Source organism: Hemitrygon akajei, chromosome 10, assembly GCF_048418815.1.
Source record: "Hemitrygon akajei chromosome 10, sHemAka1.3, whole genome shotgun sequence".
Lineage (NCBI taxonomy): Eukaryota > Metazoa > Chordata > Chondrichthyes > Myliobatiformes > Dasyatidae > Hemitrygon > Hemitrygon akajei.
The window spans coordinates 45985500-46106942 of record NC_133133.1 but is presented as its reverse complement, the minus strand read 5'-3'; the positions used below and the strand labels follow the sequence as shown (position 1 = coordinate 46106942).

At 39.9% G+C, this 121443-nt stretch overlaps 1 protein-coding gene across 2 annotated transcripts; it reads right to left on the bottom strand.

Moving 5' to 3' along the window:
• Positions 1-39093: 39093 nt before the first annotated feature.
• On the bottom strand, positions 39094-112376 carry cenpi (centromere protein I). 2 transcript variants are annotated; one of them, XM_073058167.1, is made up of 20 exons: positions 112155-112376; positions 102108-102228; positions 101668-101786; positions 101215-101322; positions 98885-98933; positions 96621-96667; positions 94913-95002; positions 91335-91457; positions 90973-91122; positions 89379-89499; positions 88781-88872; positions 87543-87654; positions 80218-80282; positions 67975-68084; positions 66003-66138; positions 62811-62935; positions 57749-57797; positions 48464-48697; positions 45098-45136; positions 39094-40116 (listed from the first exon to the last, which is right to left on the bottom strand). In XM_073058167.1, the coding sequence occupies exons 1-20, from the start codon at positions 112221-112223 to the stop codon at positions 40009-40011; spliced, it is 2067 nt and encodes a 688-aa protein (XP_072914268.1). In that variant the 5' UTR covers positions 112224-112376; the 3' UTR covers positions 39094-40008. The 2 variants fall into 2 exon arrangements, with proteins under 2 accessions (XP_072914268.1, XP_072914267.1); XM_073058166.1 differs by having other exon boundaries at positions 102108-102233; positions 112155-112374.
• Between the last annotated feature and the right edge of the window lie 9067 nt (positions 112377-121443).

Sequence of the window (121443 nt, the reverse complement as noted above, 5' to 3'; positions counted from 1 at the left end):
CCTCACTTGGAAAAGATGGCCCAGCACCCATATCAGATGCATCCACCTCAAAAAACCCTGAGGGGCTAGGATGGCAGAGACTGGGAGCGGTGGTGACCAATCTCTTCAGCTCCTCAGAAGCCTGTTACGTGGCAGCAGACCCTGTTATCTGTGATTTAGATGATTTTGTGAGGGAGGCGAGAGGAGCAGTGATTTAGCTGTTATAAGTGATGAAACAATGGTAGAAGTTGGAGAAGCTCAGGAAGCACAGTAGCTGTTTGAGAGAGCTCAGTCAGGGCAACTTAACAATGGTGTGCACTTCCTCTCGGGTCCATGGTTATGCCTTGGGGTGAAAGGACATAACCCAGGAAGGAAATGATTAGAGTGTGGAACTGGTATATCTCTAACTTGCAGTACTGTTGATTTTTGAGGAGACACTGAAGGACTGAATAGACATGACAGACATGGTCTTGGACGTCCTTGGAGAAGATGAGGATGTCGTCAAGCTAGATCAACACATTATTTGTGTATCATGTCTCAGAGGATCTCATGAATGAAGGCTTGGAAAGTGGTTGGCCTGTTGGAAAGCCCAAAAGGCATCACCAAGTATTGAGAGTGGCCAGTGGGTGTTATGAACACTGTCTTCCACTCAAACCCCCAGTGGATGTGGATACGGTTGTATGCGCACCATAGATCTGGTTTGGTGAAGATCTGGGCCCTGCAGACTGTTTTGGATGTGTCTTCCATGAAGGGGAGAGGTTAGCAGCTCTTAATGGTGATTTTGTTGAGTCCACAGTAGTCAATACAGGGACAGTGACACTGTCCTCCCCCCATATTTCTTTTTGACAGGTTGGGCATTGGGATAGTCAAATGAAGAAGCCACATTGCAGTGCTTCGATAATGTGGTCATCTATAGCTTTAGTCTCAGGAGGGGAGAAAGAGAACAGATGAGCTTGGGCACAAGTGATGTGCAGGAAGAGGTTGATCACGAAGTGTCTTCCTTGTGAGGTGGCAGGTTGCCAGCTTCCCTTTTTCTGAGGGCAATGGAAAGGTTGTGGTATTGCTGTGGGAATTTGGTGAGGTTGAGGTTTCCTACATCTCCATGGATTTACAGGGTGAAGTCAACAGGAGTTACAGGGAGGTGGTCTGACAAGTGGGTCCCCAACGCAGCAGTGAAGTAGGTGACCAGGCTAAGTGAGGGTTGTGAGTAGAGAGTCAGGGGTAACTCAACGTAACTCTCTTAGAAGTTTTCGAACAGAGAGGAAGTATAAAAGGAACAGATTCGGTTAAGGCTAGTCTTTTTTCAGCTGTGCAGGAACAGTATGTGTCAGCATCAGAGGCCAAACTGAGCACCATATAAAAGGAAGGCAGGGTCAAGTGGAGTGGGCATTGTTGGAGCATGCCAGTGATAGAGCGGGAAGGCTTTAGCTTAACAGGCTTCAGCGTGAGCAGGCGAAGGCACAGATAAAGAGAGGTAAACCTTTTTGTTTGTGCATGGTAGTCATGATGGGATGCTGCTCCTGTCAGATACCTGACAGTTTCCCTGATGACAACATCAGCACGGTGCACCCAATTTCAGCGGGTTAAGAAGTTGGAACTGGAGCTGGATGTACTTAGGATCGTGCAGGAGGCTGAACACTTAGGGTAAGGTATAATCCTTGCTGGAGAGTTTTAAATTAGAGTAGGGCAAATTACAAGGGCATTAGTCAGGAACTGAGAAGAGTTAAATGGGAACACGTTTTTTCTAGCAAGTCCACAGCAGACATGTGGAGGATGTTTAAAGATCAGTTGCACAGAGTACAGGAAAGATATGTTCCTGTTAGAAGGAAGGACAAGGATGAAAAGATTAGAGAACCTTGGATATCCAGAGAGATGATGAATTTAGTCAAGAAGAAAAAGGAAAACTATGTAAAGCTTTGGAAGTCAGGATCAAACTGAGTGCATAAGAAACATTAAAAAGTCAGAAAAGAACTAAATAAGGGAATTAGAAAAGCCTGGAGGGGCCATGAAAAGCCTTTTGCAACTAGGATTAAGGTGAATCCCAAGGCCTTCTATACATGCATCAAGAGTAAGAGGATAACTAGGGAGAGGGTAAGACCACTCAAGGATAAAGGGGGGAATATTTGCTTGGATGCAGAGATTGTGAGTGAAGTACTTAATGAGTACTTTACTTCAGTATTTACCAAGAACATTGATATGAAGGACCAGGAAATCAGTGCTAAATATGTTAGGGGGTTTAAAGGTCAGGGAGGAGGAAGTGTTGGGCCTCCTAATGAGTATTAAGGTGGATAGGTCTCCAGAGCCTGATGAGATTTACCCCAGGTTACTGAAGGAGGCAAGAGACAAGATTGCAATGCTTTGACCAGTACCTTTGTGTCCTCTTTAGGCACTGACGAGGTCCAAGAGGACTGTGCAGTGGTTAATGTTGTACCTCTATTTAAGAGGAGAACAAGGGAAAATCCTGGGAACTATAGACCGTAGAGTCTCACATCAATTGTAGGGAAATTGCTGGAGAAAATTCATGGGGATAGGATATATGAACATTTGGAAACCCATGGTCTAATTATGGAGAGCTAACATGGCTTTGTGTGGGGCACTTTGAGTCTTACCAACTGGATTGAGTTTTTTGACAAGGTGATGAGGGCAAGGCAGTGGATGTTGTTTACATGGATTTTAGTAAGGTGTTTGATGAAGTCTCTCATGGGAGGCTAATCGATAAGATTAAGATGCATGGGATCTATGGCAAATTGTCTGTTTGGATTTAGGACAGGCTTGCACATAGAAGACAGAAGGGACTTATTCTAGCTAGAGGTCTGTAATTAATGGTGTTCCACAGAGATCTGTGCCGGGACCTTTGCTGTTTGTTGTGTATATAAATGACCTGGATGAAAATGTAGATGGGTAAGTTAGTAAGTTTGTGGATGTTACCAAGATTGATAGGGTGTGGACACACAGAGTGCAATCTATAAAGTTGCCTTACTTTACAGTGTGTTATACCACCAACATTTAGGGCTACAATGAAGATTCTCCCTTTCTCTGGTGTTCAGGGCTACTTTCATCATGCCAGTAGCCCTCTCAGTTTTCATTACTCTCAGTCGGGGTGGAAACTCAGGAATACCTTCATGCTCAGATGGAGAGGGATTCTTCACTGATGTTTCCATAAGTTTTATTTTACTGGTTTCTAAGGAAGGTTCTGCAGCCTGAAATGATTCTGGAAATGGAACAGGGGTTCTGGCTGGTGGTCTGGATGGTCGTTCCATTAGTCACTCATCAGCATAGAGGGCCAGAGTGCTGAGGCTTTCAAGGCAACATTTCCCGGATAGACAGCTCATTTTTCAAGTGCTCTGAAAGGCCTTGATGGTAATGGGCTAGCAATGCTTCTGCATTCCAGTTACAATCCACCAAAAGGGTCCTGAGTTCCACAGTGTCGTCCAGCACCGAGCTTGAGCCTTGATGCAAGAAAAGTTTCTGATCCACTACCTCCCTTCCACTTCCTGGATGGTCGTAAACCCGGCGCTTCCCAGCAGTGAATTCTTCATATTTATTGCAGTTAGTTGTTCTATTGTCACATGTAGTATTGGCCTAGGTCAGTGCTCACCCAGTCAAGAGGGAGATGACAAAGGCAATCTTGGCTCGGTCCATAAAATACAAAGATGGCTGGAGCCCGAAGTGCTGGGACAGAAAATTGTAGCATTGAGTTGGATAAAGTGTTGGCAAGGGCAGAATTAAAATATGGAAGAAAACATCATACTCAAATGGGTCAAGGGCAATGGAAAGGGACTGGTCAATTGTGTATGTTCTTGCCATGTGCTTGGAGATGGAGGCTGCCATTTTGTGGAACTGTTCTTTGTTCTCCATTTGGTGAGCTTGGCTTTCAGTGTTTTAAAGTAGATACAATGACGCTTCAGGTAACATGCTGGACTAGGGATCACTTCCAAATAAGAAGTTATTTGTGAGGTGTTCTTTGGTTGGATATAACATGCAAGTTTGTGAATGTTGGGGTCTGTGCCTGCTGATTGAGAACAAAGAGCCATAAATTACCATTTGTCCCTTCTGGATCAGTACTAAGTAATTCACATGAATGGTCTAAAACAGGTGTTCTCAACTTGGGGTCACGGACACCTCAGTTATTGGTATAAAAAAGGTTGGGAACCCCTGGTTTAAAAGCTTCTGAGGGCAGAATCCAAGAAGAAATTTAACAATGGCCAAGCCTAATGTGCTAAATGGCAAACTAACTTCACGATCTCATCCTAAGGTTTTTGCTGTGGGGCAATTAACAGAGTTCTATTGTATGTATGTTTGGTCAATGCAAGTAAGTCTGTCTCATGGTTATGTCTGTCTCCAAAGCTCCCACAGTGGCTCACTCTTTTCAGATACCGGTGTCTATTGGTGCAGCTGTCCCTTTAAATTAAAAACTACTTACTGTATAGGCTGCATTGAAATAGAAATTTGGTTCTCATTTGTACTAATGGCCAGTTTATACCTTATGGCTGCTTCTCTTGAGCACTTGGCAGAAAAACATTCCAAGAGCACTCAACCATTAAGTTTTATGATATCATTCAGCACTAGGTTGGAATAGTGCATGAGTCAGCTGTGGTAGGGTAAGCACCATTGAAGATTTTTATACTGTCTGGTCACATGTTACAGAGATAGGACATAGAACATTACAACACAGTACAGGCCATTCAGCCCACACTGTGGTAGTCTAAGATCAGACTAATCTTTCCTTCCCACATAGATTTCCATTTCTCTTTTATCACATGCTTAAGGGTCTCATAAATATCCCTAATGTGCCTGCTTGTTCCACCACCATTGGCAGCATGCTCCGTGCACCTACTATTCTCTGTGTAAAAATAAACCCACCTCTGCTATCCCCTGTATATTTTCCTCCAATCTCCTTAAAATTATGCCTCCTCATATGAGCCATTTCCACCCTGGGAAAAAGACTCTAGCTGTCCGCTCTATCCATGTCACTTATCATTCTTGTACATCTTTGTTAAGTCGTGTCTCATCCTTCACTCCAGAGAGAGAAGACCTAGCTCATTCAACGTATCCTCATAAGACATGCTCTCCAATCCAGGTAAATTTCGTCTGTATCTTCTCTAAAGCTTCCATATCCTTCCTATAATGAGGTGACCAAAACTGAATACAATATTCCCAAGTGTGGTCTAACTAGAGTTTTAAAGAGCTGCAACATTACCTCATGGTCCAATCCCCCAACAAATGAAGGCCAACACAACAGAAGAAGGTAGCATCTTCTTAACAATGCTATCAACTTGCACAGCAACTTTGAGGGACCTCGAAGACCTTCTGTTCCTCCATACTGCTAAGAATCCTGTCATTACCCCTGTATTCTGCCTTCAAGTCTAACCTTTCTCAGTGGATTGCTTCACACTTTTCCAGATTGAACTCCACCTGCCACCTCTCAGCCCAGCTCTGCATCCTATCAATGTTTCTGTGGTGAACTACATATACCTGTCTGGACACGCCCCCCCTGCTGACTGCTCCTGTGGCTCCTCCCACTGACCGTGGCTCCTCCCACGGACCCCGGTATAAAGGCGATTGGAGACACAGCCCCGGCCTCAGTCTCCAGGATGTAGTGTGGTGGTCAATTGCTGCTTGTTCTTTCTTCCAGCCAATAAAAGCCTATATCTTGCCTCACGTTTCCGAGAGTTATTGATGGTGCATCAGTTCCACTGTAACCTTCTGTACAATAACCTTCATCCTTCATGTCATCTGCAAATTTATACATCCACCCTTCCACTTCTTCAGCCAAGCCATTTATTAAAATCAGAAAGAGTAGGAGTCCCAGAACAGATCCCTGGCAACACCACTGGCCACTGACCTTCAAGCAGAATACGCTTCCTCTACTACCACCCTGTGACTTCTGTGGGCAAGCCAGTTCTGAATCCATGCAGTCAAATTTCCCTGCAAACTGACTTTCAGAATAAGACTACCATGGGAAATCTTGTCAAATGCCGTACTGAAATCCATAGACACCACATCCACTGCTCTGTGTTAATTAATGTGCTTTGTCACATTCTCAGATAATTCAATCATGATGTATGACCAGCCCATCACAAAGCCATGCTAACCTTCCCTATTTGGACAATGCTCTTCTAAATGCTCATAAATCCTGTCTCCATGAATCCTTCCCTATAATATGCTGATGTAAGGCTCACTGGTTTATAATGCCCAGGGTTATTCCTACACCCCTTATTGAACAAAGGAATAGCATTTGCCACCTTCCAATCTGCTGGCACCACTCCTGTGCACAGTGAGAATGCAAAGATTATCACCAAAAGCGCAGCAAACTTTTCCCTCACTTCCTGTAGTAACTTGGGGTACATCTCATCTGGCCCTGTCTGATCCTTGCTTCCTAAACCTTAAGTGTGTTTCTTTCTTCCTCTTGACTAGCTGTTCCACAGGGTTCCTTCACCCTACTAACCTTTCTCAGCCTCAATGGCAGAAACATATCCAGAACCCTATACAAGTGTTCCCTAAACAACCTCCGCATTTCCATTGTGCATTTCCTTCAAGTACATCCATTTCCAACTTGTGCTCCCAAGTCCTGCCTATTAGCATCATGATTTTCCCTTCACCAGGTTAAAACTTTCCTATGCAGTCTGCTCCTATCACTGTCCAAGGCTAGGAAGGGAGTTTTGGTCACTGTCTCCAAAATACTCACCCACCAAAGAGATCTGACACCTGATCGGGTTCATTGCCAGCACCAGATCCAGTATGGCTTTTCCTGTAGTCAGGCCTATCTACATATTGAATCCTTCCTGTAAACCCCTAACAAATTTTGCCCCATCTAAATATTTTGCACTAAGGAGATGCCAATCAATATTAGGCCATGAAGGATTGGAAAATAAAGGTGAGTATTTTAACTTGAGATATTGTTTTACCAGGAACTAATGGAAGCAAAGGTGCTGCATGTTGGTAGGAGAAGCCAATATAGGAATTATACAGTAAATGATAGGGCAGTGAGGTATGTGGTAGAACAGAGGGATCCAGGAATACAGATCCATAATTCCTTGAATGTGGCCTCACAGGTAGACAGGGTTGCAAAGAGAACTTTTGGCACGTTAGCCTTCATAAATCAGACTACCGACTACAGGAGTTGGGATGTTACGTTGAAGTTATATAAGATGTTGATGAGGTCAAATTTGGAGTACTGTGTGCAGTTCAGGTCACCGACATGCAGGAAAGGCATCAATAAGCTTCAAAGAGTACAGAGAAAATTAACAAGACTGTTGCTCAGACCCATGGAATTGAATTATAGGGAAAGGCTGAATAGGTTAGGACCTTATTCCGCAGAGCAAAGGAGAATGAGGGGAGATCTTATAGAGGTATACACAATTAACAGTCATCAAGTCATAGTCATAGAATTACAGCACAGAAACAGGCCCTTCAGCACATCTAGTCCATGCTGAAACCATTTAAACTGTCTACTCCCAATGACCTGCACCTGAGCAATAGCCTTCCATATCCCTACTATCCATGTACCTCTCCAAACTTCTCTTAAACATTGAAATTGAGCTTGCATGGACCACTTCTTGCTGGAAGCTCATTCCACACTCTCACGATCCTCTGAGTGAAGAAATTTCCCCTCATGTTCCCCTTAAACTCACCCAACCTCAGTGGAAAGAGGCCTGCTTGCATTTACCCTATCTATACCCCTCATAATTTTGTATACCTCTATCAAATCTCTCAATCTTCTACATTCTAAAGTATACACTCCTAACCTATTCAACCTTTCCTTATAACTCAGGTCCTCCAGACCCAGAAACACCCTTGTAAATGTTCTCTACACTCTTTCAACCTTGTTTACATTTTTCCTGTAGGCAGGAGACCAAAACTGCACACAATACTCCAAATTAGGCCTCACCTACATCTCATACAACTTCAACATAGCATCCCATCTCCTGTACTCATAGCATTTATGATAGCCAATTTGCCAAAAGCTTTATGATCCTATCTACCTGCAACACTGCTTTCAATGAATTATGGTCCTGTTTTCCCAGATCCCTTTGTTATACCACATTCTTCAGTGTCCTACTGTTCACAGTGTAAGGTCTACCCTGGTTGGTCCTACCGAAGTGCAAAACCTTGTAACGCACTTGTCTGCATTACATTCCATCTGCCATTTTTCCAGATGATGCAGATCCCTGTATGAGCTATGACAGCCTTCCTCACTATCTACTGCACCCTCAGTCTTGGTATCATCCATAAATTTGCTTATCCAGCTAACCACATTGCCATTCAGATCATTGCTATATATGACAAACAACAAAGGACCCTGCACTGATCCCTGTGGCCCATCACTAGTCGCAGGCCCCCAGTCAAAGAGGCAACCATCTACTACCAATCTCTGGCTTCTCCCACCAAGCCAATGTCTAATCCAATCTACTACCTCAGCCTGAATGCTAAGAGACTGAACTCCTTGACCAGCCTCCCATGAGGGACCTTGTCAAATGTTCATGTAGACAGCATCCACTGCTTTGCCTTCATCCACTTTCCTGGTAACTTCTTGGAAAAACTCTGTAAGATTGGTTAGACATGGTCCACCACACACAAAGCTACGCTGACTAATCTTAATTAGTCCATGTCTATCCAAGTACTTATATGTAAAGTCCCTTAGAATACCTTCCAATAACTTTTCCACAACTGATGTCAGACTTAACAATCTCTAATTTCCTTGTTTCTATTAGAGCTTTTTATAAACGGTGAAACAACATTGGCTATCCTCCAATTCTCTGGTACTTCTCTTGTATCTAAGGATGTTTTGAATATCTCTGCTAGGGCCCCAGCAATTTCTGCATTTGCCCCCTGTAGAGTCCAAGGAAGCACTTTGTCAGGCCCTAGGGATTTATCCATCCTGATTTGCTTGAGGATAGCAAACACCTTCTCCTCTGTAGTCTGTACTGGGTTCATGAAATTGATGCCACTTTGCTTCACCACTATACAGAAGACTCTGTTCATCTCCCAAGTAAATACAGATGCAAAGAATGCATTGAAGATCTCCCCCTTCTGTTCTGGCTTTGCACATGGATTATCATACTGGTCTTCCAGAAGGCCAATTTTGTCCTTAGCAAACCTTTTGCTCTTAATATACCTGTATAAACCCTCAGGATTCTCCTTCACCTTGTCTACTAGAGCAACTGAATGCCTTCTTTTAGCCTTCTTGATTTCTTTCTTAAGTGTTCTCTTGCATTTCTTGTACTCCATGAACAACTCAATTGTTCCTACTTGTCTGCATGTGCTATGCACTTCCTTTTTTCCCTGTTAACCAGGGCTTCAATATCTCTTGAAAACCAAAGTTCCCTGCACTTGTTATCTTTACCTTTTATTCTGACAGGCACATACAAATTTTGTACTCTCAAAATTTCTTTTTTGAAGGTCTCCCACTTTCCAAGTACCCTTTGCCAGAAAACAACACTTGCCAGGTCACTTCTGATTCATCAAAGTTGGCTTTTCTCCAATTTAGAATATCAACCTGTGGACCAGACATGATCTCTTTGCATATTTACTTTGAAACTAGTGGCATTGTGTTCACTGGATGCAAAGTATTCCCCTGCACAAATATCTGTCATCTGCCCTGCCTCACTCCCTAATGGCAAATCGAGCATCACATGCTCTCTTACTAGGACTTCTACGTAGTGATGAAGGAAACTTTCTTAAACACATTAAACAATCCCTGTCGCATCTAGTCCTTTTACCTGGGATTCCCAGGCAATATGTGGCATTAAAAGAAAAGGAAGGGGGTTAGAAAGAATCAGATCAGATACTCACATAACAGTATAACTGCAAACTAAACCCCTTCAGTACTATGGTCTGGCAGGAAGTGACATCGCCTGCTGTAGAAGTCCTCATGGAGGGGACTGAGAGTGGAGAGGGGAGGGGGAGAACAGAAGGGGCGCGTGTTATTTTTTTTTGGGGGGGTGCGTTGTGCGGCTGCGCAAGAGGGTCCGGTTGGGTTCTGGCGCCTTGGGCAAAATGAAGGTGTGGAAGCAAGTGAGAGCAAGTTCCAGAGATCTCACCTGTTATAGTAGTTCACCTCCTTATGTTTCTTGCAACATTCAGCGATCTCTTTACCAATGTGTTCCTCTAAATCCCTAGGAATGCTGGGCGGTCTATAATATAGCTCCATTAACGTGGTCATACATTTCTTATTTCTCAGTTCCACCCGTAACTCCTCACCAGTCGAGTTCTCCAATCTCACCTGACAGACCACTGCCATGATATTTTCCCTGACTAGTAACGCCACCCTCCTCATTTAATCCCTCCCACTCTGTCACATCTAAACAACAGAAATCCGGAATACTGAGCTGCCAGTCCTGCCCCTCCTGCAACCAAGTCTCACTAATGGCTACAACGTCATAGTTCCAGGTGTTGATCCTCCGCTCATCTGCCTTTCCTACGATATTTCTTGCATTGGAATATACATAGCTCTGGACATCAGTCACACCATGCTCAATCTTTTGATTGCTGACTTTGAGGTTTCACCAACATTTGCCTCCACAAACTCTCCACTAACTGTTCTGGCACTCTGGTTCCCATCCCCCTGCAACTCTAGTTTAAAGCCCACCATGCAACATTAACATACCTTTCCACTAGGATATTAGTCCCCCTCCAGTTCAGGTGCAAATGGTCCCTTCTGTACAGGTCCTGTCTTCCCTGGAGAAAGTCCAATGATCCAAAAATCTTATGCCCTACTTCCTGCACCAACTCCTTAGCCACTTATTAAACTATATAATCTTCCTAGTTCTAGTCTCACTACCACATAGCACAGGTAGTAATCCTGAGCTCACAACTCTGGAGGTCCTGCCCTTTAACTTAGCTCCCAACTCCATGAACTCCCGAAGCAGAACCTCATCATGTGTGCTACTCATGTCATTGGTACCTACATGGACCAGGACTTCTGGCTGTTCACCCTCCTACTGAAGAATGCTGAGGACTTGATCCCAGATATCCCGGACCCCGGCACCTGGGAGGCAACATACCATCTCGGAATCTCATTCTCGTCTCAGAACCTCCTATCTATTCCCCTAACTAATGAATGCCCTATCACCATAGTTTCCCTCTTCTCCCCCTTCCCTTCACAGAACCAGAATCAGTGCCAGAGACCTGACCACTGTGTCTTTCTGCTGTTAGGTCAACCCCCCAACATATCCAAAGCGGTATACCTGTTGCTGAGGAGGATGGCCATAGGGGTACTCTGCACTGGCTCCTTAACCCCTTTCCCCTTCCTGACTTCCTGTGTCTTGTACCTTGGGTGTAACTACCTCTCTATATGTCCTATCTATCAGCCTTTCAGCTGCCCAAATGACCTGGAGTCCATCCAGTTCCAGCTCCAACTCCTTAACGTGGATTGTTAGAAGCTGCAGCTCAATGCACTTCTCACAGTTGTAGTTGACAGGGACACTGGAGGTCTCCCTGCCTTCCCACATCCCGCAAGAGGATCATTCCACTATCCTGCCTGTCATCCCTACTGTCCTAGCTGAACAGATATAATGAAGGGAAGGAAAAAGATATACTGTAGATATTTGTGAATATATGCAGGCTTTTCTGCCTTGAGGTTGGTTCAGACTAGAACTAGAAGTTATAGGTTTAGATTGAAAGGTGAAAGGGCACCTGAGGAGGGGCTTCCTCACTCAAAGGGTGGTACAAGTGTGGAACAAGCTGCCAGCTGAGGTGGTGGATGAGGGTTCAACTACAACATTTCAGAGAAGTTTGGTTAGGTACATGAATGAGATGGGATATGGTGAGGTGAATAGTTAGGATTAGGCAAAAAAACTGATTGGCATGGACTCGATGGGCCGAATGATCTGCTTCTGTGATAAAAGGCTCTATGATTCAAAATGATGATAGGTCAATGAACTTGCTGCCAGCTACATACCAGAGATTTTTGGGATAAAGTACAGGTAATATACAACACACTAAAAATAGGTTTTCATGTAAGCCACACGCAGAGTGCAGAACATTTAAAGTTATCAAATCAAGAAGCAGTTTTGCATTGTTCCTTTATAATCTGCACTAGAGAGAGTCAGAAAATCTTGCAGGAGATGCTGTCATAAATAGATAAGAATAGAACCAGTCAGGGAATTTCCTGCTCATAACTCAAATCCCTTTCTGGAGAAAGTTGAACCGAATGGCGCAATAATATAAATAATGTTTCTGGGACAAGTACCAAAATGCCTGACAGTTCTTAATTCCTCATTCTGCAAGAACAAAACAAGGGAAATGTGAAGACTAATATTGTAGTTACGTAAAACAACTCTTTTGTATGTCACACATACATGGAGATGCATAGCACCTTAAGTTACTACGTGCCTGTTCCCTTCCCTGACAAAATGTTTCAGAAAAGCTAGAAATTTAATCAAGCCATTTTTATGAGTCATCCAATTCTGTTTTAATATATCTTGAAACAAGAATATGCACTCGATGCACCATCAATAACTCTCGGAGACGGGAGGCGAACGATAGGCTTTTATTAGCTGCAAGAGACCACGATTAGCAGCAAGCGACCACCACACAATATCCTGGAGACTGAGGGGGGAGCAGTGCCTCCAATCGCCTTTATACAGGGATCTGTGCGAGGAGCCACAGGAGCAGTCAGCAGAGGGGTGTGTCCAGACAGGTATATGTAGTTCACCACAGCACTATTACTTGTTGAAACATGCTTTGAATTCATAATATCTCTCAGTGACTGAACACTGGAATTCAAATAGCATCAATAATTAAAACTACAGAACTATTGTCCACTTTTAATACTGTAAGTAGGTGACCAAAACTGAAAACAACAGTCATCTATATCTTATACAATTTCAACATAGCTGTTAAAACATAGACTGGGCTGCACAGCAGATTCGGCAAGTGCGCTCACGAATATGCACGTATCAGCTAATTACTATTTCGTTATGGTGGTATTTAACTCCCTTCTTTTCATTGTAGCAATTGAGACTTGAGACTTACATTCTGAGAAAGTGGACTGTCGAGTCAACTGACGCCGAAGACTAGTGGTATTCACTTTCCATTTAGATATTCCTTTCAGCCGTGGTGTTGGCATCTAGTTTTTCCATTTGAGAGTTTCAGCTAATGGCCCCGTTTGGCCTAGCTTCATTGTCTGAAGCGGGTCGGTTCTTCACAGACTTTAATGCGAACAGTACTTTAAGGAAAAGGAAAACAATAAACACTAGGCCAAATAGGGCTGTTTAATCACACACAAGGCTATGTTGACTATACCTAATCAGACCCTGTATAGTCTATCCAAATACTTATATATACAGTCTCCTAGAATACTTTCCAATAACTTTCCTACTTCTGATATCAGATTCACCAGCCTATAATGCACTGACTTATTTTTAGACCCTTTCTTAAACAACGGAACAACATTAACTATCCCCCAAACCTCCTGCACCTCACCCATGGCCAAGAAAGTTTTAAATATCCCTGCTAGAGTGCCTGCAATTTCTGCATTAGCCTCCCACAGGGCCCAAGGGAACACCCTGTCAGGCCCTGAGGATCTATCCACCCTGAAATGCTTCAAGACAGCAAGCACCTCCTCCTCTGTAATCTGTATAGGGTCCATGACCGCATTGCTGCATTGCCTCACCTTTATAGACTCTGGGTCCATCTCCCAAGTAAGGGCAGATGCAAAAGATCCATTTAAGATCTTCCCCCTCTCTTTCAGTTCTATGCATAGATAACCACCCTCATATTCAAGATGACCAATTTTGTCCCTTTCAATCCTTAATATACTTTACCTGTAGAAGCTCTTGGAATTCTCCTCACCTTGTCTTCTTTTAGCCCTCTTGCTTTCCTTCTTAAGTGTTCTCTTGCATTTTCTTATACTCCTCAAGTACCTCATTTAGAGCGGTAAGGATGCCAGACGGGATACTGAAACACACCTCTTGCAGGATGTGAGACCTCCAGTGTCTCTGATGACTACACCTGCAAGAAGTGCATTCAGCTGCAGCTTCTAACAGACCATGTTAAGGAGTTGGAGCTGGAACCGGATGAACTCCAGATGTGGTGCGCAAAATGTGCCAACTAACCCGCTCACTTCGTTTAAATTGTCTCTCCTTTCAAGCAATTGCTGTCTCCACAGGACTTTTAAAAAAAGATTCTTTTCTAAAAAAAAAGCTATGTTTTTAAGTTGACAACTTCACATACCCATACAGATCAGAAGATCTGCGATAAGTTAATTTCATGAGCTGGAAATAAGAGCAGTATGGTTACAGTTCATTTCAGTAATTGGCTATATTGCTGCTTTCTTGCCTATTTTTAGAACTTATATGACAAATGTTAAAAAAAACTTTAAGTTCAGATGGAAGGATTGCAACTTTATTGGCTACATGAAATGCATCACTTACATTACTACAGGAAAATCCTATTTCTCCAGAAGCCTGCAGAGTGCTTTGAATCTCATGGTCACAGCAACAGTGCTGATCTTACGTCACAGATAAAATTTCCCAAATATTTTTTGAGATTTTGCTATGTTTAGAATTTTGTTTTGATATGTCATCCTCTACAGTGGGCCTGAGATTCATGTAAAGTGGCCAAGTATCCGTGCATCTCCTTAACCAGTAATATTAAAGTATTCTTGCAGAGGGTGTGGTAGAGAACCTAGGGTCAATCAAAATGCTTATTTCAAAATAAATCATTTCACAGTAAATAAAACAGAGAGAAATACAGCGTTAAAAGAGATTACAGCCAGAAAAACAAAGCAACAAAACAAAGAGGAAGTCAGCACGAACAAGAACTGTAGCAAGAAATTTATAGCTCCAGTTATTGTATGTTCTCTTTCCGAATGCTCTGTTCAAACTGGGCAGGGCAATTTGAAAAGTAGTGCCCTTTTAAACAATTACTAAACAACCTCAGCACATTCCTGGTATTAAATTCAGAAAAGAAAAACAAAAACATAGGAAATGCTCAGCCAGTCAGGCGGCATCCCTTTAAAAAGAGTGTTAAAGTTTTAGGTCGAAGGTGCTTAACTAGATCTTTCCCATGCCATGAAGTTTCTTTCTATTGACATATTGTATTAACTGTTTCTCTTTCCACTTTTTTTTGTTTCTGATTTCCAGCAAAAACCTTCCTTTTAATATGCAATAAATTCATGAAATTTTGTCAGAAGTTTAATTAATTAGCAGAAATTAAATGTTTTATGAGGATCAGTAAAATTTCATCCATTGCACTATATCATAGATTGGTTACAGTAGAGTGCTCGTGTGACCTAACTTGTCAAATATATATCTACATTTTGTAAAATCTCTTAATACAATACAAATAATACAAACTAACATAATTTTCAAATATGATTATTACCAATATTAAGTAAAGTGTTTTGGTAGCTTTATTTTCATGAAATGTTCTATAGAGTGTCAATTGTACATGAACCAATGAGTATGAAGTGCAGCATATTCCTCTGATAATTACCTTTTGAACCCACCTGGCTTCATCTATCACCTTCTAGCTATCCTCCTTCCCCTCCATACACCTTTTTATTCCTGCATCTTCTCCCTTCCTTTCCTGTCCTGAAGAAGGGTCTCAGCAAGAAATGTCAATTGACTATTCATTTCCATAGATGTTGCCTGATCAGCTGAGTTCCTCCAGCATTTTATGTGTGATACTTTGGATTTCCAGCATCTGCAGAATTTCTCATGTTTAAATAGAAATGTAATCTTGATTGGTCATTTTTATTACTTGTAGAGTTCCTCATGTCCAGTTATCTGATGTAATAATGGACTTGTCCTTTTACAGTGGTTATAATAAGATTTTTGGAAAGTGACACTTGTTATGAATGATGGTTTTCACAACTCCAATGCTATTTCTATAAAATTTGATTAAAACTATTTTCACAGGTCAAGCTACATTTTCTAGCTGCAAAACTAACACATTTACATATTTGCAGCTTATCAGAATAAATAAATGTCTTTTTTAAAAATAATACATCAATCAACTCTTGATACCAAATCAGTCTTCAGTAATTTGAAACTGTCACATATGGATGTATGTGTGTCATATCTTTTTATAGCTGGACAACCAGAATATAATGCCTGTAATTCAGCACGGATTTACTGCCAAAATATGATACACTGGCATACTTATCTTTGGAAAGTGGACATATACAAAGAAGGAAAATTCCAATTCCTGGCCCACAGTGACGTTGGGAGAGTGATGGGGCAATATAATTGCGACAGTACTTCTGGGCTCAGGTAGGAAAATTACATTTCTGACCAATATTTCAGGAGTAACTGCTAGAGTTACTTGTGAAATTCATAACTGTACACAGAGTGCACTCTGTATCAGTTCAAAGTTGTCACTTTCCATTGGAGGGAGAGGTAAGAGGAAGAAATTTGGGAGGAACAACAGTACCAAAAAGCTAGGAATCAAAAGTAAAAGTAAATACAATCAACTTGTTGAATATAATTCTGCACAATCATGTTGAGGGAAAACTGGAATAATTGAGACTGATAGGCCTCAAATGAAGCAACTCAGAATCAAAGGAGCTTAATAAAGAAACAGCTTCAGCATCTCAAAAGACTTGAGGTGCAAGATTTCACTCTTTGTAGTGATTGTTATTTCAAGATTGTATTTTTAACTTAACTGAATAGACTTCAGCAAATTATTATGCGTAAAAGTTAAACCTTCATATTTAGTCTTCTGCACTTTTTTGCAACTTATAGTTCTTTCTATGTCTTGCACTTAACTGCTGACACAAAACAACTTCACAACATATGTCAGTGATAATAAACCTGATTCTGATACCAGTTATATGATTAACTGGTTATTAAGAAGTTGCATCCAGTACAGAGAAGCACTCGACCCCACAGAGGTTTGTCCTCTGATTGAATGTGATGTTGGTGCCTTTTCCTTGTGATGCACCTATTGACTGTAGGGTCTCTTCATGTTGGTCACATTCACTTTCTCTTTTATTTTTTTCTCAGGATTCTTTGACCTTACACAGCAATTAAAAATCTCTTAATATATCTCACCCCTTATTATTTCTCATCTTCAATTGTTTAGTCCTATTTTCTTGGTTTCACATCATGAGTCATTAACCAGGTCCCTATGTGTCTCTTCCACCAGTGCTATTGTGCTTGCTATTTATCTTTGTCCCACAATTATTTCATCCCTCAATCCACCTTGCTTGACAACCATGTCTTCTTAGCGCATTTGTAACTAAGCCGATTCGTGTCCCGGTCATTGACCTTAACTTCTTCAATTATATTCCTTGCAGACTTAATAGATATTTTTGCTTGAGTTATCTGTTGTTTCCGTAATTAATGCTCTTCCAGCTTATCTCACACCAGACCTTCTGACTGTTAGTCTGAAGGGAATATGTTAAAGAGTTATGCTTCAGAGTATTCTATGAAGTTAAGCTAATTGTTGACTTAATTATGCTCACTTTCTTGACCTTACTTCATGTGACTACGGATTATACATCACTTTGTTAATTCAGTTGTACAATTCAAATGGATACTGTTTCCAGCGTTTCTTTTAAAATCACTGGGGTTCCATTCTCTAAGTCATAGATTCACCAAAAAAACCTAAAATACAACGGGGTATCATGTGTGCTGCAATAGTATGAGTGAAATGCAATGGTCTGAAAATTTAGCATCAAAGTTTTGAGGGAGCTGGATTATCAGTTTCACTGTATTTGATTCCTGACTTCCTAATCAAACTAGTACAGTATATGTTCACAAATTAGACACAGGTATATTAATTCTATTCAAAATAATTTATTCCATTTACTGGAATAACATTCTCATTTGTGTTGGAAGTTACCATTTCATATCATTCAAGACCTCTAGGTAAACTCCACTGTCCAATGCAGTATTTCTATAATGCCTTTAAAATACCTAATTTCTAGTAGAGTCTTTTTTGACTGGTGATATCCCAAAAATGTCTGGTACATTATGCGTTTGTCCATTTTCCCCATTTCTAACATGTTTCATCAAAGTTTGGTTTTTGTTTTCCCAGTTAAGTCTTTATTTTTTATTGTTTAGCTGAACCATAAAATTGTAATTTAGATTTGATCGTCTGATTGCAGTTTACATTGTTTACTATGTTCCTGAGAATAATAAACACTCAATCTGTGTAGTCCACCTTCTGACAGGCAAAGTGTTATGTCTGAACTATCACTGGGCTATTTCTGACCTCTGCAGCTGAGTTCTTAAAGCTGCTGTATTTATAGTTGCTTCCTTGCAGTTCAAACACCATTGTTGTTTATTAAAAGGAAGAGAGGAACACAATCTATCACTTCTTTGCTTAAGAGCCAAGTAGTTTTATTCACCCAGAAAAATATCCATTTAAAATTTAACAACTTGAACAAAAGACCTGTCAGTGGAAATGATTACCTTCTTTCCATGACTAATCAAACTGGCATTTCAACCAATGCCAGTGTGAGTGTGAGTGTCATATTACAACAAAGTTTTGCTTACAGTCTTTCAATGTGTAAAATTCACACACAACCAAAAGCAAATTGGCATTTAGAACTATAATCTATGAACCTAAGGAACACAATATTTAAAATTACACCTTAATTGTTTCCAAGCTATTTCTCAAACTTTGAAATTTGGGAATATATTATCCAGGGTTAGTTCAAAGTTCAAAGTAAAATTTATTATTGAAGTACATATATGTCACCGTATACTACCCTGAGATTCATTTTTTTCTGGGCACAGTAAACTTGCAGGTTGAGTTGGTGGTGAGGAAGGTAAATGCTATGTTAGCATTCATTTCAAGAGATCCAGAATACAAGAACTAGGATGTGTAGCTGAGGCTTCATAAGGCACCGGTGAGGCCTCACTTTGAATATTGTGAACAGTTTTGGGCCCCTCATCTTAGAAGAGATGTGTTGGCATTGGAGAGGGTCCAGAGGAGATTCACAAGGATGATTCCAGGAATGAAAGGGTTATCATATGAGGAAAGTTTGATGGCTTTGGGTCTGTACTTGCTGGAATTCAGAAGGATGGTGGGGGGATCTCATTGAAATCTTTTGAAGGTTGAAAGGCCCAGACAGAGTAGATATGGAAAGGATGTTTTCCATGGTGGGAGAATCTAGGACAAGAGGGCACAGCCTCAGGATAGAGGGGTGCCCTTTCAAAACAGAGATGTGGAGAAATTTCTTTAGCCAAAGGGTGATGAATATGTGGAATTTGTTGCCGCATGCAGCTGTGGAGGCCAGGTCAATGGGTGTATTTAAGGCAGAGATTGATAGGTTCTTGATTGGACATGGCATCAAAAGTTATGGGGAGAAGGCCGGGAACTGGGGTTGAGGAGGAGATAGAAAAATGGATCAGCCATGATTGAATGGCGGAGCAGACTCGATGGGCCAGATGGCCTAATTCTGTTCCTATGTCTTATGGTCTTATGGTCTAAATACAAAGAAACACAATGGAGTCAATTAAAATCCACCCACAACAAGAAGGGCAAACAGCAAATGTGGAAAAGATAATTGTGCAAATATAAAAAGATTTAAAAAAATAAACAAACAAATAAATAAATAGATAGATAAATAAATAAATAAATAAATAAGCAATGAATATTGAGAACATGCAACGAAGAGTCTTTGAAAGTGGGTCCATTGGATGTGGGAACCATTCAGTTTTGGGTTGAGTGAAGTTATCTCCACTGATTCAAGAGTCTGATGGCTGAGGGGTAATAACTATTTCTGAACCTGGTACTGTGGGTCATGAGACTCCTGTACCTCCTTCCTGATGACAGTAATGAGAAGAGAGCATGGCCTGGATGCTGAGGATTCTTGATAATGGGAGCTGTATTCCCCTTGACATTGCTCCTTGTAGATCATAGAACGTAGAAACATAGAAATTTACAGCACCTTACAGGTTCTTTGGTCCACAATATTCTGCCGACCATGTAACCGACACTGGAAACTGCCTAGAATTTCTCTAGCGCACAGCCCTCTATTTTTCTAAGCTCCATGTACCTATCTAAAGGGTCATAAAAGACCCAATTGTATCTGCTTCCACCACTGGTGCCGGCAGTGCATTCCACACACCAACCACTCTCTGTGTGAAAAACTTACCCTTGACATCCCCTTGGTACCTATTTCCAAGCACCTTAAAACTATGCCCTATTGATGTGATCAGTGATTGGGAGGGCTTTACCCATGATGGACTGGGCTTTATCCATTACTTCTTGTAAGCTTTTCTGTTCAAGGGCATTGGTGTTTTCATACAGGCCACAATGCAACCAGTCAGTATACTCTCCATCATGTATCTATAGAAGTTAGTCAAAGTTTTAGATGACATGTTGGGTCTTTGCAGATTTCTAAGAAAGTAGAGGTGCTGACATGCCTTGTTTGTAATGGCACTTACATGCTGGACCCAGGACAGATCCTCTGAAATGAGGAATTTAAAGTCGATGACCCTCTCCACCTTTGACTCCTTGATGACGACCAGTTCATAAGACCTCCAATTTCCTCCACCTGTAGTCAACAATCAACTCTTTGGTTTGATGCACAGAGTTTAATTCAAGACATGAAGTGAGAGTAACTGCCTATAAAATTTAGGGAGTATTTGACCAAGTATGGCTTTCAGCTGCCCTGCTCAAACTGAAGTTAATGGATATCAAGGGGATATCCATTGGAATCATATCATGTACAAAAGAAGAAGGTTCTGATGGTTGGAAGTTTATCATAGACATACCCAAGACTTCATTGCAGGGATTCTCCCAGGGCAACATCCAAGGCCATGTCATCTCCAGCTACTTCATCAATGACTTCCCTTTCATCCAGAAGTGGGCACGTTCGCTGACAATTCCACTCAAAGTGCAGTTTCAACAATTTCCTTTATAATTGCTGCAACCAGAAATCTTGCACACATTTAAGAAACATTTGAGTGGTACAATGTGTGGAAACCGGGAACTTTCTACATGGGCAAATTAAAATGCCAATATTGTTCCCTGTATGTATTTATTTTTGTGAGTTGTAACGACAATCTCCATTCCTTATGGTGTAAAATGTATTTTTATCTGATTTTTCAAAGTTTTTCATTTCTGATCAGTTGAGTGTGTGAGCTTCTGTATTCAGTTAATAACCGTTGTGCATTTTCAACTCTGCAATTTTCTATAAATTTGTATGATCAGGAAATAGTCTGCAAGATCAGAAGTAGATAAGTTGAAGCTGTACCTTGTTGGAGGTACAGTAATCCAATTTTTTTTGAAGTTGCAATGTCAGATATAATGCATACACGTTTGAGATGTTGAAGTTTTTTTACTCTCTCTCAAGTGCTTTCTTGTGATAACTGCAAGTAGACTTGACCTTGTTTTAATACTGATGATAAGACAGCTTCTATTTGCATAATAGTTTCTAGACTGGTGTGGTTTTACTGAAATTGCTTTACCCAGTTCCTCTGATCAGAAGTATCAGAAGGATCAGTTACACAATCTGTGATGAACTGAACTGAGGCCTCTGCAACAATGTTTTGCATTAATATTGTATGTTTAACATGATGAAATAGTCAAAGATGCTTCAACAGTCCAGCAGCATCGTTTACTCATTTTGCAATCAGAGAAGGACAATTCCTATATTTATCTGCAATTCTAAATACGTCATTGCTTCAAAGGATTTTAAAGTACATTTATTATCAAAGTATGCATGCAATATACAACCCTGAGATTCATCTCCCTACAGGCAGCCACAAAACGAGGGAACCCATTCTAGGAAAATATCAATCCCCCACACGCAAACAGCAACTAAAAAGAATGAGTGAAAACACAGAATCTAAAACACAATAATGAAAGAGTCCATATCCAGTTCAGCTCAGTGTTCATTATCTGCAGGCTGACCCAAATAAAAGTTGCCCAAAAATAGCAACAGAGAAAGGAGTGCCCATAATTCTAATAAAACACATCATTATGTGAACTACAGTCCAATTCACAAACTGCATTGATTAAATCTTGCTCCAGCACCATCCTCCAACGGCATCAAAAAGAGAGAACTCCAGGACTTCCCTTTGAGAGCAGTGAGCAAGAGGGAAAGAGACTGTCACACGCAGACAACTTTTCCAGCAGCAACAAGTGAGAGAGTGGTAGACAGTACTGAACACTCATTCGCCTCTACACCCACCTCAATGTTTTCAATCTTCCTCAACATTTTAATCAGTGAGAAATAGAGTCGATCATGGTCCTTCACCCCGTCTCCAAGCTTCTTGGGCTCATGGAGGCCACTCACCTCCTGGGACTCACTTGGAGACAGCAAAACTCCACACTGCTCAATCAGCCCAGAAGCACATTATCAAACTGTAAATCACAGGCTCCAACAATACCAGAGTCACATTTGAAAGAAAAAGAAGACATGAAAGAAGCAGTTTTGTGGTTTATCTTGAGGATGACATCCATGGTAGCATTGTTCACTGGCACCATAATCTTCAACAGATGCAACCAAAATGTTTCTGGCTGCACTTCAGCTCAAATTTTTGGTTACCTGATATGTGATGAATGGAGTTGGGAACTGATCATGACATTGGCAACTGAATTAGAGAACTTTCTGTTCTGTGGCAACCAGTGATGAAACACATTAGTGCAACATGTAGCTACTACAAATAAATGGTTGGCTTTCTAACTGAATGAAATTCAGTTAACAAAAATGGAGGCAGCCATTTTGTGAGTGTCACTGCAGCCTCCATTTTGTGAACTGTTTGAACTGATTGACTCTGAGATGACTTAATCAGAGAATTGCATGTGAACTCAAGGAGTTTCAGCTAATGGCCTGTTGAACCTGAGACCATTCTCAGACGAGTAGATATTTATTATGTAAAGTGGCAGGCTTGCAGGATAAATAATCTGTAAACTCGTTAGACTGTGTCTGGGTCACCTGGTTTGAATCAGACAGAGTTGAAACAAACAAAGGTACAAGGCTGAGGATACAGACCATAGAACAATGCTGGTTGTAGCCCTGGACAAGAGTCAATAAGAAGCTGAGCCATGTAGGTCAGGTGACCTTGAGCCAACCGGATGGAAATATATCATTTGAACTGATGAGAAACACTATAAGAGTTAGGAGCTTCAATGCAAAAGAGCAACAAATCTCCAGAAACCAACTATTGCTGATGCGGAGGACCCCATGGACATGCGGAGATCAGACTGCAAGGAATGCCTGGCCAGCATACACTCCTTTCCCAGGTATTACCTTTTCTCTTCATTGACTGTTCATGGAAGGTCAGGGAATTCTAGTGAGTGTGCACACAGTTAAATAATTTATGAACCCACGTGCTTTTAGTTGAAAAAATTGAGGTTACTTGTTGATAAATACAGATTCTCTCTCTGATCATTATTAATAAGTGGCAAATCCTTATAACAAAATCAATTACAAATGCCAATGGTAATCTGTTTTTGACAAAGATACTATGGGATCCTTGAAAATCTGACTGAGTGGTGTCATGACAGCAACCACTCCATGTTAGCAAGACCAAGGGGTTGATTATTAACTTCAGGAAGAGAAAACTAGAAATCCATGAGTGAGTCCTCACTGGGGAGCAGAGGTGGAGAGGATCAATAACTTTAAATTCCTTGGTATTACCATTTCAGAGGTTCTGTCCAGGGTGCAGCATGTAGAAATCTCAAGGCTACTCAGTCCTGTGTCACTCTCATCACTATCAGATTTTACACCAACAGCATACAGATTGGATTGTGCTATGTTTCACTTACAGAGTAGTGCTCTTTTTGAAAAAGCAACTTGTCTTTTATCTTTTATCTCTTCCCTGTGCTGTCCGTTTATTTTTATCTGCCCAACATGCTCTTTGTATGTGTCCTATTTTGCATTTTATGCAAATTTTGCCTTTTAACCTGCTTTGGTCTGGTGTATATTCCACAACTGTAACACCATTTGTTCAAACTGGCTATTCTATTTGCTTTAAAATACTGCTTGATTCATTCAGTATATGCTATATGATCCAGTTATCTATTGTGCAATTGAAAGCGTCTATCTTTCCAGTGTAGCCAGTTCTGCTTTTTAAAAATTATTATTAATATCACCCAGTGCTCACTGTTTATGAACCCATGACTTTTTTTTTCCATTTTTCCATTTTTTGCCTTTTTTGTAACTCAAACATCTTTTTCCCCTTGTGAAGAAACACAGGCTGTGCTTTTTAAAATTGAAACATCTTTCTCTCTTATCTCAGAAAACAAAATGAGCTGCATTTCTACAGGTAGGTAGTCACTACTATTATGTTTTGTAATTCCAGAAACTTATTAAAAGAAAAACATATTGGTCAGGGTAACTCATGTACGTTTTGTTTTACTTCAGTGAGGTGCCCATATACAACGTGGTGGCATAATGACTTATGCCATTCACGTACGTTTACATGTAACTGGTGATGAATTATAAAAACAATAAAGAATACTTATTCAAACAATATATCTGCAATATTACAGAAATATTAAATACACTACAAGAACAGATATCTTCACTCAGCTTCACTGGGCTCATCACAGAATTCTTCCTAGAACCTATGGGTTCACTTTCAAGAACTCTAAAATTCATTTTATTGATATTTTGCTTACTTATATATTATTATTTTGTATTTGCAGTTTGTTGTCCGTCTATTGGTTCTGTTTCTTGTATTTACTGTGAATACCCATCAAAATATTAATGAGTTTTATATGGTGACATGTATGTACTTTGATAATAAATTTACTTTGAGCTTGAACATTGAACACAACATGCTGAACACCCCACAAAATCCACTGATAGATTCAACATATGACTCATTAGTCAGCTCATAACCCACAGAATTATCCTGCGATCAAGTCATCCTCACCCTGAAGAATTCCAGAGAAGAAAACAATGATACAAATTGCAGTAGTTTTTTTTAGAATGGGACTATTAAGTTCCAATCAATTTGCTGGAGAAGGGACACAGGTTAAGGAATTCCAACAAGAGTGCTAAAGAGAGGCCAAACATTTCTCTCTTGAAAACCTTAAGAATTTTGGGGCATATACATGGAATAGTGGAATACAAATGCTGGCTGATACAAAAATTTGAGCAGGAAACGAGTAAATTGTAAGTGTAGAACACAACTCAAATATCAGAAGATGAAAACCCTAAAGCTGTCATCTGCTGGGCAGGCGTCTTCATTATCCCTAGTTACCTTTACACCAGGGGGGGCTGAACTACTGCCGGCTGTACAAGACATTCACCACCCCCCATGCCTTCTAAGTTCAACCCTGCCGACTCATGGTGGTCATTCTGCTGATGATCCAGTAATGCATATCATGTGATGACCATCTGAGTTAAGCTCTGTAGCCTGACTCAATGGACTTCTGGTGACTGAGCAAACCATGCCTCCCTGACTGCACTATCTAAGAAGCTTGGAAACAGTTCCTTTCAAACCAAACTGCTGGCCATTATCAGCTTTCTTCACCGGTTCTCCGTTTATCATCTAACTGCTGTTCACATGATCTCACCAGATGCAGATCCTACTTGTCATTTGCATGAAATTCAAAGTAAATTCATTATTAAAGTATGCACATTTCACCATATACTACCCTGAGATTAATTGTTCCACTAGCCTGATTTGAATCAGCGTTATATTTGACATAGCACAGTCCAATAAATCCCAAATCTACAATTAAGTTACACTGTGTGTTTGAGATTAGGTCGGGTGATTCACAAGTCAGTCAGTTGTTATTAAGAAATGGCATTGTTTAATTTTGATGGATTGATGGGAGAAATTCTGGGCTTATTACCCTTTTGGACAGCTGATGCATGCACTTTTAATCAAATGATGATTCTGACATTTAATATTGAAATGTTGATGGAGGCAAATCAAAACAGTAAAAATGTGCATATTCGTTATGCGTATTAAATATATCATGTTGACAGCAAGACCATAGATGTTCAGAAGACAGTACATAATTGAACTACAGTGGGGGGGGGGGACAAGGAGAGTGGCCAATATTAAAAGGGAGAGGGAAGGGATGGAGCAGGAAGTAGCAGGTAAAAGTTCTTTAGGTTCTTTCCAGCATACTGAGGTATCAATTTTGGCTCTGTGTGTTGGCATGCACGCACAATACATGCCTTTATTGTGATGTATGGCTCACTTAGAAACATAGAAAACCTACAGCACAATACAGGCCCTTCGGCCCACAAAGTTGTGCTGAACATGTCCCTACCTTGGAGATTACTAGGGTTCCCCATAGCCCTCTATTTTTCTAAGCTCCATGTACCTAACCAGAAGTCTCTTAAAAGACCCTATCGTATCCGCCTCCACCACTGTTGCTGGCAGCCTGTTCCATGCACTCACCACTCTCTGCGTTTTTTAAAAAAAACAACAAAAAAACAAAAAAAAAAACAAAAAAAAAACAACTTACCCCTGACATCTCCTCTGTACCTACTCCCAAGCAGCTTAAACCTGCAGCCACTTCAGCCCTGGGAAAAAGCCTCTGACTATCCACATGATTAATGCCTCTCATCATCTTATACACCTCTATCAGGTCACTTCTCATCCTCTGTCGCTCCAAGGAGAAAAGGCCGAGTTCACTCAACCCGATTTCATAAGGCCTGCTCCCCAATCCAGGCAACATCCTTGTAAATCTCCTCTGCACCCTTTCTATGGTTTCCACATCCTTCCTGTAGTGAGGCAACCAGAACTGAGCACAGTACTCCAAGTGGGGTCTGACTGGGGTCCTATATAGCTGCAACATTACCTCTCAGCTCCTAAGTTCAATTCTACCATTGATGAAGGCCTATGCACTGTATGCTTTCTTAACCACAGAGTCAACCTGCGCAGCAGCCTTGAGCATCCTATAGACTCAGACCCCAAGATCCCTCTGATCCTCGACCCTGCCAAGAGTTTTACCATTAATACTATATTCTGCCATCATATTTGACCGACCAAAATGAACCACTTCACAGTTATTAATAAGCATTGGAAAGGGTACAGAGGAGATTTACCAGGATGCTGCCTGGTTTAGAGAGTATGGATTATGATCAGAGATTAAGGGAGCTAGGGCTTTACTCTTTGGAGAGAAGGAGGATGAGAGGAGACATGATAGAGGTGTACAAGATATTAAGAGGAATAGACAGAGTGGACAGCCAGTGCCTCTTCCCCAGGGCACCACTGCTCAGTACAAGAGGACATGGCTTTAAGGTAAGGGGAGGGAAGTTCAAGGGGGATATTAGAGGAAGGTTTTTTTACTCAGAGAGTGGTTGGTGCGTGGAATGCACTGCCTGAGTTAGTGGTGGAGGCAGATACACTAGTGAAGTTTAAGAGACTGCTAGACAGGTATATGGAGGAATTTAAGGTGGGGGGGGGGGTTATATGGGAGGCAGGGTTTGAGGGTCGGCACAACATTGTAGGCTGAAGGGCCTGTAATGTGCTGTATTATTCTATGTTCTATGTTTATCCAGGTTGAACTCCATCTGCCACTTCTCAGCCCAGTTTTGCATCCTATCAATGTCCTGCTGCAACCTCTGACATCCCTCCACACTATCCACAACACCCCCAACCTTTGTGTCATTAGCAAACTTACTAACCCATCCCTTCATTTCCTCATCCAGGTCATTTATAAAAATCACAAAGTGTAAGAATCCCAGAACAGATCCCTGAGGCACACCACTGGTCACCGGATTCCATGCAGAATATGACCCATCTACAAGCACTTTTTGCCTTCTGTCGGCAAGCCAGTTCTGGATCCACAAAGCAATGTCCCCTTGGATCTCATGCCTCCTTACTTTCTCAGTAAGCCTTGCACAGGATACCTAATCAAATACCTTGCTGAAATCCATATACACTACATCTTCTGCTCTTCCTTCATCAATGTGTTTAGTCACATCCTCAAAAAATTCAATCAGGCTCGTAAGGCACGACCTGCCCTTAATAAAGCTATGCTGACTATTCCTAATCATATACCTCTCCAAATGTTCATAAATCCTGCCTCTCAGGATCTTCTCCATCAACTTACCAACCACTGAAGTAAGACTCACTGGACTAATTTCCTGGGCTAACTCTACACCCTTTCTTGAATAAGGGAATAACATCCACAACCCTCCAATCCTCCAGAACCTCTCCTGTCCTGATTGATGATGCAAAGATCATCACCAGAGGCTCAGCAATCTCCTCCCTTGCCTCCCACAGTACCCTGGGGTACATCTAATCCGGTCCTGGCAACTTATCCAACTTGATGCTTTCCAAAAGCTCTACCACACCTCTTTCTTAATATCTACATGCTCAAGCTTTTCAATCTGCTGCACATCATCACTACAATCAGCTAGATCCTTTTCCATAGTGAATACTGAAGTAAAGTATTCATTAAATACCACTGCTATTTCCTCTGGTTCCATACACACTTTCCCACTGTCACACTTGATAGGTCCTATTCTTTCACATCTGATCCTCTTGCTCTTCACATACTTGTAGAATGCCTTGGGTTTTTCTTAATCCTGCCCGCCAAGGCCTCCTCATGGCCCCTTCTGGCTCTCCTAATTTCCTTCTTAAGCTCCTTCCTGTTAGCCTTATAATCTTCTAGATCTCTGATATTACCTAGCTCTCTGAACCTTTCGTAAGCTTTTCTTTTCTTCTTGACTAGATTTACTACAGCCTTTGTACACCATGCTTCCTGTACCCTACCATAACTTCCGTCTCACTAGAATGTACCTATGCAGAACTCCACACAAACATCCCCTGAACATTTGCCACATTTCTTCCATACCTTTCCCTGAGAACATGTTCCCAAATTAAGCTTCCAAGTTCCTGCCTAATAATGTCATAATTCCCCTTACTCCAATTAAACACTTTTCTAACTTGTCTGTTTCTATCTCTCTCCAACACCATTGTAAAGGAGATAGAATTATGATCACTATCTCCAAAATGCTCTCCCACTGAGAGATCTGACACCTGACCAGATTCATTTCCCAATACCAAATCAAATACAGACTCTCCTCTTGTAGGCTTATCTACATATTGTGTCAAGAAACCTTCCTGAACACACCAAACAAACTCCACCCCATCTATTAGTGTTGTTAATATGTACAAGTGCTTGCAAATTGGAGATCTGGCATATTTGCAGCTAATAAATTTGTGTGGTTCTGATAGGCCCAAGAATCTCATTAGTCTCAGGCTCAGGTATTATGATTATGCCAAGATATGGAGCCCAGGAGGGCAGGTGTCTTAAGAGCTGAGCATGTATTCCAAAAGAGGCATTGAGGATAACGTTCAAAAAGGAATAGTTAAATAAACCTGCTACCTGTCCTATCTGAGTTGTGTTTGTCACTTCAGTCACCTTAAAATCCGGAAAACTGGAGCACAATCCCCAGGGGACGACCCAAGAAAATAATAAAGAGAGAGAGAGAATTGCATATTTCATCAATTGTGGAAATACTCCAGCCTTTATTTGAACAGTTGGAAAGCTTTGATTGCTAAAGTTATGTTGATGGCAAATAATTATAATAGAAATTTATGGTTTTCCTATTTTTTTAAGAAATGAAGTGTCATGGCATTGCATAGTCCATACAAAGTATTCAACTTTCTACAAATCTTAGGCCAAGTACAACAGTAAAGAGCGATCTGTAGACCAACCTACACACTACTCCTCCCCAATCAACATAAAGAACATTCAAGACATTGCAAAATGCAGTTTCCCAGCTATAAACAGCGAGATAGGGGATCGGAATGTGTGGCTGAGGAGCTGGTGCGGAAAGCAGGGATTTAGATTCTTAGACTACTGGGATCTGTTTTGGGGTATGTATGAATTGTACAAAAGGGACGGGTTGCACCTTAACAGGTGGAGGACCAGCATTCTGGCAGGCAGTTTTGCCACTGCTACACTGGTGTGTTTAAACTAAGTAGTGGGGGTGGGGGGAGGAGACAAACTGAAATATAAGGATGGAGTTAAAGGGAAAGACAGAATAAGAAGAGTTAAGAAAGACAACAGAATTAACGGGGCAGAGAGCTCGGGAAGGGATAGGAGATTATGGCCAAGTGCAATAGGAATCGATGTGAAAGGTAAGGGGAGTAATGGATTAAAAGTATTATATATGAATGCACGAAGTATAAGAAATAAAGTGGATGAGCTTGAGGCTCAGTTGGAAATTGGCAAGTATGATGTTGTAGGAATAACAGAGACATGGCTCAAGAGGACCAGGGCTGGGAAATGAATATTCAAGGGTATACGTTCTATCAAAAGGACAGACAGGTGGGCAGAGGGGGTGGGGTGGCTGTCAGTGAGGAATGAAATTCAGTCCCTTGCGAGGGGTGATATAGAATCAGGAGATGTAGAGTCAGTATGGATAGAACTGAGAAATTGTAAGGGCAAGAAGACCCGAATGGGAGTTATTTACAGGCCCCCAGACTGTAGCCTGGATATAGGGTGCAAGTTGAATCAAGAGTTAAAAATGGCATGTTGCAAAGGTAATGCTACGGTTGTTATGGGGGATTTCAACATGCAGGTAGAATGGGAAAATCAGGTTGGTACTGGACCCCAAGAAAGGGAGTTTGTGGAGTGCCTCCGAGATGGATTCTTAGAGCAGCTTGTACTGGAGCCTACCAGGGAGAAGGCAATTCTGGATTTAGTGTTGTGTAAATGAACTGGATTTGATAAGGGAACTCGAGGTAAAGGAGCCATTAGGAGATAGTGACCATAATATGATAAGTTTTGATCTACAATTTGAGAGGGTGAAGGGAAAATCGGAAGTGTCAGTATTACAGTTGAACAAAGGGGACTATGAGTGAGGGAGGAGCTAGCCAAAGTTGACTGGAAAGATACCCTAGCAGGGATGACAGTGGAACAACAATGGGAGGTATTTCTGGGAATAACACAGAAGGTGCAGGATCAGTTCATTCCAAAGAGGAAGAAAGATTCTAAGGGGAGTAAGGGGCGACCGTGGCTGACAAGGGAAGTCAAGGACAGTATAAAAATAAAAGAGAAGACATATAACAGCAACGATGAGCAGGAAGCCAGAGGATTGGGAAACTTTTAAAGAGCAACAGAAGATAACTAAAAAGGCAATACAGGGAGAAAAAATGAGGTACAAAGGTAAGCTAGCCAAGAATATCAAGGAGGATAGTAAAAGCTTCTTTAGGTATGTGAAGAGGAAAAAAATAGTTAAGACCAAAGTTGGGCCCTTGAAGATAGAAACGGGTGAATTTATTATGGGGAACAAGGAAATGGCAGACGAGTTGAACAGGTACTTTGGATTTGTCTTCACTAGGGAAGACACAATCTGCCAGATGTAAAAGTGGCCAGAGGACCTAGGGTAATGGAGGAACTGAAGGAAATTCACATTAGGCAGAAAATGGTGTTGGGTAGACTGATGGGACTGAAGACTGATAAATTCCCGGGGCCTGATGATCTGCATCCCAGGGTACTTAAGGAGGTGGCTCTAGAAATCATGGATGCACTGGTAATCATTTTCCAATGTTCTATAGATTCAGGGTCAGTTCCGGTGGATTGGAGGGTAGCTAATGTTATCCCACTTTTTAAGAAAGGAGTGAGAGAAAATAGGTTAGCCTGACATCAGTGGTGGGGAAGATGCTGGAGTCAATTATAAAAGATGAAATAGTGGCACACTTGGATAGCAGTAACAGGATCGGTCCGAGTCAGCATGGATTTATGAAGGGGAAATCATGCTTGACTAATCTTCTGGAATTGTTTGAGGATGTAACTATGAAAATGGACAAGGGAGAGCCAGTGGATGTAGTGTACCTGACTTTCAGAAAGCCTTTGATAAGATCCCAGATAGGAGATTAGTGGGCAAAATTAGAGCATATGGTATTGGGGGTAGGGTACTGACATGGATAGAAAATTGGTTGGCAGACAGGAAACAAAGAGTAGGGATTAACGGGTCCCTTTCAGAATGGCAGGCAGTGACTGGTGGGGTACTGCAAGGCTTGGTGCTGGGACTGCAGCTATTTACAATATACATTAACGATTTAGATGAAGGGATTAAAAGTAACATTAGCAAATTTGCAGATGACACAAAGCTGGGTGGCAGTGTACAATGTGAGGAGGATGTTATGAGAATGCAGGGTGACTTGGACAGGTTGGGTGAGTGGGCAGGTGCAGTTTAATGTGGATAAATGTGAGGTTATCCACTTTGGTGTCAAGAACAGGAAAGCAGATTACTATCTGAATGGTGTCAAGTTAGGAAAATGGGAAGTACGAGATCTAGGTGTCCTTGTTCATCAGTCACTGAAAGTAAGCATGCAGTGAAGAAAACTAATGGCATGTTGGCCTTCATAACAAGGGGAATTGAGTATAAGTGCAAAAAGGTCCTTCTGCAGTTGTACAGGGCCCTGGTGAGACCACACCTGGAGTATTGTGTGCAGTTTTGGTCTCCAAATTTGAGGAAGGACATTCTTGCTATTGAGGGAGTGCAGCGTAGGTTCACGAGGTTAATTGCCGGAATGGCGGGACTGTCATTTGTTGAAAGATTGGAGCAACTGGGCTTGTATACACTGCAATTTAGAAGGATGACAGGGGATCTGATTGAAACATATAAGATTATTAAGGGATTGGACATGCTGGAGGCAGGAAACATGTTCCCGATTTTGTGGGAGTCCAGAACCAGAGGCCACAGTTTAAGAATAAGGGGTAGGCCATTTAGAACGAAGTTGAGGAAAAACTTTTTCACCAAGAGAGTTGTGGATCTGTGGAATGCTCTGCCTCAGAGGGCAGTGGAGGCCAATTCTCTGGATGCTTTCAAGAAAGGGTTAGATAGAGCTCTTAAAGATAGTGGAGTCAAGGGATATGGGGAGAAGGCAGGAATGGGGTACTGATTGTGGATGATCAGCCATGATCACATTGAATGGCGGTGCTGGCTCAAAGGGCTGAATAGCCTACTCCTGCACCTATTGTCTAAACCCCCAAGCATTTCCCAGATTAGTTCCAAAATGTAAGCACAGCAATCTGAAATTATCAATACTTGGGTAACTGTCTGGACATTTATTTGTGTTTGTATTAGTTTGCTCAGCCATCTCAAGATAAAACCAAAAAAGAATGCTGAAATACTGTTTTTGTTTCTATTTTTATTCCAGGTTTCTAGTAGCTATAGTATTTTGCTTTTCTTTTACTTACTGAATTCAGTCAAGTTCAGAAATATACAAATTATCTCTATACATATAAGCAGGAAACAATATCCAAATAAATGAATGACAAAAGAATCAGAGAACATTTGAATCCACATGAATCTTGTGTGGTTTCATAGTTCAGAACAACTGGGTTTTAAATAGCTCAACAAGACTGCATCCAAAATAGGTACAACAGAATCAGCCCCAACATTACTATTTTAAACCAGACTATCCATTAACTGCTTAGCATACTCTTGTCCTGCTCAAAAAGCCAAAGCAATTAAGATCCTGCTTGAAATATTTGCATATCTTTATATCTTTAGTAACTTATGGAGGATTCTTCTAAGTGCAGAATGCTTTTAGTATTAATAATACTCCCATTCTGTGGATGGAAATAAGATCACAGATACCTATAAAAAGTATAACCCACATGATATGATTTGGCACAAGATCCAAAGTTCAGTCAGGTTATCAGATTTCATTCAGGAGAGCCAAAAAACTAAATTTATTCTTGGGTTAGAAAGTGCATATGGAAAGGATAAGAGACTTCTGCTCCTGTTCAATGAGAAAAATAAAGTGAAATATATAAGCATCTTCTGAAAGCCAAGGACTCACAGATATAGAATTCATGCAGGAAAAACGTGACACCCAGCAGAATGACTTCAAAACTGTTTTTTCAATTTTAGCACTTATTAAGTCTCAAATAGATTGCTGAAGTAAATTAAGAAAGAGCCACACAGCACAGCAACAGGCCCTTCAGCCCAACTGTTCCATGCTGACCAAGAGACTTATCTAAGCTAGTCCGATTTTTCCCATGTTTTGCCTACATTCTCCAATCTATGTACCTGTCCACGAATCTTTTAAATGCTGATAATGTACCTGCCTCTATTTCTTCTGGGGTTCATACCACATACTGACCACACTGAGTGAAAATTGTCCTCATTCTAAACCTATGTCCTCTAGTTCTTGATTCCCCAAACCCAGGGAAAAGATTGAATACATTGCCCCTCATGTACTCCTAGGACCCCCTGTTCCACAATACTACCAAGGGTGTTACCATTCACTGACAGTCCTATCCTTGTGTCTTTTCCTAAATTGCAACAAGCACTTATCCACATTAAAATATATTTGGTGTTCTTTGGCCCACTTTTCCCAGCTGATCAAGATTACTCTCTAGTTCCTGATAGCTTTCTTCACCATTTACACCACCACCAATTTCAGTGTCATCTGAAACCTCATGCTCTGTATATTCTCATCCAGATTATTGATAGTAAAGATTCAGCCTACAATCCTTGGGGCATATAGGCATGGCTTTGTCTAAAAAAAACCAACCCCCTTCGATAATTGTATTTTGCTTTCCATCAAGCTAAATCTGTATCTAATTAGTTAGTTCTTGTTAGATGCCATGTGATCTAACTTTCCATATCAGCCTTCCATGCAGAAACTTATCAAAGGCCTTACTGAAGTCCATAGAGATTGTTTACTGCACTGCCATTATTAGCCATCCTGGTTACCTCAATCAAATTCATTACACGATATCCCACACTCAAAGCCCTGTAGATTATCACTAACCAACCTGCCTTTCCAAATGCATATATATCTGATGTCTTGGAACCCCCATCAATAACTTAACTACCAGATATTAGGCTAACTGGTCTTTCATTCCCAGGTCTTTCTCGGCAGCATTTCTTAAATAAAGGCACTTTAGCCACCCTCCAATCTTCCAGCACTTCACTGTCACTAATGAAGATGTATAAAATCTCAGCCAGGACAGTCCCAATTTCTTCTCTAGCTTCTCACAGCATTCTTGGATATACCTGATCAAACCCAAGATTTATTTATCTTCATACATTTTAAAACACCTACATCCCTTTTCTGTAATATGAGCTATCGGCAAGACATCACCATTAACTATCTCAAGTTCTGAAATGTTCATGTCTTTCTTCACAGCAAAAACAGGAGAAATATTCATCACAAATCTCCTACAACTCATGAAAGCCCATATTACTGGAAAGATACCAGCATGGACAGAAGATTGCCTTCTGCCAGTCAACCAAGGAGTGGGAATAAAGGGGGTCTTTTCTGGTTGGCTGCTGGTGTTCCGCAAGGGTCAGTATTGGGTTTGCTACTTTTCAGGCATGATACTGATCTGGATGATGGAATTGATGGCAATATGGCCACATTTGCAGATGTTACAAAGATAGGTGGGGCAGGGGCACATAGTGGTGGAAGCAGGGATTCTGAAGGAGGACTTGGGCAGATTCTTAATAAGCTGGTAAGGAAGGCGGGCTCTGTCGTGGGCAAAGTACTGGAGAGTTTAACATCGGTAGCTGAGCGAAGGGCGCTGAGTAGGCTACGGTCAATTATGGATAACTCTGAACATCCTCTACTTAGCACCATCCAGAGACAGAGAAGCAGTTTCAGCGACAGGTTACTATCGATGCAATGCTCCTCAGACAGGATGAAGAGGTCAATACTCCCCAATGCCATTAGGCTTTACAATTCTACCGCCAGGACTTAAGAACTTTTTAAAAGCTATTATTAATGCTTTTTGAGATAGTGATTTAGATGTATATCATATTTTTTACTGAGTTAAGTATTGTATGTAATTAGTTTTGCTACAACAAGTGTATGGGACATTGGAAAAAAAGTTGAATTTCCCCATGGGGATGAATAAAGTATCTATCTATCTATTAAGACAATGGGCAAAGAAGTGGCAGATGGAATACAATATTATGATATGCATGATTATTCACTTTACCGAAAGGAATAAATGTGTAGACTTTTCTAAACAGGGAGCAAATTCAGAAATTGGAGGTGCAAAGCATCTTCAGAGTTCTAATGCAGGATTCTCCAAGGTTAACTTACAAGATGTGTCGGTAATAAGGAAGGCAAATGCAATGTTAGCATTAAATTCCTACTTTGTGTCATTAATAAATTTAGCAAATACACCTTTGCTGCCTTTTTTTGAATTACTTATATACAGTGGCATGCAAAAATTTGGGCACCCTGGTCAAAATTTCTGTTATTGTGAATAGTTAAGTGAGTAGAAGATGGACTTATCTCCAAAAGTCATAAAGTTAAAGATGAAACATTCTTTTCAACATTTTAAGCAAGGTTAGTTTATTACTTTTGTTTTGTACAATCTTAAGAGTGAAAAAAAAAGAAAGGAGCACCATGCAAAAGTTTGGGCACCCCAAGAGATTTGAACTCTCAGATAACTTTTACCAAGGTCTCAGACTTTAATTAGCTCGTTAGGGCTATGGCTTGTTCAGTCATCATTAGGAAAGGCCAGGTGATGCAAATTTCAAAGCTTTATAAATAACCCTGACTCCTCAAACCTTGTCCCAACAATCAGCAGCAATGGGCTTCTCTAAGCAGCTGCCTAGCACTCTGAAAATTTAAATAAATGATGCCCACAAAGCAGGACCAGGCTATAAGAAGATAGCAAAGCATTTTCAGATAGCCATTTCCTCAGTTCGTAATGTAATTAAGAAATGGCAGTTAACAGGAACGGTGGAGGTCAAGTTGAGGTCTGGAAGACCCAAGAAAACTTTCCAAGAGAACTGCTCGTAGGATTGCTAGAAATGCAAATCAAAACCCCCGTTTGACTGCAAAAGACCTTCAGGAAGATTTAGCAAACTCTGGAGTGGTGGTGTACTGCTCTACTGCGCAGCAACACCTGCACAAATATGACCTTCATGGAAGAGTCATCAGAAGAAAACCTTTCCTGCATCCTCACCACAAAATTCAGCGTCAGAAGTTTGCAAAGGAATATCTAAAAAAGCCTGATGCATTTTGGAAACAAGTCCTGTGGACTGATGAAGTTTAAATAGAACTTTTTGCCCGCTATGAGCAAAGGTATGTTTGGAGAAAAAAAGGGTGCAGAATTTCATGAAAAGAACACCTCTCCAACTGTTAAGCACGGGGGTGGATCGATCATGCTTTGGGCTTGTGTTGCAGCCAGTGGCATGGGGAACACTTCACTGGTAGAGGGAAGAATGAATTCAATTAAATACCAGCAAATTCTGGAAGCAAACATCACACCGTCTGTAAAAAAAGCTGAAGATGAAAAGAGGATGGCTTCTACAACAGGATAATTATCCTAAAGACACCTCAAAATCCACAATGGACCACCTCAAGAAGCGCAAGCTGAAGGTTTTGCCATGGCCCTCACAGTCCCCTGACCTAAACATCATCGAAAATCTGTGGATAGACCTCAAAAGAGCAGTGCATACAAGACGGCCCAAGAATCTCACAGAACTAGAAGCCTTTTGCAAGGAAGAATGGGTGAAAATCCCTCAAACAAGAATTGAAAGACTCTTAGCTGGCTACAGAAAGCACTTACAAGCTGTGATACTTGCCAAACGTGGTGTTACTAAGTACTGACCATGCAGGGTGCCCAAACTTTTGCTTTGGGCCCTTTTCCTTTTTTGTTATTTTGAAACTGTAAAAGATGGAAATAAAAAAGTAATCTTGCTTAAAATATTAAAGAGATGTGTCATCTTTAACTTTATGCCTTTTGGAAATCAGGTCATCTTTTACTCGCTTAGCTATTCACAGTAACAGAAATTTTGATCGGGTGCCCAAACTTTTGCATGCCATTGTATTTATTATGCGAATTGATTTTATATTTACTGCTTCAAATAATAAGATAATTTTTTTTGTTTTGATCTACAGGTTTGATTGTATTGGCAGCTATGACAGCAGAGTCATCACTGGATTCTGGCCATGAAACAAATTCCTTTTACTTGCTTAGCTATTCACAGTAACTGAAATTTTGACCAAGAGTGTCCAAACTTTTGCATGCCACTGTACACTGTAAAATAAATTTGCTAACTTACCATTTTGTTTTACAAATATTACAAAGAATTTTTGTATCTTCATTGTATTCTGCTTTTATTTAAAACAGCAGCAGAAAGACCCACTCCTCCTCTATGAGTCAGAACTGTTCCAATTGCAAATTTAAATTTGTCAGGACTAAGTAATTTAAAATAAGTACTAGTGAAATAAAAGTAGAATTAGAAACAGGAACTATTTTAAATACCTAGTTAAATCTGTACATACATACATAATGCCAGACAAGCATTGCATTTATCAGAACATATATAAATTAAAGCAGCTTGAGTACTTCTTATAAATCTTCAGGATTAAAATTTATTCAGATTGACATCGACAACATCAGCAAAAGTTTTGCTGATCTCTATTTTGACAGGCAGAGTAGAAGAGGTTATTGGCAAGATCTTTCTGTCTAGGTATAAACTCCTGACATGGAAACAATCGACAAAGCTTTAATAAATTGATCCAATTCTGATGAAAAGGGAATTAATCTGAAATATTGTTTAATTATTTCTTCATATAGGTTCCTAATGTATTGAGTATTTCCAGCATTTTCTATTTACTAGATTGATTCCTGGTTAGACAAGAAAGGACATACAATAACCCTATATTCCACCTGCTTTAGAAGATATTAAAGGGGTTTATGTGGGCGGCTAACAGATTATTTCCCTGTGTGAGAGTCAAAATCTAGAACAGAGTCTCAAGATGAGCACTTGGGCATCTTGGTCTGATGATAGGAGGAATTTCTTCATGCAGGAGATGCTGAATATATGTGCAAGGCTTAAGTGAAGATATCTTTAGAATGCAGGGTCTGTATGAATTGAGTAACCAAGTGAAGTTGAAGGCAGATCAGTCTTGGTAGAGGAGCCTGGAAGGCCCATGTGGCCTACTTCTATTGCTCAAGTTCTGAATCCTTGAGTTGAGAGAGGGGAAAAAAACAAAATTTCCTTCCTCCATCCATGCCTTTTTCTTTCTAACTGCAGTGGCAACTGAATTCAGAACATGTGTCAAGTAAATATACTACATCCCTGTCATCTTCCTTGCTGTTAAATGCACTATTTAAAATAGGAAACTGCTGGAACAGCAGATATACCAATAAGAAAATGAGCAAAGGCATTCCTGCACAATTCATTTTTATACAGTATGCTTAAAAGATGCATTTTTTACATTTATTAAAAAGAACTCCTTTTCAACTTCAGACAACCATAGGCTTCAACATCTAAAGTGACTCTCAAGATCTGTTTCTGAGTCCTCTTTAATTGTTAGAAACAAATTTCTATTGAAATTACAGCATATTTGGAAGAAAAATGCTTTCTATATCTGATACTTCCTGTGTATAAAATGTGTTATTTCGAAGACACTGTTATCAATAAAAGTTAAGACACTGCAGTCACAAGTGGGGAAAGTCACAAAAACATCCTGCAAACATTTAACAATACCCTCACCATGCACTCTCTAGATTCTCTACATTGATGTTGAAAAATTATGCACTCTTTTCACTTGTATTCCATGTGCTCTTTTCTACTGTATTCCAATATTATTTGCTACAGTAGCATTTCAATTCAGAAAACTCTTGCAATCATTCATGCCTCGTAAAGAAACAAGTAACGCCAGAGAATACTATATCATTTTTCTATTAAGTCTGTGGCTCAATTATTTGTGACCACAGTATCTGAAAGTTAAAGTAATCTCAGAATTATTATCTTGTCCAGTACCATTCTCAACCACTTGGCAATTTCTACCAGTCTCTACTATTTCTTATTTACATACTTACAGATTTTCAAAATAGCACAATGTTTTACATTACAGGTACCTTTACAGGTACCATCCTTCTCAATAATGAGAGATTATCACAGTTTACCATTCAATATAACACTGTGCATTTTAGCTTCTATAATATCCTGTGCAGACATCAAGTTCCTTAATAGACAACTTGCAAGAAGGATGTGTTTGGATTAACATACAGACAAGTTTCCTTTCTGAAGGCTTTACCAAATCCTTCATTCAATATTACAATTCATTAATTCTGATGCCGAACACATTGCACACGTAATTATTTGTGAAGCAGATGGATAGCCAGTATGTAAGCAAAGAGTAATTAAGTGGTGTGGTATCGCTCAATATGCAAATCTTTGCAGTGTGACGCTGTAGTTTAATGTCTTGAGCTGGATGACATATGGGTGCTGCCTTCAAGGAAGTATTTAAGTCCATTAAGCCCTTGGTTGTATAGATATTTCACATACCAGTTCCACACTTTTCCCTTAAAACAAAACAAAGTATAGAGTCAAAATGCATTCAATAAAATCAGTTCTGTCACTGGATAAACATGCTTGTTGAGATAAAATCTTCCACTTTATAATCACAGGACTTACATGCTTATTATTTAGAAATGATAAAAGCTGAGCTTTATAAGGCATTGGTCATACCGCACTTGGAATATTCTGAGCATGTTTGGGCCTGTTATACAAAATCAAGGAAGTAAAGCTAAGGCTTTATAAGGAATTGTTCAGACTGTATTTTGAGTATTGAGAGCAGTTTTGGGCGCCATATCCAAGAAAGAATATGCTTGTATTGGAGAGGGTTCAGAGAAGGTTTATGAGAATGATCCCAGAAATGAAAGGGAAATATATAAGGTGTATATGAAGGCTCTGGGAGTGTACGCTGAAGTTTAGAAGAATGAGAGAGAATCCCATTGAAACTTTCAAATATTAAACACTTAAAATAAATTCAAGGCAAAAGTAACTAAAAAGGATTTTAAAATAAAGGAAAAATGAGAGAAGGAAAACACAGTTTGCAGGCAAAGCAGAGGAAAGGAAACAGATTTAGCTAGAAAGGTGAACGGATGAGACATGAGCAAACAAAGTGAGCCAAGTTATATTTATATTGTATCTTTCATGTTCTGATGAAGCTCTTTAAGATCAAAGTAATTCAGCCTAAGTTCTTTTGATGTGTAATTCAAATGTAGGTTGCTATTTTATTAAAAAAATCCTTCAAATCTGAAAGAAAAGTAAAAACTAATGATAGCTTTTCATAATGGCATTGGTGGAGGGATAAATGTCAGCTTGGATACAAGGAGATCTCTTCTGCCCTTTTTTAATCTGAATTTGGAAAGTTTTACATTTGCCTTAAAGTACAGATAGAGCCTTGGTTTAATTTTCTCATCCAAAAGACAACATCACTAACATAGTTGTTTTTCTGCAAACAGAAAAATAGGAGTAGGCCATTCAGCCCTTGAAGTCTGCCTGAGTATTCAAAAAGGACATTGTTAATTTACTATTGTGGCTGATTCTTAAATCAAGAGCAATAAAGAATGTACAACAAACGACAAAATATGAGCAACATTCAGATCAATATTCTGTGAAGAACTAAATAATTGTAATTTATACAGGACACTGAAAAGGCTGCCCCTATAAATTGTGTACCAGTCTGATTTCACTTCCCATGGAAAGACAAACTTACAATAGGAATCTGGGAAGCCAATGATTGGGGTCAGAATAGGAATGGGAGAGAGAACTAAAGTGAGAGGTAACTGAGAGCTCTTTGTGGACTGAGCGTAATGCAACGTGATCACGAATATAGAGAAGGCCACATTCCGAGCAGAACAAGCATTATGCTTTTTTACAATATTAAATCACTGATTCATCTAAAGGACTGTCTGGTTGTTTGAATGGCAAGAAGGGAAAAGTTAAGAGGCTGGGAGTCATATTTCCTGTTATGTAACAAAGTGTTATAAGATTAGGAACAGTGGGTGGAGATGAAAGAGCAAACAAAGTAGGTCTGGAGGACAGAGGGAATGTGCCTGATAGTAGCATCTGATTGAATCCAGCTGCACATCACTTGAATTCTCCACCCCAGTCCATCATCTCTGGTTTCCGACGTATTTTAAACTGAAACCCACATCAGCACAAGTAACAGCATCTTATTATACTCCTAGGCACGGTACAGCCTTTGTAACTTCATAATGACTTCACTTTCAAATAACTAGCTTTTCCTAGCTATTCTGATACAAGGCCATTGCTCTCCCCACAAATTCTACCTGACTTAATCACAGATTCTACAGCATAGAAATAGACCCTTGGGTCAAGTTTGTCCCAAACAGTACTGATGCCTATCAACTTTAATCCCATTTGCTCATATTAGGCTTGTATCTCTCTACTCCTACCCATCCAAATGTCTTTTAAACATTGTAAATGTATCTGCCTCTAATACTTATTCTGGCAGTTCATTCCATATAACCACCATCCACCGTGAAAAATTTGCCCCTCAGATTTTCTTTAAATTTTTCCCCTCACCCTAAATCTTTGCCCACCAGTTTTAAACTCCAAACTTCAGAAAAGCTTTTTTATTTCTTATTGTAACTTACAGAACAAATCAAACAAAAAAAACCCAATATATTTTATGACAAATGCCAGTCATAGTAAACCTGATTCTGATTCTGCTGAAAGTAGATATCCAATTTCACTCCCTAGTCAGCTCCAGAATTTCCTTTTATTTCAGGGTTTCCAGAAATTGCTGTATTCTACATGTCACAGTATTTTGCTTTGTTTGCATTTCCAATCTTCTGTCCCTCCATTTGTATCTCCTCTGTACAGATCATGTATGATTAATGATCATTCACCACCCTCTTAAATGGCATCAACAGCATGCGCCATCCTGATTCTTTTGATACCTACTTCATTATGATCCCTCATTTTGTTTTCTTCATCCATCTAACAAGTCAAAACACATTTTCTTTTTTACAATTCTGATAAAACATTAGTGATCCAATACATTAACTGTTTCTCAATCCCCACATGCTTCCTGGCCTACAGACTATCTCCAGCATTTGCATTTATCAGCTATCACATTTTCTGGCTTTTAGAAAAGCAGGTGCAGGTTGGCTGACTGCCTGACTATTGCATCACCATTAGCAAGCAAGGATGACCTCATGCTTTCAGCTGCTTGACAAATTCTCATCCCACTCCTACTTTGATATAGTATCTCAGTCCCAAGCAGCTGTGTGCAAACTCAACGAACATTATTTCATCATCTAGCTTTCCAAGCTCATTAAAGTTAATTTCTTATAATCAGCAATTTCCAGCATTAATTCTTTTTCATACTTTGATATGACAGAGAAGTAGATTACTCAGTCTATCGAATATATGCTGACACTTAAGGCACTCCCATGTATTTCCCTCTGGTACCAAAGCAGCAACTTCTCAGGGTAATTTCATGTTTATTAAAATTTCTATACCAACACATTTTAATGCATATTTTTTAGATTTTTATACACTTTCTAGTGAACCATTCAAGTTCAAAAATGAGCATGCCATTTTATTCAGGATGAGGGAGAAACCCTAGGTTGCAGACAGAACCCGAAGTCAGTATCAAACCAAGTCATTGCAGCAGTATGACAGCAGCTCTACCACCCGTGTGTGTCAGTGCTGCCTTCTTCTAATACCTCTGCTTTCTGAGGAGGCTGAAGAGAGCTGGACTAGGCACATCAAAACTCACATCATTCTACAGATGCACAGGAGGGAGCATCCCAACAAACTGCTTCACTGCATGGTATGGGTTTCGCACTGCGGCAGACAGAAAGGCTCTACAACAGGTAATCTAAACTGACTAACTCATCACCGGCACCAGCTTACCTGCTATAAAAGATGTATATACAGAAAGGTGCTGGAAAGGGGCCAGTAACATCATGAAGGATTCCACCCACCCTACTGTTTGTCCTGCTTCCATCAGGGGGAGGAGGTGACATTGCATCCACGCTAGGACCACCAGACTCAAAAGCAGTTATTTTCCCCAAGGAGTAAGGCTGATTAACACCTCCAACCCACTATCCCAGCCCTTCACACCACTATTTTATCATTTCCTGTCAGTCACCTCATGTACAGAAACTCCTGTGCCTAGCGTCACTTTATAGACATACAATCTATGTCTATAAACTATCAATGTTTTTTATTATTATGTATTCTTTATCTTATTGTGTTTTTTTTGTGCTGCATCAGATCTGGAGTAACAATGATTTCATTCTCCTTTACACTTGTGTACCGGAAATGACATTACACAGTACTTAATCTTGACTAATTGCTAATTTTATTTGTCCTCTTCTTCTTACACCTCCCTCAGGTGTACATTTTGTAACTCATAATTCGACATCACCTTCTTTCAGACTGCACCTCCACACAACAATCTCTTCTGGACTCCAACACATCTGCACTTCCTTCCTGTTCGCTCTACTTTTGCCTAGTTTTTCTGCTTGAATATTTTTGGCATTTTCTGCTTCTGTTTTTGAATTCCAGCACCTATGGTATTTCACTTTTCCAGAAAAAAAAATCCATTAAGGTTTATAGAAGAGAGGGATTTTAGTGTTACGATCAGGAAGGAGGAGATGAAGTTGTTTGCCAGAAAACAAGTTGAAGGATTTGAAAGAGTTGTACAATATCATGAGAAGTTTGGGTGTGGTAAATAAACAGAGAATGCTCTTCTCATTAGCAGACATTTCATCACAATGTACAGACCAAGTACAGTGATAAAAGAAATAGAAAGAATTCAGAGAAAACCATTTGTTATGATAAAACTAGTGAATGGTTATGATCTGGAACTTGCAATGATAGAAATATAATCTATTGTAGCAATTAGGGTTCAGTTAGATAGGGAAGTAGAAAATGATTTACTAGAGTGCAATACATGTAAAGAGTAGGGAAATGGAACTGTCTGAAGAGATGGTATGTATTCTTATGGACTGAATGTCTCTGTGTCATGACAATTCAAAATACTGTAAAACTCTGCAATTCACTAACCAAATATTCAGAATGCCCACAAGTAGGGCATCTGGCTCTCCTATATGTTTCCTATACCTCCCTCCCACTCATCAGAGGCCCCAGTTCCTACACCTCATTTTTAACCTGCCTGGGTCACTAGAAAAAGCTACCATACAAAAATAGGTTGAGGTATTAACAGGAATAACATCTAACTATCTTTGTTTTACCGTGTGCATGTTTTATCATACTGTAATTTTGGAAAATTCAGTAATTAAATCCTTAAAAGTCAGAATTCTAACACTGACCCAACATGGACAGAAGGATCTTAATATATATTATGTATCAGAGATGTTTGCCTGTGTAGGAGCAACAGACATTAAGGGAATAAATAATTTATACAAAATTGAAAAACATCAGCAGCTCCAGATGAATCAATGAAAGCTCATTTTCTCATCTACACTACATTCCAGGAATTACATTTTATTAGCATACCTGAATTACACGCAATCGTTTCTTTTCATTAGGCCAACCCTGCAAAAAGTTCAATAATGGAATTATCAGGAGTAAAATAACTAGGCACTTGACAAGCAAATATTTCAGCTGACAACGTAGCAAATCACAAATTTATAGAAATACTTGGTGGGAAATATAGGGCTGATTTTATAAAATGTTGTTTCAACTCTACTTCGGCGGAACTACCATACACACCATAAACATATTTACAAAATTTAGAAACAAGTACACATTAAAAATGTGAGGAAAAGACAATTTACCCTAAAATCAAATGTGGCCAGTTTTTAGAGTCAAAGACCCTGAATGTAAATAAAATAATGTGCAACTGTCTGTTGACCATGACACTGAAGTGAGCCATATGACCATTAGACATAGGAGCAGAATTAGGCCATTTGGCCCATCAAATCTGCTCTGCCATTCAATTATGACTGATCCCTTTATCCCCTCTTCAGCCCCACTCCCCAGCCTTTTTCCCATAATCTTTGATGCCGTGACCAATCACGAACCTGTCAAGTTCTGCCTTAAACATACCCAATGACCTAGCCTTCACATCTGCCTGTGGAAATAAATTCCATAAATTCACCACCCTCAGACTAAAGAAATTTTTCCGCATCGGTTTTAAATGGACATCCCTCTAACCTGAGACTGTTGTCCTAGACTTCCTCACAAGGGAAACACATCTTCTCTGTCTAGGCCTTTCAACGTTCGAAAGATTTCAGTGAGATGCCCTCCATCCTATATTCCAGTGAGAAGAGACCCAGAGCTATCAAATGTTTCTCATATGACAATCCAGAATCATCCTTATGAACTTCCTTTTCTGAGATGAGGAGCCCCAAACTGTTCACAATACTCAAGGTGAGGCCTCATCAGTGCCTTGTAAAGCCTCAGCATTATAGACTTCTTGAAATGAAGACGAACTTTGCATTTGACTTCCTCAGACTCTACCTGCAAGTTAACCTTTAGGGTATTCTGTATAAAGACTCCCAAGTGCCTTTGCATCTCAGAATTTTTTGGACTTTCTCTCCATGTAGAAAATATTCCTACTACCGAAGTGCATGACCATGCATTTTCCAAAATTGCATTTCATTTGCCACTCTCTTGCCCATTCTCCTAATCAAAGTCATTCTGCAGCCTTCCTGTTTCCTCAACACTACCTGCTCCTCCACCAATCTTCACATCATCTGCAAAGCATGCATCTACAAAACATAAATCTAAATCTAAAATATTATCATGATTACAATATTTTCTGAGTTAACCCTTGCATATTTTATTGCAATCACTTACAGTAACAGCAATATTGAGGTTAATTTTCAAAAATTGCAGAATTTACCGTAGATTCCGGATTTTAAGCCGCTACTTTTTTCCCACATTTTGAACAGCTTTGAACTCTGCGGCCTTTAATACGGTGCGGCTAATACATGATTTTTTTCATGCCGCCAAAAACATTTTGCCTCGTAACAGTAGACCAATAAAATTGATGAGTAGTTCACAGAGGTCCAATGAAATTGTACGATAAATCAAGCGCACTTTCACAATTAAATTATTGTAAATCAGTCATTTGTACTCACCCTCATCAACATGGAAAACACTCGAAGAAAAGCATTGTGCTGCCTTTATGGCAGTTATTTAGTTTATAATATTTTCGCTTAGTAATTCATTTGTTAGTTAAAGTTAGAAGTGTTTTAACTATATTTGTTTTCTGTACTACATCGCGGGATGCTATGACGTCACACCCGGTTTCGCCGCGTCTTGTGGGAAAAATGCCGGTTTGCGATAAACGGGACGGCGGGGGGCGAGCGGCGGAGCGAAAACGCTGCTTTTAAGTTAAAGGCGATCAATAACTTTTCCTGGTAGGCTGCAGTATATATATTTTTTACCAGTCGTTAGGAGATATTGGAATGTTGTTCAGTAAAAAAGTATACGCAACGTATATTTAAAAGTAGCCGCGTTACAGGCACGGTTCGAAAAAAAGCATTTGCAATATGTATTTGTTTATGTTACCATATGGATTTAATTAAAAGTTAAAAAATCCTCACGTGTAATATCTTTCTGTGTAAATATCTCATATTACAACGTGGGACACCTGCGGCCGAAAATCCGGTGCGGCCTGTACAAGTAAAAAATTGATTTTCTTTCTAAAATTAGAGCCAGCGGCTTTTAATCAGGTGCGCTCTGTAGTCCGGAATCTACGGTATATGGAATCATTAGTTATTAGTAAACAGTTATACTAGGATAGGCCACACTAGATTCACTCTAACTACATTTAGACAACCAAACAATAATATGCTTCAAACACTCTTTGCAATTTCATATGCCATAAAAATTCAAGCAGTCATATTTCCATAATGGAAAATTATTAGTTATGCAAAATTGTTAAGACCAGCAAGAAGATGCAATACCCATTTAAAATAATTAAACAGTAACAATAATTTTAGATAACAAACAATATTCATACCAGCAAAATAATTTTGTTTGCATTTCAAAAAAATCAAGTGACCTTTAGTTTGGACAGTGGAGGGGAAGAAGCTGTTCCTAAATGGTTGAGTGTGCACATTCAGAGGAAATAAGGATGTAGAAAGCATTAAAGTCAGATGCTACTCAAGTTGACAAGATATATTAGTGTTATAAGGTCATATAAAAGAGATATCTGGAGTAGCTTTTTGCTCCAGGTAAGTTGGACAAGTTGAAGACAAGTACAATGAAAAATAAACTAACTTGACCCTCAATTATGGTATGACATTCTAAATTAGCATCAAAGGGCTATCTCTGGAGATAGAAATGTGCTCTGAGCAAAAGGAGGCACAGTTGAAAGTACCATAAGGATTTACTCTTTATGCAATATGGACATTGAAGCAGAGGCAAGAAAGTAGTTAACTATTAATGTTCAAATAAAGCTTAAGATGACAGGGGGAAAAATGATATTTTAGCAGAATTTGTCTACTTTGCCTTAAAAAAATCTATTGGATAGAACTTCTTGATACCACTTTAGAAAGTTACCCGAGCTTGTAGTCCTTAGCCCCATGTTGCCTTTATTAACGTACATGACAAAAAGCTGCAGTTTCCCCCCTTCTCAAAAATTAAATTTGTACAAACATTAATTATGAAACTTCTGTTTTGCTCCATTACGAGGGAAAGGAAATAAAATCAAATCACAGTTGCAGACCCAGCTTTGGACTACTGCAGTTGCAGACTCCTATGAACATCACACTTAATATGATTATTCCAAAATAATGATGGACCTACACCAATCAAAAAATAAGAAAACTCACTAACACACAAGTATGTTTTGGCATTGATTGCCTCAAATCTCTGCTTTAAAGCTGTCAATTCTCAATCCACATTTACCTTCTGGATAAAATTTATGGCATGCCCCATGAGTGCTGGATGATTAACAATAGTAAAGCTGTCCTTGGAATCTGTAATCTTAGTTTGTGCCAACAGATCATCTTCAATCCCAATACCCATCAAGCAAATATCTTGCACAAAGTTTTCAGATGTCCACAAACAGCTGACTGCTGCTTTCACAAATGAATTGTATTGCTGAAATGTTTTCCTGTTCACCTTTAATTCCATATGCAGCTGAAAAACATGGATATCTCAGGTTATCAAATGAGTTATCCAAATTTAAATTTTAATACAAGTTCTAATTACGTCTGAATATTTTCACAACATATGAAAAAGCACGTAAAACAAGTGAGTATCGAAATTAACATGATTCTTCAGACAAACTCTGTAGCCAAACTTCTAGAAGTTGCCTAGTTAATTTTTAGTTACCTTAAGATGTGATGTTGCTGTAAAATATATTGAGACAATGGCTTAAGAAAGCCACAGCCAACCCATTGAGCCTAAAGTGAAAAGCTGAAGAGCAAAGTTTCCTTAAAAAGAATCGTTTTCACTATTCTTACCAGAGCTGAAAATATTCATATATAGGCAAATACAGCAGACTGCAAACCTGAAAAATCTTAACCCACCCTCACTGATCTGCAGAGTACTTACAGCATTCTTTGTTGACCGAAAGAAGAAACTATTCAAGCTTAAAATTTGAAGATAAAATGTCAAACAAAAACTCACCGTTATTGTGTACAATGCTCTGCATGGGTTTCAACTCAAGAATATGCTGCTTTATAATAATGATTGTAATATGGAGTAAAAGTTCACACAGCAGAAAACATCAAAAATAGGTCAAGAACACAAGAAAAATGAGCAGTTTAAAATTACTTAGCCTCTTGTGAATGTTCCACCATTCATCAAGATCAAGCTGATCTTCCAACTCAATTACACTTTCCTTGATTCCTCTAATATTCAGAAAGCTTATCAATTTGTATTTTGAATGCAATCAATAACTGAGTTTCAACAGCCCCATGGTCGAGAGAATTACAAAGATTCACCACCATTCTATGAGAGAATTTCCCCTTGTTTCAGTCTCAACCTACCCCTTATTTTGACACTATACTCTTTAATTGGGGAATCATCTTCCCTGCTTCTACTCTATTAAGATCCTCAAGTATTTCAAGTATTGCAGTAAAATTGCTTCTCATTCTTCTAAGTTCTAGACAATAGGTCCAACCTGCTCCACATCTCCTCATACAAGACTGTCCCACGAAGAACCATTCTGGTGAATCTGTACTGTACTCCTTCTATAGCAAGTACATCCTTATTTGTTAAAAGTAAGAAGACTATACTCTAGGTATCGCCTCACCAAGGCCTTATTTAGATAATTCAGTAAGACAAACATCATTTATCTTTCATAAATACAAGTCAACTCTGCTCAGATTATTCTTTGAGTGTTTTGATATCACATCCTTTACTATTGCCCCCCCCCCCCATGCTGCCACCAGAATGACTATCAACATCAAGCTAAAGAGTTAGCAGACCCTCATTTTCTCATTCACCCCCCCCTCCTTTAAATAGTAGGGGTCAGATTTGCTACAACCTGCAGAAACTATTTCAAAATCTATAACATTTTGGAAGATGATAACTATTAGGATCACGGGCACTACTTTCAAAACACTAGGGGATGAAGATCATATCTGAGGGATTATCAGTTATCAAGTGTTCTAGTAGAATTTCAATACTTGTACTGATTTGTCTTACTTTTTCCATTTGTAAAAGACCCTTAATTTTCCTGTATACCAGGTAAGTTTTATGTATTTATTTAATTTCTCTACCATTCCCAATTATGAAATTCTTCCATGTCTGTAAGGAACCAATGTTAGTCCACAGTACTATTAACTCTTCTACATCTATGATTCATGCAAGTTGACTCCATTGTTCTACTTTCCCTACACGAAAAATAAAATTGTCATGCTTACTGCTTTTTCTGGCCTCTTAGATTTAGTATTGCACTACAAGGCAATATACATTTGGTGCAATTGAGTTATTTCTTTAGCTGTTAGACATGGAAAAATATGATAGTGGAGAAGCATTTACTTTCCCAATCTTATGCATTCAACCTGCACATCAAGGTTCCTTTTGGTACATTTAAAACCCTGGTTTCAGATTGAGCTTCATTATTTTGAAATCCATGTAACATTCTATCATATTATACTTGCCCTTTCCCAGTAGCTCCTTTACAAGATTAACCTTCCTTGCACAACATACTGATTTCGAAATCTCTCATATACATTCTACCTTATTACTAATCTGATGACAAGTTTTTCCTCCCCCCTTCCCAATGATTACTGTACAACCTATTAGATGTACCTCTGATTTCCCTTCTCATAATATATCCTAAACCATAACTATTATTCAGTCTAATATACAATGTTTCTCAATGATTTCTGGTGCCCTCCTGCTTTGTTCCATTCAAAATTTCTATTTTACAATGCTATCTGCCAAGCCAGGTTCCTTTTATCCATTACACTGGATAATCCCATTAAAACACCATCCCTCCTCCTCCTCTTCCCAAATGTCAAATTTTTGCTTCCAGCTTTAGTTGCCATATTTCCATCATGCCAATTTGATCAAACGTATTTATGATTATTTACACGATGAATTCATTCACTGTTAGCAAGTTTCCATTCTCCAATTCTTTGTTTCCACTACTTGTGTTGCTCACAGTATTCCTAATTTACACTTTCAATTTATTTTCCCTCTCAGCTTACACTTATTTCAGGTTCCTATCCTTATTTTGACCTGTATGTGTCTTACTTGCCTCAGTAATAGTTCCAAAGTCCCAGCATGCATGCATTAAGTTGCTACATCCTTTTAGTTCCGTACTTATTAGCATGAAGTGCTGGTGGTAATCATGGGACAAAAACCTTCAAATGGCAACCATCTTTACCAGCATCTTCAGCTTCTCACTTTAACAGTTCACTGATCTACATCTGTTTCAAGGAAAGCTTCATTCCAGGCCCCAAAATAATTTAAAGTGTCCTGTCTCAACGAGGAACAACCAGTCACTCTAACTTCGGCTATAATGAAATGTTTTGGGAAATTGGCAAATGGCCCACATCAGCAGCAGCCTCCAGGACAATCTGGACCCCTTGCAATTGACATACAGTACATAGAAAATAGGTCTGCAGAGTGTGTCATCTCCCTTGCACCTCATTCAGACCATCTGTAACTGGCTTCTAAATTTTCTGACTGGCAGATCTCAGTTGATTAGAATTGGTCATAATAATCCATCTGAAACCTGTACAACCTTAAGAGAAAGGAGCAGAATTAGGCCATTCAGCTCATCAAGTTTGCTCTACCAATCAATCATGGCTCACTCATTTTCCTGCTGAGCCCCATTCTCTGCCTTCTCCCCATAACCTGCCAAAAAGCCAATCCATTATCCATGCTAGCATCTTTCCTGTATCTTGTTAAGCATCCTCATGTGCAGCACCTTTGTCTATCCCACATTTTATTTCTTCAAAGAATTCCAACACATTTGTCAGGCAAGATTTTCCCTTAAAGAAACCATGGTGACTACGGTCTATTTTTATCACGTGCCTCCAAGTACCTGGAGACCTCATCCTTAACAATTAATTCTAACATCTTCAAAACAGGCCCTAAACAGTCCTTCCAGGTGAGGCAATACTTGGAAATGACCCAATGTTGGGGTCATTTACTGTGCTTGGTGCTCCTGGTATGGCCTCCTGTACATCGGTGATACCCGACATAGATTAGGAGACCGCTTTGCTGAGCATCTACGCTTTGTCCGGCAGATCAAGGGGGATCTCCCTGTGGCCACCCATTTTAATTCTACTTCCTATTCCCATTCCAATATGCACTAGGGCAGGAATGGGTTCTCAATATTCCTGGATTTCAGTGCTTTAAAAGGGATGGGGGGGGGGTGGAAAGCAGAAGAGGGGTGGCATTACTGGTCAGAGATACTATTACAGCTACAGAAAGGGTGGGTAATGTAGCAGGATGCTCTTTTGAATCAGTATGGGTGGAAGCCAGGAACAGGAAGGGAGCAGTTACTCTATTGGGAGTACTCTACAGGCCCCCTGGTAGCAGCAGAGATACCGAGGAGCAGACTGGGAGGCAGATTTTGGAAAGGTGCAAAAATAACAGGGTTGTTATCATGGGTGACTTTAACTTCCTTAATATTGATTGGCACCTGATTAGTTCCAATGGTTTAGATGGGGCAGAGTTTGTTAAGTGTGTCCAGGATGGATTCCTGTCACAGTATGTTGACAGGCCGACTAGGGGGAATGCCATACTAGATCTAGTATTAGGTTAATGAACCAGGTCAGGTCACAGATCTGTCAGTGAGTGAGCATCTGGGGGACAGTGACCACTGCTCCCTGGCCTTTAGCATTATCATGGCAAAGGATAGAATCAGAGAGGACAGAAAATTTTTTAATTGGGGAAGGGCAAATTATGAGACTAAAAGGATAGAACTTGCAGGTGTAAATTGGGATGATGTTTTTGCAGGGAAATGTACTATGAACATGTGGTTGATGTTTAGGGGCCTCTTGCAGGATGTTAGGGATAAATTTGTCCAGTGAGGAAGATAAAGAATGGTAGGGTGGAAGAAACATGGGTGACAACTGAGGTGGAGAACCTAGTCAGATGGAAGAAGGCAGCATACACGAGGTTTAGGAAGCAAGGATCAGATGGGTCTATTGAGGAATATAGGGTAGCAAGAAAGGAGCTTAAGAAGGGGCTTAGGAGAGCAAGAAGGGGGCATGAGAAGGCCTTGGTGAGCAGGGTAAAGGAAAACCCCAAGGCGTTCTTCAATTACGTGAAGAACAAAAGGATGACAGGAGTGAAGATAGGACAGATTAGAGATAAAGGTGGGAAGATGTGCCTGGAGGCTGTGGAAGTGAGCGAGGTCCTCAATGAATACTTCTCTTCAGTATTCACCAGTGAGAGGGAACTTGATGATGGTGAGGACAATATGAGTGAGGTTGATGTTCTGGAGCATGTCGATATTAAGGGAGAGGAGGTGCTAGAGTTGTTAAAATACATTAGGACGGATAAGTCCCCAGGGCCTGACAGAATATTCCCCAGGCTGCTCCACGAGGTGAGGGAAGAGATTGCTGAGTCTCTGGTTAGGATCTTTACGTCCTCATTGTCCACGGGATGGTACTGGAGGATTGGAGGGAGGCGAATGTTGTCCCCTTGTTTGAAAAAGGTAGGAGGGATAGTCCGGATAATTATAGACCAGTGAGCCTTATATCTGTGGTGGGAAAGCTGTTGGAAAAGATTCTTAGAGATAGGATCTATGGGCATTTAGAGAATCATAGTCTGATCGGGGACAGTCAGCATGGCTTTGTGAAGGGCAGATTGTGTCTAACAAGTCTGATAGAGTTCTTTGAGGAGGTGACCAGGCATATAGATGAGGGTAGTGCAGTGGATGTGATCTACATGGATTTTAGTAAGGCATTTGACAAGGTTCCACACAGTAGGCTTATTCAAAGTCAGAAGGCATGGGATCCAGGGAAGTTTGGCCAGGTGGATTCAGAATTGGCTTGCCTGCAGAAAGCAGAGGGTCGTAGTGGAGGGAGTACATTCAGATTTTAGGGTTGTGACTAGTGGTGTCCCACAAGGATTGGTTCTGGGACCTCTACTTTTCGTGATTTTTATTAACGACCTGGATGTGGGGGTGGAAGGGTGGGTTGGCAAGTTTGCAGACGACACAAAGGTTGGTGATGTTGTGGATAGAGTAGAGGATTGTCGAAGATTGCAGAGAGACATTGATAGGATGCAGAAGTGGTTTGAGAAGTGGTAGATGGAGTTCAACCCAGAGAATTGTGAGGTAGTACACTTTGGAATGACAAACTCCAAGTCAGAGTGCAAAGTAAATGGCAGGATACTTGGTAGTGTGGAGGAGCAGAGGGATCTGGGGGTACATGTCCACAGATCCCTGAAACTTGCCTCACAGGTAGATAGGGTAGTTAAGAAAGCTTATGCAGTGTTAGCTTTCATAAGTCGAGGGACAGAGTTTAAGAGTCGCGAGGTAATGATGCAGCTCTGTAAAACTCTGGTTAGGCCACACTTGGAGTACTGTGTCCAGTTCTGGTCACCTCACTATAGGAAGGATGTGGAAGCATTGGAAAGGGTACAGAGGAGAGTTAACAGGATGCTGCCTAGTTTAGAGAGTAGGCATTATGATCAGAGATTAAGGGAGCTAGGGCTTTTCTCTTTGGAGAGAAGGAGGATGAGAGGAGACATGATAGAGGTATACAAGATATTAAGAGGAATAGATAGAGTGGACATCTAGCTCCTTTTCCCCAGGGCACCACTGCTCAATACAAGAGGACATGGCTTTAAGGTAAGGGGTGGAAAGTTCAAGGGGGATATTAGAGGAAGGCTTTTTACTCAGTGAGTAGTTGGTGTGTGGAATGCACTGTCTGAGTCAGTGGTGGAGGCAGATACACTAGTGAAATTTAAGAGACTTGACAGGTATATGGAGGAATTTAAGGTGGGGAATTATATGGGAGGTAGGGTTTGAGGGTCAGCACATCATTGTGGATCGAAGGGCCTATACTGTGCTGTACTATTCTGTGTTCAATGTTCTATCCATAGCCTCCTTCACTGTCATGATGAGGCCACACTTAGGTTGGAGGAAGAACACCTTATATTCCGTTTGGGTAGCCTCCAACCTGATGGCATGAACATCAATTTCTCAAACTTAGAGGTGTCTGTAACAACATTATGGGCTTTTTCTTGGTTAGTCAGGTGTACAATGGATGCAATCTCACTGTCTCTCCACTTGGGTGTGTGTGTGTGTGTGTCTCTCTCTCTCTCTCTTTCTCATCCGTCGATCTCGAGAGGCCTGGGCAGGGTTGTATGGGAGACTGGCAGTTGCCCAAGCTGCAGGCCTTCCCCTCTCCACGCCACCGATGTTGTCCAAAGGAAGGGCACTAAGACCCATGTAGCTTGGCACCGGTGTCGTCGCAGAGCAATGGGTTGTTAAGTGTCAAGGACACAAACACACTGCCTCAGCTGAGGCTCAAACCAGTGACCTTCAGGTTACTAGTCTGATGCCTTGCCCACCAGGCCATGCGCCAACACCTGGACAATAGTAATACTTATGTTAGACTGCTGTTTGTTGACTGCAGTTCTGTGTTCAACTCAATCATATCCTCAGTTCTAATCAAAAAGCTCCAAAATCTGGGCCTTCCTCAGCGGAAGACCAGTCTGTAAATCGAAAATAACATCTCTTCCTTGCTGAGGATTAACATTGGCGCACTTCAAGGATGTGTGCCTAGCACACTGCTCTCCTATGTCTACACCTGTGACTGTGTAGCTAGACACAGCTCAAATGCAGCTATAAGTTTGCCAATGATAACTATTGTTGGCAGAACTTCATATGGTGATGAGGTGTTGTACAGGAGCAAGATAGATCAGCTGGTTGATTGGTGTCATAGCAACAACCTTGCACTCAACGTCAGTAAGACCAATAAATTGATAGTGGACTTCAGGAAGGGGAAGTCAAGGGAGCACACAGCAGTCTTCATGGAAGGATCAGAAGTATTCATTCCCAAAGATGCTGCCTGACCTGTGAGTTCCACCAAGATTTTGTGCATGTTGTTCTTGATTAGTAAGGGTATCAAAGCTGATGAGGCTGAAGAAAAGGGTTGAGAGAGAATAAATCAGCCATGATCAAATTGTGGAGCATACTCAATGGGCTGGATGGCCCAACTCTGCTCCTATGTTATTGGTCTCAAAGGGGGCAGACAAGCTGTCAACAAAATGTTGGAATCCATATTAACAGCACATTTAATAATAATATTAGTCAAATCTACTGTTTCCTGAGCATGTACCACACAGGGTGGATCAACAGAAACTCATGGAAATCATAGTTTGAATACTCAAAACAATTTGATTAGGCATGTAAAAGATAGAGGATTAATTAAATACCAAGAAACAATAAATGGGTAGTTTGAGACCATGAGATATAGGAGCAGAATTAGGCCATTTGTTCCATTGAATCTGCTCTACCAGTTCATCATTGCTGCTCCACTTTCTTCTCAGCCCCAATCTCCTGCCTTTTCCCCATATCCCTTCGTGCCCTGACTAATAATTTGGAAGACTGTATCTAGTAGGTCTCACTGAGCTCAGTATCTTTGGCCTTTTGACAATATATGGTTTATATTAATAACTTCAATGAAAAGATAGTATCATGATTCAAAGCAGGTTTGTAAGTATGCTATGAAGATTTGAAGTTTCATAGTCTTATCCTGCTTTTTCTTTTGGTCTTACCTTTAAGAGAACTTAAAATCTCAGTGTTTGACCTAGCTCAATAAATTGGGACTGTTGCCAAATATACTGTAAGTTGCCAGGTGGTATACAAATTCAAACCCCTTCAAGGAGGATACAGGAATAAACATTTCCCTTCTGGCACTCAATTAAATATAATGTAATATTTACTTTAGTCATATGATACAACAAATCACTGAGTCATTTCAGTCTTTTCGTGAACTTCTAGCATTCATTTGTTTTCTCCCCCTCACAGCAATTTTAGATCTCATTCATCTCCCCTACTTGTACATCTCCCAGACATGCCTTTTAGTAACATCTAACCTTTATTATCTTTTTTCCTAGTCAGAACTAGCACCATTTTTCATTCAATCTCTCCAGTCTCTTCCCTATCACAGACTTCAGTTACTTCCATCCCTCCCAATTGTTTCATTTTCAACTGATAGCTACCAATAAAAGGTTATCCATCTATTACAGCAACTCTCTCCCCATTTCCACTCTTTTTAATTTTGTATTTCAGAATACTACAGTGAGTTTTATTGAACAAGTTGGTCATCTGTTCTCAAATTAAATCAGCTATAGTTAAAGGATAGTTTTGGGAGGCTGGGAACTAGTTTTATGATTTAGACATAGCAAAGTATTTGATTTACTTGCAGGCACTCACCTTCTAAGACTGATCACACTTATGATCAGTTTACAAAGCATTCTGGAAGGATTCAGATTTACACTTATTTAATAAATAAATAAAATAACCAGAGTTATTGGACTCACGGTAAACTTATCAATACTGATAACCATCCATGAGCATAATCTCATGATTATACGATTTTAATATACCATCAAATATGTGGGCTTCATACAAACTAAGTGATTAGTAAAACCAAAACAGCATTTCACTATTTTAAGAAAGCATCAGAACCACACTGCGATGCAAATCTGAAAGATACAATTTTGCAATTCTCAAAGGCTCTTCTGCTATAATGTCCTTACATTTTTGCTTGGATCCAAAGACTTCAAAGCTACAAGATTTGTACGATACCTGAAAAATAGAGAATTAATGTTTTTTCATACATTTGTATATTATTTGTACAAAAGTAAACTGCAGACAGAACTAAACTTCAAAAAGATTAAATATTTTCTTCCTACCTATTTTGTTCAGAAAGACTAATATTCAAAGAGGGTGCCTTATTCAGGTTGAAGAAAGGCTCAAGCTACTAACATTTCAAGTAAACATTCATTTATTGGAATTGATGAGACCAGTTTTAGTGAAACGTTATTGACCTGAAACATTATCCTAGTATATTTTTCTGCAGATGCTGCTGGCCTTGTTGAGTATTTTCAGTATTTTATTAATATAATTTTCTGTAAAATCTTGCCCTTTCTACCAAAGAAAAGGGCTTGAATATTTAATTAAACAGATGCTTTTAATCAGTATAGGGAAATGGAGAAGATTTGGATAACATTATTGGCCCACAAACTTTAGAAGACATGCCCAATGAAGAGTAAAGGGAGACAAAATATACAAAGCTAGAGTTATAGATGCAAAGATTACAAGAGAGGGAGGAAAATGTCAGCTTGGCAGAGGTTGCAGAGGTATGAAGACGCCAAGCCATGGAAAGATTCAAATGAGGAAATCTGTATCAAACCTTGATGCTTAAATGATACAGGAAAACAGAAAAGTGGCGTAGACAATAATACATATTTATTGGAAATAATCAATGTATATGAAACAAACACCTATAACCTGCCTCAATATTACTTGTTAGTGGTATCTGTTGATCAGCCTGAGCCAGCAAAATGCATTGAATCCCAAATTCAGATTCCCCTCTCTCATTAATATTAGAAATCCTGTTTTACATGCTTCCATTTTTTTTCATTTAATCGTGCTTACTAAGCTCCCACATATAGTGTTATTCGGGGTGATATCTATTATTATCAAACTTAGTTTGTTATTCCATAAAATTGTCAAGCATCTCAAGCACCTGTCTAACCAGCTAATTGGAAGTGGATAAATTAGCTTAGTGCAAGATATGATAGGACTGGGAATGCTGCTTTGCCTCAGCAGAAGCTTATGAAGTCACAGAAAATGAGCAAGCTTCACGCAGACAGCATCACAGGTCAGGATCAAACCTGGGTCATTGGAGCTGAGAGGCAGAAGTACTAATAGCTGTCCCACTGCACTACCATGAGTTGCAATAATTACCACTGAACTGTAAAGCTCAGTACCCCTGGAGTGATTGGACTACTTAGTATGCTCACCCAGAGCACGTTGCATGTTAAAGGCAGAAGGAGTATAGGCATACTAAAAAGGCTTTAGTCATGATCAAATAATAAAACTGCAACTAAGTAAGGCAGCACTAGAGAGACAGGCTGTAAGATGTGAATGTTTCAAGCACAAGGCAATCATTATGGAAATTGGAAGGTGCATTACCAGCTAACGTTGCCAAATAGAACTCAAAGAAATTGAGGAAGGTGAGCAGTGTTTCTTAAAATGAAAAAATACAAAAAAGGTTTCAAACAGGAGTTGCAGAGCCATTTGCATTTACAACCAAATTTAAAATTCCAAGTTTCTCCTCTGCTTTATGGGTTTTGAGGTACATAATGAAGGCAATACAAGGACCAAAACTCTTCCACATACAGTTTACAGGTCAGTTGAGTAACTTCGGGTTGGTGCACTGGTTCTACCATTTATCCAGAACTTCTTTGTTCATTCAATAAATGGCTAAGGTGGTTAATAGGCTGTCACTATCAACCCACATTTCTCCAACAATTAATTATTTTTCTTCCCATTTTTTATTTCCAAAGGCTTTCCCATCATCACTGAGTGGACTACAGTTGCCTGGCATAAACCTTTACCTTTTATTGACAAGGGATGACACATTTATTGTTTTCCACTTCTCTTGCACATGCCTTACATTGAGATCTGGAAGATTAGGAGCCCTCTTTCCCTCAGCAGCTATAGATTTATTTGACCCTGACCAGGTGACATTTACACTGAGGGCAGACAACCATTCCTGTATTCAATATTCACCCCATCCATTACCTCCATATTTTATTATTGAAATTTAAGCAGCATTCTCTTCCATGATAAAAACAAAATAATCATTTGGTATACATGCCTTGCCCTTTGCTCAATGCACAAATTTAATTTAGAATCAATTTGTCTCCATTGCTCTTAATATGTGCTTACTAAATAACTTGAAATCTCGAGTTAATAAGGGAAAGAGAGGTAAACCATAAATTCCACATTATTCTTTGTTAAGAACTTACAATGAACTTAAGATTTATCCAATCCGTTTTGGTTACGATTCCTACATGTCTACTACTGGAAATAGCAACTTTTCATGCATGTGTGTAGCTGAAAGATACGGTCAACAATTTGGCTGACTATGGACTTCCACTAGTCTGTAACATAGTGATCGCCAACCCGTCAATCGTGATCGACTGGTCAATCTTTGAGACTTTCCCAGTAGATCCCGAAAAAAAAAGGAAAATAAATACACAAATACTGTTGAGAGATTGTTTCCAGGTTGCGGGGTTTTAGTTCCGTTCTTTCTGCCCAGTGCGCATGTATGTAGCTCCCCCACCACACACTTGACTACACAGTGTATTTAAGTGGTCCCCAACCACCGGGCTGCGAGGAAACGATATGAGTCAGCTGCACCTTTCCTCATTCCCTGTCACGTCCACTGTTGAATTTGAACCTACGCAAGGTCATCAGGCGCCTAAACGCAGTGATACCCTCGCGCCAGGGATCACTGGTTGGCCTCGGGCAGCCGGTGGGAAATGCCATTGCTACCAGCCTGGAGCACAGACAGATGGACGCCGCCTCTGAACCTGTTTACCACACCGAATGTTCATGGGGAACCCGGTGCTAAAATATTCGCAGACAACCTAATTCGGCTTCAGTGTTTTGTAAGTAGCAGAGCAGCTACCTCGCTGCGATCTACTGAAGCAAACTTTTGTCGGCCGACAGATCCTACAAGGGGGGCGGGCGCGGGCCCTGACGCACTCCTCGCTCGGTCGGTCGCTCTCTCCGGACTGCGACCGTCTCTGGCCCTTACCTTGTCCTCTCACCCCACCCATGACCAGCCGCACCTGGCCAAGGCGGCTGGCGGTGGGCAGGCGGGAGGCTGGAGGCTGTCTAATGAGGCAATGAAGCCCTCAAAACTGCTTCGGTACCCTGAGTCCAAGCACCCTGCACTTAAAGACAAACCCACTGAGTTTTTTTCAGCGGAAAAATCTTGAGCAAACAGGACAGCAGCTGAGAGCCGAGAGGCACGAAAACTAAATTGCAGAACAGACTGGACATAAGGAACCTGCTTCAAGTATTGCTGTATTCCCGTCATGTTTAACCAACTGCCCCCCCCCCCCCCCCCCACCGCCGGCCGGTCCGCAAGAATATTGTCAATACTAAACCGGCCTGCAGCGCAAAAAACGGGTGGGGACCCCTGTTGTTCATACATTATTTCTACTTCCGGGCTGCGGGGTTTTACTTCCGGTCTTTTCTGCCCCCAGTGCGCATGCGTGTAACTAATCGATTTGGGGTCGATCTTGCTTTTCACTAAGGCCGAGGTAGGGGATCTTGGGCTTAAAAAGGTTGGTGACCACTACTGTAACAGGTACAAATGGAGATAAATTGTATTTGGGAGCAGAATATCAGCTATTTTTCTGATTCATGAACCAACAATTATCAAATTGCTACCCTCATTCCCATTGATTAATTCAACATTTACCAGAGTACAAACTCGGGGCCCCAGTCTATAACATTTTGCAGTGTTACGAGGTAGTATCTTATTTTACTAACTCACATCAATCAGTAAAGATACCAGGAAGATTACTTATTTCAGAAATTACAATCACCAAATAATAAAATCATTCTCTCTTATTTGAGATGAATCAATAGTGCATTCCTCCAACAGCATCTTAAATATAACAACAATTCAGAAGGTTATGAACATAAGAATTTTTAAGGGGCATAAGCTAATTTGCAAGTTAGTCTCTAGCTTAAATGGAATCAGAGTGATAGGGCTGAGGATGGGGCAGCTGATAAGGCAAAACTGCAGTCAGTGGAAAGAGGTGAAATAAAACAGAGCAAAATTAAAAAGGGTGATGAATACAGAAATAAAGGAATTATATTTGAATGCACATGGTATATGAAATAAGACCATAAGACATAGGAGCAGAATTAGGTTATTTGGCCAATCGAGTCTGCTCCACCATTTTATCATGGCTGATACATCTCTCTCTTAGCCCCAATTTCCTGCCTTCTCCCCATACCCCATCATGCCCTGACAAAGCAAGAACCTATCAACCTCTGCCTTAAATATACCCAATGATATGGCCTTCACAACCACCTATGAGAACAATTTCCAGATTCACCACTTTCTGGCTAAATGCCCCCTCATCTCTGTTCTAAATGGACGTCCCTCTATTGAGGTTGCGTCCTCTGGTCTTAAGATTCCCCCACCATGGGAAACATTCTCTCCATGTCCACTCTATCAAGGCCTTTCGACAATCAGTTTCAATGATATTTCCTGCTCATTCTTCTGAATTCCAGTGAGTACAAGTCCAGAACCATCAAGTGCTCCTCATACAATAAGCCTTTCAATCCCAGAATCATTGTAGTGAATCTCCTATGAACCTTCTCCGATGTCAGCACTTCCTTTCTTACACAAGGGGCACAAAACTGCTCACAATACTCCAAATGGGGTCTCTCCAGTGCGTTATAAAGCCTCAGCATTACATCCTTGCTTTTATATTCTAGTCCTCTCCTGACTAATATCTTTCTTGATATTTTCTTGGTTAGTCAGGATGTTAAAGGTCATGGGGAGCAGGCAGGAAAATGGGGTTGAGAGGACAATAAATCAGATGGTATGACAGAGAAGACTCGATGGGCCGGGTTGCAGGTAAGCATAAAGTATTTCCTCCCTGGTGGATACCACTGGGAGTTTCCTTATATGTATATTTGGATGACAAACTTTAGGATATTATGTGTATTTCACAAATATCTGATACCAGTGGGATGCAACAAAGAAGATAAACTACTTACCTATGCATAATGTGGCACAGCTGATTCAGAGTCACTGATTCCAAACTCAATAGTGCTGGATAGAAGATACCATCAGGTGGCATAATTACCATGGGTAGACCATATTTCAAATACATCTCAGAAACCTGAGAACAAAATATAATAGAACTATAACAGTATGAAACATCAAATGAAATTAAAAAGGGAGGATAAATTTCAAGTAAGTGCAGTATGAGCCAAGGGTCTTTAAGAGCAGAAAAATTTAGTCAAAAACACAGTTTTATGTCAAGATTGAAGTGTTAGCTTCCATGGTATTCTGTATGAATCACTAAAGACATATACTGTATAGAAAGTAATCACAAAGGCCAATGGTTATGTTCATATCTATTTTAAGATATATGTGTTTATAAGTAGAGATGTCTTTTTCTAAATATATAGAAATGGAAAGACCACTTCTGGAACCTTATGTACAGATGGGGGAAGCAGAGTTAGGGAGTACAGGCAAAGGATTGGTGTAGTCAGGCACGGTCCATGAACACCATCTCTTTATTCCTTTCTTATACTACTTATTTACTTTGCAGTTTATATTAATTTTATGTCTTTGCACACTACTACTACCACAAAAAAGCAACTTTACGTCATTTAAGACAGTGATAATAAACCTTATTGATTCTGATTAACTTGTGCAAACACCTTCACCTTCTGGTGGTGGTAAACATGTATTAGAGTGAATGCAGGACCACTTAGCATTAAAGGGGAAAACGTGCCACAAGGCAGAGGTGGAGAAGGTCCTTAATGAATACTTTGCTTCAGTGTTCACCAGGAAGGGACCTTGACAAATGTGAGGTCAGCATATAGGGCAAACTAATATGCTGGAATAAGTCAAGTTTAAGGAGGTAGTATTGGAGCTTCTGAAAAACATTAAGATAGATACTTCAATGGGGCCAGATGTGATATAACCCAGATTACTATGGAAAGTGAGGAAAGAGATTGCTGGGCCATTTACTGTGATAATCTTTTCCTCTCTGGCCACAGGATAAGTATCAGAGGTTTAGCAATGGCAAATGTTGTTCAAGAAAGATAATAGGGATAATCCTGGGAATTATAGACTAGTGACTCTTATGTCAGTGGTGGACAAACTACTGGAGACAAGAATTATGAGCATTTTGAGAAACATTACCTTATTAAGATAGTCAACAAAGCCTTGTGTAGGGCTGATTGTGTCTCACAAGCCTAATTAAGTTTTTCAATTAAGTGTCAAAACAAATTGATGAAGGCAGGGCAATAAGATGTGGTGTGCGCAGATTTTAGAAAGGCATTTGATAAGGTTTCCCATAATAGGCTCATCCAGAAAGTCATGAGATCTTTGGGGATTTGGCTGACTGAATTCAGAATTGGCTTGCACAGAGAAAGCAGAAGGTGGTAGTAGATGGAGGGTATTCTAACTGGAGACTGTGACCAGTGATGTTGGGCAGTGATCTGTTCTGGGACCCCTGCTCTTTGTGACTTTTGTACATGACCTGGATGAGGAAGTGGAGGGGTTGGTTACTAAGTTTTCAGATGATACGGAGTTAGGGGGTGTAGAGGATGTTGCAGGTTACAACAGAATTTAGACTGGATATAGAACTGGCCAGAGAAGCAAGAGGTGACATATTCTGGAAGATCAAACTTCATGACAGAGTACATGGTTAATGGCAGAATTCTTAGCAGTGAGGAGGAACAAAGCAGTCGTGGGGCCAAAGTCCATAGATCCTTCAAAGCTGCTGTGCAAGCTGATAAGATAGTTAAGAAGTCATATGGTGCTCTGGTCTTCATTAGTAGGGAAACTGAGTTCAAGAGCAGCAAGGTTATGTTGCAGCTCTACAGAAGTTCACATAAATCACACTTAGTGTTCAATTCTGGTCACCTCAATCTAGGAAAGATGTGTAAGTTTTAGAGAGGGGGTATAGAAGATTTATCAAGATGCTGCCAAGATTAGAGAACATGTCTGATGAGGAAAGACTGAATGAGCTACAGCTTTCTTCTTTGGGGTGAATAAGGATGAGAGGAGTCTTGATTGAGATGCATAATATTATGGGAAGCATAGATAGAATGGTCAGCCAGCAGCTTTTCCCCCCAGGTCTTAAAAGACCAATGCCAGAGGACATCCATTTGAAGTTAGTGAAGAAAGGTTTAGGGGAGAGTAGTGGATGCCTGGAACACACTGCCGGGGGTGGTGGTAGACACAATAGGAACATTTAAAAGATAGATGCAATTGTAAGAAAAATGGAGGATTAAGGGCTGTGTAGGAGCAAAGTATCAGTTTGATTGTGGAGTCTATGTCAACATAAAATAGTGGGCCAAAGGGCCTGAACTATTTTATGTTCTATGATAATTTATGCTAGGAACATAGATGACCTTTTAATGAAACTTTCACACCTAGATCCACTTTTAACAAAATATTTCACAGCAATCCCTGTCTAGAAATTGGCAATTCAAGACCATCTATAATCAAATATATTAAATAAATCAGATAGTTTATAATCAGTCCAACATGTTTAAACCCACCCAACCTAACCAGCACTCGACGCGGAGTCTTGCAGGTTACAGCTCATGATGTATACATACACTATTTCTGCATCAATCATCCTTTTCGGCAACAAATTTGAGACCCCATCAACCTCTGTGCAAAAACAAAGTTCACCCATCTCCACTTGAATCATTCTCACAATTACTTTAAGTTTGTCTCTATTTTTGATCGTTTAGTTGAAGGAAATAAGGACTTACTATTCAGTTCAGCCTGGGAATGTTGGAAAGCTCACGAGGTCAGGGAACATCAATGGAAAGAGAAAAAATGTCACTATTTCAAGTTGATGACCTATTATAAAATATTGTCTTTTTTCATGTTTCTCATAACTATAGCCCATATTTCAGAATAATTGCTAGTGACAGAGGAAAAGGGAGGATAAATTGATTAAAGAATCTACTGAGATTCCAGGTAATAGATCAATAGGTACATTCAGTGTCAGAGAAATGTATACAATATGCATACTTAAATTCTTTTTCTTCGCAAACATCCACGAAGACAGAGGAATGCCCCAAGAATGAATGACAGTTAAATGTTAGAACCCCAAAGCCCCTTCCAAATTATATTTTTTTCACCACTCAAATTGTACTTCATTTATCAATAACCTAAACGCAGAAAAGTATTTTCTGATCACAGGTTCTGCTCACCAATTCATAGAAGTTGAGGATGAAGTGCAACAACAGACTGTTGTAAGCTTCTAGCTGTAGCGATACTGTAAACATTCTTGCACTAAATTCCACAAGTTCAACAACAGAATTCATTAATCCAGAAAGGAAGGAGCTCCTGAAAGCACAAACATATTAATAAAACCTTTTAGCGTGGATAGTAAATCAATTTATCTCAAAGCAAACATGTTCAGGTAGAGCTGCAGAAAGATATCTGGAAATTTCCTTTGAACAATATTTCTTGGCTTTGAACCAAGTGTCCCAATTTAAGCCACTGAAAACATGTTTCCCCATCAGGTATAATTGTAAGAAGAATCATCTCTGGCCTAAAGGTTCTTAATACCCAATTTAGAAGAGGCCTTTCTTCTCTTAATTATAGATGCTTAAATCTAGGTTAATATTCAAAGCAATAATGAATTTAGTAAATTTTCCAAAACATACATACTAATATATGTTTAACAAATTTTTTTGTAAATGCACAATGAATGAAACATGAATAAGTGATAATTCAAATCTTGCATGCAGATAAAGCTACAAAACATAATAAAAAGGAAATTATTTAATGTAATTTACCATTCACAGTTCAGATCAAGTTAATTTTCATTAAGACAACCACTTCTGGAGGTTTAAAGCGCACTTGGAAACTGTTTGCCAATTACAGTTGTGCTGATCATTTACCACAGTGGTTTAAAACTAATTACTTAATCCTGCACTCTTACTGCAGAACTCCACCGTAACCTGCCAAACATCTTTTCTATTTTACTTTAAAAAAATATTTCAATTTCCATTTCATCTATATTTTATTCCACAGAACACTTACAATAATACATTAGTTGAAAAATGACGTTTGTTTCTGTTTAAAACAAAAAAGATGCTGCACTGTGCTGAGTTTCATCATAATGTAATATGGGCATCTTGACTTGAAAAGGCAGTCCAGAAAGAAAATTAAGTAGTCAATGTCGATGCCTAAAATTTCCAATCCAGCCAAAAGAAGTTGTAAATTAATCCATATTGTTCAAGCCATAATGTTTGAAAACAATGCATGGTTGTCTTTCAAATAACATTATGGGAATACATCCAGTGCCAGTTAAATGTTGCATTAAACAATCCTTTGCTCTAAATTCATTCAAATGAACTATGAATGGTAGTTAGAATTAAGCTAGCAATCAGACCTCTAACATTACCTGTGGTGGCAAGAGATGCTGCGGCCTACAAGAAGATGACAGAAACCTAAACAGTCGCATTTTGGCTGCAATTACAAGCTACACAACAGCTATTACATACAGCTCAAGTTTTGTTTTTGCTTGTCTCAGTCAAAACTTTGCAGCAAGCTAGCAGTCACCTTACGTCCTGATTAAAGGTAGACAAAGGAAGAATATGGTAACAATGATAATCCATATATACATGACAAGTTATGTAGGTTCCTCCTTCACTCCATCTAGCCCTTGCTCTTGGCAGTTTCTTGTTTGAGTTTGTTATCAGCAAGTGATTTCTGATACAATTTCACAACATGCATCCAAGGGAGATGGCAAAATCAGTTACACTAGTAATATCTAAGAGGCCTTTAGACTGGCACATGAGCAGGCAGGGAATGGAGGACGAGATGCATTTATTTTAAATTGGCACCACGATCAGCAGAGAAATCATGTGCCTGTACTTGTACTATACTGCTGCATGTTCCACAATAGGGCAGTGTTGCTATTTTTTTCTTCTCTAATACAGGATTACCTACACTAATTTCAACAATTCTCCTGTCTTCCTGCCCAAGGTAAGTAAACTATGACCTCACATTATCCTAATTTTATTGGTTTTGCTAAACATTGTACAATTTACATCCACCAGGCAAGTAATTAATAATGTAAACATAAGTACCAAAAAAAAAAGCCTAAAATTGCAGTGTTCATACAACAAGGCAAACAATAATTTCCTCTGGAATTTACTTACTCATACTTACAGAGGACTCTCTGAATCACTGGGCGACTCTCTATCCATCTCTGTCACATATACAGAGTACCAGGTCAGCCAGTTTACCAGTAGATTGGTGATGCTCTCAATCACACTGCACTGTACAGAAATATAGCAGGCAAGATGAGAAATCAAGAAATAACATGCTTTTAATTTATACAAATTTGAATCTCATTCTCCTACCCGTCAAAATGAAAAAGTAACATTTATACAAAGGCTTGGATTTGATTTGGAACAAATCTCTATTTATACAACCTTCACTTCAAAACTTCACACACACAACAAAAGTACTTCATCTGCACTTAAAATTGAAAATATAACAACCATGTTATAAAGTGAAGAACTAAATAATATGTGCTTCTACTGTTTGAGTGATAAATAGGAGAATATTTCTTCATATTGTTTACATCTGAGCGAGTTCTCCAAGAGAGGGAGCACCTTCAGTATTGAACAAAACACCCATCCCCCTCTGCTTTCTACTTTCAAGATCAATTATTGAGCATGTCGTTGCTTTCCAAGTGAAGTTTAGTCTTTCACACAATTTGATCTTTAAACTTGTGTATTAATTCTAAGTTTTGCCTTACCACAGTTCTTATCAAAGTCACAAATTAGATCCCACAGGACTAAAGGTGGCAAAACTTTCCACCACATTATATCAGAAAATTAACTAAATCCCAGCCTCCCATGCATTTCTGCCAATATCCAGCTAGATGGCACTGCAGTTAATGCCTGCCATTCTTATTCAGTTACAAGATTACATGCAATGACTTCTCTTTCTCCAGCATGATAACAGCTAACTTCTAAGCATCTTCATTAGCTTCCTGCTAGTTCTCATCCAATTATTGCCATAAGGGTATATTAACAAAAAAAAACATGTTGGTCTTCAAACACATTGGGACAATACCCAAATGTTAAAACAACCACTCTCAGGCTCTGCCGTCATATAGTGTCTAATAATTCGTCTTACGTCCAGAATTAATGGAACAGAGATTTTCTGCATCAATCTATTCCATATAAACACCATATTGACAATGATGCAACCACAGCCAATGCCGTGAGTCCCTGTTCATCATCATCCATCTTGCTGGGTCATTCGAGATCAAACAGAACAATTCACAATCTTGATGTCACATTGATCTCTCAATAAAGTTCCAGGTACAAATATACCATCACAACAGCATCCAATTCCTACATCCTTAATGCCATGACTCTGCTTATTTACCAAAGATATATTGTTTAATACATTGTGAGTTTGCTTAATTTCTTTGAAGACAAGAGGGATCAAGGATGGCATGAAAGAAGTAGTTTTATGGACTCAATTTTCCCAAACAGCACACAATGTATGCACACTTTTGAGATGCTCTGGATTCAACAACATTTTCCATAGATGTTGCCTGGCCTGCTGAGTCTCTCCAGCATTTTGTGTGTGTTGCTTTGGATTTCCAGCATCTGCAGATTTTTCTCATTAATATTGTCCAAATGTTTAGGCTTGGAGAATTATTTTGAGAACACAACTGAAGATTTGGGTGAAAATATGTCACTGGTCATTCCAAGGATGTGATGCTTGGTATGTGCTCCAATTTCTATGAAGCCTGTGATGTCCATAAGAACACTGAAGCTCATCTTAATTGCATGGGGAAGTCTAATGTGGTATGAAAGAACACTAACCCATCGGGGCTGCTGTCTTAAGAGTTGAAGAAGTCCACACTCCCAATCAACTACTAGCTCAGCAGGCAGTGATGCTGCCTCATCGTTCCAGGAACCTGTGCCTGATCCTGACCTCTGTGCTGCCTATGTGGAGGTTCCAGGTTCTCTGAAACTGGTGTAAATAGGGTAGGGAGGCAATGAGAATCAGAGTGGAGTTCATGAGAGTGAATAGCTTACAGAGAAAGAAATGGGGAAAAAGGATTAATGGAACTGGCATAGTTCCAAAGGCTGTCATTGACTTGATGGCCAAATGCCTTCTATGCCACAGGTAAATATGAAACCACCTGACTGACCATCTACTCCAACAGGTTATTTGTTAAACCATTCCTCTACACCTTCTCCAAAATCAGCTCTTACTTGTTTTGCATGCTCTCCTGTTAGTGTTACCGATATCTGCACGAAGTGGAGTATCAAAGGCCCTTCAGCAGGCCAGAAAATTTCTGTCAGCATTTATTGAGAATTCATGTCTTTGTAAGTCACAAATCTGGTAGAGTTCAAAAAGATATAGATTCAGGTTCTCATTTCATACAACACTGGCCTGTCAGAAATTAACCAACCACTGATGTTGGAAATTGCTCAAACTGCAACAAATGATGATAACTATAGCATAACAAGTATAAATCAACAAATGACTAGCCATTTAAAGGTATATATATATATCAGATACCAACAATACAACAACCTAGAAGAAAAAAAGAACTGCCCACAATAATAGTAAAAGACAAACAGGACAAAAATAAAATTTGGAACAGAAAAAGGCGCTAACGGATTTTCCGGTGACGTCATCGTCGAGAATGGCAGCTTAAGTCACTAGCTCCTCCGGAAAAATGCATATTAAGCCCCATTAACCCATCAAATATAATATTTTAAGAAAAATATTTGAACTGAAAAGAGGGGCAAAAATGGGGAGAAGAAATGGAAATAAAAAAAGCGACACTGCGGAGCCTGTGTCCGAGAGGAGTGCAGCGAGCGGCTCTCCTACCCGACCGCGTGCTAGCGAGGCAGCTGCTGGGCCTCATTCAGATGAAGCGGCGAATGTCTTCGAAATCCTGAAAGAAATAATGGAGGTCCAGAAAGATATAAAGCAGCAGCTCTGTGATATTAAGGCACAGCTCGCCAGCGTTAATCAAAAAATAGCAGTGGCAGAGACTCACATTGAGAAGGTGGAAGATCGCATTCAAAACGTGGAACAGATACTGAGCAAGACAATAAAAATAATACATCACCAAGAAGGTAAACTGCTTGATCTGGAGGGAAGATCACGGCGGAAAAATATCAGAATCTACAACGTTCCCGAAAGAGCGGAGGGCCCGTCTATGATGGAGTTTGTCGGAAAGTTACTGCGGGACGTGCTGGAGCTTCCCCCAGCTATGAAGCTGGAAGTCGAAAGAGCGCACCATGCGTTAGTCCCAAAACCTACCCAGGATAGAAAGCCACGCTCAATTATAATTAAATTCCTTCGGTACAGCACCAAGGCGGAGATTCTACGAAGGGCCTGGGGTAAGAAGAGAGTGTTTTTAGAGGATAAATTAATATATTTCGACCAAGATTACCCCCCCCCCCGCAGTCCTCTAGAAACGCAAAGAATACTCTGAAGTAAAGCGAGTATTAAAGCAAAATAAGATTAGATTTCAAACTCTGTACCCTGCTAAACTTAGAGCGTTTAATGACAACGGGACACAGCTGTACCAGACAGTAGAAGAGGCGACTACAGACATGAAGGCCAGAGGGTTGCCCGTCAGCATGACCAAAACACAAGAAAGCCTGACTGAGGAATTGTCCCACTCGGCTTGGGAAATAGTGCGAGAAACGAGAAGGCAGCAGACGGGAGGAGGCCGGGAGAAACATATCAGGAAGAGACTGGGAGTTTCCCAAAGACAGTCCTCATCCCCTTCAGAAGAGCCATAAGGTTTGGCTAACTTTAAAAATGTTGAGAAGCTAAACAGAAGCAAAAGTACACGGTGATATACCTATCTTGAGAAATACTTATTATAATGTGGATTTTATATTACTTAGTTGTTATTCTTTATTCGCTCACTTACTCCTTTTAGTAGCTTCATTACTGAGATGTCCACCGAACACAGGTAACACAGAAACAACAATGGATAGACAACCAGCATGAAGCAAAGCAGTTTATACGTAAATGAAGGAAGAGAAAAATATCAACAGGGTGTGAAGCGGAAGTCAAATAGTTAACAAGAATAGGGAAACAAATACTTATTAAAATGACCTTCATTGTCTCCATTTTGTACGGTTAAGAGTGCGATCAATACTTATAATAGTGTATTCATTTGCTTTTTGGAATATAGATGGTTGGGGGGGGGGGAATAAAGAGCAGTTATAGCACATCTCTAAGCACTTGCAGTGGCAGTTGGTGAACAGGCTTTTTTAACTGCTGCAGTCCTACAAGTGAAGGACTACATTTGTGCCAGGAGGAAAAAAAATGAATAAACACATTTCCAAGTCAGGATGGCATACTAATTAGTTTGGCAACTGACATGAGGGAGATTTTGTTGTGGCATCCGTCGGTCTCGAGAGACCATGGATCTGCGCCTGGAGTTTCCAGGGCGCAGGCCTGGGCAGGGTTGTATGGGAGACCGGCAGTTGCCCAAGCTGCAGGCCTTCCCCTCTCCACGCCACCAATGTTATCCAAGGGAAGGGCACTAGGACCCATGCAGCTTGGCACTGGTGATGTCGCACAGCAATGTGTTGTTAAGTGTCTTGCTCAAGGACACAAACACGCTGCCTCAGCTGAGGCTTGAACCAGTGACCTTCAGTTTACTAGTCTGATGCCTTGCCCACTAGGCCACGTGTCAACACTGAGAGAGATTATGGTTTCAGAAATACTGTCAGAGTAGACTAGACTAGTGGCTGCAATATATTTTACAGATAGTACAGCAATCAAAGTTGACCAGAGGCAATTTATGCTTAGGATGGTGGATGGGGTACTGATCAAGAAGGCTGCTTTATCCTGGTGCACTGCACTGGGAACATTGGTGGAACTGCAAACATCCAATCATGTGTCTATGCAGCACTCTTTAAATGTGTGCTTTATAGACAGGATGTTTTTTGAGATGTTTTGTGCGCCACTTACTATAGGATACAGAAGGTATTTCCAGCTGCTATAATCACATCACTTGTGTGGCCGATCCAGTTGGCTATCTGTCAATTCAGATCCCAAAGTTATTCATTGTGATAGACTCAACAACAATAATGCCACTGAAAGCCAAGGGTAGGTAGTCTGACAATAGAAATCATCATTCCCTTAAAACTTTCTATGGTGTGAAAACTACTTGCAATGTATCATCCTATGCCCAGATGCTATCTCAATATTGCTGCATATAGTTGTGGATGGTTGCATTTTAGGAGATATGACTAGATTTCAACATCATGCAATTATCGGCAAAGATTCCTACTCATAATCTTATGATGGAAGCATGATTACTGATGAAGCAGTTGAAGATGGTGGCCCAAGAAATCAACCCAAGGAACTCACGCAGAGTTGTCAAATGGCCAGGATATTAATAATAAATTTGTGGAGCAGTTCATACAGATGATGATGTTCAAAGTGCTTTACAATGGGATAAAGATTCAAGATTCAAAAACTTCATTGTCATTCCAACCATACATCAGCTCCGCAGGGCAAAAATGAGACAGCGTTTCCCGGGGGAAGTGCAATCATAACATAACAAACACAACAATAAATAGTAAACAAGACAATAAATAGTAAAACACAACAGCCAAATGTCGGTTAAAATCAAGTTATAAGTGTCCAGTGCAAGTTAAAAGTGTCCAAAGCAGAGTCAGGTAGAGCAGCTATTTCGTAGTCTGACTGGTTGTTTAGTAGCCTTGTGGTTTTTGTTTTGATGCTCCTGTAACGTTTGCCTAATGGCAGAAGAACAAACAGTTTATGGAGAGGGTGTGAGGGGTCTTTAATGATGTACCGTGTCTTCTGGAGGCATCGACTCTGAAAGAGGTCTTGAACAGAAGGTAGTGTTATGAATGATGAACAACTCTGATGGACAGAAGGGTATAAAATCGCCAATGCCCCCCCCCCCCCCCACCTTTGGAGAATCGCAAATCGCTACTATTCCGATGCTGTTATCAAGGGAGATGAGAGAGACACAGGAAAGCTGCCAAGACAGTTGTTATTGATAACAGCTTATACAAATTAATGAGAGAGAGGCACAGCTAAAGGGGAATGTCTCCAGCTAACAAAAGAGAACGGAACCATTGATTACTGCTATTGTCTTTTGGAGAAGGTTTGTGTACTTGGTACTGTTCTATTCATTGAAACCCCTCAGGGGGCAACCAGAGTGGGCTGGTTTGATGGGCTGCATCATCTCAACCTGATTGACACCTGAGATCCCGTGAGTGGGGATAAAAGTGAGGTCTGGGGAACACCCCTCAGACGCACCAGGAGGAACACTACGAGACCGGTAGGGGCTTGTGTGTGTGTCCACCCTTGCCTTGGTGACGAGTCCTCCACGGAAGAACGGTCTAGCTAAAGGACGGAGGGGTCATAAGTGAATGGCCACAACAACAACGCATCGACGGATCAAGATCGTAAAGGAAAGTTGGCAAGTCAATAGCTGTTACTGTTCTCTCTCTCTCTCTCTCTCTAACAATTGAAACACCGCGACCAACAACTACCACAGCCTGCATGAACTGAACTGAACTTTATATTTCCATCTGACAATTCATTATCCCCTAGACAACGATAGAGCTTATTTCTTATTGATTATTATTATACCCGCACTTTTAGGTTTAGTATTGATGACATATTATCTGTATATTTGCATTGATATTTTTTTGTGTATTTTTACTAATAAATACTGTTGAAAATAGTATCACCAGACTCCAATGGAAACTTCTATCTTTGCTGGTAAGACACCCAGTTACGGGGTTCGTAACAGTAGGGAGACCCCAATAACCTTCTCTGCTCCCCTAACCACCCTTTTTTGTCAGCAGCACTGCAGCTGGAGTACCAGGTTGTGATGCAAAAGGTTAGCACACTCTCAACCACGCCTCTGTAAAATGTAGTTAAGATGTTAGTGGGGAGTGATGCTTGTTTAAGTTTGCTCAGAAAGTGCAATCTCTGCTGGGCCCATTTCACAATCCCAGTAGTGTTCCTGGACCAAGTGAGATTGTCCGAGATCTGCACCCCAAGGAACTCGATGTTTTCAACTCTCTCCACTGTGGAGCCGCTGATGCTGAGGAGTCTGTGCTCAGGCTGAGACCGTCTGAAATCAACGATCATCTCCTTAGTTTTGGTGACATTAAGCATCAAGTTGTTGTCACTGCACCAGCTCTCTAGGTGTTTGACCTCCTCCCTGTACATTGTTTCATCATTTTTGCTGATGAGCCCCACCACTGTGGTATCATCAGCAAATTTAATAATCAGGTTCCCCTTGAATCTGGCTGCACAGTCATGTGTTAGCAGTGTAAACAGCAATGGGCTAAGCACACAGCCTTGTGGGGATCCAGTGCTCAGTGTGATGGAGTCAGAGATGTTCCTGCCAGCACAGACTGACTGTGGTCTCTCTGTAAAGAAATCCAGAATCCAACGACACATGGCAGTGTTAAGGCCAAGCAGTGACAGTTTCTCCACTAGTCTCTGCGGGATGATGGTATTGAACACTGAACTGAAATCAATGTACAGGATTCTGGCATAAGTGTCTTTATTGTCCAAGTGAGAGAGAACTGTGTGCAGTGTGGTGGATATTGCGTCCTCCGTAGAACGGTTGGGACGATAAGCAAACTGTAGAGGATCCAGCGATGAGGGGAGGCTGGCTGTGATATGAGGCTTGATAAGCCATTCAAAACATTTCATCACTATGGGGGTCAGGGCGACGGGACGGTAATCATTCAGACAGGCTACAACTGATTTCTTCGCTACAGGGATGATTGTGGAGGTTTTGAAGCATCTGGGGACAATGGCTTGACTAAGGGAGATGTTGAAAAGTGCAAACATGGAACTAAAATAAAATTAAATTAAAATTACAAATAAAACCTGAAAATAAAAGACAAAAAGTAAGATTAAATAAATAGGCTTTTTGTTGGCATTTAAAAGTGTCAACTAAATCTACATTCTATAGTTTTAGATATTGAAGCCACAGTTCAGGAGTGTAGTTTAAAAAAAAACCTGACCTGCCAATTATCTTTTCAGGCAGATTATTTAAGAGACCAGCAGTAAAAGACCCAAGAGGATTATAAAACAAAGTGTGTGATGTACACTGGTCCCAAAGCACTAAGAGCTTTAAAAACATAAAAAATAACTTTAAAATCAATTCTAAAAGATACAGAAAGCAAATGCAGGGTAACTAGTATGGTACTGATATGTCCCCTCATCCTAGATTTGGTTATAAATCTAGAAAGGACTATAAAAAGTGCATTGCAATAATCTAGTCTGTTCAATACAAAGGGGTGAATTAATTTTTCAGCATCATTATGTGATAGAAACAAACATACCATCGTAATATTCTTTAAGTGTAGAAATGCTGCTCTGGTTGCTTTCTTTATGAGGGAGTTAACTTTCAAATCTGAATCAAGGATAATATCCAAGCTAGTTATTTCTCATTTTACAAGGGGAGCAAAGTTATCAAGTTTATCTCCTCTAGCTTTGAAACCAACCAGAACCATGTTTATTTTAGCTTAAGGAAATTATTGCTCATTCATTTGCATCTCATTCATCTGTAAATTCATGGACTTTTTACTCTCCTCCCATCCAGTAGGCACTACAGGAGCCTCTGCTTCCACATCAACAGGCACAGTAAGAGCTTCTTCCCTGAGGCTGTGACCCTGCTGAACCTCACATCACAGTGCTAAGCAGTATTGCACCCATATTGTACTGTCTCAGTACTTTTATATTTGTGTGCTATAGCACTTACTTTTTATTCCCAGCTATTTTATAAATAGCACTATTCTTTGCATTTCTGGTTAGATGCTAACTGCATTTCATTGGTTTTGTATCTGTACTCGGCACAATGAGAATAAAGTTGAATCTAATCTAATCTAATTACAGACATACCAGGAATCAAAAAAGATGGGTGTTATCATCATGCTCCACAGAGATGTGCAAAAACCAAGTTATGCTCTCTAATTATGTCTCCTAAGGGAAGCATGTATAAGGAAAAAGAGTATGGGACCAAGTGAGCTTCCCTGAGCAGTACCAAAACATACCTTGTATCTCTTAGGAAATTGGTCTCCAAGACAAACAAAAAAAATCTCCAAGATATATTAGTGAAACCAATTAAGGGCACTATCAGAGAGGCTAACCCAATTCTCAAGGTGATTTTGGATAATCAACCAACAACCACAAACAACTTCTTTTCAACATACGAGTTGGACCACTGAAGTGTGTTCCTCTTATAGTCTTCAGTTTTACAAAGCATTCTTAATATCCATTACAGTCAGGCTCATCTCACTTCTTGAATTCAATGTTTTTGTGCACGTTTTGACCAAGTCTGGATCCGAGGAGTCCAGGTAAAATTCAATCTGTGCAACAGTATATTGACAACTAAGTGCCACCTGATGACGCAGTTGCTTGTAGTATGCATCACTTCCGATGATTCAGTCTTGTTGATTGGGCAGTAATTAGAAGAGTTTGATTTAACCTAGCTGTTGCCAACAAGAAATAGTTGTGCAAGTTTCCACATTGTCATTTGCTATAGGTGTTGTATAGGACTGGAGTAACTTGTCCAGAAATACAGCTAATTCTGGAACCCAAAGTCTTTAGTATTATAACTGTCCAGTTCCTGAACAATAAGTGAACTAAAGTGGTGATCCGCCACAATAGATCTCTACTCGTTTGTACAACCATTCAATTGATTACTGGCACTTCTGCCAGGCACGTGACTGTCTCATCTCTTGTTGCAGACATGCCTGTAAATTCAAGTATCAAAGAAAATACAATTTCATGCATCCTGTTTCCACTATTCAGTCCTCAATTATGTAATTTTAAATCAAACCAGAATAAATTGGCTTTTTGTGCATGTAAATCTACGTTTAAAATTCCAAGCTACTAATATATCACTTTTGTTAACTTAATCAATGCTATGTTGTTTTATTGCTATTTGCTGAGGATCTGCTAATCACTTTTCACTATTCATATCACAAACTCTGAACCCTTTTCCTTAAAAGAACTTAGGGTACTAAACTGTACTTAACTCACTCAAATACCAATAACTCTAAATCTAAATATAAAAAGATTAACCTTTCTATTTATAATCAATAATCATAATCATCCAGGGACTTGGAAGCCATTCAAGTTATACCACAAGTCTGCACTCATCTGCACAACACCATCATGTATTAGCAATTATAGCAATCATCATCCTCCCATGTTATGAAACATTCATTTATAATCTGGTTGCAGTATTGTTTTTTTTAGATCAAGCAATTCCATTAGCACTTCTATGGGCAGATGGCAGAAAACAGGCAAAGACCTACAATTTTATTGAGTAGCAGGAATTCCCACAGTTATATCTGAAAGACTATGCTGTTGTATACATTTATTTCAGAATCCACAGGCAAACACACAAATCTGTAAAGTACACTGTTGTAGATCACTCAACATGTATATAATTGTTTGCTTCCCTGCTAACCAAATTGTAAATCAATATCACTTCTATATATCTGCGACACACTGCCAAGTTTTTTTTTAGCATGTCACACCAGACAGTCAGCCATTCTTGTCTGGCGTGTGGTGTCAGGATTGGTCTCCTTTCAGATTAACCAGGTAATGATATGAACGTTCCTGACTTGACCCTTGGTTTTTTTTTTTAACTCAACCCAGCACAGATGGAAGGCGTGCTTGGGGGTGGCCCGACTTGGATTCGGACTCCGGAGCCTTTGCTCCAGAGTCCGGTGCTGATGCCATTGTGCCACCAGCCGGCCCACACTGCCAAGTCATTCTAAATGTTCGTAAAGTAGCAAGAAATCCAACCTAATGTAAAATCTTCCATGGTCTGTTAACGTCTTTCCCTTAATATGATGGTGGTGGTGGTAAGTACCTTCTAGAACTGCACTTCTGATTGAAACGGCAACCCCAATGTTATGAAGTGGGAGATTCAAGGATTTTCATCAAATGACAATGAAGTAGGAGAGGTATATTTCGTCTGTGATAATTCTCGTAAATTTCTTTACATTTTAAATGTCGCCTTAAGTTTATCATAGTTTAACTCGCTTCAAAAAAGGTAACCACCATGGAGGTTAATGTCATTTGTACATGGTGGCTATCATCATTATTTGGGGAGAAGTTCGGAAGGTAATGTCACAGTTGAAGAGATGTGTAAAATATCTGATGCACAGTGTCAAAAAAGTATTAAGGGGTTTAAGCATCTTTGAAAGGGATAATCTAGCAGGCCAGGAGGAACTATACTTCAGGCTGTTAAAGGAACCAACAGAGGACGTTTAGGATACTCTAATTATTTGTCAATCCACCCCCCCCCCCCCCCCAGTCTTAGAAGTGGTGCAAGAACTCTTGGCAGCACTTAATGTGTGGTAAAACACAGCCCCTCACCCAGAAAGGACAATAGAAGGCAAAACATTTATCAGAGTTTAAAAGCTAATGGGATGTTTGCTTGAAGATCATGTTCAACAGGGCCTCAAGGCCCAGAAAGATGAGAATAGGCCAAATATATCTTTTTTAAATTACATAGGACATCATTAAGCCGATGGTGTCTATTGTGTTGTAAATATTACATAGTTTTATGGTAGTTGCAACTGGTAAACTTTGTTTTGATTCTATTTATTATTCAGTTTTTCTGATAAACAATTTTCATTTTTTGTCTTGTTTACCCTACCCCATTAATATCTTCTGTTATTCACAAGTCTTGATTATTTTCTTTCAGCTGGTATCAGCAATTTCTCCTAGACTTCGCCCTTTGAGACCTTCTCTTAACCCTGCCCATCTTCCTATGCAACTTAAAATTTGTTTAACTTCAAACTCTTCCTTAGCAGATACAATCTCAAGCAGCACTGGTGTTTCGATCAAGGTATTTAGACTGGTGACACAAATTAGAAATGATTACCTTTAATGGACAAGTGGCCCTTTTGCGAGTGCCACTTTTCTAACATTTGTTAACTTTCCCATTTCTCAGATCATTTGTCTGTAAAGACTCAGAATGAAAATTACACATTGCTCACCTATAATCCTCAAATCTGTAACAGGAGAATGCTATACTGCCAATCTGGATTGATTTAGGGAAAAGAAGTGTAAAAATGAGTATCTAGACTTGTTGTTATCTGTTTCTGGGCAGGAATATACTCTCTTACTCTGTTACTGCCAGCAATTCCAATTCCTTCATTGAGGTTTACCCAATACCAGTATTAAAACCAGCTTCTCTGCAAATCACACAGAAATGCTCAACATTATGCAGTACTGTATGTTTAAGCAATTAACCATTTTTTTTTAAAAAAGAGAAGCAATGTTACTTATGCAAACCTCCCTCTGATGGGGCAACATCACAGTTGAAAAGCCTTTGAGCGAAAAAGGTAAGAGTGCAAGTAGAAGTCTACTTACCTTGAAATAAACTGAAGAAGTGAAGAACAATTTCCTTAATGGATCAAAATAAAGGGAAATAATATCTGTAATTACACAAAACATTGAGCAACAATTTGAGAACAACTTCCACACACAATTTGACAATGAGAATATTTCACTGAAATCTTCACATGCAATCATAAAGGTGACTTGTGTGTTCTGTGCATTAACCCTTGAGACCCCACTGCATTACTGTCAACACACAAATTATTCAGCACCACCACTGACGACATTAGTGTGCCTGAAGATGCAAATGCACAAATGTACAATGTATATCCTTATAAAGTCACTTCATGCTTATTGGAAGAATGGGCAAAAAAGTGGCAGATGGAATAGAGTGTTGGGAAATGTGCAATAATACGTTTTAGTAAAAGGAACAATAGTGCAGACTATTAACTAAATGGGGAGAAGGTTCAAACATCAGAGGTGCAGAGGGACTTTGCAGTCTTCATGTAAGGCTCCCAGAAGTTAAATTACAGGTTGAGCCTGTGATAAAGAAGGCAAATGCAATGTTGACATTTATTTCAAGGGGAATAAATAATGCTGAGCCTTCATAAGACACTAGCCAAGCCACACTCATAATACTGTCAACATTTTTGGGCCCCATATCACAGGAAGGATGTATTATCATTGGAAAGAGTCCAGAGGAGGTTCACAAGGATTACTCCGGGAATGAAGGGATTAACATATGAGGAGCATCTGGCAGTTTTGGGCCTGTACACTCTGGAATTTGGAAGAATACAGGGGGACCTCATTGAAATCTGCCGAATGTTGAAAGGACTAGATAGAAAACATCCTCTCCACATCCACCCTATGGTGGGAGTATCCAGAACTAGAGGGCACAGCTTCAAAGTTGAGAAGTGACCCTTCCTTTAGTAAGGTAGATTCTTTTTAGTCAGAGACCAGTAAATATATGAAATACTCTGCCACAGACTGTGGTGGAAGCCAAGTCAGTGTGTGTATTCAAGGTGTAAGTTGACCGTTTCCCGGTCGGTCAGGGCATTAAAGGATATGGTGAGAAGGCAGGTGTACGGGGTTGAGTGGGATCTGGGATCAGCACCTTCATGGAATGGCAGAGCAAAGTCGATGGGCTGAATGGCCTAAATCTGCTCCTATGTCTTATGGTCTAAGTTCAAATCTCACCTCAATTAAATAAATGTGAAAGAAAGAACCAACATAAATACTTCCAATGACAAAACATCTAGGCTTCCATAATAAACTATCTGGAACTCTAACATCCTTCAGGGAAGATGAACTGCCATTGCAATATGGTTGAATTTTGGCTGCCTTCCAAAATAGCACATCAAGTCACTTAGTTCAAAGGAATCATGGGTAATAAATGACTATATAAGCAAAGACATATCTAATAACTGAATAAAAGACATTTTAAATCTCCATCCATATGAAAAATATTTCAGAAACAGGGTCAAAAGAAAGTGAGGTACTTAAAACAAGTACCATCAGAATGGAAGAGGCAAACTAAGAGGGCTACATGTCCCAAGGGTGTAACTTGCATCTAGTGGGTACAATGGTCGTAGATTTTTTCATGATTTTTCCCAAAAGTGCCCCGGACACTAGAAAGGTTCCAGCAGATTGGGAAAATTTAACTTTCTGTTCAAGAGGGGAAACAGATAGCAGGGGAACAAGTGAAATCCACCAAATAGCAAGACATTCAGCACATTATTGCATATGGTCATGACTGATCATTTACCTCATTTTCCTGCCTTATCTCTTGGAACCACTTAAAATATAAGCCATCTACTAATCTGTTTTGAATGCAATCAGTAGTTCATCATTCACAGCCAATATAGTGACCCCACATAAATATCAATTGAAGACATTTTTCAGCACACCGAAATGCTGGAGGAACGCAGCAGGCCAGGTAGCATCTATGGAAAAGAGTACAGTTGACATTTTGGGCTGAGGCCCTTCTGCAGGGACTGGAAAGAAAAAAAAACTGAAGAGTAGAATTAAAAGGTAGGAAAAGGGGAGAGAGAAACTAAGGTGATAAGTGAAACTTGAAGGGGTGGGACGAAGTAAAGAGCTGGGAAGTTGATTAGTGAAAGAGACAGAAGGCCATGGAAGAAAGAAAAGAGGGAGGTGATGGGCAGGCAATGGAAATAAGGTGAGAGAGTGAAAAGGGGATGGTAAATGGTGAAGGGGAGGGGCATTACTGGAAATTTGAGAAATTGATGTTCATGCCTTAAGGTTGAAGTCTACCCAAACGGAATATAAGGTGTTGTTCCTCAAACCCATGTGTGGCCTTATCACGACAGTGGAGGAGGCCGTGGATGGACATATCGGAATGGGAATGGGAAGTGGAATTAAAATGGGTGGCCACTGGGATATTCCTCTTTTTTTCTAGCAGACAGAGCATAGGTGCTCGGCGAAGTGATTTCGCAATCTACGTTGGGTCTCACCGATGTACAGGAGGCTGCACCGGGAGCACTAGACACAGTATGTGAGTCCAACAGACTCACAGGTGAAGTGTTGCCTCACCTGGAAAGACTGTTTAGGGCCCTGAGTGGTAGTAAGGGAGGAATCAGAATCAAGTTTATTATCACTGGCATGTTGCATGAAATTTGTTAATTTGGCAGCAGCTGTTCAATGCAATACATAATCTAGCAGAGAAAAAATAATAATAATAATAAATAAAATAAAACATAATAAATAAGTAAATCAATTATGTGTATTGAATACATTTAAAAAACATGCAAAAACAAATACTGTATTTTTTTTAAAAAGTGAGGTAGTGTTCAAAGCTTCAATGTCCATTTAGGAATTGGATGGCAGAGGGGAATGGGAGGTGTAGGGGCAGGTTGTAGCACTTCTTCTGCTTGCAAGGATAAGTGCCAGGAGGAAGATCAGTCAGGACGGACGAATGGACAAGGGAGTAAAATAGGAAGCGATCCTGCGGAAAGCAGAAAATCGGTGGGGGGGAGAGGGGTGATGTGCTTGGGGGTGGGATCCTGTTGGAGATGGCGGAAGTCCAGAGAATTATGTGCTGGATGCGGAGGATGACATGGTGGTAGGTGAGGTCAAGAAGAACCCTATTCCTGGCAGGGTGGCGAGAAGATGGGGTAAGAGCAGACATGCATGAAAGGGAAGAGATGCGGTTGAGGGCAGCATTGATGTTGGAGGAAGAAAAGCCCCTTTCTTTGAAAAATTAGGACACCTCCTTTGTTCTAGAATGAAAAGCCTCATCCTGAGAGCAGATGCAGCGGAGATGGAGGAATTGGGAGAAGGGATGGTATTTTTACAAGTAACAGGGTGGGAAGAGGTATGGTCCAGGTAGCTGTAACAGTCCATGGGTTTACAACAGACTTCAGTGGATAAGCTGTCTTCAGAGACAGAGACAGTGAGATTGCGAAAAGGGAGGGAGGTGTTGGAACTGGACTAGGTAAATTTGAGGGCAGGGTGGAAGTTGGAGGCAAAGTGGATGAAGTCATCGAGATCAGCATGGGTGCAGGAAGCAGCACCAATGCAGTCTTCAATGTAGCATAGGAAAAGTGCGGGACGGTCACCAGTATAGGGTTGCAACATAGACTGTTCCACGTAGCCAACAAACAGGCAGGCATAGCTGGGACCCATGTGAGTGCCCATGGCTGCACTTTTGTTTGAAGGAAGTGGGAGGAACCAAAGGAGAAATTATTTAGAGTGAGGACAAGTTCCGCTAGGTGGAGGAGAGTGCTGATGGAAGGGAACTGATTAGGTTTGGGGTCCAGAAAAAACCCCACAGAGCTTTGAGGCCTTCCTGGTGGGGGATGGACGTGCATAGAGACTGGACATCCAGAGTAAAAATAAGATGATGGGGGCCAGGGAACCTGAAGTCACTGAAAAGATCCAGAGCATGTGAAGGGTCATGGATGTAGGTTGAAAGGGACTGAACTAGGGGAGATAAAGCAGAGTTGAGGTATGAAGATACAAGTTCAATGGAGCAGAGACAAGATGAAACAATGGGTCTACCTGGTCAAGCAGGTTTGTGGATCATGGGTAGAAATTTTTCCTTATTTTAATCCCAAGTGGCCCAGTCACCTATCCCATCTATTTTGATTTTGAGTCTTAGTTCAAGATTTCTTAGCCATGTGAAATATTCTCCCCTCATCCATGCCACTGAGCTCTCTAAGAATATCATTGAGGTCACCAATCATTTTACCAAATTCTAAAGAAAGCACCCTCAGCAACTTAGTTGTGATATGACCAAGCCAACATCTCAACAACTGGTGCTTAATGCATCTTTCCTCTCAGAGGTTCATGAATTTTTTGCATTTATACTCCAGAGCGCTGTGACATGGGAATCTTTGAATATACAGTAAACTCCAGTTAATTGTTCCAACATCAATAAGACAAAAAGAGTTGATTGTGGACTTCAGGAAGGGTAGGATGAAGGAACACATACCATTCCTCAGAGGGATCAAAAGTGGAGTGAGTGAGCAGTTTCAAGTTCCTGGGTGTCAATATCTCTGAGGACCTAACCTGGTCCCAACATATCAATGCAGTTATAAAGAAGGCAAGACAGCGACTATACTTCTTTAGGAGTTTGAAGAGATTTGGTATGTCAACAAATACACTCAAAAACTTCTATAGGTGTACTCTGGACAGCATTCTGACAGGCTGCATCACTGTCTGGTATGGCGGGGAGGGGGGCTACTGCACAGGACCGAAAGAAGCTGCAGAGGGTTGTAAATCTAGTCAGCACATCTTCAAGGAGTGGTGTCTCAGAAAGGCAGCGTCCATTATTAAGGACCACCAGCACCCAGGGCACGTCCCTTTCTCACTGTTACCATCAGGTAGGAGGTACAGAAGCCTGAAGGCGCACACTCAGGGATTCAGGAACAGCTTCTTCCCCTCTGCCATTCGATTCCTAAATGGGCATTGAACCCGTGAACACTACCTCACTTTTTAAATATATATTATTTCTGTTGTTTGCACAATCTTTCGTCTATTCAATATACATATACTGTAATCTATGTACTTATTTATGTATCATTATTATTATTATCTTTTCCTCCTGTATTATGTATTGCATTGAAATGCTGCTGCTAAGTTAACAAATTTCACGACACATGCTGGTGATAATAAACTGATCCTGATTAATTGGGGCACACGCTTATTTGGGACAACTTTTGAAGAATAAAACCTGAGCGAGAAAATAGCCAGGATCCCCTTTGTTCATTTGGGACACTATGCTGCTTAAGTGAGACAGCAGACTGTTGCCGAATAGTTTCTAACTAGCATCAGTCACATGAGCCATTAGACACTACAAAGTGCTTAGAGCGAGCAGTACTTAAATAGCGTTAGTTTTGTGTGTTTGTGTTTAAAAAGCAGAAAAGGTCTAAGATTCTGCCAACAGTGGTGTCATCACAGAATTTATAGATGGCATTTGAGCAGTGGCCACTACACAGTCACAAACGTAGAGCAGTGGGATAAGTATACATTGTTAAGGTACACCTGTGTTGATTATCAGCAAGGAGATGTTATGTACTGACTGGTCTCCCAATCAGGAAGCTGAGGATCCAATAGCAGAGGGAGGTACAGGGACCCAGGTTTAGAAGCTCATTGTTTAGAACTGCGAGCAAGATTGCTAAACATCAGCCTAATGTATGTTTCACTTTCAGATAGTGCATTCCACATCAGAATTTAGTGAATAAAATTTTCTCTAATCTTTCCAGGTTAATAACTGATTTTTAAAAAACAGTGGAAGTTCAGGCAAGTTTCAAGGAATCAAAACAAATTAACTTTCAGGTCTACTGTCTATTAAATTTATTAAAAGATACTTAGTGAACACAGAGATGCACACCAAATTAGAAGGTTATATAGTGTCTATATTTAAAACCGATACATTAAGAAAATACTAACAAAATAAAATTTAATGTCATGCAAATAATGCAAAACAAAATCATGATGAAACAAAGAATACCTGCATCATGATCTAAAACATGAATACCATGATCTCACTAAAACAAATTCCTACCTGCCACATACAGCAATAAATTGGCCCACAATTCTGTGCAGAAAGGCCGACCAATGTCGGGAGTGCAGGACAAACAGTATGGCCTCTCATCTCTATGATGTGAGACTATGAACTGCACCCTGACTGGCAAGGTCAATGTGGGCCATTTTGGGGAAAGGGGCAACACCTGGTCCTTGTATTAACAGATCACTCAGATCCTACAGGATTGTCCCTTCACATTTTGTTGGATGTAATGGAAGCTGGTGTCTCCCCTTTCTTCATCGGGCTATTCAGTTCTCTCCAAACCAATTGCCAATTCTGAAGACTACAGTTGACCTTGTAATTACATAAAAATATCTGGGCTAGGGGAAGTTATCCTAGAAATAGTCTAGACTGATTGTATTCACAGCGCAGTCTTGATCTGCACATCTCAGCACTAACTCTAACCCAAAGTGCCCATGTTTTCTAAGATGTGTCCAATATCAAGTTCCCAGAGGTAGCCTCTCTATGTGAATTGTGGTGAAGAGACCAGTAGAGAAAAGTGGCTCATGCCTGTTTCTCAGAATAGCAGTACTGTCAATAATACATATAATGCTATAAAAACACATCATAGCACAGATTCCAATACAGTTCTTGCTTCTGGATACATACCTCAAGCATTACATGAACAGAAAGCTCATGATTATACGATTGTTTAATGTCCAAAACAATTCTGCTTTTCAGGGACGCATGATAACCTTTTAAGTACATTAGACAACCAAAGAATAACAGAAGGAATCTCAATGCATCACAAAGCAGAGAGCTTCAGGGCTTGTAGTGGGAGCTTTGCAGTTTATAATTTACATTGCTGACAAATTCAGAAACGACATAACTGTTGTAATTTGCAGCTGATAAACTGGGAGAAGCAGCTGAATCCCAGGGGACAACTTTTGTGGCAGGGGTAGAATACTGACAGTTGCAATTTAACTGACAAGCTTAGATTGAAAACAAATGGGTTTAAAAATGTGTGCCACACACAAAATGCTGGTGGAACGCAGCAGGCCAGGCAGCATCTATAGGGAGAAGTACAGTTGACGTTTCGGGCCGAGACCCTGTCTTCTATCATTTCAGATCTCCCCCTCCCCCTCTCAAATCTCTTACTATCTCTTCTTTCAGTTAGTCCTGACGAAGGGTCTCGGCCCGAAATGTCGATTGTACTTCTTCCTATAGATGCTACCTGACCTGCTGCGTTCCACCAGCATTTTGTGTGTGTTGCTTGAATTTCCAGCATCTGCAGATTTCCTCGTGTTTGTGTTAAAAATGTGTGTCACTAGTTATGAGAAATAGCATACAAAATATGACAATTACCTACCAGAACTTGGTGGAATCCAGGTAAGCAAGGCAAAGATCTGAGAGCTACACCAAAAACTATCCCAAAGAGTTAAGCTCTTGAACACAAAATCCTCACAGCAGGAGAAGCCTTCCTGAAAAAGCAATTACATTTCAAGCTGTAAATGTAATCACAAACTACATGCATTGAATGTCTCTCAACATGTTTAAAAGAACTCTTTTTTAAGCAGGAAAAATTGTGATCTTCCCTTTCTTTTATTTTACATATCTAATGACTATCATATTATATCAATTATCAAGTGGAAGCCCATTGCCTGGTTCTACAGCCCTAAATTACACTTAATTAGACAGCAAAAGTCACAATTTATGGTCAAACAGTAATAAGTGTCGAAAAATTACTTAGCTGGCATTCCTGGATACCACAAAAAATAAAACTATGAACTGATATTAAACTTGTCTAATTATAAATCAATAGCATGAAACTTTCTGTTGCCAACCCAAAATTGCCCCCTTTTCTGCTACTGTCGTGACTTAATGAATACAACAGCTGCTTATGAACTTGTTCCTCATTAACTGTGACAAATTGTTTCAGCAGCAGCTTAATAATTTCAACCTTTTTATGTGGCAGAACTCAAACAGATATTTAACTACCAGAAAGTTCACTGCCCCATGTCAGAAGTTCATTTGAATACTCTGCCAGATGGAGATGATGGTTAATGGGAAAACAACTTTCATAAGCCTTGGGCATCTGCTGAAAGGGGGTGGAAAGAAAAAGAAACATACAGGTACCACTTAATTTAAAAAAGTAATATTCACTAATTGTGACTAATGCAATTGAATTTCCGGGGTAACATCCTAAATCTACAAAGTGCTTCTTTCACTTTCGGTATTGATTAATCTTTACAATTAAGCCAACCTTTAAATTCCAATCAAATTAACAACAATCTTTGCTAATAAAGCAGATAAAGGAGTGGGGTAAATTTGGGGAAAAGAACAAAGGAGACAGATGGGAAGTATGAATGAACAAATTTCTGCTTAATGTAATCTTTTCCTTGAACATAACCTCTTCATTAGTTGAAATATTTATTTAATCAAGTAACCATCAATGATTAATACTCAGCTCCAAATACCTTTGTACATTCAGATAAATAACAATAGTCAAGCAGTGACAAAAAAGTTCCAAACTAACTTTGTTACTTTGTATTCAGTTTATAAAAGCAGATTTTTAAATTGCAAATTTAGCATTTTCAATACTCTTACTTGCAGAAATTCCTGAGTTCTTATGATGATGTTTAAAAATTTCTTGAATTCCTCCTCCTTTTGCAAGGAGTCCCCTTTGCAGTCTGCAAACTCTAAACAAAAATATATAGATTTTTTTAAAAACATGTTTGGTTTGAAATGAAACCCACAAAGTCCTGAAAAAAAGGTTTAAAATTACCAAATCAAAAGCTCCCTCTATTCATCATGAATATTGTTGGTTAATACTGGCCATCAAATGCTCAGTCAATAAAATTTACATGGAGTTGAAAATATCAGAAATAGCAAAACTAATGAAGAGAATCTAAATAACTTTTTCCTTTATATCTTAGAGATCTAAACCTTTCACTATTCATAGATAAAAGCTGTATATTGAACTGAAGTTCCAGAAATTCTGCATGTTATTTAAGAAAAGTAAATATACAATTATCTCTCTTGCTCTAGAGGGCCTACTCTATCTTTCATTGCTTCTTGGGAAAAGACATTTAAACAAAACTTGCAATACTCATACCCTTATTGTAATTCATTATTTGTTGATCTAGTGTAATGTGTTTTAAATTTTGGCTTCAATAATACAATAAAGAATCCTTCATTATCTCACCTTCCTGAAGAGTTTGAGCCAGCCAAAAATCCAGACGAAGTAAGGCGGAATCATCTTTTACCCAATTAATGTAATGAAGTAACAGAGGAGACCTTAGCACTGAACCCATCTGTGCTGGAAACTGAATGAATGGGGAGGGAAAAAAATGGTACAACTAACACAGATGAATAAAACATCATCAGAACATGAAAGACAACAACTAGCTCTCAAACATCAAATAAGTTCCAAGACAAAAAATAGACCACCCTCATCATTAAATGCTTTAAAATTTACTCTCTTTGGGGTTGAGGGCACAATCTGCCACAATATTTCAATTTTGGTGTGTGCTGATAATTTAGCTGCACTGAACAAAGACAGTGAACTAACAATATTGGTAAACCAAGTTGAAAATAATTAAAATACTGATTTTTGCTTTTCCTGATCATCTACTGGAATGGAAACCCATGACCAATTAATCTACCAACCGGTATGTCTTTGGACTGTGGGAGGAAACCAGAGCACCCGGAGGAAGCTCACACGGTCATAGGGAGAATATACATACTGCTTACAGGCAGTGCCAGGAGTTGAACCCAGGTCGCTGGTACCATAAAGCCTTGTGCTAACCACTATGCTACCAGATCACAGTGTTATTTCTCAGGAACAGTGCTGAGATCTGTTTTTTTTATATTAAATGACTTGTATATAACTGTAATATTGGTAAATAATGAGGAAGGCAGTAATAGATGCCATGAAGATACAAGTACATAGAATGGACAGTGGCAGAAGAAATCTTATTCAAAGAAATGATAGCCCTTCACAGTTAGAATAAAGACAACGTACTAAAAGGCTGAGTTCTGAAGAAAATGATGAAACAGAGATAACTGTGTAAACATCTTTGTAAGTAAAAAGCAGTACTGATAAAATGATCAGTTAGGAAAACATATGAGATCGAGAAATTGTTAAGTAAAAGCAGACAGTACAAAAACTGAGATGCTGAGATGACACAGAAAACAGTGCAAGAGTAACTAGAACAATGCATTCCATTTCAATCGCACACTTTGGATAGAATGTGAACAAAGAGGTGTACAAAGTATTTATTCCAAAGAAATTTTCTAGTCACCAGGGATTATACTAGAAAGGAAAAAGTAGAGTTTTTCTTCTTGGTTAGGAAGAAATTAGATTGAAATATACAAAATTGTGAACAGTCTACGGGGCACTGTTTCCCTTATTACACTGGCTGAAGACTGAGGACACAGATTTAATATGTTATGGAATACATTAACTATTGATCATGTAAAGAAAGAGAAGCAACCAACAGAGAATTGGACAAGCACTTGAGAATAGTTTGCAGAGCAATGGGTAAAAGAGACAGGAGATAGGACAGATAGAATTGTTCTTCTTGGAGTTATCACAGAATTGGCGAGTTGCATTGCCTCCTCCTATGCCATAAGCTTTACAGGAGAATGCAAAATTGTTAAATCTAATAGCACAACAATAAAAAACATTTACTCCGCAAGTAGGAATAATTTTATAGTGTTCCATTCTTCAGAGTTTAAAGTTATTTAGTATGCAAGAATATTCCAAGGTCCATTACTTCAATTGCCTCTTTCCTTACCTCAATCCAATCAAAGTTCTGCAGTAGTTGAGAGAATGTGGTTAACTGCTCCAAAGGAAAGGTTTTGCTGTGAATTAGGAAATGAGGCAGTTCAGTCGTGTGTGCAGCACTACTGATACTTGGGATAACTTCTTGATGCATCTTTCTCCTCTGCAAAAGTGGAATTTAAGATTAAGACAATTAACGAACACCTCAATCTACAAGCAAAGCAAGTCAGCTTTCCATTTCATTACTTCACACCTGCTGTTAATATCACTTTATTCTGGCCATTTCCATAAAACTAGTTTATTTGTTATCAAAACATTAGAACAAATACAGTAAAATTGGAGTTTATTCAGTGACAAATAGTGAAATTTCCTTACCCTTTTTTGCATTGGAGGCTTTATTAAGTTTTCCAAACCTCGAGTTTTGGACAACTGCCTGTAACCATTGTTTTGGATCTTTTCAATGAATTTTTTCCAGGGAGAACTACACTCATGAAAATTCTGCATGGAAACAGTGATTTATAGTTATATGATAAAGTATTTTTTTGTGATGCACCAATCCAAAAAAATCAAACATATCACCAAAAGTCAAAATTTTAAAAAAAAGAAATGCTCCTGGTCTACACCAGCTCATTTGAAGTAATAAAAAAAATAACAAGGACTTTGATATTTGGTACCTGGATTTTGATCCAGTCAAGACTGATGGGGCTATGCTCTATGCAATACTACATAAGCAAAACTGAATTCTATACCAGCAAATATGCTATAAATATAAAAGGATATAGGATTAAATTTAAATTTAAAAAAATCTTACAACACAGTAAATCATATGAACTATGCAAATCTTTCAGCTTCCACGAACCAACTAAAGCACCACCTTTTTATGTCTAATATGCTGTTGCATTCCAATACAGGTGACTTCTGTGTTACGGAAGTCTGAGCAACAAAAAATTGCCCTTACAGAAATCACAAATCAAAAAATCTGAGATACAGAAAAAAATTCATTCTTACAAAAATTGTGAAAAGTAAATGAACAATTTTCTTCTCAATATCCACTTCTTGACATGTGCAGATGTTACAGAAAATTGTGATATGCATCTTTTTCATAAGAAAAACACCATCGGCCCATTCCCTTAATGTTGCAGAGAGGTTGCCTGTAAATGTCTTTAGAATCTATATAAACGGCCTGTGATGACTCAGACTGAACATTTCAAAATATTTCACAAATTGAACATTCCTTCATACATTCTTGTCTCACTGGTACAGACTAAAAGGTATTTTGTAAGTTATAAAGTATTTTTCACAACTGAAAGTGCTTGAAAAATATGTTTATAATAAGAAGTTTGGTTCAAACTGCAAAATTTTAAGTACCGGTACATACATCTTGTTAATTGCAGCATGCAACACAAAGCACACCATTTTAATATTAGTTTTGAAGTTCAGTGCTTGTATGAGCAAGACATAAGATATTACATGCACATGAGATTTTGAGAGTGCTGGAAACCCAGAACAACACACACAAAATGCTGGAAGAACTCAGCAGGTCTGGCAACATCTATGGAAATGAATGAACAGTTAACATTTCAGGCCAACACCCTTAATCAGGACTGGAAAGTAAGTGGGAAGAGAATAAGATGGCAGGAGGGGAAGGAGTGCTAGCTATAAGGTGATAAATTTTTGATGGTTAGGACCAGTTCTGCGAGTCAGTGGAAGAGAGCAAGTCAGGTCCATTGTCAAAAGGGGAGAGCTTTAAGGCCTTCTTGATGGGGGGGATAGAAGTGTATAGAGAATGGACATCCATGATGAAAATGAGGTGATTAGGTCAGGGAATTGAAAGTTGTTGAGAAGATCAAGAGCATGTGAAGTGTCATGGATGTAGCTGGGAAGGGACTGAAGCAGAGGTATAAAATGGAGTTGAGGTATTCAGACATGAGATCAGTGTTGCAGGAACATGCAGAGACATTGGGCTTACCAGCACAGTCAAGTTTATGGATGTTGGGGAGGAAGTAGAAAAAATAGTGTGGGATAAGGGAACTAGGAGATTGGTGGCAGTGGATGGGTAAAAATGTCTGAGAGTTGTTGCTTGGGATGTAGATGTCAGTCAAAAAAAATTCTCCACCTTCCCTCTTCTTCAATTCTTCACTCTGGCCCTCTCTTACCTCTTCTCCTCACCTGCCTATCACCTCCCCTTTCACTTTCTCCCATGGTCCGCTCTCCACTCATCAGATTTCTTCTTCTCCAACCCTTTGCATTTTCCACCTATCACCTTCTTGCTTGTTCTCCTCTCCTTCCCTCTCCACTATTTTCCTATTCTGGCATCTTCTCCCTTCCTTTCCAGTACTGACGAAGAGTGCTGGCCCAAAACATCAACTGTTTATTCATTTCCATAGATGCTACCTGAACAGGTGAGTTCCTCCAGGAATTTGTGTGTGCTGCATAAGATATTGTACGTGTGCTACTTACTGTTAGTGCAAACAACAGGGAACCATCAAAATGTTGGTCATACGCAGCAGATCAGGAAATTTTGATGGTGAGAGAGCAACAGGTAAATGCATAAAGCTAAAGTAAATAAGACACTCATTCCAATGTACTTCGCTAATTGTATGTTTGGTAAACCGCATTAATGGTGCCTGCATACAATGCTCTTTTGGTCAACATCTTCTGGATAGATCATGAAACCATATTTCTCATTTCTTTTATGTTGTTTACTTTTGTTTCTTGTCTTGAATGTGTTTCTGGAACTGCTGGAGCCTGTGTTTTGCAGTTTGCAGATCGTTTGGGTACTTCAGCCCTCTGAGGAGGATCTGGGAGGTAGAGGCAGCATCAGCGAACCTCGTATCGGGCAGACTGCAAGATGGGCGCAAGCAATGTTTGGCTCTATTTCACTGATTAAAGCTTCCATTGTTCACCAATTAAAGCAATGAAGACTGAAGCGAGTGCAGAGGGTGAGGACCAGCTGCTCTGTACCAGAGGGAAAAGCCAGCCGTTGCACCCAGAGTGTTGCCCAGGACTTTAGACTCTTCCTCCCCACCCTCACCCCCAGTCTTATAGATTTTATATTCTGTGCTTTATTCTGCGCTTTTACACCAAATCTTCTCGGTTTTTACTTGTGCGGGGAGGGGATTTTGGGGTTGACGTGCCTGTTCCATTTTGTTCACTTTTTTTTGAGTGGGAGGAAGAATTTGAGGGTCATGTGTCTGATCCATTTTGTTTGTGTTTGTTTTGCACAAGAGGAGGGATTTAGGGGGTGTTGATGCGCCTGATCCATTTTCATTCATTTTTCTTTGGAGGGAGGTGGGATTTGGGGGTTGATGATCGTGATGTCTTTCTTTTCTTTCTTGGTTTCATGGCCACCCGGAGAATTGTAACATTTCAGAGTTGTATACCTTGATAATAAATTAACCTTTGAACCTTTAATGTTTTAAAAATATTTCAGGATAGACACTGTTTGAATATGGAACAGTTTTTGGTACTCAGGGACAGTTAATAATGTTGATCCACAATAATTGTAGATAATAATAATTAATAATAATATTAATCCACAATTAATGTTAATAATGTTGATTTGTTCTGCAGATGCAAGTGCAATCCAACTTCATATTATTGTGAAATAGCCTCAAAAATTTTATAATATTTATTCAAGCAACCTGCTATTTGGATCTTAAAGAAACAAAGATATAAATACAATACATTGATGTTTTTGACTTCTTAAATCCCAAATCATTCACCCAGAGATTCAATTGGCTGTCCACATACAAATTTGAATAAACCAAGTAAAAGATAGAGAAAAAAATCCTCCCTCCCCACCTCACAAAAATGCAAATTTTAATATTGGTCAAGACAACAGGAAACTGAAATTATCTCAAAAAGGCAAATTCGTGAAAAAGAGGAAAAGCACCCACAACCCACACAGAATAGTGCAAAAGATTTTTTACAAGTCATATAAAAGGACTTACTTTGGGTTTTCCAGATAGTGTCAAAGAAACATATTCAGGTGCATGGATCTTATACAACAAGAGAAGGGCCACCAAGTGTGTCTGCATTCCCTATAAAAGAGATCATATCTGCATCTGTCAAAGCAGCTTAATGACAAAACCAAAAATTCAACACAGGCTTAGTAGCTTTTATATAATCTCAACTATCTTCCTTCATTCAGATACACAACACCAACAACAGGTAATTTAACCAATTAAATCAATTCTTCCATTCAGTTTGATCCTGACTGCCAAGTACCTTATCTATTTTTATTCAATTTTTGACCAAATGATTTCATGATCTTCTAGATCTTGGAGTCCCATGATCACTTCAAAACAACATTTCTAAATTTTACTCATAAATAGCCTAACTATAATTATATTCAGACTCTTCTTCTAGATTCTGTAACAGAGAATGAATTTCTACATCTACTTTTTTTTAAATCCAGCAGTGATTTAATTATCTCAAATCTCTGGATTCCTGAACTGAAGAGTATACAAGCTACCACAGAGGCCCTTGTGATTTAATTCATTAAACCGTGGTATCATTTTACAAAAACTGTGTTGTGCCTGCCCTGGGAAAGTTGGTACTTTCCCAAGATTTACCAACCAAAATATAGCATGGTTATACAGATTTGATTAGATGAAGACTCAATACACTTTAATACCCTTGAGATAAAGGCCAATATCCTATTTGTCAATGTGGTTACTCCTTGGGATAATTTAAATAATTAAATCTATTGCTATGTTGTTTCTACAATCATTAAAGGATAATAATGCAGAAGTAACAGCTAGTTTGTTCTTCCTTTGGTATGTAATCTAAAACAGCATATTGTGCCAAAACCCTGAACAGTTTATAGTAAGACTTGTTACTTGTGTACTCAAATCTACTGCAATAAACTTCAATACATCGCTTTTTTTTTGCTTGTTTGCTGCATCTTGATAACTTTAGTTATTCCACAGCTTATACTTAAGGTGTGGTCCCTAGAGATGTCACAGCAGTCAGGTGTGGTCTAATCAGACTTTTGTATTGTTATTATAACCCAGAATACTTGCCAGTTTAAAAGACAACATTCCATTATCCATTGAGATAATTTTCTGTATGTGATTTACAATGAACATTTCAATGATACAAATAAATAATCCCTAAATATTTTTGGATCTTCAGTTCTTCTAGTTTGATCCCATTTGGACGGTTCTGTCATTTTGAATGCGTGAGTTCACCTTTGGCAATATCAAAATCAACTTGCCACTCCGTCATGGCTTCTTTGTGATTTTAGCATGCAGGGATGCTGAAATTGTCTTGGTAGGCTTTTAGAGCTCCAAGCAACATCATAAAACTGTAAATAAGAGCACAATTAGGCCATTCAGCCCATTGAGTCTGCACCACTATCTGATCATGCCTAATTTAATATCCTTCTTAACTTCATTCTCCTGCCTTTTCCCCATAAACTTTTACGCCCTTACTAATTAAGAACAATCAACCCGTTTTAAATACACCCCATGACTTATTTTCATATTCAATCACAGGAGTAGTTGATCTTTTCAAAGATTTTCACAAGGCATTAGCAAATTCATCAGCTGAAGTTACTGGCTGTAACCTATATGCTGTTGAATGTCAATGGCAATAAATATTGAATGAAGCATTATACTCCTAGAAGTAGACAAATCAAACCAACTTTGCACTTACCATTTTGGACTGTAGATCTATTAACTTCTTAACTCTGAATCGTTTAACTGAGAATTGGCAAGAAAGCACAAGGTATTAGATGAAAATATGGCCACTCAAAAAAAACCCCTTTCTTTTGTTTCATATAATGTCACTGAGAAACATTTTGGATATTTTGCTGTGTATGGGTCTTTTACAACTACATTTTTATTACAACTGAAACCCTTATAGTGAAGTTGCAATCTGTAATTTGCAACACAATGAAATAGATGTGAATGATCAGAGAGTTTATTAGAAAGAAAATCATCCAGATTTCTCAAGCAGCATATCAACCAAGCAAAATCGATGTCATGCGACTGCTACACTATATTTGATCGTGACTATTATAGGACAAGTATTTCCCTTATGCTCATCTAGCAATCTTAAGTAGGGCAGTGACAGACCACCACTAGCTGTGCAAGAATCTAATCAGTGGTTTCAATTAGAGACAACAAAACAGAATTTTCTTATTTTGCAATATCAACTTTTACTTGAATTTACAGATTATGAAACAATCACTAATGTCCACCAATTAAAGCTTAAACAATCTAACGTACTGTTGACAATCATGTTATCAGATCAGATCATCCCCTGTCCTGAGTATCAGTCTGTTGTTGTTTGGTAACTGGCCAAGTCACCCTTCTGTAACTACAGAAACTCAGTAACGGTGGGGGAACTTTTAAAGCCAGATTCTGCAGGCCATCAGTTGGCTTCATTCCCACCGCACATCTGCTTTCCCTTTGTTTTCCCACTAAAGTTCACGCTATCCTCAATGCCCAACTTCTGGTTGATGCCCCAGATGCAGTTTGTTAAATCTCCAAATCCCTTGGCTTTGAGTAGTCAAAAAATCTGCTCACACTGCATCATCCTGCTTGTGTTTCAGCCTTACGTTTATCTCACTACAACTAAATATATCAGAAGAGCTACAATTCTTCAGCAAATTCTTCACTCAGAGGGTGGTGAGAGTGTGGAATGGGCTGCCAGTGTAAGTAGTGGATGTGATTTTGATTTCAACGTTTAACAGAAACTTGGGTAGGTGCATGGATGGGAAGGGTATAGAGGGGCTATGGTTTGGGTACAGGTCAACTGTAGTAAGCAGTTTAAATGGTTCAGCATGGACTAAATGAGGAAAATGGGCCTGCTTCTGTGCTGTAGCTTTCTCTGACTTCAATTAAAAATGCACCATCTATTATGACATGCCCTGGGTGATTTTGCATGTCTTTATGCATATAAGTGCCTTCTTTTTAGGTTTTTCCCTTCCATTTCCCCCCCTTTGCATCATTTGTAATAATTCAATGAATTGTCTGATTTAATGAGCTAATCTATTCCCTTGAATGAAATATAATTTCCTTTGATGCTTGACCAACAACAAAGCAATCCACACATTAAAGATGTGAAGAGAGAGCAGAGGGAGGTAGCGAGGTTTGTATTCCTAGAAAATAGCCAATATTACACTTTCCCATAATGCAAAACCTTGTTATTTGCACATGGATTAAGGAAAGCAAGTTGAATAAAATTGTGCTCCTTTATTTCTGCTCCCCCAACAAAATTCTGTATGACTGAATTTTATTCCTTATCTCAATTTTTTTTGAGTAGTGATATATGAATTCTGAAAGTAAAAAGTTTTGTAAGATGGATGTGCCTGTATTTTGGGTTTGATCTGTATTTTGGAATGGCTTCCAAAATGGCTTCGAATGGCTTTTGGAACAACTTCACTTCAGTAGCAATTTGAGGTTCATCATTTCTAAATGTGTACTCTGAGATCAATCCAGATTTGGGGGAAGCCAAGGTTACCTTTAACTTGTCAGTATTTTCTCAGTTCAAAGCCAAGATTCACAGAAAAAAAAATCAATCCAAATCACTTAATTTCCTCACAGCATGATGGGATCTTATGCACTGTAATTTTTTTAAATGCCTGAAAGCCCCAAAAATGTCTTTACAATACAATTGAGCTATTAATACAGGTTCCCTTAAACATGTTTTTGCTGCAAGCTTAGCACCAACATCAAACTAATTATACTCTGGAAAAGATGAGATGGAAACATCTGTGCTATAAACTGGCTGGAACACTTCCCTCAAGATAAATGGAGAATTGATCAATTGACTGACTGAACTTATATTTTTAAACTTGGAACACTGAACAAATTTCAAGTGCAATTTGATTCTCAAGTTACTGAATGCTGTTGTAATTATGATACACAATCAAAGCATTGTAAAATACAACTGTGACAAATCAGCATACGTACCATTTTCCTTTTTTGTCAACAGGTACAATAAGTGACATATATATGGGCACTGGAAAGAAAAAAAACTTATTTAATTCACACTATTTGAAATATCAAAAAGATAAACATTTTTATTACTTTTTAAAAATTTTCACCTTCAAAGCATTAGGTTGAATCTTATTTTAAGCATACCTGCATAGGTTACAGATATTTGGTTACTTCTCAACCGTTAAGTGGCACATCAGAAGCAAATTGCATTGCTTCCAAAATTACTTCACAATGAATATGCTTTTCATTTAACAAAGAATTATAACAGATTCTTTATTTAATTAAACCTCTTGCATTTGGAAAGTTGAGGAGAAATTTAACTGTGGTGTTTGAACTAGAAAAGGAATTTAAGGAGTTAGGTATAAAGAAACTATATTCAGTGAAGATATTATCATGTTGCAGAAGGGCCATTTTGTAATGAAATTAGGAAGCACTTTCCACATACACACGCACACAAAGTGAATTCACAAATCTATGAATACAAAGCAAATAGAAATTTTCAGGACTGAGAAATATGCCCCTTTATAGATGATAGATTTTTTAAAAATTAAAAGAGGCATGAATGAAATTAAGGTACAAATCAGCAAAACTCCTTCAGACATGAAGAGGCAAAATGATCTCTAGGTATCTCTACACTGCAGTTCTATTCCAGATAGTATCATGCATTTATTATCATAGACCATCCTGAAGTGTTGACATTTTAAAGTAAAGAGATGTCTACACTGCAAATGCCATAATTAGAATTAGAATTAATTATAATTAGAATGAATTGTTAGCAAAACTACCTTTTATTTTTCAAGAATGGTAAGCTTAGCTTACCCTTCTTGTAATGAATCTTTTTTCCCTTTCGTAAATTTTAAAATCTCATAACACAAACATAATACATTTCTGTTTAATAACTGACTTAAGCCAAAATAGGATTTAATTTTCTTAAAGGTCAGCTCTGTAGATCAATTTAAATCAAGGTTGTAAATTGATCTTAATTAATGCTATTTATAACATGAAAACTTAATTGCAACGTTGAAGCAGTATATTGTGACAACATCAGGCTTTTCTTCTGCTTCTACTAGAGAGAAATTAAACCCCTCACTGAGCCAACCATTGATGGGGCACCATCAGCACAGACGCCAACACAGTTCCTCCAAGAAAAACCTTTTGTTTCCAGATATGAAGACCGAACATTAAATATATCTTGGCCTCTGCTTGTTTCAGCAGCTCTTTGCAACGGAAAAAGCTTTCTTGAATTTCAGTATCATTTACAAATCTTACAAATGCTACAACATGACATTTATTGGTGAAATGTGTTGGCTCATCAACCTGGACAGAATCTGGTGTTTTTCAGTTTATCACACAAAACCTCTTTAGCATCATATGATGTCACCAATACGTCGACTTATCGTACTGTTTGAGAGTGAAACCTTTTCAATTTCTCATATTGCATCTTGTCCTAGCATTTTACCCACTATAATTTTACATGCTGGTATTATTAGGTTCTCACCAACTGTGTGACTTTTAAGTAGCTTTCATGGTAAGGAGACTTTTTTGTGACCATTGTTGCATAATAAGAATGGCATAAAAAAAATGAATGAGAAAACCACACAAAAAAAATAAAAACTTCACAGTACAATTCACTTCTAATCGACACAATCCACCTGCTGCAATGTTTACAACAACAGCAAAGTGGCAGGCCAGCAGCTGAGTCATGGCAGGTACAAATTTCTTCTTTAGAATGAAAGTTTCCCTCCAATTTTCTACAACATTCCCATAAGTCAGTCAATGGCGCACAAGGGGAAGTTGTGGGAGGTAATTCGGGAGGGAGAGGCTGATGTCACATCCCAAGTTGGATAAGTCCATTCAATACTCAGAAAATGCACTTTACACTCCTCATTAGCCGACCGTCCTCCCCTCCATACAATACAGCACTCACCATAAGCCTACCGTCCTTCCCTCAATGCAATACAGTGCTCACATTATCCATGGTCTCCCTTACCTCGCATCAAAAACTGAGAATAAACGTGGTCTTACTGCACACTGCCTTACTGGGCTGAGAGACCTCTAACGAGATTGCTAACAAGGCTGCTCTGTCACTGTCCACCACTGCAAGCTCTAGCATCGAGTGAAGTTCAAAAAATGATGTTTTTTTTTTAATCACGATCTCTCACAGAACCCCTGGCGACCATTCATGGAACCCCAGCTGAGAAACCCTGAGCCATTGATTCACTTTCACATATTATCATTCAGTAAGAATATTGCACTATGGCACATAAAATTTGCCTAATGAGAAAATCTGAAGTATTTCTTACCAGTTTGTCGTTCTGAAGGAAGAAGAAAATCATGCCATACAATGAATGTATATGTTTCTTTGAATCCAACAGATCAAACACAGCTAACAACCACTTGAAAAACAGTACCTGCAGATCAGAAAAGTTAATTTTTCATCAACATCATTTAGTTTATATGTCACTTCCATATTTCCAAATCTTCTCCATATTTGTTTCACTTACTAACCTGTAATAAATCATTTGGACTATTTCTAGTCTCAGAAAATATAAAATTATAATAGGTTTTCCTTTTGCCATTCATTGCTTACTAATGGTCATTAATAGAAGTACAGTTGAGATATAAAAGTGATTTAAATGAAATTCTGCAAAGAAAATCATCTATGAAGTAAGCATCCACTGTAGCTCAGATGCTGGGCTGAACTGAGTCTTAAATAAAGGCACAGTTCCCTGTTCTCCAAAAGCATTTTGACTCACCTGGACATTAACGCCAGGTTTCCTTGTACATATCCAGGAGATGGCTTTAGTCACTGCATTTTCAGGAACTACTGACGCAGGAATAAGGCATCTTAAGATGCGTGTATTCAACCTGTCAACTTTAAAAGAAAGCATTCATTTCATCAGACCCACTACAGTATACCAAAATGAAAACATTTGTTACAAGAGAAAAATGTGACAATGTATGAAAATATTTTACACTTTACCATCTAAAAGTCTAATTTGCACTGCAATTTGTTCAAATACACCATAGATGGTGTCATCAAAATTTTTGATATTTAATAAAACAAGCTCAACTGAAGTTTTCCATAACAGCATTAAAATTGATATTACTAAGGAAAAATAAATTATTATATACTCTTCTATATCATGCCTTTTAATACCTTTAAAGTTTTCTTTTGTACATTAAGTTTGTTTACCTAGTCTGGCACTCATAGCCACATCCAGAAGTGCTTCAATCACATCCGGTAGCAAGCCCTTCTCAAAAGCAATGCCTTCAATTGTCTCCAGATAAAGAATTCCTTTTGATGGATTTTTCTCCTTCACTGGACCAAAACAGAAAATACAATTATTATGCTTTTTTCTTTCGCACACTTAGATCCCATCTCACGCAGCCTCTGCTAAGTTATAATTTAATCTTGGATGGGAATCACGAATAAGAAACCATGTTGAATTTTTCTCTCGTTAACGCAGAAGCTCTATGACCAGTCAATTGTAGATTCTACTTGCTAAAACATTACTAATAAACAACATAAATGAAAACAACAATCCACCAACTGTAATATTATCACTAAAATCCTACTAAAGTACTACAACCTAAAGGCACTGTTCATAAGGAACAAAAACAGGAGAGCCATTAAACCCTTTATGCGGGTGCGCATGAGTATGTCTGTTTATGTAAGAGACGAAACTTTGTGTGTTAATTTGGTGAGACGGAGCCAACAGTTATAAAGCATTGTTAGTGAAGACTTGGGACATCTGTGGGGGCGTGTATACTCGTACTGAAGGCTGCATTTTAGCATACATATTTTGCAAGTGTGATGCAAAGGAATACAGCAGGCATCACAAATTCAGGTTGTGGAGTACATACTCTGCGGTTTTAAGCACGTGATATTTAATTGGTACCCATCATTTATATTTTGACCAGTGTGGGAATTAGTGTGGAGTTATTTCAGGGAAACCTTTTACCCAGGTATATCTGTCAGGTGGCACCAGCTGAGGTCAGGCAAAGTCAGGTTGAGAACCCTAATGATCTGGGCCAGCCCTTGACTCTAATTATGACTATTCATAATTCTTTCACCCCAGGGGAGAAACAGAGCATTTTGTCAGTTACCCTCACTTAAAGTTGCACGTGGGGTTTCAGAATTCTGGTGCAAGCTTGAGGAAATGGTTGAAATTCACCAGATGTACCATAAAGATATATATATGTTGGTAAAAGCAATGTGCCCAATGAAAACTTGGAACAGTATGGCCCAGGGGGTGCAGGATGGTACATGGGCAACTACCAGGAACATCATCAATGAAGAAAGATATTGCTCTCTTAAAGGGGAAATGAGCAGCAACTGGGGGGAGGTGTGAGTAACTGGGAACGATAAGTTTGTGGGCTGGTATGATAGACCAAAGAAAGTGCAAAAGAAATCATAAAGTGGCTAAAGTGGATGTAGCTGCTGTGACGTCACAGAGGTTTTTTGTGTGCTGGCAGCCGGGGCACGAAGCAAGGTACTACTGGAATGGATGTGGGAGGGTAAAGGAGTTGATATGCTACAGCTGTGGCCTATCAGGACATAGCTAGAGGAAGTGTCTAAAGAAGAAGAAAGAAAAATAGGTGAAAGTCAAGCATACACACAATCTCTCACCCCACCGGTGCCCAGTCTGACCAATCTGACTGTTGATCAGATCATAGAGCTGAAGAAGACGACTTCTGAGTCAGAAGAAGATGTGGCGGCAGCCCCTACTGCCTGTGCTGATGACCCATGGATGTACACTACAGCATTGTTATGGGGCCGGCAGATGCAATATGTTAGTTGACACTGGTATCCATAAATGATCTTCCCTTGCCAACAACCAGATGTGTTATTTATTTTATGGGTGGAGGAAAAACAGTAAAAGCAGAAAGAAGCGGGTCACAAATAATCAAAATCTGGGGAGTGCAGCTTCCAATGTATTTCTGGATATGTCCAAATAATGAGGGTACTATCCTTAGGTGAGACATCCAAAGAGAAGTAGGAGCCATTATAGATTCAGGAAAGGGAAAAATAATATGGACAAGCCAGGGGCAGCAAACCTGAATGACCAACAGAGAACACAACCTAGTCAGCGTAAGTGTACTGACAGCTGTTCAGGGTATAGCGAAGAAACTAAAACACCAGGGAATACTCAGGGAAACTGTGTCAACTACTAACTCACCTACATGGACAGTAAAGAAGCCTGATGAATCATATCAGTGAACAATAGATTATACTGCACTAAAGGCCACACTGGGATTGTGGGGGGCTGTGCAACAATCCTGAATGGCACGTCTCCAGGACACAGTTTTTTTCAGTTTTGGATATTGTCAATAGATTTTGAAGACTCCCCTTAGCACCCGAGTTCTAAGACCAGTTTGGACCTGATTGGGCACCAGTACACGTGGACCATACTCCTCAAGGATTCCACAGTAGCCCAGCCATTTCTCGTAAGGTGATGGTGCAGATGTTGGAAAAGCTCAATCTAACGCCCTACTGGTTAACCAGCTTACAGTATGTAGATGATCTACTAATTGCTTCAGAAGATGAAACAGGTCATTTAGGGGCAATAGCCAGTGTAGAGATACTGCTAGACGAGGGGTTTAATATCAGTCCACACAAGGTGCAGGTAGGAAAGCAAACCGTACAGTACCTGGGCTACACCATTTTGCAGAGGAGGAAGGCCATGTCAGATGACAAATGTTCAGTAAAACAGCTGCATGTCCCAACCAGTAAGCATAAGGGGAGTGAGGAAGGTAATGGGTCTTTTCAATTATTGCCATAACTTCATACCAATGTTCTCAGCACTAGTGACCCTGATACAGGCCTTGATTAAAGGAGGGAAGCTCCCTCTGGAGGAAGCAAGATGGGGGCCAGATAAGGAAAAGGCTTTTACAGATATCAAGAAATCATTGGACCCTGCTCCCATGCTAGGATTACCAGATGCAGTTTATCCCTTTCACCTATACAGCAGCTAGGAGGAAGAGTACTACAATGCAGTGGTGTAGGACCATGGAGACACAAAAAAGTGAGTGGCATATTATTCAAGGAAACAGATACCCAATGCAGTAGGACTTCCTCGCTGCATAGCAGCTTTAGACTGCACTGCATGGGCAGTGCGAGTAAGTGAATCAGTTGTAATGATAGGACAATTCATACTAAACACACCTGATACCACTGCAGAGCTCCTGAATATGGGGTGGCTGAGAGCAGTCACCAACAGCTAAAAGGCAGATGCGCAGCATGGGCACCTAACACAATAACTGCTGAAAGCAGCGAGTCTGCCAGCAGAGGTGGCAGTAATAAAGTAAAAGCTCACCAGAAAGGGGAGAGTAAGGAGCAGAAACAAAATGTGTGGACAAACATCAACGCGAAGAAGGCAGCAGAAGATCAAGAGGCAATTGAAATTGAAAGTGTGCAGGAAGAAACAACGTTTAGTAAAATTATATGAAAAGGCAGAAGAGAAGGAAAAATGGAGCAAAGAAGAAATCAGAAGGGAGCAGGACACCAGGGAAGGAGTTGTGTATTAGGTGGATACTACTGAAGTTATATCACGGGTGATGCACCAGGGAAGGCAGAGCATGATCACAACCCTCCCACAGGACTGGTGGCAACTGCCGCTGTATCGTTTGTGCCCAGCATAACCCTGGTAAGGGCACAACGCTACAACTGGCAAACCAGCAATGGCCAAGGGGATTCTGGGAAAACATCCAGAATCCACCCTATACAGTGGGCAGCAGAGAGAGTGGCAGCAGCATGTGGGGCTTTGGCTCAACAGGCTTAGGCGGTAACGGGAAGAGGCGAGAGCGAGGCACCAACTCTTTTTTTCCCCTTGGCAAATCAGCCCGGACAGATGGAGGAACAGCAGGGCTCACACAGCTAACGGTTTAAAGTTTGTGTGCTTGGCGAGATAACTGGGTGAGTAGACTTATTTTCCCTTGTTTCATTCCTGTAGAATTAGGTAGCATGTCTGCAGGGTTAGTGCTTTGTTCAGGGTGTCAGATGGGGGAATCCCGGGAGACCTCCAGCCTCCCTGATGGCCACATCTGCACCAGGTGCACCGGGTTTGCAGCTCCTCGGAGACCGTGTTAGGGATCTGGAGCTGCAGCTTGATGACCTAATGCTTATTAGGGAAAGTGAAGAGGTGATAGACAGGAGCTACAGGGAGGCAGTCATCCCTAAGCTACAGGGGTCAGAAAACTGGGTGACTGTCAGGAAAGGGAAGGGAAATGCCCGGATAGTGGAGAGCACCCCTGTGGCAGCCCCCCTCAGCAACAAGTATATCATTTTGGATGCTGTTGAGGGGGATGACCTGACAGGGGACAGCCACGGTGACCAGGTCTCTGGCACTGAGCCTGGCGCTGCTGTGCAGGAGGGAAGGAGGGAGAAGAGGAATGCGGTAGTCATAGGGGATTCAGTAGTCAGGGGAATAGACAGGAGATTCTGTGGGCCTGATAGAGATACCCGCATGGTGTGTTGCCTCCCAGGTGCCAGGGTATGGGATGTCTCGGATCGGGTCCAGAATATTCTGAAGGGAGAGGGCGAGCAGCCAGCTGTCTTGGTACATGTTGATACCAATGACATAGATATGAAAAAGGAGGAGGTCCTGAAAAGAGATTTCCGGGAGTTAGGAAGGAAGCTGAAGGAGTACCTCCAGGGTAGTAATCTCAGGATTGCTACCTGTGCCGTGTGCTAGCGAGGACAAGAAGAGCAGGATCAGGCAGCTGAATGTGTGGCTGAGAGACTGGTGCAGGGAGCAGGGCTTCAGATTCTTGGATCATTGGGATCTCTTCTGGGGGAAGTATGACCTGTTCAAAAAGGACAGGTTACACCTGAACCCGAAGGGGACCAATATCCTGGTGGGAAGGTTTAATAGAGCTGTTAGGGAGGGTTTAAACTAATTTGGCAGGGGGGTGGGAACCGGAATGATAGAGCAGAGGAGGTGGAAAACAGAAATAAATCTAAGATAGTGAGTGGTAAAGATGTCAGGAAGGACAGGCAGGTGATGGGGCAAATTTGCAGCCATTGGGATGAGCTGCAGTGCAATCAAAGCAAAAAGTACCACATACTGGACTTAAGGTGTTATACTTAAATGCACGCAGCATAAGGAATAAGGTGGATGATCTTGTCATACAGATACAGATTGGCAGGTACGATATTGTGGCCATCACTGAGACATGGCTAAAGGATGCATGTCTCTGGGAGTTGAATGTCCAAGGATACACGGTGTATCGGAAGGATAGGCAGGTAGGCAGAGGGGGTGGCGTGGCTTTATTGGTAAGAAATGATATTAAATCATTAGAAAGAGGTGACATAGGATCAGAAGGTGCAGAATCTTTATGGGTTGAGCTAAGAAATCGCAGAGGTAAAAGGGCCCTGATGGCAGTTATATACAGGCCTCCTAACAGCTGCAGTGATGTGGACTACAAATTACAACAGGAAATAGAAAAGGCTTGCCAGAAGGGCAGTGTTATGATAATTGTGGGGGATTTTAACATGCGGGTGGATTGGGAAAAGCAGGTCAGCACTGGATCTCAAGAATTTGTAGAATGTCTACGAGATGGCTTTTTAGAACAACTTGTTGTTGAGCCCACTAGGGGATCGGCTGTACTGGATTGGGTATTGTGTAATGAACCAGAGGTGATTAGAGAGATTGAGGTGAAGGAACCCTTAGGAGACAGAGATCATAACATGATTGAGTTCACTGTGAAATTTGAGAAGGAGAAGCCGAAATCCAATGTGTCGGTATTTCAATGGAGTAAAGGAAATTACAGTGGCATGAGAGAGGAACTGGCCAAAGTTGACTGGAAAGGGACACTAGCAGGAAGGCCAGCAGAGCAGCAGCGGCTGGAGTTTATGCGACAAGTGAGGAAGGTGCAAGACAGATATATTCCAAAAAAGAAGAAATTTTCAAATGGAAAAAGGATGCAACCGTGGCTGGCAAGAGAAGTCAAAGCCAAAGTAAAAGCAAAGGAGAGGGCAAAGGAAAGACTGGTGAGAGTAGATATAGGACCGATAGAAAATGATGCAGGAGAAATTGTAATGGGAGATAAGGAGATGGCAGAGAAACTGAACGAGTATTTTGCATCAGTCTTCACTGAGGAAGACATCAGCAGTATACCAGACACTCAAGGGTGTCAGGGAAGAGAAGTGTGCACAGTCACAATTACAACAGAGAAAGTACTCAGGAAGCTGAATAGTCTAAGGGTAGATTAAGCTCCCGGAACAGATGGAATGCACCCTCATGTTCTGAAGGAAGTAGCTGTGGAGATTGCGGGAGCATTAGCAATGATCTTTCAAAAGTCAATAGATTCTGGCATGGTTCCGGAGGACTGGAAGATTGCAAATGTCACTCTGCTATTTAAGAAGGGGGCAAGGAAGCAAAAAGGAAATTATAGACCTGTTAGCTTGACATCAGTGGTTGGGAAGTTGTTAGAGTTGATTGTCAAGGATGAGTACCTGGAGGCATATGACAAGATAGGCAGAACTCAGCATGGTTTCCTTAAAGGAAAATCCTGCCTGACAAACCTATTGCAATTTTTTGAGGAAATTACAAGTAGGCTAGACAAGGGAGATGCAGTGGATGTTGTGTATTTGGATTTTCAGAAGGCCTTTGACAAAGTGCCACACGAGGCTGCTAAACAAGATAAGAGCCCATGGAATTACTAAAAAGTTACATACACAAATAGAGCGTTGGCTGATTGGCAGGAAACAGAGAGTGGGAATAAAAGTATCCCATTCAGGTTGGCTGCCGGTTACCAGTGGTATTCCACAGGGGTCCATGTTGGGGTCGCTTCTTTTTACATTGTATATCAATGATTTGGATTATGGAAAAGATGGCTTTGTGGCTAAGTTTGCTGATTATACAAAGATAGGTGGAGGGGCCGGTAGTGCTGAGGAAACAGAGAGTCTGCAGAGAGAATTGGGAGAAAGGGCAAAGAAGTGGCAAATGAAATACAATGTTGGAAAATGTATGGTCATGCACTTTGGTAGAAGAAATAAACGGGCAGACTATTATTTAAATAGAGCGAGAATTCAAAGTTCTGAGATGCAACGGGACTCAGGAGTCCTCGTGCAGGATACCCTTAAGGTTAACCTCCAGTTTGAGTCGATGGTGAAGAAGGCAAATGCAATGTTGGCATTCATTTCTAGAGGAATAGAGTATAGGAGCAAGGATGTGATGTTGAGGCTCTATGAGGCACTGGTAAGACTTCACTTGGAATACTGTGTGCAGTTTTGGGCTCTTTATTTAAGAAAGGATGTGCTGACGTTGGAGAGGGTTCAGAGAAGATTCACTAGAATGATTCCAGGAATGAGTGGGTTAACATCAGGAACGTTTGACCGCTCTTGGATTGTACTCCTTGGAGTTTAGAAGAATGAGGTGGGACCTCATAGAAACATTTCAAATGTTGAAAGGCATGGACAGAGTGGATGTGGCAAAGCTGTTTCCCATGGTGGGGGAGTCTAGTAAGAGAGGCCATGACTTAAGGATTGAAGGGTGCCCATTCCGAATAGAGATGCAAAGAAACTTTTTTAGCCAGAGGGTGGTGAATCTGTGGAATTTCTTGCCATGGGCAGCAGTGGAGGCCAAGTCATTAGGTGTATTTAAGGCAGAGATTGATAGGTATCTGAGTAGCCAGGGCATCAAAGGTTATGGTGAGAAGGCGGTGGAGTGGGACTAAATGGGAGAGTGGATCAGCTCATGATAAAATGGCGGAGCAGACTCAATGGGCTGAATGGCCAACTTCTCCTCCTTTGTCTTACGGTCTTATGGACTTCACAGGTGGGGAGTGGGAGGGGGGAAGCTACTGTCTAGTAATTATGGATCACTTCACCCAGTGGGTAGATACTTTCCCAACAAGTTAAAGTAGACACAGCAGATTCCACAACTTCTATAGCATGGAAGACTAAGAAAGATTGCACATGGTATCTAAAGGCAGTCATGAATACAAATGAGCTGATCTCTTTCAGCAGTTAGGCCAATAATCAACTGGACAGTTTGGAAGGGGGTACAACCAGCTATTCAAATATAAACCACCCCAACTCCTTCCTGCATGTTGATAAGGGGGCCTGTGAGCCTGATGCACTTGCCTTACTGGTACCCCTAGAAAGAGAGAGTTTTAGCTACCAGAGAACGAAGGGGTGAAGACGGGGAATGTGATTATGCTGCAATCAACCAACAGGGGAAGAAACAACGGACATATGAATGAAGACACATTTCTAAAGAATGTGTTCAAATTTCAGAAACAGTTTCTCTGCTTAGCATTCTGTAGTTAACAATTAGAGATAATAGGGTAGATGTAGATGCACATAAAGAAATTGGGGGGGGGGGGGGGAATTCCAAGGCAGGGCATTTCTGCTGCCCTATTTGAATAGATCCTCCTTAACATTGGCCTTTATTGGTACAACTTTATTTTTTGTCCAGGAGGGCCAAGAGGAGGTACTGTTAGAGCAATTTTTGTGTTTAGCAGATTTAGAAGACAACTTGGGCCTGTCTTTACGTCTGAATTATGGATTTAATTTTAATCCAGCTCTGAACAATAGGTTTGCAGACTAAGCAAACCAGGAAACAGGCGCTTACCTGATTGCCTGCTATGCATGAGTCCAATCAATATTCCATTGCATGGATGTCACAGTGATTAACACTCATTTTGGGTGTGATGGTGAGAAGATTGTAAATTTAAATGGTTTGAGTTGCCCTGAATTGTCTTTGATCTTTAGCATATAAAATGTGTGTAGTGCTGGGAATAGACAGACCTTCCGACTGAAAACATCTGCATATGATGCCTGCTGTGTCTTGTTTTGTTGAATAAAGAAGCTGCTTCATAACTACTAGTACTTTTCTCTGGCAACCTCATTCACGCAAGACAATATTTGCACCTCTGCACCCTCTCCAGCACAATAACACCTTTCTTATGTAATGGTGACCAGAACTGTACACAATATTCCAAATGTGAACTAACCATGGTGTTCTCACTTTCATATTCAGTGCCACAGTTGATGATGGTAAGAACCCCACATGCCTTTTTCACTACCCAGTGCTGTCACCTAATTTAAAGTACATTTTCAAATCTGTTCTGGTTCTAATGAAACTCTGCTTTGTTCACCACAGATGTGACCTGACTAAATCACCATTATCCTCCAAGTATATATCTGCATCCCCCATTCAAAAACTAAAAATTCCAGCATTTTCCTGTGCATTCCAACTAAATCATTTCACTCACCTAGACTTCAACCTACTTACAACATCACAAGTAACTATGCTCATCACCAGAAACGGTCTTCGTCAGCAGCACATTTTACACCAAGCAGTGTTCTATGAAGGTTATATTTAAATCAGAATCAAAAGTGACACTACTATCAGTGACTTTGCCCTTAAGATCAAAGATTTATCCATTCCAACTATTCTTTCAATCATTTCAACTATCACCTCAGATGTAAAATTCCTTGTGTTTTGGAATCATTTTGCATTTTCTTTCATAAAGTTATTACATTGTCCAGACATTACACCCATCTTTTACTACAGTATTCATTGCCTTTGTCCCCCTTTTAACTCTCACCGTCATGTGTCATTTAATCTCTAATACAAATCCTGATACCTTCTCTACAATTTGAAATTTACTGTCAACTTTACTTAGTTCTCAGGTTCCTCAGTTTGAGAAATTATCTTTCTCACCCCACAGAGCTTGACCCAATATTTTGTTTTGATTTAGATCCCGCATCTTTCAGCTCTCCCTCAATGATTCTATACTATTTTAAAATCACGTGCAAGAGGATCAATTTCTCCTCCTCAACTGATGCAGGTTCTTGACCCAAATGCATTACCAACTCCTTTCCTCCTACAGATGCTGTCAAACCAGCTGAGTTTTCCTAACAGACCTAACTCCAGATGACAACACAGACAGTCTCTTGTCTCTACACATCTCCAAACAAGCATTTCGGCTTCCACTGCAACTAACGCTGATGATCAATTCCAACGGGCAATCCTCAGCGAGTACCCAGATACCCCCCGAAGATCACATTCAAGATCTTATTAACAGATATGGCCCGATTTCACCCAACCCACCTTACCATCCTTTGCAGCGCCAAGTCCTGACACCCTGCTCGCTCTTTCATTCTATTCGCTTGACTGTACTTTAGATGCAGCCAGGCTTTGGGGAGGGGGCAACTCTCAACGCCCAGGCTGGCTCTCCTCCACACGATGACTGAAGTAGGATGGCAAGTGGCCCCTGTTGCACTTACCAGTGGTAAAGTACTCGACCGCTTTCTGCAGCGACTCCGTGTCAACGCCCACCTCCCGAAAGCGAACATTCGACCCACGGCTCCGCTCCATTATCGTGAAAAATAACCCGGGACACTTTCAAATCCGCGCGCGAACGGCAGGCCGTTGGCGCCTGCGCAGCGCAACGCGAAGGGGGAGCTGACGTGCGATGTGCGCGACCGATGGCTCAGAGCATGCGCATTGAGAACGCGGACATCTGCGACGTGAAAGTGGGCAACTGAAAGAAACCGCGAACAGTAAATGTTTGTATTCCATTCACCAAGTAAAGAACGCCAATTCTTTTTATTCTGTAATGCAGCAGAAAAATGCTGGAAATATTCAACAGGTCACGTACCAGTTTTGGAGAAAGGTAGACACTTCAAGTTAATGACTCAACGTATGATGGTGACGAAGGAGGAAGCAGGTTGCTGAAATAAACAAAGAGAATGTTTGCGTTTTGGTGAAGTGCAGGGTGGTTCAGGTCATACAATGAGTTGAATGCTCTAGCAGCAGCCATACAAAAGTTAAGTATTTTTGTTTCAGGGCCCAGGGTCCATAGACTGCGTGGAATTCCATCTGATGCTCCTCACGTTATACACTACAGTAAACTAACTTATAACTACTACTACTCAGACTACTTTGATGGTAGTTTGTCAGTGAGAAGACATTTGCAAATGGGACAGCCAAAGCAGAGACGTAATGGTATTCTGAGATAATAGGGGAATGCCGGAAATACCCAGTAGATCAAATAACCTATGTGGAGAACGGGAGAGAAATGAATTAATGACCTTGGGTCTGAGTCAGTTAGGAAACTGGTTATTAGAAATTATTAAATCAATATCGAATCCTAAAGGGGACAACCTGTTAGATTGATGTTCTTTGAGCTACGTTTGGTCAGAGTAGATGGAAAATTAAACTGAGGTGATTCAGTAGCCTCTGGACTAATTGGTTGTAGACCATGAAAGAGAGTTGTTTAGGCCAATGTGTTACAGAAAACTATCAAATGACTTTAGCTGTATCAGTTCAATTTCCAGCCACTCCCCCCCCCCAGCTTTTTCCACTCCAAGGAAAACAAATCGAGCCTATCTACACAAACTGAAAGCACCATGTTGTGAATGTCTTCTGCAGTGCCTCCAGTGCATTCACATGTTAGGCTCATTAACAATAACATATGTCTTGAAATTTGTTGTTATGTGGCAGTACGGAGTGAGACATTAAAATGACTATAAAATACAATATAAATAAATAGTGCTTAAAAGGAATAGTGGGGTAGCGTTCATGGGTTCATGCACTACAGTATTCAGAAATCAAATACCAGAGGGGAAGAAGCTGTTCCTAAAACCTCAAATGTGCATTGGAACCTACATGCCAGGCTATGATGAACTAGTCAGAATGCTTTCCAGGTTCATGTGTAGAAATCTGCCAGAGTCTTTGGTGACCTGCCACATCTCAAACCCCTACTGAAATAAAACTGCTAGTATGCCTTAATGATTGCATCAATGTATTGGGCTCAGGATAGATCCTGTTAAGGGATGATGCCAAGGAACTTGAAGCTACTTACCCTTTACATTGCTGATCCCTCAATTAAGATAGTGTGGGTTCTCCTGACTTCTCCTTCTTGAAGTCCACAATCAATCCCTTGGTCTCGCTGATGTTGAGTGCAAGGTTGTTGTTGCAACATCACTCAATCAGCTGATCTATCTCACTCCTGGAGACCACCTCCTCACCATCTGAGATTTTACCAACAACTTCAGTGTCATTGGTAAATTTATAGATGCACTTAGAGCTGTGTCTGGCCATGGATTTTAATTTAAATTGGAAAATGGAATTTCTTTGATCTGAAATATTATTTTGATTTCTCTCTTCACAGATACTGTTTCAATAGTTGAGTTTTTTTTCTTTTCAGTATCTGTAATATTTTAAATTTCTCAGAATGTCTCATAATGGATAATGCAAGCCAGGAAAAGGTGCCTTGGAATTTAGGAAGAGAGCAGATATGTAGCTTTCAAATATTAAGGAAACAGGATGGTGGAAAAATATTACCTCCTTGAATTTTGAAAATTTAGACAAGACTGGGTCTGTCAGGGGTTAAGTTAGGAATCAATTATGGTAGGAATTAAAACATTGCATTGATGATTGATTCTTCTCCAACTATAAATTAAACAATTAAGATAGTAAACTTTTGTTAACTTTTTGTTCACATTACGTGATAAATGTATCAAATAGATCTCAATTCAGTTAGATCATAACAGGTTTATTTCAGAGATATTTAACCCCTTATTATTAAAACACAAATTAGTATTTTGTTTTGTCACTCAAGCAATTGATTTATTCTCAGTACTTTAGTACATTGTCCTGCTTGGTGGCACAATAATATCAGCGCCGGGCTGCGGAGTGAAGGTTCCTGAGTTCGAATCCAAGTCCGGTTGAGCGTTGAGCTAGCACCTCGGCCTCGTAAAAACAAGAATAGCTTGCTACGGAAACACCGTCATGACGGTGCCCTGATAACTCCACTGCCGAGTTAAGGGCTATTCTTCATTTTTAGTACATTATTAGTAATCAACTAATTATGAAATTTTAATTCTTTAAAAACACCAGTCTTACAGACATTACATAAAGTCAATCTCCCATAATATTAAATTAAAAAGTCCAATGTCCGCTGCTTAGAATGGCAAAACTAGCTTTCCCTCCATTTTTAGTAGTTCTTCTTATGAGTCTTTGTAATCCTTGGAAACTTGGGGTCCCAAGACCATAGATTCCTCAAAATTGCCATGCAAGTTGATCAGAGGGTTAAGCAGGCACTGTCAAGATTCAAGATCATTTATTGTCATTCACCACTACAGAAGTGTAAAGGAGGATGAACGTTTGTTACTCCAGATCCAATGCAACATTGAATAAAAACACAATAACCAAAAAGGACCCGAGAAAAAAAAACAATAAATGTAAATACATAAGATTATCTTATATACATAGACTGATGCTATTTAAATTAAGTGATGCTTGGTCACTTATGGTCTGCTGACCTTCATTTGTCACTTCATTATAGGAAAGATGTGAAAGCTTCAGAGATGGTGCGGCAGAGATGTTCCACGACACTGTCTGGATCAGAGAGCATGTTTTACGGAGAAAGGTTGAGTGAGCTAGTAGTTTTCTCTTTGGAGCAAAAGAAAATGAGAGACAATTTAATAGAGTGTAAGATTATACACTAGAGTGTATAGAGTACACAACCAGTGACTTTTTCTCCAGAGCAGCAATGGCTAATACCCCGGGATATCCTTCAATGGTGAATGGAGGAAAGTTTAGGGGAGATGTTGGAGTGAGATTTTTTTATCATAGGGTGTGGTAACTACCTGGAATGCACTACTAGGGGTAGTGTTAGAGGCTGATACATAAGGGACTCTTAGAAAAGCACATGGATGAAAAAAAAGAGTTATGGGCTATGTAGGAGTGAAGTGTTAGATTGGTCAAGAAGTAGGTTAAAAAAACAGTTCAACATCGTGGGCCGAAGATCCATACTATGATATTAAACCTGATTCTGATTTTGTGCCATATTGTTCCATGTTCTGTGTTCTATGTCTTGTGTGTTTTTGACACCAATCATTAAAATATGATGGAGGTATCAAAATTTTTGTGTATAATCTGACATGGTCAAAATCAAACCCTATTTGTCCCCAGAGTTCCCTTGTATACCTTGAATATGACATCAAATGCAACTGTGTAACTGTTGAGGTATCTATCCACACAATTTTTTTTTGGTAAAGCTAGGGGACTTGGAATATCAATAATGTTTAACATTTTTGGGGAATTTTAGTAAATAAATACTTGTTATATCTTGTGCTGTAGTAGATAGAGTCATTGTCCAAATCCCTCAATTAAACCCAAGACCAGGGATGGCAAATCTTTTTAAGAGCATGTGCCAAAATTGGCAATAATCTTCTAAAAAAAAGTTCCTTGCATGGCATGGAAATGTAACAAAATGACATTTTTATCTGAAGCAAAATGTAACCTGTATTTTATCAGAGAGCTTTGCTAATAGTGTTCCTGCAACATTATGCCAATGGACCTTGAGTATATGACAAACTGCAGAAAGACAAGCAGATGTGTTACTGGAAGAATGCCAAGCAGATGCACAGAATGTCCTTAACTGAATCTAACACTTGGGTATAAAGGAGTGATTGTGCTGTCTGTGTTTTCAAAGCCACCACTGCATCTTGTGCAGTGCTAGTCTTCCCTTGCAGCAAGTAAAATACACACTTTTACGATTGATCCACTCTGAGTTAATTATTGTTTGTTATAAGGTAGTGAAAAGGTGCTCAACAGAACTTGGGGTTGCACCGAGATCACATGTTTAGATGTGGGAGCAGACCAAGGAGGATTCTGATGACCGTCTGCTCCCAGGGAAACCCTGGTGGAGGAGTAATCACCAAAAAGTAAATCTACTTTTTGCTCTGTGTGGCCTTCCCAGGCAAGTGGCAAATACCGGGTTCTGCCCCACTTCCATTCCAGATCAGTTTATCTCTCTGTGATTCCAACACCTTTCAGCATGGCAACCAGAAACATATGGGTATCAATGATTAGATTTGACTGGTAAGTTTATCAGGGACACCTATGGCATCAGGGACACACCAGATTTGACCAGTAGGAGTGTCAGAGATGCACCAAATTTGAATGGTAAGAGTGTCAGGGACACATCTGGTGTCATGGACGCACCAGCAAAAAAAGTAAGAGTAGTATTTGTGGAAACTGAGCTCATAAATTTAATCCCTAGAGAACACTGTAGTAAACGAAAGAAAATCGGTAAGTAGGGTGAGGAAGAGAGACTAGAAATTGGTAATGAGACAAGGGGAGTCCTTCCCTGTCTCAAATAAGGGGACACAAGTATGGTATATGTTGAGTAATTATGGGAAGGGATCAGTGGAGGAATTATGGATGGGGAACCAAGGAGTATATATTGACCTTGGACAGCAGGAGAATTATGGGCTTTGGTAGAACAACTATTCGACCCAGAGACAGGTTTGGAAAAAGCTATTCACAAACTTAAAACTATTGTTTTGTGTCACAAGCCTAGTATTATGGATTTGGAAACATTAATGAGGCATGGTTAGCCCCAAATACAAATGTTATGACTTTAAATGTCAGGGTTTTCAATAACACCAACAGTGCCAGGCTAGGACCGTCCACCATGCCAAATGAAGATTTTTATTAAAATATGTATGACACATTACGTGCTGCCTTTCCTGAAAAGACTAAATAGTTTAAGATCACAGAGACACAACAAGGTAGAGGTGAGTCTGTAGAAGAATATATACAGAAGATAGTACCGAAAGTGGAACAATATTCAAGACTGCCAAAAGAACAGGCTCTGGGATCTTCAATTAGTATAATTACAAATGGCCTTCGGCCCAAATTGCATTCTGTCCTTCCTAAACACAGACTTTTAATGTCCCGAAATCAGACCTGGTGGAGGTTAGCACTGGAGATCAGAATATATATACAAAATACCTGTCTACTTTTTCTGGATCTGCCTGTAAACTTATGTGGAAGAAATTTATTGTGTAAAATGTGAGCTACTGTTATTACCTAACAAGAGATTTTTCTAGATTCTGTTCAGATCTACAACTCTGTAAGTGGCACTGTTATCTTCACTCTATGGCTTTATGACTTGGCTGGAACTCTTTCTCCTGAGGCTGAAGATGGGATTGATAGATCTTACAAATCAAACATGGTATTCCCGTGGTTTATCATAAGCTGTAAATCAAGTTCGTGAACAATGTATGATATGTATTTTACAAAATCCGGGGAAACTAGTGAAGATGGAAGAATCTCACACCCCTTCTGATGAACTGTTTGTGCACTTACAGATGGGTTTTATACAACTACTTTCATGTGAAATGTATTACTATGTATTGGTTATTATTGGTGTTTTTCATGATGGGCTGAAGCATTCCCTTGTAGTAAGAATGGTGCAGTTACAGTGGCTAAATGTTTATTGAAGGAAATCATCCTGATTTTCTGGATCCTTTGAAAGCTGCATGATAACAATGGTGCCCGCTTTACTGGGAAGTAATAAAAGACGTATGTAAGGCCTTAAACGTTGACCAATATTTTCATTGTAGCTTCCATCCTCAATTGCAGGCTTAGTCAAAAGATTAAATGGAATGATTAAAAACAAGCAATTTAAAGTTAACAGGGTGAGTAAAGTCTTTTACTAATCAAAAGAACTACTTAACATGTGATAAACTACAAAATCAGCACAATAGAAACAGTGAAAAATCTAAAGGGCAAGTATTTGGATTAACCAAAGAGCAAAAAAACACTGTAGTTCAATTGATATGCAGTGCTTGAAGTTTCAATGAAAACAAAATAAAGAAAAGCACAACCATGACTTCAAGTGGGTGGTACTGCTGGTGGTGCGCCCTGGGAAACACCTACTTTTGAAGCTTTGCCCAAGAAATTACCATTCTCTGCCATTCGATTCCTAAATGGACATTGAAGCTTTGGACACTACCTCACTTTTTTGATATACAGTATTTCCGTTTTTGCACATTAAAAAAAAATCTATTCAATATATGTAATTGATTTACTTGTTTATTATGTTTTATTTTATTATTATTTTTCTCTCTCTGCTAGATTATGTATTGCATTGAATTGCTGCTGCTAAATTAACAAATTTCACATCACATGCCGGTGATAATAAACCTGATTCGATTGTGATTTAACAGTGCCACCATCCAAATTTAGGAGTATTACATGACTCCAGGAACAGCGGCACCATCAGAACTCCTGAGAATTACAGGATGGACATGAGATTGGCTCTACGGTGCCCCCTAGCGACTCACGTGAAAATGACGGATGAAACGAAAAGATCGACAGCTACCTCAGATAAAAACTATTGTTAATTAACGTATTGGCAAGCTAGTGGCAGATCGATCGACTATTGCTCAACAGTTCTCTGCTGAAGGACAAGAAGTGCTCAGATGACCCTGTGACACTTAATGAAGAATATCTGAAAGTGTTATAAACTTTAAAGGTGACATTGTGTACTGCACCTGCATTAAGAATCCCTGATACAGCTAGAAAATTCACCCATTATACCAATGAGAAACACATAATAGTAGTCTTAATTCAAGAACATGGAGCATCCTGTTGGTTATGACTCTGCCAATGATTTGATTCTATATTCTGATAGATCCTCAGTGGTTGAGAGAGGGGTTCAAATGATTGTTCCTAGAACCAAAGTGCTGGCATCAGGCAACATATCACAGCAACTAGAAGGGCAAGGGTCCTATACGGAGAGCAGTAAAGGTACATGTGCTGAACTGACAAATCTCAGTCCTCCCTGTCCACTAAATGGCACTTATTGTGTATGTGGTTACCAGACCTATCCCTGGATGCAGGGCATATCTCCTGAGTATGATGGGAAGTAGAAAGAGTCGTGGTCCTGGAAGAGCTGTTGTTATCTTGCTTACGTAATGCTCCACATGTGACACTTGGTGTCACTACCTTACCACCCTATAGAGTGGCAGCACTAGAAGCTGAGAGATTCTAGATGATTGCATTTCTAGGATATGGGACTGTGAGGCTGTTCTGGGAACTGACTAATATAGCATCGGCTTTGGAGAAAATACCAGATGGAACCACAAATGCCTTTGATCAAACTCAACAAGCATTAACCAAGTTGTCAGCAGTTGTTTCTTCATATAGTACCATTACAGAACAATGATGGCTTTGGATTTTATCAGAAAAAGGGGGCACTTGTGTTGCTGTACTTACATACCTGATGAATCAGAAAATATAACTAACTTGTGAAGTCACATCTGAGAAGCTACCAAAGAGGTTAAGAAAGTAGGGATCTGTATCGCATCTATTACACTCCAGGACACCGGTGAGTAACTATTCTGTATTAATGGTATAACTATTGGTATTATAATAATGACTGTTATTCTTCTACCTTTTTTGTGCGTGATAAGATGAAGGAGAGGAAATTAATGGGTACTCACTGAAGTGGAAGGAGTAAAAGGGAATTTTGGGTAGGGCTTTGAAACTCCATCATTGCTTTATCTACATATATATGCATATTTCAGTTACTGTGTTTGATGAAACAGAGTTGTTACGAAATGACAAAAAGGAGGAAAGGTGGAAATGTACTTGTAGTAACAAAAAGTTATTTTTGTCTGAAACATTGTATCAGAGTGCTTTGTTCAACATTATGCCAATGGACCTTGAGTATATGACAAACTGCAGAAAGGCAAGCAGATGTGTTACTGGAAGAATGCCAAGGACACTGATTAGGTAGATGTACAGAATGTCCTTGAACTAAAGCTAACACTTAGGTATAAAGAAGTGATTATGCTGTCTGTTTTTTCAAAGCTATCACCAGCTCTTGTGCAGAGTGTTGGTCTTCCCTTGGAGCAAGTAAATTAAATATGCATTGAATTGATCCACTTCTGTTATAAGATGAGGCGTAAAGGTGTTCGACAATGGCATGGTAATTTTGAGCAGAAATTACCTTGATTAATGAATTAGAAAACAATAATTATAGACTTTTTAAAATGAAAACAGATGGGTCCTGTTCCTTATGTATATGAATTTGTTTTACTATTAATAAAAGTATAACAGAAATAGATTGAAATAAATGAAACATTTTTCAAGCTCAAGTTAAGGTTTATTGTCATTCAACCAGCAGGACATTGATAGGATGCAAAACTGGGCTGAGAAGTGGCAGATGGAGTTCAACCCAGATAAGTGTGAAGTGGTTCAGTTTGGTAGGTCAAATATGATGGCAGAATATAGTATTAATGGTAAGAATCTTGTCAGTGTGGAGAATCAGAGGGATCTTGGGGTCCGAATCCATAGGACGCTCAAAGCAGCTGCGCAAGTTGACTCTGTGGTTAGGAAGTCATAGGGTGCATTGGCCTTCATCAGTTGTGGAATTGAATTCAGGAGCCGAGAGGTAATGTGGCAGCTATATAGGACCCTGGTCAGACCCCACTTGGAGTACTGTGCTCAGTTCTGGTCGCCTCACTACAGGAAGGATGTAGAAGCCATAGAAAGGGTGCAGAGGAGATTTACAAGGATGTAAAGGGAGCATGCCTTATGAGAATAGGTTGAGTGAAGTTGGCCTTTTCTCCTTGGAGCAACGAAGGATGAGAGGTGACCTGATGGAGGTGTACCAGATGATGGGAGGCATTGATCGTGTGGATAGTCAGAGGCTTTTCCCCAGCGCTGAAATGGTTGCCACAAGAGGACACAGGTTTAAGGTGCTGGGGA

Coding starts and splice junctions, on each gene's coding strand:
- cenpi (XM_073058166.1), bottom strand. CDS start 112,245: ATGGAGCGGAGCCGTGGGTCGAATGTTCGCTTTCGGGAGGTGGGCGTT. Junction 98,934..101,214: donor TCCTTCAGAACGACAAACTG/GTAAGAAATACT, acceptor TTTTCTTTCCAG/TGCCCATATATATGTCACTT. Junction 95,003..96,620: donor TAGATCTACAGTCCAAAATG/GTAAGTGCAAAG, acceptor TCTCTTTTATAG/GGAATGCAGACACACTTGGT.